Genomic DNA, 144,179 nt, shown 5'->3' with positions numbered 1-144,179 from the left:
TTAAATGACTTGCCCAGAATTACATAGCCAAAAAATGTGACCAGATTGGACCTCAGGTCTTCCTGACTCTAGGTCCAGTGTTCTGTCCACTTCAATGGCAACTTTAATGAAGTTTACTGGAATGGATTCCATTTCTACATTCCTCTTTGGAGGGCAGTGTTGAAATTGCCATCTTTATTAAGCCAGGAAGCCAGAGCCCATGTCCACATGTTCAAGCAAAACTCCCAGAGATGTGAATGTCTGCCTATAGTTTCATGACAGGACTCAGGGCCCCTTCTCATCATCCCCTTAAGCATGAAACTTGAATGGAGCTCAGCTCTGCCAGTGCCTCAGGCATTCTCTTCCTTCCCCATCTGATTTCCATCTTGTTAAAGAACTTGGTCAAATGCTCTGACATCTGGAAGAGTCCCAGGCTAGACCCAATCCTTGCAGTTTAGGTAAGTAAGGCTTGCAGGATGCATCAATTAACAAAGGAAAATGGACAGTGAGCAGGTTTTTTTTTTTCCCCAGCTGCGCAGGAGTGAAGAGGAAATGTGAATCATACAATGCTGCCCCCCAAAACAATTCAAGGAACTATCTAAAGGAAGTGACCAAAATAACTTGGAGAGCCTTGTCGTTGTTGTTTGAGGAATGGAGAGAACAGAAGCCGAGATCTCAGAAGAAGAGTTGGGGGCAAAGTGGGGGAGGGTGACCTATGGTAGGGGGTGACATTTCTGTGAACAAAGTTTATAAACTTTTATTGCCATGGAGTTGTTTGATCTCTCCCAACCCCAGGAAAGATCAGTTTATGGTTGAGGGTAAGGTTGGTGGGGGGAGCATCCCTAGGAAACTGAGTCTTTCCCTATGGGGACTAGGTCACGTCATTTATGTTTTGACTTGGACTAGAGCACCGAGGAAGAAGTGCCAGATGCCCAAGGATGTGGCCCACAGGGAAAGAAGTCTTTATCCAAAAAAGGTCGGACTGCAGAGAAATCCTCACCGATGATGACTCTTGTGTCTGTTTCTTCTTCCTCTGCTCTGCCAGAGTCAATTTAAAAAAAAAATTCCTCTGAGCAGTGAAAGAGTTTTAAAGTCTTTGGGACCCCAGCTAACCAAACAACAAGCCCAGGAGAGGATAAACAGTCCTCTGTTATCACACTCATTACCCTTAGCTTCAAAGGATTCAAGAGTGTTTATATAAAGAACACGAGAATTTTCTGTGTTTATTTTAAAGCCAGAACTTTAATAAACAGTCTTAAAAAAAAAAACAAATAACGCAAGGGGGAAAAAACCTCTAGTTCTCCTTCTTTGTTTTACACATCAGTCAAAACATAACACTCCCCTTGGCATTGGCTTTAAATACGTTTTGTTTCTCTGCAAAAGTTCACCATTTATGAAATAAGGAGACTTTATTACCTTTGATCTCCCCCACTGGCCCCTGCCTGAGTTTGGTTCAGAGTTCTCTGGAGCTAAGTACAAACACATGTGAAGAGCGCTGCTGGTAAGCAGCATTGGCTGTCGGTGAAGTCAAGATCGGGTCTGGAAATATTAGAAAGGCCATTGATGCCAAGATGAAGGGTGTGCCCCTTTGCTCTAAGGAGACCTGTGCCAAACACTCCCCCTGCCATGGCTTCTTCCTATTTTACCTCTAATTATGTCTGGATGGAAAATTGATCTAATCAATCAAGTGTCATAATAGTCCTTCAAAGGTAAGGAAAAAACAATAGGAGATCAATCCACATCAGTAAACTACTGTTTCTAATGTCTCATGATATTGGTTATATATTCACAATCATTTAGAGATTTCTGGGAAGTACAAGGGGAGAGGAAAGAATACCCCATAATCAGATAGAGTTCAGTGTAGAGGTATCAGCTTCCAAAGAAAAAATTGTGGAATTATATTCTATAGGAAGATGGCAGAGTTAGTAATTTTTTAGTCATTCCTCCACCCAAGGAAACATTCCTCAATATCCCTCTCTGCTGGTATTATACATGACTGTAGATTGATGAAAGGTAATTAATCAAGAAGTCATCCCCTTTTTCCCCTGCCATCAGTTATTTGGTCCATCTTATCCATCAAGACCTCTGGCCCTGGAATCCAAGGACCTGGGTTCAAATTTTGCTTTTGATGTATCTTGACTTCCTCACCTCTATTCCAGTAGGTGAGTAGCATGCTTCATCATTAGTTACAGTATATTTTGGTGGTCATTTAAAAAATGTAGAGAATCCAGTTCCACATTAGCTATTTATTATATCTGGGATCACTGGACCTCCATCCTTCATCTGCAATACAAGGGAGATGGATAATAAATGACCCCTAAGGTTGCATCTTGCTCTAAATTTGTGATCCTAGAAACATCAAACTGAATTATGTGAGGAAGGAGGTCTTATGTAAAACACACTGGTCTGCTTTCTAAACAAGTGGGAGATTTGGGGTTTTTAAGAATTATTCAAAAATAAGATGTCCATTTTTTCTGCCATGCCCAGATGAAAATAGATTCATTTCAGATTTACTAACAATTATCCTACTGGTGCATGGATCTAAATGATACAGATCCTTAACAGTTAGACAAAGGTATCTGAACTGTTCCCAACAAGCAATTGGAAACCACTGTGAAGATTAGGTAACATGAGTAACAACCAGATCTGGGAATTATGATAGCAGTATAAAGGATGTACTAGAAGAAGGTACCACCTAGATACCCATTTGTATTTCTAGCCATTAAATGTGGCACTATTTGGCCCAGAGTGGACATTATAGAATTTTACAATGTTTTTTTAAGAACAAAGACTTTCGTTTATTTTTTCACATGACTACAATAGTCATATTGTAAAAGTTAACACAATCCCTCCACAAAGAAAAAGAAAACTCAAGAAAAATAGTGAGAGAGAAAAAGTGTGCTTCAGTCTATATTCAGAAACCATCAGTTTTATCTTTGAGATGGATAACATTCTTTATCACAAATCCATCAGAGAAATTGCTTCAGTGTATTTTCCCCACAGTTGCTATTGCTAGTTGTGTTTCCCTTCATCCTATTCCTCCCATCCCCATTTATTCTATCCTCTATCTCCTTTCACCCTGAATCCCCCCCCCACAATCTTCCCTCTCTTCTTTCACTTACACTCCTTCTCCTCTCCCATCCCTTTTCTCCCATTCCCTTTCTCTCCTATTTTCCTCTAGGGTAAGATAGATTTCTAAATCCAATTAAGATGTATGCTATTTTCTTTCTGAGCCACTTCTGATGACAGCAAAGTTTTGCTCATTCCCCCTCTCTTTCCCCCCTTTCATTCCATTGCAAAAGATTTTTTCTTACCCCATTGATGTGAGGTATTAGTCCATTCTACCTCTCCTTTCTTTCTCCCAGTACATTTTTTCCTCACTCATTAACTCCATCTCTATAACATATTATACCTTCATATTCAACTCCTTCCTATGCCTTGTCCATATATGTTCCTTCTCATTGTCCTAATAAATAAAAAGATTCATATGAGTTATCAATATCATCTTCCCATGCAGGAATATTAACAATTCAGCAGCATTAAATCCCTCATAATTTGCCCTTCCAATCTACCCTCTCTATGCTTCACCTGAGTCCTGTACTTGAAGATCAAATTTTCTGTTCAGCTCTGGTCATTTCAACAGGAAAGTTTGAAAGTCCCATTTCATTAAATGTCCATTTTTTTCCCTGAAAGAGTATGTTCAGTTTTGCTGGGTATTTGATTCTTAGCTGTAATCTAAACTCTGTTGCCTTCCAGAATATCATATTCTAAGCCCTATGAGCCCTTAATGTAGAAGCTACTAAATCTTGTATTATCCTAACTGTAGCTTCACAATATTTGAATTGTTTCTTTCTGGCTGCTTGTAATATTTTCTCTTTGACTTGGGAGTTCTGGAATTTGGCTATAATATTTCTAGGAGTTATTCTTTTGGGATCTCTTTTGGGAGGTGATTGATGGATTTCCTCCATTTCAATTTTACCTTCTGCTTCTAGGATCTCAGGACAAGATTGCTGGATTATTTGTTGTTGTTGTTGTTCTTTTAGGTTTTTGCAAGGCAAATGTGGTTAAGTAGTTTGCCCAAGGCCACACAGCTAGGTAATTATTAAGTGTCTGAGACCAGATTTGAACCCAGGTACTCCTGACTCCAGGGCCCGTGCTTTATCCACTGCACCACCTAGCTGCCCCTGGATTATTTCTTGAAAAATGAAGTCAAGGCTCTTTTCCTGGTTTTGATTTTCCTGGTCATGACATAATTTTTAATTTATCTCTCCTGGATCTGTTTTCTAGGTCTGTTGTTTTCCAATGAAACATTTCACATTTTCTTGTAGTTTTTCATTCTTTTCATTTTTGTTTTATTGTTTCTTGATTTCTCACAAAGTTATCAGCTTCCCTCAACTCCATTCTACATTTGAAGGAATTATTTTCTTCAGAGAGCTTTTATATATCCTTTTCCATATGGCCAATTCTGCTTTATAAGGCAGTGACCTTTTGAATTTCTTTTTATATTTGACCTAAACTATTCTAAGATGTAATTTTCTTAAGTATTTTTTATAATTCTTTCACCAAAGTGCTGACTTGGTTTTCATGATTTTCCTGCATCTCTCTCATTTCTCTTCTCAATTTTTCTTCTACTTTCTTACTTGATTTTCAAAATCTTTTTTGAGCTCTTCCATAGCCTGGGACTAATTCCTATTTTTCTTGGAGATTTTGAATATAGAAGCTTTGACTTTGTCATCTTCTAAGTGTGTATTTTGTTCCTCCATGGGAACAAAGTAATTGTCTAATGTCAGATATTTTTTCTTCTGTTGATTGTTCATTTCCCCAGTGTGTGACTTGATTTTAACTCTTTGTTAAAATGGGGCTCTGCCTCCAGGGTAGAAGGTGTACTTTTCCAAGCTTTTAAGAGGTTTTGCAGCTGTTTTCAGGGATTCCCACCCCCAAGGACCTCAATTCCTTCAGGGTCTGTTGAGAAGCTCTGACTACTCTTTTGGCCTGTGCTCTGGTCGGTGGATAGCCACCAGCACTCCCCTCTGCCCTGGAACTGTGAGGAGGGTCCTTGCTCTGCTGTGGCAGTATAGCATCTTTTCCTGAGTCTGGGGCCCAGACTGCAACATGGATCTAAGTACAGGCAAAACAATAGAGCCCTGCCTCAGAGATAGCAAAGAGACCAAAATCTCCTCCTACCCCCTTACCATCCATAGGCTGAAAGGGAAACAGTAACCAGATGACTCCCTGCTGGGTGGCTCCCAGGCCTGCTCTAGGTTCCTGGGCTGGGTCTGCACTGAGGCCTGTGGCGGCCTGGTCTCCATACTCACTCTGGTGCCACAGAGTTTTTCTGCTGACCTTCCAAGTTGTCCTTGGCAATCTCGGGGATGAGAGGTCTGGAAACTTCCCCCACTGCCATGGATGTGGGTACCTCCAATGACCCAGGTGTCGTTTGAGCTGTTCCTGAATGGCTGAAGCCAGTTTTCTCCCTGTCAGCTCCAGCTACTGTGCAGGTGCTTTCTAACCCTGTTGTAACAGACCTTTCCCTGGATCTTCCAAGATATCTTGAGCTAGAAAATTGTTTCATTCAGTCTTTCTGGAGGTTCCATCATTCTATAATTTGATTAGAGTCATTATTTAGAGGTATTTAGAGTAGTCTGAGGGAGAGCTGCTGGACTTCCTGCCTTCCTTCTGCCATCTTGGCTCCACCAAATTTTAGAATATCTTAAAGAATCCTTTTTTTATAGCTATTAGGGAAATAAAATATAGTTGAATGATTTTTTTTTATTTCAAGTAAAATGATAATATCTATTGTGATTATTTTTATTTAAAGTATATTTATACAGACAGGAGAAATTATGGTAAAATTAGAAAAATAATTTTAAATTATTTTGTAAAATTTGTGTCAATTGATTAATGTAATTAATAAATGTTTTATTCATTCATCCATCCATTCATTTGTTCATTCATAGGAGACTATGTGACAAACAGTGGCACTAAAGAAAGGTGAAATTGCCCATTTTAGAGGAAAGAAGTTGGAATATTTTGTTTTGAGGAACCATCAAGAGATGGGGATGTTGATCTCTGAAAAGGGATAATAGCTATCAATATAAAAATTATAGTTGAAATTGCCAGGATGGGTGAGATGCCAAGGAAGAAAGTCTAAGAAGAAAAGACAAAAGGGACAAGTGTGGAAACTTGTGAAATATTTACCTTAAGGAGCAGTGAAGACAACAAGGAGCTAACTTAGTGGGAAGCCACTATGTGGCAAGGTGGAGAGAATGCCTGGCCTGGAGGTAAGAAGACCTGACTCAAATCTGACTTCAGACTGACTAGATATATGATCCTGGGCAAGTTAATTCACCTCTGTCAGCCTTAATTTCTTTATTGGTAAAATGAGGATATTCAGAGCATCTATCTATCTCTCTGGGTTGTTAGGAAGATAAAATGAGATAATAATTGGTGAAGTGCTTAGCACAGGGTCTGGTTTTCATTGTTCACTTGTTCCAGTCATTTCCCCTCTCCATGGCCACATTTGGGATTTTCTTGACAAAGATACTAGATTGGTTTTCTATTTCTTTCCCCACTTCCTACATCAATATTAGCTATTGCTATTATGGAATAGTAACTCAGGAGGCAATACAGATTAGAACACCCAGAAGAAAGGAATGGTCAATAGAGTCAAATGTCATAAAAACATCAAGAATGTTGATTATGTTGATTCTGAGAAGCTTTGAAGAGTAGAGAAGAGGAATTATGAAAGTGTTTAGGGGATGACTCCAAGGAACCAGAAGAGTAAACAATGGCTTTGTAATCAGAGGATGTGGTTCAAAACCTGTTTCTGACTCTTATTTACTATACAAAAGCCAATTTTTTTAACTTCACTGGCCTCACAGGTTCTCCATTTGTTCAGTCGTGGGGGAGGGTATGGAGAGAGTAGGAAGAGATTAAAATAGATCCTCTTTCTTTGGATTTTTCCATCTTTTTTTAGGTTTTTTTGCAAGGCAGATGGGGTTAGGTGGCTTGCCCAAGGCCACACAACTAGGTAATTATTAAGTGTCTGAGACCAGATTTGAACCCAGGTACTCCTGACTCCAAGGCAGGTGCTTTATCCACTACTCCACCTAGCCGCCCCCATCTTCTTTTTTTCCTCAATTAGGTGCCTTCTCCTATTAGAATGTAAACTTTTTGAGGGATCATCATTTTCCCATGGCTTTGAATAACTAGTGCTTAGTGCCTTAGCTTCAGGTACATAGTAAACACTTAAGAAACAATCTATCTCTGAAGTCTCTTCCTGGTTGATATCAATGTAACCTTAAAAATATGTTCTTAGCAAAACAGGAATCCAGATTTATAGATTACAGTTATGGATATAGGGAGTGGGTTGATGTATCAGGAAAAAAAGACATTAGCATTGTATACATAGAAAATGAGATAGGGGAGTCAATAAGAGAGGTGGATGGGGGAGCTAGGTGGTCAAGTGGATAGAGCACCCAGCCTAGAGTCAGGACATGAGTTCAAAATCCAATTTTGGGCACTTGATATGTACTGTGTGACCTTGGGCAAGTCACTTAATCCCATTACCTTGTAAAAACTAAAAAAATAAAAAATGAAAGAGGAACAATGCCTTCTTACCTTGAAAGATGAACAATGAACTCCATGGAATTTCAAAGGAAAAACCTCCTCTAAAGCATTTAGATTAGTTTCCATTTTCTCCTTTGTACTAATTGCATCAACAACGCTGAAAAGCATACTGTTAATATCATCTAGACTGTAACTTCCATTTTGCTACTGACCCATCATAGAAAAGGAAAACTGTCTGCATATGACTTGGCAATGCTTAGTTGAGCACCTTTTAACTGGTTTCTATCCCCCTTCATTCCTGAACCTAGACTGAATAAAATGTGAACGACCTCAGGCTTCAATGGTCCCCTCAAGATATTAAAAGAAGGGGGAAGTTACCTGGTGCAATGAATAGAGCACTGTCCTGGAGTCAGGAGGACCTGAATTCAAATCCAGCCTCAGACACTTAATAATATCTAGCAGTGTGACCTTGGGCAAGTCACTTAATCCCATTGCCTTGCCAAAAAACAAAAAGATATTAAAAGAAGCAAAAGCAAGTTTCCTATGCATTGAGTCAATCTCCATGGAGTATTCCTTGAAGAACATTGATAAAAATCATGGATGAACCCTCACACCCTATACCAAGATAAGATCCAAATGGATACAGGATTTAGACATAAAAAAATAATATTATAAGCAAATTAGAAGATCAAGGACTAGTTTACCTGTCAGATCTATGGAAAGGGAAGCAGTCTATGACTAAGGAAGAGATGGAGAACATCACTAAAAACAAACTAGATGATTTTGATTACATTAAACTAAGAAGCTTTTGCACAGACAAAACCACTATAACCAAGATCAAAAGAAGTGGAGCAAATTGGGAAACAATCTTTACAACTAATGTTTCTGACAAAGGACTCATTTCTAAAACATACAGAGAACTGAGTAATTTTTTTTTAAAACAAAGCCATTCTAAAAAACAAAAAAGCCATTCTCCAATTGACAAATGGTCAAAGGATTTGCAAAGGTAATTTACAGATGAGGAAATCAAAGAGATCCATAGTCATATGAAAAATTGCTCTAAATCATTACTTATCAGAGGAAATGCAAATTAAAGCTTCTCTGAGGTAATACCTCACACCTCTCAGATTGGCCAATATGACCAGAAAGGATAATGATCATTGTTGGAAGGGTTGTGGGTAATCTGGGACACTAATACACTGTTGGTGGAGCTGTGAACTCATCCAACCTTTCTGGAGAGAAATTTGGAACTACACCCAAAGGGCAACAAAAATGTGCATACCCTCTGATCCATCAATAAGAAGGTGTACTTTTCCAAGCTTTTAGGAGTTTTTTGCAGCTGTTTTCAGGGACATCTCCCAAGGACCTCAATTCCTTCAGGGTCTGTTGAGAGGCTCTGACTACTCTTCTGGCCTGTACTCTGCTCTGTGGATAGCCACCATCACTCCCTTCTGCCCTAGAACTTGAGGAGGATCCACTCCTGGGTCTATACCCTGAAGAGATGATGAAAAGGGTAAAAACATCACTTGTACAAAAATATTCATAGCAGCCCTGTTTGTGGTGGCAAAGAATTGGAAATCAAATAAATGTCCTTCATTTGGGGAATGGCTTAGCAAACTGTGGTATGTGTATGTCATGGAACACTATTGTTCTATTAGAAACCAGGAGGGATGGGAATTCAGGGAAGCCTGGAGGGATTTGCATGAACTGATGCTGAGTGAGATGAGCAGAACCAGAAAAACACTGTACACCCTAACAGCAACATGGGGGTGATGATCAACCTTGATGGACTTGCTCATGCCATCAGTGCAACAATCAAGGACATTTTGGGGCTGTCTGCAATGGAGAATGCCATCTGTATCCAGAGAAAGAAATGTGGAATTTGAACAAAGACCAAAGATTATATTACCTTAAATTTAGAAAAAAAAACTGATATCTTATGGTCTGGTCTTGCTATCTCTTATACTTCATGTTTCTTCCTTAAGGATATGATTTCTCTCTCATCACACTCAATTTGGATCAATGTATACCATGGAAACAATGTAAAGACTGACAAAGTGCTTTCTGTGGGAGGTAGGGGAAGGGAAGTAAGATTAGGGGAAAAATTGTAAATCTTAAAAAAAAAAGAAACATGGATGAGGGAAGGAAAGATCTCCAGTCATTTGCACAAAGCTCACTAAGAACTAAATCAAGTCCCAATCTCTCCTCATTTTAAATAATCCTAATTTCACTGTTTTCAATCCAGTCTACATCTAAGAGGACAGAATTTTGCTAGGAGGGTTTGAATTCTCTTGTTTTTTCTTTAGTGGTCCATTTTTCCTTGACTTCAAGGGGAACCATGGTGCAGTTCATCAACCCACACCTACTGTGGAGGACATCAGAACAATCTGACACTCTCAGGCCTCAAGGGATTTTCACAATTTTAGGTTCAGCTCTGACAAGGAGAAAGATCCCTTTGACCTCCTTTTATAGAAGACATAATTCACTTTAATTCAAAGTCATTTATTAAGTAACTACTGTACTGGGTGATGAAAGCAACACAGAGTTCACATAAATTTTGGGGGGAGTTTATAGTCTAATGGTGAGGCATGGCCCATGGGCAAGCAAGTAAAATTAGAAAGCATTAGACTTGGGGACTAGAGAAAGAGCAAGGTATGTGAAGTTCTAAGGATGGTCTGTCATGAGCACCTGGAAAGGTCAGGGAAATGGAGGAAATGCCATTTGAGTTGGACTTTGAGTAGGAATTCAACAATCAGTGAAAAACAGGGAGCGTCACTTGTAAAAGTCATGAAATTTGAATGCATGCTATGGAAAAGGTGAGTAATGTAGCTTAACTGAAGCATAGAATATTTGGAAGGGAAATAATATTAAATAATACTGGAAAAACAGGGTGGCACCTACTTGGGAAGAAACTGAATGCCCATTAGAGAAGCAAAGGGACCCTCTGAAGGATTTTGAATAGAGAAGTGAAATATCTAGATCTATGCCCAAGATAAATAGTTTAGAATTGGGAAGGTGCTAGCAAGGTGGCACTGTGGGAAGATACTAAGCCCAGAGTCAGGAAAATTCATCTTCCTGAGTCCAGTTCTGGCAACAAACACTTACTAGCTGTGTGTTCCAACGGAAGTCACTTAATCTTGTTTGCCTCAGTTCCTTCATCTGTAAAATGAGCTGGAGAAAAAAAATGGCACACCACTCTAGGAACTCTGCCAAGAAAATTCCAAATGTAGTCACAAAGAGTAAGTCTTGACTGAAACAACTGAACAACAACACAGAATTGGAAAAAATATTAAAGAGAGTTATTCAAGCACCAAGGACTTTCTATTCTTTTAACATAGAGTACAGGAAATCATACAGATTTGGAATCAAGGAGAGCCCAGATAGGGCATTGGCATATCTTGGGCAAGGTTTAAAAATGGTACTTTTGTTGTATTATGTAACTGCACATAGAAGCCTTTGAGTCCTCATTGCTCCACACAAGTAGAACAAAGTAAATATTTGCATGAATATAAATAATTTTAAAAGAGAATACTTGTCTGGCATTAAAATATCTGCATTTATTTTTAAAATCATGTTAGAAAATGAACTTTTTGGTATCCCTTGTCCCCAATATGTTACATTCCAGGTGTCTACCAATGTTGAAATCCAAGTCTCAGATTGTGAGTCAGGAGACTGATCTCCAATTTTGTCATTAACTAAATATATAACCATGGGCAAGTTGCTGCACTTCACTTCAGCCTCAGTTCATTCACTTGTAAAATGAAAGGTTGGGTTGGATGACCTCTATGGTACCCTACAGCTATATTGGGTAACAAGTGTAACAGGGTGGAGCGGTCTGGTTCCTATCAGCTGCCAGGACCCTGGAAGCATAATAGCTTTCAACCAGTTCTTTGTTGGCCCCTGCCAAATCACTATTATCCCTCAGATTTTTATCGAAATGGATGACTCATTCAAACTCTGGCTCTTCAGGCACCTACTTAGCCATATGCTCAATCCTTTCTTTCTTGTTTTTTCATTTATTCACCTTCACTAGAGGTCCAAAGGTTAAGCAACAGTTTAATCAGATTAATACAGACATAGTAAAAACAGAAACCTTAGTTACTTATAATAGAGAATGCATGTTCTTTTCAAGAGCTTTTCCCAAAACAGAAATTACTTTTCTGCTGAAGTCATTCTTCCCATCATGTCATGGGAATAGTAGAAAGAGCTAATCTGGAACTTTAGTATCTTACTATAGACCTCCCACCTCTCCATGAAATGTATACTGAAAGTTCATTCATTCCTGGGTTAAAGAGCCTTTTAGAAATTTGCTAATTCTGATGGTTGCAGCAACCCAGGGACATTCTTCCAGGGTCCTGGAACAGATCTCTCATGCCCCTCTCTGTCCCTATAGCAAAGGTCATAGCTCAACTGTTATGAAGACTAACACTCATGTGGCACCATCTGACTCTCAAATCATAGGCAGGGAAATAGACTTCCCTCAGCTCCACTGTTTCTTGAAGACTCTTATCTCTAAAGTTCAAAGTGTACATACAAACCTAATATCCACCCATCTGCTCATCTACATTGGAGGCCAAAAGGCAAATGACCTTCTGCAAACAGAAGATCATGCCCCAACACTCCCTCCTCTTTGGTCTTGGTTTGTGGCCTTTACAAGTTAAAGAATTTGCCATGGGGGCAGCTAGGTGGCACAATGGATAGAGCACTGGCCCAGGAGTCAGGAGTACCTGAGTTCAAATCCAGCCTCAGACACTTAATAATTACCTAGCTGTGTGGCCTTGGATAAGCCACTTAACCCATTGCCTTGCAAAAAACTAAAAAAAAAAGAAGAATTTGCCATCGGTGTGATAGTTGACCTTGAGATCATATTCATCCTCAGTGAAGGCGATTGATAACATGGCTGAAAACATCATGCTAAAAAGCATGGGAGCAAGGACACATCGTTGTTTCACTCCACTGGTGACCAGGAAATCTCAAGAGCATCCTCCACTAACCAGAACCCAGGCATGCACACTGTCATAAAATTGATATACAATACTGATGAACTTCTCCAGAAACCAAATTTTGACATAATTTCCCCTAAATCCTTGCAACTGATGGTATCAAAGGCTTTGGTCAGATCTACAAATGTTGTATACAGATGTTTGTTTGGTTCCTGGCATTTTTCCTGAAGTTGCTGGGCAGCAAACACCAAAATGACTGTTCCTTTACCCTTTCTGAAATCGTATTGGCTCTCAGGGGGATGACCAACTTCCAGTGAAGGACTCTGGGGAGCGACTAGGTGGTGCAGTGGATAGAGTACCGGCCCTGAATTCAAATCTGGCCTCAGACACTTAAAAATTACCTAGCTGTGTGGCCTTGGGCAAGCCACTTAACCCCATTGCCTTGCAAAAAACTTAAAAAAAAAAAAAAAAAAAAAGGACTCTGGTCCTCTAGTATATCTGCCAAAGTCAGGAAGAGTCAGACACACCTGAACAACAAACAACAACAAACTCCTATTCTCCTCCATTTGAATTCACTATCCTCTGACCATGTTAGCCCTACTCAATAAACTCCAGTGGCACCCTATTCCTTCCAGGCTCATATATAAAATCCTCCAGCTGACTTTTAATGCCCTTCATAATTTAGATTCCAGTTTTCTTACACCTTACTCCCACAAGTGCCCCAAGTGCTTTGCAATCCAAAGGCAATCTGTCTCCTGACTTCAGACATTTTCATTACCAGAGTCCCTACTCCCAGATCTTTTTCCTACCTAATCTCTGAGATTCTGGTCTTCCTTCAAAGGCAGGTCAGATCATATCTTCTGCAAGAAATCTTTCATGGTCCTACTTCATGTTAGTGCCTTCCCCCTGTTGATTATCTTCAGTTTATCCTGCCTATGTCTTTTGTTGTTGGAATATTGTCTCTCCCCTTAACCTCCATCCAAATGTGAACTCCTTGAGTTCAGGGACTGTCTATTGCCTTTCTTTGTGTTTCTGATGTTTAACATAGTACCTAGTCATAGCAAGCGATTAATAAATTCTAGCTAACTGGTTGAATTTTCATTCTCACTCATCCCACATATTCAATCTTTTGCCAAAACTTTGCCTTTCTAACTGTCCCAGGCTTTCTTGTCTAGGACCCTTTCTTTGTACTTACACACTCACCACCCTAATTTAGGACCTCATGGTCTAATGCTTTCTAGCTGTTCTTCTTTCTTCATGTCTCTAAAGTGATTTTTCCAGTGTATTTCTAGGGGAGGAAAACCACTTTTCTACAGATAATATATAATATTTATATATTATAAACATATTATATATGATTTATGATATAATATTACATATATATTTATATTCAAATCCTACCTTTGGCAAGTGGTCTCCCCTGATTCCCCTAGGGGTTGGGGAGAGGAATGCTAGTGCCTCCCTTCTGAGATTACCTTCTATTTATACTGTATATAAATAGTTGTAATGTATACTATATATACTGCATATAGTAGCTGCCCATTAGAATACCTCCTTGAGGGCAGAGGCCAAGTCTTTACTTATCTGTGTCCCTTGTGTGTAGCACAATACTTTGACACATAACTGAATACTCAGTAAGGAGTAGTTAGTTGTTCAGTGGATAGAACACCAGCCCTGTTGTCTGACCTCTGATAGTTGGCCCTTAATAGCTCTGTGACCCTGGGCAAGTCACTTAACTCTGACTGCCTCTCATCCAGGGTAATCTCCAGTCCTGATTCATATCTGACCACTTGACCCAGATGATTCTGGAGGAAAAAGTGAGGCTAGTGACTTAGCACAGCACTCCGTCACTCAAAACTAATTCATGTGTTTGTCATGGCATCACCTCTCCTGATATCATGGTCTTTGTCCAAGAAGAACTAAGACATCACCATCAAGGGCTCAGTAAATACATGGTGACTGTGAATGACTAATTAGAAAGTGCATTGTAGGATTCTAGTTCTGAAGTGCTGCCAAGTTGTGTGACCTTGAGTAAGTCACTTGACCTCTATGAACTCCAGTATCCTCTTCTGCAAAATCATGTAAAACCTTAGACTAGATGACCTTTATGTTTTCTTTCAGCTCCAAAGTTCTATGATTCTCTATTTCTACCCATTGCTACAGATGTACAAAGAGAGTTGCTTCTGAAAACATTACATGGGAATCATTTCATTAAAATTTTTTAAAGATCCATTTATAAGTTCTCTATATAACTATCTGTGGTACAAAAATATTTTAGAATTTCAAACTTGTAATCAAACCCATTTTCCCCACAAGGAAAGAGGATACAGGCTATAAAATTAACCCAGGCTTACCATGCATTGATTAGAGATCAAAGTAAGAAGCCAAAAGAAAAATGGTATTTGTGATAAGATCTTCATTTGGATATGTTGCTTCCCCAGTCCACCAATTATCTATGCATGTCTGTTTTGTCTACATACAAGAATTATCTTATTTTGGTTGGATACAAATGAGAGATCTACAAATGTTAGTGTTGCACCAGTTCAGGAACACACCATTCTCTACTCTTCACCTAAGTAGCCCTAGGTCTGGCTTCATTTTGTATTTTTTCTACTTGTATTCCAATGTTGATGAGTCTTGCTGGGAAAAGTCATCTATCCCATTAGAATCTAAGCTCCTAGCAAGTAGGAATTATTTTAGTCCTTGTATTTATATTGAGTGCCTAACAGAGTACCTCCACCCAAAGGAAGTGCTTAATAAATATTTATTAATTGATTGAAAAGTCTAATTGGGTCCCATGTAAATCATGTATCCAACTCAAACTAGGCCTTCACTGATACATGGCTATCTTTTTCTTCTTTCTCAGTTGATTCTGTAATATGTCCTTCAATGCTATACCAAAATTTCTCTTTGGAGTTCCCCTGTCATGAGAAATCCCAGCCAACTGCGCATTTTTCTCTGATACACTTTCAGGCCTGGTCCAACTCTTCACCAGCTGCCTGACCCCTGGGGATGATAATCTGCCTTAACTCATTCCTCAATGATGAGCTTACTCCCACCCCATCATATTTTCTCCATTCTGGGGATTCTGAACCTTAAATTGTCATTGTACAAACTCTAATCCTCATCCTTCACTACACTGACCCTTTCCCTTGAGTCTCTTATCTCCTTGTCTTATCACCAATCTTGCCCTGTCAAACCTTACATTAAACCTACCATCTGTTGACTTTACTACTATTCATGAGCATGCTAATGAAACTGGAGAAAATTACAAAATCTTACAAACTAGGTTCATTACATATTTATGTTACATATTCCTACCTGCACTTTCACATTCATTCCATTTACCTCCTTAATCAATTCACTTTCTTATCAGTGGTTTTTCTGAACCATTTCCTCCCTCCCCAAGTCTTCCATAGCTCCACCTACCCACACCCTCTCAGCTGAGAATCTTGCCTCTTATTTTACAGAAAAAAAACTGAGATCATTTGTCAAAAGTTTTTTCTTCCTTCCTCTTCATCTCATGTCACTCAGATGTTTTCCCCCACCATGACCTCCACTCCACTCTCATATGCTCTTCTCTTTGCCATGACTAACCCTTCTACATGCACAACTTATATCAACCTATATTCCCCGACAGATTTCCTCTATCATCCCCACACTCTCACTGATGTTCAAAGTTTCCCTGTCCACTGGTTGCTTCCCTAATACTTACCAAGATGACCTTGTCTTAAAATATCTTTGTTTTCATCCTTCCATTCCTACTAGGCAGCATTCTTTACTCCTTGTCCTTTTCATGGCTAAATCCATTGAGAAGGTCATCTAAAATCAGTGTCTCTACTTCTTTTTCTCTCCTTTTCTTCTTAACTCTACAATTTGACTTCTGACCTCATCATTCAACTAATAATGCTCCCTTCAAAGTTACCAATGACCTCTTATTTGCCAAATCTAATGGTCTTTTAGGAGGTTTATGGACTTCTCTGTAGCCTTTGCCACTATTGCTCACCCTTTTTCCCTTGATCTTTTTATTCTTCTCTCTAGAATTTTGTGAAAATTCCATCTTTCTAAAAGTTTATGCCAGTATTCTTTTCTGCTTCCTCATCCAGGTTATGCCTCCTCTCTTTCCCCTCTAGACTATTTCATTTGGTGATCTCATCAGCTCCCATGGATTCACTTGTCATCTCTATGCAGTCTTAACCTCTCTCCTGAGTTCCAGTTTTGCATCTTCAACTGCCTAATAGACATCAAGAATTTGATGTCCCATAGATATCTTAAACTCAACATAACTCAAACTAAAACATTCCCCTTAATTCTCCCCCTTTTTAAAACTGCTTTATTATTGTTAAAGGTATCATCCAGGCTTGAAACCTAAATGTCATCCTCAACTCCTCACTCATACTTATCCCACATATTGAATATGTTGGCAAGTTTTATTTCAATATTCACATCTCTTGTGTATGTTCTCTTCTCATTACTCATACAGCTACTATATTGCTACAGTCACTCATCATCTCATGCCTGGACCATTGTAGTATCTTCTAGTTGGTCTCCCTGCCTCAGTTTGCCCTGACTCCAGTCTCAAAGTGATCTTCCTAAAGGACCTGTATTCCTGATTTCAGTAAACTCTTGTGGTTCCCTATTCTTTCCAGGATCAAATAAAAAATTCTCTGGCTTTTAAATTCTTTCATAACCTAGCCTCTTTCTACCTTTCCAGGCTTCTTATACCTTCTTCTCACATCTAGGATCCAATGACAATAACCTTCTTATTGCTTCCCAAATAAAATATTCCAGCTATTGACTTCCAACATCTTCATTGGCTATCCCACTGAGCCTAGAATGTCCTCCTTCCTCATTTTCTCCTCTGACTTCCTTCAAGTTGCAACTTAAATCCCACCCTTTACAAGAGTTCCCCTTAAAACTATTGTCTTCCTTCTGAAATTATCTACAAATTAACTCACGTTTATCTTGTTTATTCATAAACATTTACCTATCATGTCCCATTAGAATGTGAGTTCCCTGGTGACAGAGACAGTGTTTCTTCCATTTCTCTGTATTCCCAATGCTTACTCAGCATCTCACACATTGGAAGCAGTTAATAAATATTGATTGGTTCACTGAGGGACTGATAAGCTCTGCTCAACCTTATTATTCATTGAATGTAGGGCTGAGACCAGAGATTAGAGACTCAGACTAAGTATGGATACCATTTTCATCAGCTTTCTCTGATTTTTCGGTAATAAAGGCTTTTTCCTGTTATCTTGAATTTATGTATTTGTGTAGATTTTGTTTTCCACAAATGGAATGTAGGTTCCTTAAAGGTGATGATGAAAATGATGATGATTTATGTGGCACTTTATAATTTACAAAAAGTTTAGTGTATCTCATTTAAGGGCAGAGGTATGTCAAATAGGAAAGGAAGACTAGGTAGAAGAGGGTAAAGATAGGGAAATATGAAAAAAGTGAGAATGAACAGCAAAAGGACACCCATAATTGAGTTAATTTGGGTAAACCTTGGAAAGAGCATATTGGGGAAGTTAACTTTGGCCAGATAGGAAATAGAGTTAATTCCAAATATGGAAACATGGATAATGTAACATAATGAGGCAACTAGGTGGTTCAAAGGATAGAGCACTAGTTTTAGAATGAGGAAGACTAATCTTCATTAGTTGGAATCTGCTTCAGATACTTTATTAGCTATGACTTACTAGTCACTTCACTCTGTTTGCCTCAGTTTCCTTATTTGTAAAATGATCTGGAGAAGGAAATGGCAAACAATTCTAGCATCTCTGCCAAATGTGGTCTTGAGGAATTGATCCTAACTGAATAACAAAAAATATCCGAGGCTGCTTAGGAGAGCAGTTTCAGTCTGTGCCCTATCATTGTCACTGGGACCCAGCTTGAAGAATCTTCTCTATTCAAGGACCAAAGAGGAAGAGGTGGTGAAGTGTAATGGACAGGACAAGTGAGAAGTTTGAGACTGATTGCTGGCCCTGACAGCTGCCACCAGTGGGACTTCAGGCTGGTCCCCATCTTTCTGCTGCAGCTTCTTTTTCTTGCAAAAAATGAAGGTTAGATGAGATGATCTCTAAGATCTTTGCCAGTTCTCCATTCTATGAATAGGAGTGGGGCAAGGTGTAGCTAAGAAAAGAAACCAGACTTTACTAATTTGGGCAACATTGGACTCTTATTAAATTTTGTATCTGTTATTTTCCTACCTGTGTGTATATTTTTTGTACTCAAAGCAGCTGACAGATTACATGCTGACTGGTGTTCCTCCAAAATGAGGAGGAATGCTAAGAAAACCTAGTGGGTCACATGGCCACATCAAAACAGAAATCTCTAATTTTGAGTGTTAAAGAATGAAAGGTCTGGGGAACTGAAAGGGTGAAAGGTCAAGGGTAACCCTTCCTCTTGACTTCTCTTTTCAGTATTCCTCCCACCTAAGGGATCTCCCAGGACACAAGAAGGATTTTGAGGAGTCTCTCATATGACCACTGGGGTACCCCCCTTCTCCTACCTTTTCCTTCTTTCTCCACCCTTTTTCTTGAGGCCCAGATGGTTTGACTAAGACACAACTTAGAAGACATGAAACTGAGTCTCTTTAGGTCTTACCATCTGAGTATTTAGACCTCAAAAAAAACTGAATGAGTGAATAAATGGCAAATACATAAATGAACAGATGAACAAATAAATGAATATATAGATAAATGTATAAATAAATGAGTTAATAAATATTGAAGAGGGAGAAAAATTGAGAAAAATTCTGAACACAAAATTTAAAATAAAGTCTTGACAGAGTTTAACAGCTTTATAATTTACAAGGCCCCTCATATTCATTCTCATTTGAAGAATATAATGAGCATATAATATAGGAAATATGGATATTGTTATTCTCAATAATAGAAGATAAGGCTCCAGGAGAGATGACAAGATTTTCCCAAGCAGACACTGAGAAGCCAGATTTCTTTTGAATCCCACTGGAGACAGTCCTAAATCCTGTATCCATCCATGGACTTCCAGTCCAACTTCTTGCAGCCATCATCCTTTTATATAGAATTAGGCTCAAAAGTGCCACAACCTTAGCTTCCAAAGATCCAGAAAAGAAAGTTTGTGCCACCAGAGTCATCTTTGATTTTGTCAAGGGAAATTTCATTAAAGAGACATTACCCTCTGCTTTTGTGATTGTACACCAAGAACCATGGGATCTTTTTTCCATCTGACTGGCAGCTAAAATCTTCCATTTGCATTGTCTCCCCCATTACAATGAAAGTTCCCTAAGAGCAAGGTTGTTCTGTTTTTCTATTTGTATTCCCAATGCTTAGCATAGTCTTTTGCATACAGTAAAAGATTAATATGTACTTTTCTCATTCATTCATTCTTTGAACTTAAGGTCCAATGTACTCTGAATTTCACCATAGCTGCCTAGATTGAACATTTTTAGAAGCAAAGTTTCTAACAATACAATCAAAAGTCTTAGCAGACACCAAACTGACTAAAGATAAGAGATATGGCATGCTCCTACTGGTTATCCTTTGAAGAAGAGTGATTCATTCTAGTTTCCATCCAGTCCCTGTGTAGTACTGGGGATTATTAATATTTACTATTATTTAAAATAATGATGACCATCATCCCTTTATACACATCCTGAGAAAGGGTTGAATCTAATCTGCTTTGATACATCTCTCTGAAGTCACTCTGGAGGAAATGAGCCACAATCAGGATGATCCAGGATTCCCATGATATGTGAAGGAAGTACTGAATCTCCCAGGCTTTCCACCAGCCATTTGATGATGAATCTTTGATTCCAGGAAAATAAATGGAGAAGGATAAAGACAGACAGACTGAGATCTTACAGGAATCTGTACAACTGAGGCAGGAAGCCTAGTGTAACTAGGAGAACTGGCTACAGAGTCCAGAATAACTAGTGTGAGCATGTTTAGTCAGATTGGGATTCCACTACTGTCTTTGCCATAATCAGTGGGAAAATGACTTTGGCTCACCAGATTTTCAAATGTGTCAAATGTGTCAAATCTGGCATACCTCCAAGAACAATTAAAAGAATACTGCTGACTGAAGTCAGGGGATCTGGGTTTAGAAACTGCCTCTGACCCTTACTACTTCTGCAACTTTGGGCAAGTCATTTGCTGGGTCTCAGTTTCCTCACTTACAAAACAAAAGGGATGGATTGAATGGTCCCTAAGGTTCCTGACTTCTCTAGTGCTGTCAGCCTGTGATTCTATCCAGAATCATCCTTACTGCCATTTGTTCTGAGACTCCCCAGTTCAGTGGGTAACAGCCAGATTCACTTTTCCAGGGGAGGATGCCTGACCCCTTTATAGCTGGTGATTCATCAGAGGCTCTCCTGAGAGAATAGTCAATAAGAACAAAAGGAGGATGAAACTTAGGGTTCTACAGACTTATAAAATTTAAAAGCTGCAAAGTTCTTAGATAAAGACATGTACACAGGCAAATATAAAATATAAATCAGACTAAAGAGGAATTCCTTTCATGTATGGGTTGAACCCAAGGGACCAATGAAGTCCCTCCCAACTCTTAAATTCTGTGATTCTGTGAGGTACATCAAAGAAGTAGAAGGAACTGAGATCAGATGAGGGGAAAAAAATCATTTCCATCCCATCTGAGCTAGGACTCAAGAGATAGCTAGGATATTGGTTCGTTTCCATTTTTGTTAATTCAAAAAAGTATTTATTAACATGTATCATTGTGAATTATACTGTATTAGCCTCTGAAGGAAATACAGAAGAGGTGACCATGCTCTTAAGGAGTTTGCAATTTAATGAGGGGGTTATAATATGACCCCCTCTGCTCATCTAATGACATTCTAACTCTCAAAGAAAGCTCAAATGCTACCTCCTCCATGAATTTCTCTCATCTCTTTAATAAAGAGTGGTTTTCTCTCATCTGGCGCCATATCATTGTTTTTTGCACACTTTTTATATTCAAATTTACATTTCATTTATCTGTGAACATACCTTTCTTGAAAATCTTTTTCAGCTCTTCAGTTTTCTAGGAAGCTTAGAACTTTCCTTTTCATCTTACAGGTTCTTCCCCAGGGCTATCCCTAGTAATTCTGTATTGGAGAAAAGGGAATAAAACACTTTCTCAACACTGCTGGAGAGGCTGATATGAGTAGGGTGAAGGAGAGGAAGGACTATCCAGTTGTTTTCTGTTTATCTAAAATATTCTTACCAATTATGTGCTAAACTTAGTTATTTTTAGCTACTAAAAAACTTTGAGAGCTGTCAGCACCCTCTAAATTTTGATGCCATAGGGCAAAACCCTAGTCATCCTGCCCTAGTTATAGCTCTGATTTTTTCTCAAGCAAGCCTCTGGCAAATCACCAGTTAAGAAGGGGTAGGCATCCTCTCTAGGGGAAAAAAGAGCTTGGCAGCTACTAGCTGAGTTTGGGAAACTCAGAACAAAGGCTATGAAGGAATATGCTGCTTCTTTCAGAACCTCTGATAGCATCAGAGACTGACATTGGGATAAACACAATTTATAGTTACCAAACTGGAAAGGATCTTAGTTATTATCTATTCCAACTCCTTCATTTTGCATATGAGGAAACAGAGGTCCAGAAAGGTAGCAACCAAATCCAAGTCACCAAGCTGAACCAAGCTTTCCTAAATACCATTTCAATTTTCTTTCTACTACATCATGTTCCTTCCCATCTTTTGAACCTCAATTTGAATTTTTACAAATAAAAAAAATCCAAAAAGATCTTTGAACTCCAGGTTATAATTGGATGGGATCCCCCAGACTCTTCATAGAACATCCATTTCATGCTGTAAGGGACTTTAGAGATCTGCAAACATGATCTTTGTTATTTCAGGAACAGGCACAATTATTTTATTAAACAATTAAATGTAGTATCTGACATCTAAATTTAGATTCCAAACCAAAATGTCACTAAGGGTCCTTCATACTGTTAATTGCAAAATAACCTCATTGGAGAATTATCCAAAGGAATCATAAGCTTCAAAAAGAGACTGTTGCAGACTGAAATACCCTACACAGCCCCAGATGTTTCTATTCCTCTGCTATTTAAAGCATCTTGGCAATCAGGATCACTTGTTGATTTACTTTTGATGCTTAAAGCACGTGACATGTCAAAAGTAATTTATTTTTCCCAATGTCTTTTTTTTCTTAGTCAATTTAGAGGGACTCTTCATACATCAATTACACAGTGACTCCAAGTTCCCCTTACAAATGTGTTTCTCCAATTCTATTACCACATTCCTTGACCCTGACTTCCATGGTCAACAGTTCAAGTCAATGGTATTCCATTCCCTGGAAGATGATCCAGACACAGATCAATACAGTAACATTAAGTTATGTAACAAAAATTAAGATAACTAGTGTTTATTTATAAAGCACCTACTATGTATCAGGTGTTTTACAGATATCTCATTCAATCTTCACAACAACCCATTATTATTATTATTATTCCCACTTTTTAAAATTGAAGAAATTGAGGCAATCAGAGGTTGTTCAAGGTCACAAGGCAGGCAAGTGTCCAAGGATGAATTTAAACTCAAGCCTAGTTGCCTCCTAACTGCTAGCTCTAGATGAATAAGCTGCTAGGACCTAATGGCAATGAACTGAATGGAAAAACTTTCTTTAAAAGTATGAAAAATGGTATTTTTTTGGATACACCAAGGTCTGGGAGTTTTTTAGGAGTAGCAATGACGTTTTAAATATTTATCTGAAATCTTATTATTGTGGTAAACAGATAAGAGTGCATGTTAGCATGATGGTATATTACCAAAAGATCTGAGTTTGAATAAAGAATTCAATTCAATCACCAACTCCTATGCCTAGTGTCTACTAAATAAACCTATAGTACTAAAGTGTCTGTTTTGCGGGAAAAAGTTAAGAGTAGGGATTGTAAGAATGTCCTTGGTTACTCCCTTGACTCACTGACCATTTTAAGAGAAAACACATCCTTAGTTTTCAAGAAGTCAGATTACATCAAAGATAGACCTACATTATGAGTATAAGATGATAGAATAGCCAGGTAGTGCAATGGTGAGAGTATTTGATTTGGAATCAGAAGAGACCTCATCTCTTGGGATTTGCTAGCTGTGTGATCCTTGACAAGTCACCTAATCACTTTATGTCTTAGTTTGATCATCTGTAAAATGGGGATAATAATGCTAGCTATTTTTACCATGTTGTTGTGAGGATCAAATAAAACAACATGTGTAAAGCATTTTGCAGTTAGCCAACTAGCTCTTTTTTCCAATTTTTTGATATTTCTATTTAAAGTTTTGAGTTCTATATTCTACTCCTTCCTTCTTTTTCCCCCTCCTCCCTGAGATATAGGTTATTTACTTGCAATTATGTAAAGCATTTCCATTTTAGTCATTTTATACAAGAACACTTGAATAAAAGAAAAAATGAAAGAAAGAAAGTGAAAAGAGCATGTTTCAGTCTGTCATCAATCAATATCCTTTCTCTGGGCTTTATCATTAGTCCTTTGGAAATGTCTTGGATCATTGCATTGCTGAGAGTAGCTAAGTTATTCACTATTCTTCATTGCACAATATTCTTACTGTGTACAATGTTATCCTGGTTCTTTTCACTTTGCAACATTTCATGTAAATTTTTCCAGGTTTTTCTGAAATCATCCTGTCTTGTCATTTCTTATAGCATAATAATACTCCATTAAAATCATATACCACAGCTTGTTTAGCTATTCCTCACTTGAGGGACATCCCTTTGATTTCCAATTCTTAGCCACCAAACAAAGAACTGACTAGCATTTCCCAAGTACCAGACACAGCAGAAGATAGGAAAAAGGCAGAAGACATTCCCTGATCTCAAGGATCTCACAATGGGGGGGGGGGGAGAAGGAGGGGCAATAACTGATAAACCACTTGAATCAAAAAATATAAATAAGCTAAATTGAATATCATTTCAGAGGGAAAGCACTAAGGTGAAGGAGGATTGGGAAGGCTTCTTACAGAAGTTAGAACATGAGCTGAGAACTGAAAAAAAGCTCATGAAGTCTGGAGGAGGAAATAAGGGAGGAAAGGGTTCCAGGCATGGAGGGGAGCCAATGAAACTTGGAATCAGGAGATGAAAGTCCTTATTGAGGAACATCAAGGATGCCAATGACCCTGGACCACAGAGATGTGAGAAATAAAATGTAAGAAGACTGGAAAGGTAGGAAGGAACTTGTAAATCCAAATGGAGGATTTCATAGTTGATCCTGGAAATGACAGGGAGTCACTGTAGTTAATTGAACAGAGGGTTGATATGGTCAGATCTATGTTTTAGGAAAAGTAATCTAACAGTTGAATGAAGGATAGTTGAAGTGGGGACAGGAAGGCAATCAAGCCTAATGGTGTAGATCTAAATCATGAGGGCCAGCACCAGGGTTGTTGGAGGTCACAGGACAGGGATACTACAGAGGTATAAATGACAGAACTTAACTGATTAGATATGAGCGGAACAAGAGAGTGACACCTAGCTTGTGAGTCTGATCAACCAAGAGGTTGGTGGTACCTTAAAAGTCATAAAGAAGTTAGTAAGAGGAGAGTTTTGGGGAGGAAAGACAATGAGTTCAGTTTTGAACAATCTTGAGTTTAAGATGTCTAAATAAGGGGGCAGCTAGGTGGTGCAGTGGATCGAACACTGGCCTTGGAGTCAGGAAGTACCTGAGTTCAAATCCAGCCTCAGACACCTAATAATTACCTAGCTGTGTGGCCTTGGGCAAGCCACTTTAACCCCACTGCCTTACAAAAACTAAAAAAAAAAAACCCTAAAAAAATGTCTAAATAAAATTGAATTTGAGATATCTATTGGGCAGGTGAAAATAAATGCAAAACTGATGGTTGAAAGTACTGGTGGTTGTTCAATCATGTCCATCTAATTCATGACCCCATGTCCCCAATAGGGGAACCATTAATGGCGTAGTTAGCTGACCCAGTGAATGGATCACTGACCTTGGAGTCAAGAGGACGGGAGTTCGAATCCAACCTCAGACATTTATTAACTGTATAACCTTGGGCAAGTCACTTCAACCTGATTGCCTGGCATCCTGGGTCATCTCCAGTCATCCTGATTCATATCTGGCCACTGGATCCGATGTCTTTGGAGGAGAGAGTGAGGCTGGTGACTTAGCACAGCCCCCCTCACTTAAATACAATTCATGTGCTTATCATGGTCTTCCTCGAGAATGAAGGACAAACATTATTATTAATATTATTATTATTATTATTATTATTATTATTATTATTATTAGGCATGACCTGGATGAAGATCCTGGATGAAGATTAATATGTCTTAATATGAAGTTATATTAAAGAGAGAGTTTCAAGAAGAAAATGATTAACAATAGCAAAGTCTACAGAGAAGTCATGAAGGACGAGGACTGGTAAAAAAGATTATTACATTTGGCAAATGTTAAGAGTTCTAAAACTGCAACTATTATTAACAGAATACCTTTGTTGCAGTCAAATCTCTTTATTTCTTGTTTCACTGTCACTATAAAATGAGGACTGGAACTTGCTTGAGCCAGAGTTCTCTCTGATCAGCTGCAAATCTTGGTTGGCAGAATCTTTCTCCTGAAATTGCTTATAAAATTTTAATAAACATGTCTGACACATTTTGGCCAAAACAGAAGGTAAAGTATTCCTTCCACATCTGATGCAGCAAAACTTCTCTTCCCTTGGAGCCAGGAGACCTAGATTTGAATTCCAGCTGTGATACTTACTGGATACTAAATGACATTCAAAACACCTCACCAATCTGGGATTCTGTTTTCTCATCTGGAAAATGGGTTTAATAATGTTTATGTAAACAATTTCCAAGGATTGTGGCAAGAAAAATACATAATGGAACTAAAATACTATATAAATATGAATTGTTCTTGCTTTCTACTAAGGCCTCAGCATTCTCCACTAATGCATTCTTCTGATACTCCATTGTAGCCCAGTTAGTCAGTCAACAAATATCTATTGAATTTCCATCAAGTTCCTGCATAGAGCACCAGACTTGGAGTCAGGAGGACCTGAGTTCAAATGTGACCTCAGACATTTGACACTAGCTATGTAGCCTTGAGTAAGTCACTTAACCCTGATTGCCTTGAATCCTGGACCATCTCCAGCCTCTTGACTTTTGTCCTGCCACTGAACTCTGATGACTGACTTATACGTGGAAATTGGAAAAACATCAGTCATGGGTTGCCTGTTGTTTGAGAACCAGTCCAAGTTCAGAAAGGCTCAAGAGCAGGTAGCTTTTAGTGTGGTGAATCTGGGGGCCACCATAACTCTTGAAAACCCAATGTGCTCTGGCAAGGAGGAGTGCCCTATGTGAATTCATGGATGTTGATTTAGGAAGCAAGTGGAGGAATGGTAGCTCAAAGAGAAATTTTAGACTCAGTCTTTGTCTTTCTCTCACAGTGTGGCTTACTAATATAGATGGTAACATAATACCTAGGAAGAAAAGATTCTGGAAGCAGACAACTTGGATTCAAATGCTGTCTCTGTGTGACCTTGACCACATCATTCACTATAATTTTTTCATCTATAAAATAAGGAATCTTAGATCTGATAGTCTCTGAAGTCCTCCTGGCTCTAAATCTCTGAACTTATGCTTCACAATTAGAAGACCTGATCTCTGGCTAGTCCCCTGTCCCTGGATAGCTATTTAACTCCAAATAACTTCTCTGTACCTCACTTTCCTCATTTGTAAAAAGAGGATAACATGAACTATGCACACTAGAGGCTCAAATGAGAGCCCTGTAGAAACTCTAAAGTGCTATTTAAGTAAGGATTGTTTTCATTTCTTTGTTTTGTTTTTGTGAGTTTGCTACTGGTACCTCTGTCATTTTTTGTGTCTGTCCTCTTTAATCATCACCATTCCTGTGCCATTTCAGAAGCAATCTGTCATTGCCAGCCTTCAAAAGACAACCAATTGCTGCTCTGGGAAGTCTTGGCTTTGTTAAAAGTAAGAGAGGGACAGGTCTGGAGATAGTACATTTTCCTAATGCCTCTTTCCCCCCTCCGGAGACTCAGCTGTCATAGTATATCCTGGCATATCCAGATGAGCACTTCCTGGTGGGGGGTGGGAACTTCTTCCCTGTCTGAAGCTTGCATTTGTTTTCTTTTAGGAAGACAAAGCAACTACCTCATGATTTCCTGAACCCTATTCTCTAGGGCGTCATCTTTGTAGGGAAACACTGAATTTGGGGAGGAAATGTCTTTGCTAAAATAGAAAAAAAAACTGAAGCTATGCAAATCAAATATTCTCGTTCCTTGAGTTTAGAAAATTGCAATACATCAAAACTACCTTGTCTGTTTCGAAACAGTTCCACTCACAGCTAATACCTGATACCTTTTGGGTATCATATACTGGATACTGGGGGAAGGGAGAGGAAGGAGGGAAGAGAAGGGAAGAGAGAGTCCAGATATGAAGAATCACTTCTAATCCAAAGATCAAGACAGCTAGTGGCTCAGTCGATAGAGCATAGAGTCCAGAGTCAGGAAGACTAAGTTTCCTGAATTCAAATACAGCTTCAGACATTTACTATCTATGTGATCCTGGGCAAGTCATTTAACCCTGTTTGCCATAGTTTCCTCATCTGGAAAATGAGATGAAGAGGGAATGGCAAACCATTCTAGTATCTTAGTCAAAAAAACACAAGGCATTAGAAATTATCGAAAGGATTCACAATAACTAAGTAAAAGGACTTCATGCCCAACTTAAGATCAGTTGCAAAGCAGCATGTTAACCTGAGCACAGTCCTGAAAGGACAAAGAGTAAGGAGAGCAACAAGAGTAGGGGTAACATCCATCTAGGTAGGCTTCCCAGAGTAGGCAATTTTTTGAGCCAAATGTTCTACAGTTTTGTTTTGTTTTGTTTTTTGGCTTTTGGATATTTTTTTTGATGTTTTAAATTTTTTAACATTTTAAAATACTCCCCCCCATGATAGAATCAATTAAATGAACTGAAGCATTATATTTATTATGAAGTCAACTTACATCGGACATCTAGAAACAGTGTAGTACATTGAAATGAGACCTGGCTTTGTGATCAGAATCCAAATCCCAAATGTAGTGTTTGCTACCTATATATCCTTAAGCAAGATACATGAACCCTTTGGGAGAGGTCTAACTAGATCTGGTTTCTGAATATCCTAGATCTTTGATCTGCATCTGCTAGAACTGGGGTGGTGAGGAGAACCCTTATTTACTAGACGGAGGTACTTTCCATGTGCTCAATCCCCTCTGACTCTCAGTCACCAATCACCTTTGAGATAGACATTGATAGTAGATGAGTAAAGAGTTTCTGCATCATCCTAGCAAACACACAACCTCCAGCAAAAGGACAGAAGTACATCTAGCTCCTTAGAAAGTGCCTTGATCCAACAAATGGAGATTCTCCTTGATTACTCCTACTACTACTGCTACTCCCCAATTAGCCTCATATTCAAAATCATATTCTGTTTTCATAATCTACAGGCCTCACCTTCAGCAAGGTATCTTATAAACTGCTATTTTCAATGTTACAAATAAAACACAATAAAATATTTGTTTGCAAGTCATTCTCCTCCATTAGATGATAATCTCTTTGAGGGCAAGGAATGTTTGTTGCCTATTTTGTAGCCCTAGTGCTTGGTATCATGCCTAAAATAAGTTGTTCAGTTGTTTTCAGTCATGTCCAAATTTTTGTGAGGTTTTCTCAAAAAAGATACTGGAGTGGTTTGTAATTTCTTTTTCTATCTCATTTTCCAGATGAAGAACTGAGACAAACAGAGTAAAGTGACTTGGCCAGGGTCACATAGCTAGGAAATGTCTCAGGTTAGATTTGAATTCAGGAAAATGAGTCTTCCTGACTCCAGACCCAGGGCTTTATCCAGATCCCCACTTCTAAGCAAATCATTTAACACTCTCTGAACATCAGAATGGCAGATTCTCTGTTCATCCCACTTCCATTTCCCTATGAGGGATCACATTTTCCATATTATTTAAATACCCAAAACATGACCTGTGGTTTTGTAGTCTATCCAGTTTAATTTAGCAAGAAAGATCCTTGAGGAAAAGGGAGGAAAGGAAGAAAACTGTATTTGTAAAAAAAAACAAACATAAGTATAGAGATAGTTCTTTTGAAAAGTCAGGAGTTAAAGTCATGGAAAATGAAATAAAGATGATGACCAAGAAGTTGCTGCTTACAGAGAATGGTCAGCCCATCCCCTTCTGGAAAGAAACACCACCTCTTCTGTATCAGTTCTGTATCTAGAGTCTGGATTGGCAGAACCTTGGAAGAGTTTAACTTCATAAACCTGGATCCTGCTCAATTCGACCAGTTGTTATCTTTCAAAATAGCAAGATGCTCCAAGAAGGCAGATTTTGTAGGAGGGAGGTCTTTGATCAGGCCAAAGGAAAGCAAAAAAGCATCTGGGGGATAGGAGAGAGGTCTTAGCAGAAGTGTTCAAGTTGGGGCTATAGGAAGTGTGGGGAGGGAAGGAGGAAAGCACTCAGTTGGAAGTTGCTGAAAAATTCATATTCAAAAAGCAACTTCCCAATCCCATCCCACTTTTTATTAATCTAGAAACTTCATTTGGCCTCTGAAGACTTTCGGAAGCCAGTGTATATTTATTTTTCTAACGGTCTTTTCCTCTCCTGCCCCATAGTCTTTTCCTTTCTATTATCTCAAAATCCTATTTGCCTTTACTACTATTCCCAAAGCAGCATGGTACAATAAAGAATGCTAGACTGGGAGTGAGAGGACCTGAATTCAAATCCCACCTCTGTCTCTATCTATGTGCAAGTCACAATGATTCCATTTCTGAAATCAGGGGGACTTGAATCAGATAGCTTCCAAGATCCCTCCTTCCAGGTCTATAGCCAAGATACCCATCTAAAGTGGGGTAACCATAACCAGTGACCTTATTTCTACTGAATCAATCAACCAAGGACATTAGGCAAGGTTTGGGAAGTCCTTGAAAGCCATTTGATAAAATGATGTGATGCCACATGGGAGATGTGTTGGGATTTGCTAAGAAGACTGAATCATGTCTTGATGAGTTATAAAATAGAAAGCCAGTTTGGAACCTGCGCATTCTGATGTCTGGCCAACAAATGATAAAATTAGTCATTGCTAAGCCATAAAAGGAAAATGATGGGGGCAGGGGGAGGAAGAACATCTGAGAGGATGTTTGCTTCTCCCTATTAGAGCTTGACCTTGTGAACTTTGGAGGGTTGGAGAAAAGGAATAACAGAGCAGAGGCAGCCACAGAGAACCCCAGGTCTAGGGATTTTTCATTGTACTGGCTCATTGCCTTTTTTTCCTTCTGAACCAGGAGCAGTATAGTGTATGTAAGGGTCAACAAACTGTGGCCCCAAAGCCAAATCCAGTCCATGTCCTGTTCTAAAGCTTTTTAGCTAAAATTTTTTTAATATTTGCAATTTATAATATATATTGAGACTGTTTAAAACTGTAAAAACCATTCTTAGTTTGAAGACCCTACAAAAAGAGGTCTTAGGTCAGGTTTGACCCAAGTAGTTTGTTAGCCTCTGGTATAGTGGGCACTAGAATTGGTATCAGGAAGACCTAGTTTCAAATTCTGCCCCTCAAATTTAGTAACTGCATGACTAAATAACACCACTTCAAATGTGCATGTGGACTATTTGTGTTGACCTGTGGTAGAACCTTTTGAGTTGGGATTGATCTCACCAGCCACAGTCAGATACATTGCACCTTGACTCCAATTGATGTCGTTTTGGTCCTCTTCAAGAATGAAGGAAAACAGCCAGCCAGTCCTGTACCACAAAGAACTCCCTACTTATCCACAAAGTGATAAATAGGTTGTTGACACCTACCCACTCTGAGAATTCCTAATCCAGTTCAACAAACAGCATCCTTTGAAATCTGACAAAGGACGGACCCACCCCCAACTCTACCCTTACCACAAGCTCAGTGATCTATGTCGAAGCTCACAGCACTAGAATCCAACACCATGATCATGGTGACATGTCAGAAATTTAGACCTAGAAGGGAATAGTTTCTCTTTTTTTACAGATGAGGAAAGCAAGGCATAGAGAAGTTAAGGACTTTGTCCAATGTCACCCAAGACTAATCGAATCTGAATATTCTAATTGAGATCTGAATCCCAACATTCTATCCACCCAGTCTTTTTTTTACAGATGAGGAAACTGAGGCATAGAGAAGATAAACAATTTGCCCAGTGTCACACAACTGCTAACCAAATCTGAATACACTAATCGAGATCTGAATTCCGCTATTGGGGTCCCAAATTCAACATTTTAGCCTCTACTGTGTAGATTAGCAATATTATCAGATCATTAGATGTTCTTTACTTTCGCTGTCACTAAAAAATTACCCAGGACATCAATGGATGGATTGTGCAGCCATATCCTTCCCTTTTCCTCAGTTTCTCTATGCAGAGAAACATAAGGGAATAATAATCCCTCCCAGAATTCTTCGTGGGGTTTCTAGATAATGTCCATATAGCACTTTCAGTTCCTTGGAGGGGCAAGGGATGGAATGGGGGGGTGGAGAAGGAAAGAGCACCTTTGGAAAGAGCCCGGGGACCCCTTTTAGGGGGCTGCTCACTATTGGTCTCCCATGGGATTGAAGAGTAGATGTCAGGAAACAACTCTTCTGCTCTGGCACCCTGGCATCAGCAACACTTGGGGAGACTCCTGGAGGACTACAGGATTTGTTTAGACCTCATTTAAAGGCAGCTGAGGGCCTGGACATTTAACAGTAATGGTGCTTACAGTCGAGCTCCTATGTTGTCACTTATGATCACTATCCTGTGTACAAACCCATCGAGACAAAGGCACTAAGAGACCTACCCTAGACTGTCTCCTCTTTCCCTAAAGGGATGCAGCCAACAGCAGCAAGAACTGGGAGAAACACACACACACCACTACACACACGTAGACACACACATATACACACACAAAACCCCCAAATTCAAGCTCTTCCAGGGTCGCTTTCTGCTTATGACTGACTCAAGAACTCAGCTTGCTGAATTGCTTTGTTTTGCTTTCATTTTCCACCACCACCACAATCATTTCCACTCTTTTCTTTTCCCTTACTTAAAGCATAAATTAAGAGCTGACCATCAGGCACATCAGAAGTTGGCATGACCATCACCTCCTTGTTGCTCCCTCTCAATGGAATTAAAGAAAATTTGGTTGGAAATAAAGATTTGTATTGATGAAGGGGAAATATCATCTCCCAAATTTCTCATGAAAAGCAGACTGTTGTAAAAGAAAGACCAGTCTACATGTTAAGAAAACTTGAGTGACTGTCCCCTCTCTGTCACATGCTATCTGTGTGACTGTGCATAAATGACAAACTCTGAGCAACCCCAGGCAACTCTGTAAGACTGTGACTTACAGATCTGTGTCAGGAAAAGGACTCATCATTCTGGGATTTCCCCTCAGCTGAAATGATGTGTTTCCTTATGTGCCTTCCCTTCTCCCTCCCGCCCTTCAATAAAAAAAGGGGTGTAACCCTAATGCCAAGAGAGTCCAAGAGAGCCAGGCTCCCAGCAGTTCATAGGTCCTATTTTTCTTTAAATTAAAATTTTATTTAAATTAAAATCTTTAAATTCATTCTTTATGTGCATATATACACATTTTTTTATATTCTTTGACAATAGAGAGGGTACTCACATTGGAGAAACTATGGTTCTTTGGAAATAACTAGTGAAGTCATTTGTCCTGTTTACACATCAACTTTCAATGATTCATATAAAAAATAACAAATGGTATAAATTATCACATACAGAAAATAATCCTAAAATCATGTATTTGCGTGTAGTTTAGTGCCCTTTACAATATACTGTGATGCCTCCAGAACATCTACATTCAAATATATGCCTGTAAGCAGGTAGCACATTGATAAATGTATGATAACGGGCTTTCTAAAAATAAGATATTCACAATATACTTTTAAGTTTAATTTGCATTATTAATATTTTTCTCCATCATTTTCTTAAATCTAGGCAGTCAACAAAACATAAAATAAGTTTTGATGTATATACAGCATTTGTTGATTTCTGAGGTGTAAATGTTCAAACTGAAAATTTGTCAATCAACTCCCCCAAGCTGGTTAGAGCAGGCTCTGGCACAACCTTTTAAACCTTTTTAACTATCTAGACTATTTAACTATTAAATTTAATTTAAACTAAATTAACTATTAAAATATTTAAACCATTTAAAGGTTAAGCATGTACTAAGATGTATATATGTGTGTTTATACACATATGTGTGTATAGGACTATATAGCCACATATATACATAGACATATATATGTACACACACACACACACACACTTAAATATGACTTTGAGATATAACATATCTCAGTAATATTGCTAGTTCAGCTCCAGACCACCACAATAAAGTGAATATAGCAATAAAGCAAGTTACAATAATTTGGGGGCTTTTTTAGTGTATATAAAAGTTATTATTAAATGTGCACTAGTGTTATGTCTAAAATAATGTAAAGACCTTAATTAAAAATACTTTTGGGGGGGGACTAGGAAAAACTGCTAATCATCATCTGAACCTTCAGCAAGATGTAATCTCTTTGTTGGTGGAGAGTATCGCCTTGATGTTGATGGCTACCGACTGATCAGGGTGATTGCTGAAGTTTGGAGGAGCTATGAGAATTTCTTAAAATAAGACAACAATGAAGTCTGTTGCATCTCTTGACCCTTCTTTTCACTTGAACACTTAGAGGTTAAATATTAATTGTCCTAATATTGTCATGTAGAGAAGGAGAGAGACAGGGAATGATCAGATGGTGGACCATATAATAAGATGAATAGAAAATAATAATCTAATGCTAATGTTGTATTTAGCATTATATTACAATTTTATATATAGCATTTAAATGAAACATAATACATTTATATATTTATGTGTTTTACATAGAATATAGCATTAAAATACACTAATATTTATAGTAATTTATATGTATGCATATGTATAGCCTGAACTATACATATGCATATATATATATACATATATATATGTGTATATATATATATATATATATATATATATATATATATATATAAATTTTATCATTCAACAGACTTTTCTTTTCTTTTTTTTTTTTTTGGTGATTTCTCCTGGTCTGGTTGCTACTCTCCTTTGACAGGTTCCCCCCCTAGAAAGCTGATAACTTCCAATTCTTTTCCTGAAGTTTCTCCCCCAAGTCAGCTGATTTTTCAAGGGCCCTTCATCTAAAGACAAGGCCAATGCTTGGGTCTTATGATCTGACTTTTCACTAAACTGGTGACCTTTTGCTCACAATTGGTGATCTTAACTCTGAAAGCTATGCCCTAGGAATGTCTGAGCTGGAAGGTCCTTAAAGGTCACCTTCTCTTAACTTCATTTTCCAGATGAGGAAATGAGACCCAGGGAGTCATACAGATAGGAAGTGGCAGAGCTGAGACCTGAACTCAGATCCTAAAAATTTAAATTCAGTTCTTTTCCCATTGTTCCATCCTGTCTCCCCTAAAAATAACCAGGCACTGTGTCTGTGTATCCAGATCTGGGCTTCTTTTCTCCAACTTTATCCTAAGTACTTAGGATAATAACATTTGAATTCAAGGTCCTATTTGTTGAGTCCCACTTCTGGACTACCTCAATCTTCCCCAGGTGAGCATTGGAGGGGTGGAAGACAAGGACGACAAGGCAGACAAGTACTCTATCAAGATCTCCAAGTGCTCCATTTAATTACCAAACCACCAGTGCTTAAATACCTTTCCAGTCTCTAATCCACTCCCATTCCCATGGCATTTCGTAAGATAAGACTCTGGTATTCAAGGACACCAGGTGATGATAGTTTATAGTTCTCCCATACATAATAGTCCCTAATATATCCCCCTTCTTGTCTTTTTTTTGAAACAAAATTGTTGCATAATGAATGCCACATAAGTTGTAAACAAAAGTTCAAAAATAGTATAAACAAATGTCAATTAAACAATATTTTTATTAAATTAAACAATGTATTTCTTGAAATATATATTATCCCCAACTTACAAAGATTACAAAGTTGCCCCAAAGCAATCAAATTCAAAATCCAAACTAAAAGGAGTAACTTTTAACTGAGGTGACATTTAATTATTTCATATCTGAATTACACACACACACACACACACACACACACAGAGGAGTTTAGACACTAGCATAATACAGAAATAATTCTCTTGTATGACATTTACCAAGCTGAGACTGATAGCCTGGCCAGTACCAGATCTCAGAATATAGAAACATTTTCCTACCACTCCAGGACAATAGAGAGATGTAAAATGCCCTATAGATGTTCAAATACACACATACATACATAACCAATCAAGACCAGTCAACATAAATAAAAGCCATAGGCACAGATTTCATAAAACAAAATCCAAATTTCCCAATCCCAGAAAAAAATCTTCCTTTTTTTTTCTCTTAACTAATTGAACCACAAAGCTTCCCAATCAATAACCTATTGAAAAACATAGTCATTGCCCAACCCCGCCTCCCTTCTTCCCCAAACCAGGAAAAAGGCATGGGGGTCCCTTGATTTCTAAAATAAGTTTTTGGAGGGGTCTTGTCCTTGTAGCAAAGTCTACATTCCATCTGAGATATAAGCTTAAATTTCGAAGTTCCAAAAAGGAAGAATCCCCTTCTCTCTCCCTCTTCCCTCTCCAGAGGGTGGGAAGGGCAGAAAATGAGAGAGAGCATTTGAAATCACCTAAGCGGTTAACACCAGTACAACCTGGAGTTGCTGCACCTTGTGAACAGTAACCTTCACCATAACAAGCTATCCAACAGCATGTGACACTTACGCTCTCAACAGAAGTAGCCGGCAATTCACAGCCCTCTGCTGACAGAGCAAAGGTCTGATGCCCTGGGCTAGTAGTGAAACCAGCTGTATTCATCATTGGTGTCAGGGCCTATGTCAAAGTCAGGGTCTGCATCAGGATCTTCGGCAATGAAGAGAAGTCTCTAAAGTTGCCCGTAGATTTAGAGGTTTGGATCATGCTTAATGCGCATATCACAATCAGACCAGCAGCCACAGCCAAAAGGAGCAGAAAGCAGGTCCTCCGCATCCCATTCATGGACTCCTGCTGAGCAAGAAGCTTCATCCCCTTTGGCACTGCCTTGGAGATTCCACTTCTGCTGATTCTTCATTGTTGAATTCTTATCACTTTCACTGGCTATGTTGCTGATGTTTGGCAGCAGACTGCTGCTTGAGGAAGCTCCATCCCCCTATGTGCTGCCTGGGAGACTCCACTTCCCTACTCAACAGCAGCACCAATCAGAGAATCTGTGCTAATTCTAACCCCTAATTGGTATAATATATCTCTTCCCCATAATATTATAGGGAGTCCTTCAACTATACAAGGAGTGACAATCCCTGCTTTATCTTCTTTTCTCCATTTCAAAGGTTGACAAGAAATTTGTTTCCTATCTACCTCCAATGCCTACTAGGTTAGTATAAGCAACCTGCTTAGGCCAAGCTTGTGACCAGTTTTGTGTGGGGAACACAGTCCGATCTGCCCTAGTGTCAATCAAGCCTAAGAAAGCAATTCCTTCTACTTGGATAACACAAAGAGGTTTTTCTGAAGAAATCATAGTTGCAAAAATAATTTCATTGTGGTTTCTTTGTTTTGACCCCTTGGTCAACTCACTTTCCTTCCTATTTATACCAGATCTTGAAAAAACACATAACTGAGCTATGCATTGGTTTTCATTTTTGTAGCTATCATCATTAGCATTCATTATTGCATTAGAGAAAATTTCCTTCTCAGGTGCTTTACTAAAGGAATAATATGGGTATACTCTGGATTGGTGGAGTCAAAATGATTGCAAACACCTCATCCATTAATCGTAAAGGGTGAATAGGTACTTCAGTAGAAGCATACGGAGACACCCTAAATTTCCCAACACTTTTGACTGTCAATAGTTTGATATAGGTCTGCTTGCTGCCAAAGCTGAATACTGGTTTTTCCATTCCATCTCCTGCTGGTCCTAAACTGTCATACCCCAGGATTGTTTTTGATGGGCCCCTGGGAGAGGGCCCTGTTCTCCATTTAAATTTACTTGTCTACATTCTGATGCCCAGTGTCCTGCCTTTTCAAACTTCAGGCATGGAGTTTTAGGATGATGTGTCCTGACCTTTCTGGGTTTAGCTCCTTGGGCACTCCAAGAATGTCCAGTTTTTCCACAAACAAAGCAAGTCCATTTCTCTTTATTTCCATTGCACATATTAGCAAATGCCTCTGTCATTAATTCTGTATGATACACCTGAGACCCTACTCTGTCACATCTTTGAATTATTTCCTCAATGGTGGCACCCCTTCTTAAGCTAATCATTGCTTTCTGACAATCAGCATTTGTATTAGCCCATGCTAATTGTTTTATTAATACATCTATTCTTGCTACATCTCCCAAAGTTCTTCCTACTGCCTCCTGTAACTGGGCAAAGAAATCTACAAAAGCCTCATTATTTCTTTGTCTAATAAATTCAAATGGTTCTTTCTTATCATTTTGTATTGGAATACATCCCCAAGCATTCTTTACATAGGTAACAATTCTTTCATATGTCTCTAACCCATAATATAGTTGGTCTGCATTGTTGAAAAATTGACCTGTGCTACTTAATCATTGATAATATGTGGTGGCATTGGGACCTTGTGCATGCCTCAAAGCTATCTGTCCACATTGTTCTATAAACTCCATCATCCAAAAAACGGATTGTCTGGGTGATAAACATGCTTTAACTATCTGCTTCCAATCATTAGGTGTTAATATGGAGTATGCAAGAGTATCCAATTGTAGCTAGACAAAAGGTGATCTTGCCCTGTATTCCCCCACTGCCTTCTTTAAATCTCTGACTGCCTTTATATCTAGTGGTTTATGTCTTCACCTAAGGTTTCCTGGATTAAAAAGCTCTGACTCCTAAATAACAGGATATGACTGAAACTCAACTCCTAGATCCATCAAAGTGTCTCCCTGATCCTTTGCTTTTTTGATGGCCTTTTGTACTGTTGAAATCTCTTCCCTAGGTGCTTTAGGGCTGATCCTAGGCTTTTCTTGATAATATTTCTTTATTTTTTCTGCTTCAGGCCATGGAGGCAAATGCACTTTCACTTTACCTTCACTTTCCTCCATACCTCCTTGTTCCAACTTCCTTAACATCAGCCCCATGGAAAATGTGCTACCTTCTCCAAAGTCCTCTGCCCTGGGATGTCGCCTGTTTTTCTTGCTTGTATCTGCTATGTCCTTATACCGGATTTTAATTCAGATAACTCCGCCTTTGTTGTCCCTGTTTGGGTGCCAATATGTTAAGTTCCACTCCTGGACTTCCTCAATCTTCCCCAGGCAAGCATTGGAGGGGCTGGAGACAAGGATGACAAAGGAGACAAGTACTCCATCAAGTTCTCCAAGTGCTCCATTTATTTACCAAAACACCAGTGCCTAAATACCTTTCCAGTCTCTAATCCACTCCCATTTCCATGGCACTTAGTAAGATAAGAGTAGTGTTCAAGAACACCAGGTGATGATAGTTTACAGTGCTCCCCTACACAACAGTCCCTAACACCTATTATTACATTGACATTTGTAGTTTGTCAGTATGTCTACTGACGTGCTTAAGTTCATGATGACAGATTGTCAGCTCTGTCATTATTACTCCAAAATACCAAGGAAAGTCTTACTGATCAAAGAAAAGTTGTGAATCAATGATAAAATCCCATATCTTATTTACATTTAACATACTTTTTCTCCCTCTTGAAATACAGCTGATTTTATTTTCTTCTCTGGAACCAATCAAAGACTGCCTGGTATTATTGGTTTTGTAAATATTTTGATTTGTAGACAAATTTGTGATCTCATTCCCCAGTGGAATGGATGGTTGCTATCTATTCTTTGTGATTCTGTGCCACTAGATCCTTTCAAACTCCTATAAGTTTATACATCTTCCATAAAGGATCCACTCAGTGTGATAGAAACTTTCCTCTGACTGTGCGTCAACTTGTTGGGTATTGGACAGATATAAGATCTATCATAATAATAAGCAAATTAATATTTGTAGATTGTTTTCCCTGCTTAGCTACCATTCTACCTCACTTAAATCCAATTCACATGCAAGTTAAGACATCAATGAGAAAAGGGGGTGATTTGGATTTAAGACATGGTCCTTAAAAAAGAAATCAAACCTGTAAACTCTAAGATATCTTGTGAGGTTTCAAAGATGAAAATTTACATTTCTTTAGGAAGAGCAAGAATGAGGAGAAGGAGGAAATAATGGAGGGAAGAAAAGAAAGACAGGAGAAAGGAAGGAAGAATAGAGGAAGGGAAGGATGAAGAAAGGGAGGAAATTGTATTGCCCAACTAGAATTGGCCAATTGAGTACCTAGTGAGGCAGCTTCAACTCTGAGAACAAGAGACAAAGAAAAGAGAATCCTTTAAGAGGGATTGGTCAACATTGGTCAAGAGCTGCAAACAGGGGTAGCTAGGTAACACAGTGAATAGAGCACTGTCCCTGGAGTCAGGAGGACCTGAATTCAAATTCATCCTTAGAAACTTAATAATTGCCTATCTGCGTGACCTTGAGCAAGTCACTTAACCCCATTGCCTTAAATAAATAATTTTTTAAAAAACTACAGATAAATAAAGGAGGAGCACTGGAGGTTGGGCTGGAAGGGTTTAGATCATGAATTATATTAGAGAAAGCAGATTTAATAGGGTAGCATACAGAAAAGAAAGGTACAGAAGTTTTTTTTCAAGAGATTTAATAGGAAAATAGAGGATAGAAATAGGACAGTAGGAAAATAGACTAGGAATAGTTTTGATGAGATTGGGGAAAACTGACTATGTTTCTAGATAGATAGAAATGTGCCTAAAGAAAGAAAGAAGTTTGAAGATAAGCAAGAGATATCTCTGACCCTAAGAGTATGGTATAGAGCAAGTAACAATGAAAGGACTTCAGGGCACAATACAGATGTTAACCACAGAGAATAGTAAAACTATCTCTTCTGTTGCAAGAATGGAAGATGGTACCTAAGGCAGATTATGGCAGATGGACCTGAATCTTCCCCACTAAAGCTGGAGGTTCAGTCATGATCTCATTCCTCACAAAGATTGTTTCCAATTTTTATTCATTTCTATTTCCAGGACTATACAGTTATGAAGTGGTTGGGCCAGATCTGCAATTGGCAAGACAAGTCTTCCATATTCTAGGCCCATCATTCTATCTACTGCACCACCAAACTGCTCCAACAAGTTAGAATAATAGCACAAGAAAAATTGAAAAGGCATAGAGTGCTAACCACTAATTGGAAATGACATAGGAAATGATTCTTATATCAAAGAGAGAATTCTGAGAAATGGCAATGAAGAAGTTATGCTTACCAGACATAGAGTTTAGCTTGGGCTGAGTTTAGTTGAGCTGTTCAGCCTGTTTGACATTCTTAAATGGCCATTTACATTGTAAACTTTCCTATATTTCCCTGACTAAGTAATTTCCACTCTTTGGAAGAAGTTATGCTCTGTGGGAGTTGATAAGGTAGTGAATGTTGGCTCACTATCAGAAGTTAGTCTGCTTTGGGGCTTATCTGCCCAAAACAATGCCTGTAATTTCTGATACTAGATATTAGAAAATGTTCACAGGAAAAAAAAAAGACTTGATAATGATTCTTATAAGTGGATTTCTCATGGAGCAAGAGTTTCCTGGTGAAGCATCCCATCTGCAGTGCAGCTTGGATAACATCAGGGGCATTCATTCTTTTTTAAGCAGTCAAAGGATCCTCACCCCAACAGGGCTCTGGCATCTCTGGTTCTAAGAACAAAACTGACATTTAGATAGTGATGGGCAGCTTATACAAAGCATTCCGGAGTCCCTTATCTCCTCGGGTTCTCACAATAACCCAGGAAGACAGGTATCAGGAATCCTATTGTCCCCATTTTGTGGAATAGAGGAACACCCAACTAGCAAGCCTCTAAAGTAGGATATTTCAGTTCTTTGACTCTTAAATTTAGCTTCTCTCCATTATACTACAAATACTTTTGGAGTGGGGGGGGGGGGAAGTAGGAGATACTCAAAGTTAAATGATTTGCCCAGGGTAAAACAACTAGTAGGTGTCTGAGGTCACATTTGAACTCAGGTCCTCCTGACTCCAGAGTCAGTATTGGATCCACTAATTGTTAATACTTAGCCTAGATCTTTTGAGTCATGGATCACTATGGCAGACTGCTGAAACCTATGAACCCCTTCTTAGAATAATGTTTCTAAATGTATAAACTAAAATTCAGAGGATTACAAAGTAAATCAAACATATCAATATAGAATTGTATATATATATATATATATATATATATATATATAAACATATATATATGTGTGTGTGTGTGTGTATATATTTTTAAAATAAGTTTTCATATTTCATTTTAAGAGCCTCTGCCTTGGCATGTCTGAACTGTCCCCAGTCCCTGTCTGAAATGCACTCTCTCTTCACTTCCACTTAAAGAAGTCCCTCTTTTTAAGACTTAACTCAAGTACTATCTTTTTTTGTTGCTATGTTTTTTTGCAAGACAATGGGGTTAAGTGACTTGCCCAAGGCCACACAGCTAGGTAATTATTAAGTGTCTGAGGTCGGCTTTGAACTCAGGTCCTCCTGACTCCAGGGCCAGTGCTCTGTTCACTTCCCCACCTAGCGGCCCCTCAAGTACTATCTTCTAGAGGAAACCTTTCCTGATCATCCCCAAATTGCACATAGCCTCTGCCTCTAAATTCCTTGTATTGATGTTCTTATATTCTTTCACAGGAGTCCCTAAAGCTTGGAATTACATTAAGACTTTTGGAACATACATGTTATTATAGATATTTGCATTTTTATTTAATTTTCTCTGTATAGTTGTGTGTGTGTGTGTGTGTGTGTGTGTGTGTGTGTGTGTGTGTATTTCTTCCTTAGATTGTAAGTCTTTGGCATATAGTAAGGCTTAACTAAATACACTTTTATTTGATTAATCTTTATATGTCCTCATTGACTCCCCTGCTCCATCTGAGTAGGCATTATTTTATTCTTGGTATTTGTATTCATAGCACCAACACAGTACTTCATTTATATTACATTCTCCATAAATGCTTGGTGATTGATAAATTAATCTAAATTAATTTGGAATTATCTTGCCTTAGAGTAGCTATGGGATCATGGAAAGGTATTCTGAACAATTTATTAACTCATGGATGAAGGGCAAACTTTGTTTTCTTAGAGCAGCTTGTAATTTGGAACATATTTCCTTATTTTGAAATTTTAAACTATGGCACTCCAAGGAAGATTGAACCTTCTAAAAGTCTGTCTTTGGTTATTTAACATCTTTATCAATGACCTGGACAATAGAACAAAGAAGAATGATCAATAAAATTTCAGATGGGATAAAGTCCAGAGAAAAGAAGGAAAAGAAATCTCTGAGAGTGTAAGATTAAAAATTCACAGTAACAGTGGTAAAATGGTAGAGTAATCAGCATGGCAGCAATAAAAGTTATAGGTCAATCTCTGTTCTTCAACTAGCTCATGGATTTGATTCAATTAAACACTGCTTATTAAGCATTCACCATATAAAGAATGCTATGTGATACATAAGGGAATAGCAGAGTTTAGTTAACATATGGTTGCTGCCCTTACGAGGCTTAGAGATTGAGATATAATTTATATTTAAGCAATGGTAATACAAAATGATACATCATACATGCATAAACAAGAGGCAGTGTATAGCAGTGGATAGAAGTCTGATCTGGGAGTGAGAAGGACCTGAATTCAAATGGCCAAGTGACCAGGGACAAGGTGACTTAAGACTACATGTTACAGATAGGTGGGTAATTTCCATCTTGATGAAGGGATGATAGGATTTTCACACTGAGAGTTCCTTTTCTTGTTGAAAATATACGCCTGAACCAAAAAAAGAACAGTGCATCTTATTATCCAAGGGGGCAAAGAATCCAGGAAAGCTTCCTAGAAAAAGGTGGTTTTGGGGGTTAGGTATTAAAGGCTATATAGGAATTCAACAGGCAGGAGCAGAAGGGAAGACATTCCAGGGCAAGAAACAGACTAAACAAAGTAGTGGAGGCAAGAAAGGACAAAGGATGGCCAAGTCAAACAGAGTCACTATTGGAAAATGGTGTACATGTAGTAAATGATAGAGGCAGGATTTGAACTCCGCTCTTATGACTTCTAATCCTGTGGTCTGTTTACTATACCACCCTGGGGAGGATCAGGAAGGCCAAGAAAAGAAATTTGAACCTTACTCTGTACAATAAAATGACACTAAAAGATCTTGAAAAGAGGAAATGACATGATTATCAATAGTTAATAATTAATAATAAGCAATAGTTAAAAGATTTGCCAGACTCTACCCTGGTCATATGACATCTGGGAAGTTGTGTTCAGTAATGGGTGTCACAATTTAGGAAGATCATAATAATAATCCAGAAGGAATCTGGAGGAGGTCATCAAGATAAGTCCCTAAGGTCCATGCCATGAATACCAGTGAAAACTAGGGATGTTTCCCTTAGAAAAAAGAAGACTTAATGGGGAGGGATATAGTCAGAAATATCAGTCTTTTTATCTTAATAATATTTTATTTTTTAACCCAATTACATGTAAAGATAATTTTTAATATTAATTTTTGTAAGATTTTGAAATCCAAAATTTGTTTACCTTCCTCCCTTCCATCTCCCCTCTCCAAGAGAGTAAGTAATATGATAAAGGTTTTATATGAAGGGCTATGACATAAAAGGATTAGGCTTGTTCTCTTTGGTCCCCAAAGACAAAACTAAGATCAATGAGTGGGTATTGTAAATAGAAAATGAGGCTTGCCCTTCAGTTTATTCTCTTAACAATTAGAGCTATTTGGGGATGGCTAGGTGGTACAGTGGATAGAGCACCAGCCTTGGAGTCAGGAGTACCTGAGTTTAAATCTGGCCTCAGACACTTAATAATTACCTAGCTGTGTGGCCTTGGGCAAGCTACTTAACCCCATTGCCTTGAAAAATCTAAAAAAAAAAAAAATCAGTTAGAGCTATCCCCCAATGGAAAGGGTTTGCCTTGAGAAGTGGGAAAGTCTTCAAGCAAAGGTTGACTGATTAAGTGCTTAGTGGGAAAGTTTTAAAGGGGATTCTTGCTCAGGTATGAGTTGGACTGAATGGTCTCTGAAGTCCTTTCTAATCACTAAGATTTTGCCATTGTGTGAAGGAGAGACTGAGGAGAGAAGAGAGTGTGAGTGGAAAGAACCATTAAGTGGCAGTGGTAGTAGGTACTAGGTTGGAGACTTCAGTGGAAGGAGCAAGAATTAGAGCAAAAGAGATGGATGTGGAATGGAAGAGAAAGCTGATGTGATGTCAGGGAGATGAGTAACTAATTAGACATGAAGGGAGGGAGATAGCAGAGTCACAGATAACACCAAGGTCTCAATTCCCCAAGACTGGTTAAATGATGATGCCATTCACAAGCACTGAAGGCAGAGAGGGGGGAACAGGTTTGGGGATAAATGGAATGAGTTCAGTTCCTACAGAGGAAAAAGAATCCCCCTGTTCTTGTGACCACAAACCAGCCTCATCCCCCAGTCATTTCACAAATCTTACACTCACACACACCCACACGTGTGTGCATACATATCCCCCCCCATTCTCTCTCTCATTAATACATCATCTGTGGAAAAACAGGTATTTTGTCAAGCACCACAGTAGAGCCATCTTCATTTAGGAGGGACAATTAAGTCAGTAAGTATAAACATGAGGTTCAATAAGGCTAGGAACCACACTGCCCACTCACAGACTCCATCTCTCATTCAGATCAAGCTCCTGCCTCAGGGACTCTAGACTCATCTTGCCTAGTCTCGTGTCTCACATTATTTTCTGTTCTAGGCTGACCAAGTGGTAACCTTCTCCTCCTTCACTTTCCAACTCTAGCTACAAAAGAGTAGTCAAATCCACATTACCATTGCTTGCTTTGATAATTCTGTCATTTGTCTCATGTCTTCAAACACCATCTCCTTTGATTTCCCTGTCCAAAACTCTCTTCTTGGACCACCACTCTCTTCTACATGTTAGGTTCCCTTAGAAGCTCCATGAGCTAGGATTAAATTTTGCTTGCTTGATTTTTTACTTCTGGGGCCTAGGACTGTGCTCAGTATATAGTAAGCACTTAATAAATGCTTTTTCATTGATTCATATTTTAGGTCCTAAAATCAAGCTCAAAAACTGTAAAACAAATCAGCACATTCAAGTACCTGGAAGCCAACTGTAAGCAATGCTCTAACCAGGTAGTCTTTGCCAAGGATGCCAACTAGACTACACTCTTCCTTTAATATAGCAAGGAATAACAACACGGGATAAGGCTTTGCTGACCTTTAGTTAAGTCTACATTCATTAAAGCATTTCAAAAACCTATTCTATCCAACTATTTCCTCATGCTTTGTTCAGGTTTTGGTATCACCATCATCCTCTCTCTTCAAAATGTCCTCTGCATTCCCACATCCTATATCCACATTAAAAATCTGGTAAAGGTTATTTCTCTGCCATTGCAGTTATAGCCCATTCTCAAACTGATAATATTTTAGCCAGAGATCTAAAGTCATTTTGCTGCTAAGCATCAGGTTAGATGCCATTGAGAAAGCATCTAATTGCCTTAAATTTTCTGAATTCTGAGGGACCCCCCAGGCCCAGGACTGCAAATAAAGACAGAGCCAGAGATTCCCAACTATATTCCCACAGCTGGGGATTATCCCCTATAGTGACAACTTTGTAGGCAAGGATGCTACAAACTAAAGGGTTAAAAGCTGATTTTCTTTTCTGCCTTCCTTTCTTCCTCTATTTCTTTCTTTTTTCCTTCCCTCCCTTGCCTTCCTTCCTCTTTTCTTCCTGCCTCCCTTGCTTTCTTCATTCCTTTCTTTCTTTTCTCCTCCCTCCGTCCTTCCCTTTCTCCCTCACTCCTTTCCTTCCTTGTTCCTTTCTTTCTTTCCTTCCTTCCTTCTTTCTCCCTCCCTTTTTCCTTCCTTCCTTCCTTCCCTCCCTCTTTCCATTCTACTCTCTCCTTTTTCTCTCTCCATTCCTTTCTCTCTCCAGTTTTTCATTCTTTTTCTTTCTCCCTCCCTTTCTCCCTTCCTTCTTCCCCCTCTCTATTCCACTCCATTCTTTTCTCTCTACTTTTCATTCTTTCTTTTCTTTCTTTCTCCCTCCCTTCCTTCTTCCCTTTCTCCTTATTTATTCCTTCTTTCCCCTTCCCTCTTCTCACCCTTCCTACCTCCCTATCTCTCTGCCTCCATTCTTCCCTCACTACTTTTTCCCCCTCCATTTATCCCACCTTTCAATTGTTCTTCCTTCCCTCCCAATATGGCACAATGAATAAAATTCTCTGACACTTGTTATCTAAATGATCCTAAGCCTCAACTTCCATATGCTTCCGACAATTCCCTAGAATTTCTTTACTAAGACAAAGACTGGTTGAGAGTTGCATCAATGAAGGGTCTTTCTACTTGTAGAATTCTCAGAGTCAACTCAGACTCAGTAGTTTTAATGGTCACTTCAGTAAGTTTACCATATAATTGGGGTCAACAGTATTTAAGGCTCTTTGCAACTCCAGAAATTGTACTTAGTAAATCTAAATGTAGTTTTTTATAAGAAAAAAGATATATCATTTATGAACATTTGTATGTTTTAATTCATTGCCAAATGGCTAAGATAGTAGAAAGAGGTCTATTTTTTTTCATCAGATAGGACAACATTTTCCCAGGCTTTTTTCCTTGCTCATAAAACTCTTTTTTAAATAGGAAACATTAATTTTTGCCCTTGGCTTAGGGTCCCCATTTACAGATATCTTTGTTAACATTAATTCCATTTTCTCAGGCCTCTAGCATTTGGCTTTAACTTGCTTGGTCTGTATAGAACTTTTATTTTCCACCTCAAGTTTCATGGGCTTATTGCCTTCCTTGTCTGGGGTTGCTTTTTCCTGTTGTTGTTTCAGGAAGATTTCTATGAAATAATTACAACTTAGCTTAAAACCTTTCTGCTTTCCCTACATGGCAAGGGACTGAAAGAAGGGGAAATAGCTTATAAAAAAAAGTTCCCACCAGCTATTTAACTGGGCTAAGGAATCAAGAGCATTCAACTGCACTTCTGTCTCCAAAACATTTTTATGCTTGTTTCCTTTCAAAAGAGGAAACCAACCAGTATTTCTAAAATTTTGTTCTTGTGATTTATTTAAAAGTTTTACTTTGTCAATAGTTCGGAAGTCAAAGGTAGTGAGGTACAAGAAAAAAACACTGTTCTATCTGGAGTCTGAAGGGCAGGTTTTGAGTACTAGCTCTATTACAAGTTATCCACCTAGTTACCATGGGACAGTGCAAAGGATGAAGGATCTAGTCCCCAAAGACCCAGATTCACATGTGAGCTCTGCCATTTTCTATCCATGGGACCTTTTGGAACAAAGCACCTTGCCTATATGAACCTCACTTTCCTCTTCTATACAATGAAATCATTAAATTGGTGCTTGCCAGGTCTCAATCTATGATCCTATCACTGAATATTTTGGGGTCTCAGCTTCTTTATCAGAAAACTGAGGCAGTTGATTAGACTATTCCCTTCCATCTCAAAATCTATGATCCTGGAAAGTTAATTCTGGAAGCTAACTAACAAAGATCACAGAGGGACAAATATAATATTGAATATATATGTATATTTTAAATATTATATTTAATATATATATGAATGTATGTGTGTATATATTATATGTGTATATATGTGTGTGTGTGTGTGTGTGTGTGTTTAGTCATAAGAGGACCTCCTCAATAGCAGGTTTCTCTCATTGTTCAGTCATTTTTCTGATATGTTCACCTCATTTGGGGTTTTCCTGGCATACTAGAATGGTTTGTCAGCCCATTTTACATTTGAAGAAACTGAGGCAAGTACACTGCTAATAAATGTTTAAGGCCAGTTTTGAACTCAGGAAAATAGTTTTCCTGCCTTCAGGACAAACATTCTAACCACTGTGCCTCCTAGCTGCCCCAAGAGAATTCTGGAGCAAGGAAAATTCTCAGGGTTAAATGCAAAAATTGTTCACATTTTTACTTTATTTGGAATTAGCATGTTTATATAATAGTTCTCTTCTCCTTACACTCCTCCCCCCTAAAAAATTAGCAAGAAGTAAATTCAGCAGAGTTAATTATAATAATTGACATTTATATACTTATGACACATATACTTATGATACTTATGACACTTTTAAGTTTTGCAAAGTGCTTTACATAATCTCATTTGTGTCTTACAACTCCAAGAACATGGGTTCTATGCAGATTTCATACAGCCTAACTCTATTCAGAGTGTTTTTATGTCTTGGTCCCCTTTAGTAATCTGGTGAAGTCTACAGACTCTTTTCATAATAATGTTCTATTTGGGTTTGTTTTTAAGTTTGTAATTAAAGGCAATGCTAAATTTCAAATGGAGGTTAGCAAGTACACAGACCCTCTGAAATCTATTCATATATATTCTTTGATGTTAAGAACCTCTGTTCGATGGACATCATTATCCATATTTTACAGATGAGAAACATGAGATTCAGATGTTCAGAGATGTGTCCATGGTCAGACAGTTTCTAAGTGTGAAAGATGGGATTTGAACCCAGATCTTTCCAAATTCAGCACTATACCACACTGACTCTTGGAAAGGATGAACTTAATAGGACCATCTGAGGATGTAGAATTGCTAACAGTCCATTTCACTGAGTCTGCTCAGTTTGGTTTCTATATTATTTTGAGGAGTAGCTTCCTGCCAAAATATTTCCTTGCTGTCATAAATGTGGCAGAGAGATCAATAGTTGGGTGCCGTGACTTGGAATATCTTGTCATGGTGGACGGCCTTGGAATATTTGTTCTGCTTTCTCTGAAGATCTTCAGCTGTGTTACTGAAGGATTGGGGGGAAGGGTCAGCATTCCAACCCAGCCTAAAATCAGAGCCTAGATCATGAATGTTTTTCTCAACCCCATCCCACAGAAGAATTCATAGAACCAGTTTAACAAAAAAAAAAAAAAAAAAGGAATCCAAAGAGAAACTTCAATCTCCCTCTAGTGCATTTGGTTCTTGAAGTCCCTCAGAAGTCTCATTCATTTTTTTCCAAAGAGAGAGGAGCTACACAAAGAACCAAGAATTTGTTCTGGGATGCCCATAGAGGTAGATGTTCATAAGGGTTACTGGAAAGCAACCCAAGGTGTAGCTTGGTGCAGTGGACAGTACTCCAGGGGTGGAGTCAGAGGACTCCCTGGACTCTGAATCCTGGCTCTGCCATTTACTGCTTTGGATAAGTCATTTAACCCTTTAAATAGAGGGAGCTGTTGAACTAGATGACATCTAAGATTTCTTCCATCCTTGCATGATTTGGGCCCTCCTCTAAAACTGAATTTGGTTGGTCATCAGATAGAAGGAGACAAAGGAAAGTAGAGGTACTCTGGTGCTGACAAAATAAAATAGAGCCCAAGAAGAAAATACCAAATGTTGGAGGAAATGAGGGAAAACAGGCACGTTAATGTTGCTTAGCTATTCTGGAAAGCCATTTGGAACTATGCTTCCCAAAGCTACTAAAGAGTGCATATAGTTCGATAGTGCATGAGCAGTCATAAGGACATAATACACAAGCTGTGTGACTCTGAGCAAGTCACTTAACTGATTGCTCTCAGCCTCAAATTCCATAACTATAAATAGGGATAATAACCTCTGCTTCCCTGGGTGTTGAGAGCATCAAATGGCACTATATTGGTAAAGATAAATATGCAAATTTAAAATGCTATCTGAATGCCAACTATACCACTTTGATTCAATGATACCACTACCAGACATACCTCAAAGAGAAGAAAGAAAAAAGGAAAGGGCCTCTAATGAAAAATATATAAATAAATAACTAAATAAATAAATAATATATTTTAGCATCTCTTTTCATAATAGCCAAAAATTGTAAAATTAAGGGACAATGCCTAAACAAACTATAGTATCTGAATGAATGTAATGGAATATTATTGTGCCATAAGAAATAATGAAATAGTTTCAAAAGAAATTGGAAAGATCCCTATGGACTGGGGCAGGGAAGTGAGCAGAACTAAAATAGTTTATACAATGACAACATTACAGAGAAAACTTTGAAATACCTTCAATGTCAGATCAATCCAATGACAATCCATGGGTCCGGAAGACTGAAGATGAAACCTACTTTTCACTTTCTGCCAGAGTGGTAATGAACTTAAAATGGACTTACAAATGCACTTGGGGCATGATCATTGTGGGGATGTACTGTGTTGGGCTATATATGTAAGTGGGGATGGAGGGAACATTATAAATGCATATACAAATAAAATATAAATATAAATAGGAACTAAATATAATATATATATATTAGATGTAAATATAAAAATGAATTTTTAAAGAGAGAGGCTGTATAAAGAAAATACATTTAGAGACACTAAGATACAGAATATTCTGCATAGCCCCTGAATGAAAATTCAATTTTGAAATCTTGAGGGTGGTTTCTGGGCTCCCTCTGCTGGCCTATGTTAGCTTAACCAGACTGCAGTTAAAGAAGTCACCAAGGTATGCTTTCAAGGCCAAGGTAACTTCTCCTTGCAATGCTTTCTGGGGTAGTTAAGCAAAAACACAATTTTTAAAAAATACACATTCGAGCAGAAACAGCTTGTGTCCTTTCATTTCCATGCAGCGGGGGTAAAATTATATTGCCAATTAGAAAACAAAGTCATGGCAAGTTAAATTGCTTTCCACTTTGAAGAAGGAAGTTTCCCAGATGGAATGGCAGGGAGCTGGTAAATCAAAGGGCATGTATCCCAGTCCCTGGGGTCATGCTTTGGCTACTACTCCTCCTGCATTACAGAAGGTCTGTTTCTTTCTCAAGTTTGCAGGACTTTTTCTCAAGGCTCTACCCTCTCAGCTATGATCTGATGAGGGGAGAAGGATCCCACCGTGGGGCTGGGATCTGCAGCCCTAGTGGACGCTTGGGTTCCTAGTCTTTTCTTATTTTCATGGCTTCCTAAGTATGTTCTTTGATTTTTCATTCTTCAATAAAAGTTTACAAAGCATTTCACAACATTACCTCATGAAAGCCTGAAAGTTAGATCTGTATTATTCCCTTTTTTACTTGTTAGAAAACGGAGACTCAGAGTAGTTAAATGATTTGCCCTTTGACATACAATCATGAAGTATTAGAAGTAGGATTGAGATTCACTCAGATCCATCAATGCAATGTGGCAGAGTGAGCAGAGAACTGGACATCAAATTAGAAAAACAAGAGTTCAAATACTTTATATTCTTAACTGCAAGATTTGGACTTGATAGCTTCAAATGTCTCCCCATCTCTAAAACTATATTCTTACAAACTAATTATGTTTTAAATACTAGGTTTAAATTTTACTTTATAATAATTACACTTAAATTATACTTTGCTATCTTTAAGATATATAGCAACTAAGGGGCAGCTAGGTGGCGCAATGGATAGAGCACTGGCCTTGGAGTCAGGAGTAGCTGAGTTCAAATCCAACCTCAGACACTTAATAATTGCCTAGCTGTGTGGCCTTGGGCAAGCTACTTAACCCCATTTGCCTTGCAAAAAAAAAAAACCTAAAAAAAAGATATATAGCAACTAGGTAGCATTGTAGATAGTGTGTCAGAGTTGAAATCAGGAAGACTAATATTCATGAATTTGAATATACTTTCAGATGCTTAAAAGTTGTGTGACCCTAGGCAAGTCACTTAACTCTGCCTCAGTTTGCTCAGCTATAAAATGAGCTACAGAAGGTAATGGTAGAGGGGCGGCTAGGTGGCGTAGTGGATAAAGCATCTGCCTTGGAGTCAGGAGTACCTGAGTTCAAATCCGGCCTCAGACACTTAATAATTACCTAGCTGTGTGGCCTTGGGCAAGTCACTTAACCCCATTGCCTTGCAAAAAAAAAAAGAAGAAGGTAATGGTAAACCTCTCTAGCTTCTCTACTGAGAAAACCCCAAATGAAGTTGAAAAGACTCAAATACGTTAAAAATGACTGGACAAAAATGCCTCCATGCCAATGTGTTTTCATAGTTACTGTTGCAAAGATTAATGGATTAAAACTATACTAATGAATTTATGTCTGAGAGGCAATGTGGTTCAAAAGAAAGATTTCTAGGTTTGGAGACAGAGTTGAACTCTGCCATTGACTACCTGTTTGAAGTTTGATAAGTTTTTAAATTTCTCTTGGCCTCAATACCCTCATCTATTAAATGAGGGGCTTGGACTGGGTGACTAATTTAATAAATCAATGATACTATGATCATTCACCTAGTCAATCAGTAAGCATTTAAGTCCTTCCTATATGATAGACACAGTGCTAAGCTATCAGGATACAAGAAAAGGCAAAAAATATGGTCCCTACTCTCAAGGAGTATACATTCTAATCTGGGCAAACAATAAAAAAATGAGGTACATAAAAGATGCATCCAAAGTAGATGGTGGTCAACAGAAAGGGGAAGGTATGAGGGACACTGAATCCTGTGAAAGCCAGGATCTGAGATGAAACCTGCAGGAGCCAGAGGGATGAGAAGGAGCATTCCAGGCAGAGGGACAGTCAGAGTGAAGGTCTAGAATCAAGAGGAGACCTGAAAATTGGCCAGTATACTGTGATCATTGAATGTGTGTGGAAAGGACTATGGTGTAAGAAGACTGGAAAGGTAGGAAGGAGCAAAAGCATAGAGTTGGAAGAGTCAAATGGCAGACTTTGTATCTGATGGAATAGGAAACTTCTAGAGATCATTGTGAGGAGCGGCGAGGGGAGAGGGTGACATGAGAGACCTTTATAGAGACTGTGGAGCATGGACTGGAGGAGGGAGAGACTTGGAGCAAGAATTGAGTTAATAAATTATTCCTGCATTTCAGGTACAAGATAATGTGAACCTGACTTCAAGTTACAACTATGTGGAGAAAAGAGGACGTATATGAGTTCGAGGCTTCCAGTTTGAGATATCCAAGAGGTAATTGTGAGATACATTACCACAGCTCATTGGACAGTTAGAGAAAGGTGGGTGAGCAACAAGGTCCATGACTAGACTCAATCTACAATCTCATCATAAACCACTTGGGGGCAATGTGACTTCAAGTACCCCAGCTCTCTGGTTTCCTTCAGTCAATCTCACATATGCACGTTTAGAATATCATCTGGGTCTCTGAGGAACCCATCTGGATCTCTACAAGTCTGTCCCCAATCTCTGCCTTTTCAGATCTTGTCCAGGTTCTAGCTTTCCCCTTTGACTCTAAAGCAAGGGATCTTAACTATTTTGTGTGTCAGTCTTGGGAAGCCCATGGACTCTTTCTAAGAATAACATTTTAAAAAGCATAAAATAGACAAGATTACAAAACAAGGCAATCAAGGCATGTTTCTATTCCAAGTTGCTGGACTCTAGGATAAAAATCCTTGGTCTAGGGATTAAACTGTAAAGTTCATTATCATATAAAATTCTATAAATTCACTCAGACTTTATTGCCTAAGATTCTTTACTCCTTAATGTCTTTTTTTTTCATTTTTTTAAATATCTACCATCTTCCAGACACTGTGATAAGTGCTGGGGATACAAAGAGAAGTAAAACTATCCCTGTTCTCAAGAAACTTAAAATCTAATGGAGGTAACAAGTAAACAAGTAAATACAAACAAGCTATTATTTTTCACTTTTGTCCTACTACATGTGACCCCATGGACTGTGTCTTGGACGAGTTACTGGAGTGGCTTGCCAATTCCGTCTCCTTGGCTCTCCATTTTACAGATGAGGAACTGAGACAAATATGGATTAAGTGACTTGCCCAAGGTCACACAGATATTATGGGACTGGATTTGAACTTGGGTCTCCCTGACTCCAGACCCAGTGCTCTATCCACTGTGCCACCTAGCTGCCTCATAAACAATCTATGTACAGGAAGAACAGAAAATAATCAACAGAAGGAAGGCACTAGAATTCAGAGTGGTTAGGAAAGGCCTCCTGTAGAAGCTGGGATTTTATAGCTGAAACTTCAAGAAAACCAGGGAAGCCAGAGAGATGAAGGAGGACATTCTAGTTATCTAGAGTCTAGATAGAGATGGAACACTGTATTCATGGAACAGCAAGGAAATCAGTGTCACTGGATCTTAGAGTATATATGCATGTGGCAGAGTAACAGGGAGTTATTGGATATAAAAAGAGAAGAAACATTTATTTTATATATGTGTGTGTATGTACATATAACTCAATATATATAACATAACAATTACCAAATAGCTGAACTTTTTAAAGATTTTATTTATTTTGAGTTTTACAATTATCCTCCAATCTTACTTCCCTCCCCCCCGCCCCCCACAGAAGGCAATTTGCCAGTTTTTACAATGTTTACATGATAGACATTGATCCAAATTGAATGTGATAAGAGAGAAGGAAGAAACAGAGTATAAGAGAAAGATTAGACAATAAGATATCAGCTTTTTTTCTAAACTAAAGGTAATAGTCTTTGGTCTTTGTTCAAACTCCACAGTTCTTTCTCTGGATTCAGATGGTATTCTCCATTGCAGACAGCCCCAGATTGTCCCTGATTGTTGCACTGATGGAATGAGCGAGTCCATCAAGGTTGATCATCACCCCCATGTTGCTGTTAGGGTGTACAGGGTTTTTCTGGTTCTGCTCACCTCAGTCAGCATCAGTTCATGCAAATCCTTCCAGGCTTCCCTGAATTCCCGTCCCTCCTGGTTTCTAATAGAACAATAACGTTCCATGACATACATATACTACAGTTTGCTAAACTATAACCCAATTGAAGGACATTTACATGATTTCCAATTCTTTGCCACACAAACAGGGCTGATATGAATATTTTTGTACAAGTGATATTTTTACCCTTTTTCATTGCCTCTTCGGGGTATAGACCCAGTAGTGGCATTGCTGGATCAAAGGGTATGCACATTTTTGTTGCCCTTTGGGCATAGTTCCAAATTTCTCTCCAGAAAGGTTGGAAGAGTTCACACAACCCTATCCTTTCCAGTAACATTGGCCAGTCTGAGAGGTGTGAAGTGTTACCTCAGAGACAGTTGTACTTTTCTAAGGGAAAAAAAACAATCTAAAATGTTTCACTTCTGTCAAGGGAGTAACTGCATAGATTACATCTATTAGGCCTCCCCCCCAGCCAATTCCAAGTCAAAAAGAGGGGAACAGGATAGTTTCACCTTACAGAGATGTTAGAGATGTCACCACTTCTGGTCAATTGCCAGATGAACTCTGGATTCTTATGATTACTAGGGGTTCTCCTGACATCATTATCATAAGCATCTCAGGTTCTAATGAAATCATGGTGTAAACCAATTAGGTCCAAAGGCAGCTAACAGTGTGTCTTCATCATGGTCTCTTCTATTAGCAGCCTATTAGCTTTATTTTAATGATTTTAACAATAATAGAAAAAGCAGTTCAAATCAAACTCTTTTCCATTTCAGTACCTTCCAGTTCGGAAAAATACAAAAGAATACTTAGGAGGAAAGTACCTGACTAAACAGGCATTCTGAATTGTCAAAGAGCTGATGCAATTAAAAAAAAACATGGTTGAATGATAAGGATTTGTTCTAAGAGACTTCCTTCCAACACCTCATCCTCTGCTCCTCTGGGCATTGATCTTGTGATTTTCAAAATGTCACCAAAGCAGTACATATGGGCTCAGCCTTGACTTGGCAAGGAATAAGAAGTATTATATCACCCAAAACTCAACACATGGTGCCCTGGTAGGGTACCAGGAACTGGAAACCCATAATGAAGAATAAACAGTCTCTGTGCTCTCCAGAAGTTTGAGTGTAAGTGGCTAAAGACCATTAAGAATGACTGGTCAATGAGAATAATGAGCCTGCCTCTACTCAAACTCTATACTGAGGCAGACCCACAGAATGACTTGAGGAAGCTACCACTTAGTCGGGCCCATAACTATTAAGTATTGTACATAGACCAAGTGACACAAAATTTGGCAAGATCTGAAGGCAGGAAACAAGCTCTTAAGTCAATGTCTTTTTAGTTAGACACATTCAGGTGGAGGGGGAGAGTCCATCAGGGTCTCACTGAGTAGGCATTCCCATTGTGTGCAATTGCTAAGAGGAGGCACAGCCAAATAGGAGCTTTCCGGTCCATCATGTTGTACCTGCTGACTAGGTGGTATATTCAATTGTTTCTATGTTAGCAAAGGACTTAAAATACTGACAACACCCTCTAAATTTTCAGCCCTTTAGTTCATTAAGATCCTTTACACAGGGGCAACTAGGTGACAAAGTGGATAGAGCACCAACCCTGAGTTCAAATTTGACCTCATACACTTAATACTTACTTAGCTATGTGACCTTAGACAAGTCCTTAATTCCGTTGCCAAGCAAAAAAAAAAATTAAATCAAAACAGAAAGATCCTTACACAGTGAGTGACAGCTTAGTATTCCTATTCAAAAGTAATATCATGGGGTCCAGAATAACTGAGGTTTCAGGACTGGCATCATGGGATTTGTAGTTCCCATGAATAAATATGCCCTCTCAAAATTGAGAGTCTATTTGGGACTGCTGACATTTTTGAGCAGAAAAGTCATTTCTTTGGAGAAGTCTTATTTGTCCTTTTTTCTCAAAGAGGACCGTAACCTCAGTCACCGGTCTCACTTTCTCCTCTGGAGCCCTCTGGGTCCAGTGACCAGATATGGATCAGGACAACTGGAGATGGCTTTGGATGCAGTGGGAGATCTTGGTCTGTTTAAGCTAAGGTCCTTCCCCAGGTCTCATTTTGACTGAGGCAGCTGCCCATTCAGTGATTAAGAAATGAGGCAAAGAATGGGCTTTTTAACCTAAACTTAGTCCAAAACAAATGTGAGGAAAAGTAGAATAAAGCCCTGGTGACAAAACTGGTAAGATGTCCAAGGAGTAGAAAGAAGCTTATAGCGTCTGGTTCTAGACGTAGTGGGTGACTGAGACAATTGACAATCAGGATAACAGAGCCCCAAGACGGAAACTTGCTAAGTACTTGGAATATAAATACAAAAATTTTAAAAATGGTAATACTTGCCCTCAAGGAGTTTATGTTGTATATAAGGGAAGACAACACATAAAATGAAGCTGAAAGGGAAGACAGGGGACCCGGACAAAGATATGAGCATAGTAGTGGAAGTATAGCCTGGAGAGCAATGAGAAACAGCTGCCTTGGCTTTCCCTGAGATTACTTCCAGCTCTCAAAGTTCTATCATTCTAAGGCTCCAAGGAAATCAAAAGACTTTACCTTTGTTCCTAACCAACCTGTGTGTGGAAAACAAGTTTTCCTTCTGAAATTATTGGGAGAAGGCTATGTTCAGATTAGAGTTCTGGTTTGGCTTATTATCAAATCATCTGAGCACAGATGAGAATAATTATCATTTTAATGAGCTGCAGAAAAAGCCCCATGAACTCACTGCTTCAAAGCCAGACAACATCATTAACTCTTCCTTTATGTTTGTAGGGAGTGCTCCAACCCTCCAGTAAATGTGATTTCTAACCCACAACTCCAATTCAGCCTGCTGGCTCAACTATGATTACATTGAAAAAATGAAGGCATAAGGAATGAAGGCTGGTACAAGAACTTCTCTTTGCTGTCTGGATTTCTTTAGGGTTCTGCATCTCTATGAGTCCTTCCATGACTAGAAAATCCAAACAACTGAAGAGAAGCCCCCTCATCATACTCACTAAAAGTAGGCTACCAGAATCTGAAGGGGTCTTTTCTGCTAGGTCCTCTTCCAGAGCTGCCAATGTTCAAAGTCACCCTAGGACTCTTCCTTCCTGCCTTGCTCTGGGCAAGTCTCTCTTTTTAAAAATTTTTTACTTATTTAAGGCAATGAGGTTAAGTGACTTGCCCAAGATCACTAGGCAATTATTGAGTGTCTGAGACCAGATTTGAACTCAGGTCCTCCTGAGGGGATAGAACATGGTGCTCTATCCCCTGCATCACCTAGCTGCGCTATCCCCTGCATCACCTAGCTGCTCCCATGGGCAAGTCTCTTAACCTACTTTTAGTTGTAGTTTTCTTATCTATAGGAAGGAAACATAACACCTAAAGTACCTCATAGGGCTGTTGTGAAGATCAAATAACATAAAGTGGGTAGCGTCCAAAGTGACAGTCTTATTTGTTTTGAGTTTATTCTTGTTAGTGAGAATAATGATAATAATAGCATTTATATAGAATAGTGCTTCAAGGCTTACCAAGTGCTTTTCAAACATTATCTCATTTCATCCTTGGAACAGCCCTAAAGGGAAGGTGCTACTATTATTCCAAATTTATAGATGAGGAAAGAGAGTGGTCAAGTAACTTGCCCAGGGTCACACAGTTAATAAGTATCTGAGGTTAGATTTGATCTCAGTTCTTACTGGCTGCAGATTTGTTCTACTACTTACTGCCTCATATATAGTAAGTATATAAAATAAGATATAGTAGTACTTTGGAGATGGAAGTGACCAACTTTAAAAGTTTAAAACATTTAAAACAATATATATCTTTTGTTTTTACATCTCCTTCATTTCTAAATAGAAATCAGAGTCATTCTTTGTCATAAGTATTTTTTTTTAAAAAAGAGGTTAAGTGGATAAAGCACCGGCCCTGGAGTCAGGAGTACCTGGGTTCAAATCCGGTCTCAGACACTTAATAATGACCTAGCCATGTGGCTTTGGGCAAGCTACTTAACCCCATCTGCCTTGCAAATCCTTAAAAAAAAAGGTTAAAAAATTAACTCAGTAAACTATCTAGACCAGCTGAATATGAATGTAAGCAGTATTACACATACATAGTCATCCCCACTCTGTAAAGAAGAGAGGGAGGTGCATCTCCTTAATACTGCTTCTCTGGCCTTCTTCCAGGTCCAGCTTAGTCACAGTAGTGTTGAATTTGATGTCTGATTTTTTTTTCTTTTCATTGCCTTTGCAATAGTCATTGTGTAGACTGTTTTCTGGTTTTGCTTACTTCATTCCCTCAACATCATTTTATGCTTCCCTTGCTTCTCTGAATTCTTTACATTCATCATTAGTTAGTACAGTAATATTCCATTACATTTGAGTCCCACAATTTGTTTACTCATCTTAAGCAACACAAATGCCCATAACTGAGTTTTTCAACTGTGCTTTTCAAAGGGTAATTTACCCAAGCTGGTATTAAGATTCTGACTTGTGAAGATTAAATGATATAATTGCTACAAAAAGTGCAAGCCTCAAAGTGCTTATATCATATTAGCTATTATTCTCTTTATTATTATTATTATTATTGGTATTGGTATTGGTATTAGTAATAATATTATTAACTAGAACCCTTAACCCGGACCTTCACTTGAGGCATGAAGCTGTCTTCCAACTACCTTCAGTATAACCCCCACTCTTCCTCAACTCCCTTTTAAACTTTCCAACTCATTAATTTGCCAAGGAGCAAGGGAGAAAAAGCTCCCAGACTACCTACGTCAAAGGGTAAAGTCATTCTTCCAGGCTTCAGTTCTTTTTCAGATCCTTTCTTTCATTGGCTAAATGGGGTGATCAGTCTTACCACCTTCCCCAACCTCATCTGAAATGCAGATTTAATTTTTGGAATATTAATATATCATAATCCACATGACTTTGGGGGAGAGGATTGTGACTGTTTTTCTGAACATTAATTCTGAATCTCAATACTAGGATAAGAGATCTGAATATTTATGAGGGAAGCCTATAGCACTGACTCATAAATTGTATTTATTATTTACTTATTTAGACTACTTAAGCTTATCACAGGGTGATCAACTTATCAAGGACTTTTCCCCAGCTTATAGAGGGGTTACTCTCTCCCTTTCAAGTCTCTGTATCCCCCCAACTCTGCCAAAAAACAACCATTCTCAATGGACTGAAGAATAAGTAATGTCTTCAAAAACAAGCAATGAATCAAAGCTATTAGCAGGGAGGGGGGATAAGATGCATGTGAATTAAAAATATGAAGTCAAATCCTTTCTCTTTAGTTTACTGAAGAATGTTCTCTGTGTCTTAGAGAACACCAAGAACAGATATTGAAAGAAAACTAAAATGTATTTTTGAAGCTTTCCTAAATTTATGGATTGATAAAATTTAAAGGATCTTGGAATCAAAAATTATGAAGTATCGCCTCCCCCCAAAAAGACTTTAAAAAAAAAGAGCAAAACAGATTGGAATTTAGGGCAGGCTATACTTATTTCCCCAAAATGAGTGGCTTAAAATATGTTTTCCCTTAAAACAAGCTACACATGTTTTATTCATCTTAATGAATATTTTAGGTTGGTGATGTATATATTTAATCAGAGTGGTCAAACTTTTCTCTTTCTAGAACACTAATATTGCCTAGATAATAGAAAATGCAAAAGACAAGAATTACTAATCATTTCTGAGTCCATGGAGTCAAATATTGTTAAAATTCATGTTTATTTTAAAGCCTAGAGAAGAAAAGTTGGCAGTGCTGCAGGGGAGCAAAGTGAATAGCATCATTTCAGCTTCCAATACTCCCTGAAATATTCAAGTCTTAGAATTAATGTCTCTGGCAATGAAGCTGGTAAAAATATGGAGCAAATTAAAAAATAGAATTGCAAATAAATCCATATAAAGATAGAAGCTTATTTCTCTCCCCATGGACACCAAGCTCCGACAGAGACAAAAGAAAATGTAGCAAAAAAAGAAACAAACAAAAAAATCCCAAACAAAACAGAAATAACTAACTTGATAAGTAATGTTGGAAAACCAAAGTTTTTTTCCACTGGCTATTTTGAAATAGATATTCATTAAAATTCCTTATTTGAAAATTAGATACCATGTTGCAATAGGTGTTGCAATAGGAACTAATTATAAAACTTCTTTCAAAACTGATACATCTCCCAGGATATATTCATGAGTAGTTTCAGCCCAGACATGAGTATTTTGGCTACCTCCACAGATATTTTGATCTCTCATCAGAGTTGGGAAAAAGAGCGAATTTTTAACATTTTAGGAAAACCATTATGGCACTTAAAAGACAGCTAGTCACACATGTATGAATTTAAAACTTTGAACTTGGCATGTACAAAGTACTCACGTAAAGCATGCGCAAGTTAGAAGTGAAGGTTGGCTATTACTAAAATCGGGAACCAGTAAGAACATCCCCAGAATGCTTGGTATATGTTATTTTTCCTTTCATAATGTGAGGATGTGGAAGTAAGACTAAACATGAAGTCAGGAAACCTGAGTTTGTAGACCCATGGGCAAATCATTGCAAAGTAGGTGGGGCAATAGATAAAGTGGCAGACTTGCTGACACAGTCCTGAATGGGAATCTTGTCTCAAACACTAATTAACTCTGTGACAGGTTACATAACCTCTGTCTGACTTATAAAATGGGGATGATGATAATGTTACAGACAGTTTTGGGGTATAGTGGATAGAGCACTGGACCTGAAGTGAGGAAGACCTAAGTTCAAATCTGACCTCAGATGCTTACTAGCTCTATGACCTTGGTCAAGTCACTTAACCCTGTTTGCCTCAGTTTCCTTAAGTGTAAAATGCACTGAAGAAGGAAATGGTAAACCATTCCTGTATCTCTGTCAAGGAAACACCAAATGAGGTCATAAATTATTAACACAAATGAAAAGCAACTGAACTATACAACTGAGTATCACAAGTCAAACACAACTGAAAAATAACTGAATACTTTCAATAGTATCTTCTTTGATAAAGTGTTATCATAGAGATCAAATAAGATACCATTCAAAGTGATTTGAAACTTTACAATTCTATGTCAATGCTAGGTAGGCATAATTATGAGTAAATATCTTAAGCCTCAGCTTTTCTCATCCGTAAAATGTAGAGGATAGTTTTGGATTTTGATTTGGACTTAGGGTTTCATTATTTGAGGAGGTGCCAGAGAGAAAATTCTCACTTACCAATGTTATTGTTCAGTAGTGTCTGACTTTTTGTGATCCCACTTGGGTTTTCTTGGCAAAGATACTAAAATGACTTGCCTTTTCTTTCTCTAGCTCATTTTACAGATGATGAAACTGAGGCAATCAGGGATTATTGGCTTGCCCAGGATTTCACAGTTCATAAAGGGTCTGAGGCTAGATTTGAACTCAGGAAGATGAGGCTTCCTGACCCCAAGCCCAGCACTCTATCCACCTAGCTATCCAAGCACCCTCTCAATATTTATATTATCCACCTCAAAGTCTTGCAATAATTTATGGGAAAATAATGTATAAAATATGTAATATATCAAATCACATATGGGAAATACTTTGTAAACATAAAGGACCATCTAGAGTTATAATCATTAGTTATGTTTTCAGAACACAGAGCCAAAGTGAAACTTAAAAGGGAGCAATGTGAGGTCTCAGAGAAGGACATAAGTCAGTGTTGCTAGTGTTAAGTGTGGACAGTAATTTGTTTGAAAATGTTCTGAGGTTTGCAGTGACCAGCAAAAGCTTGTGTGATAAGGCAACCCAAAAAAACAATGCAATTTTAAACACCAGTAAGAAAGGTATAAAGTCCAAGTCTAGGCAAATGATAGTTCTACTGTACTTAGAATACTGAGATCATCAGCACTAGGTACCACATACTAGGCAGGACACTAAGAATGGACAGTGGCCAGAGGACAGTCAGGATGACGATGATGGCACGTGAAGCTCATTCCACCTGAGGACTGGTCTGGGGAACTGGGGACATTTACCTTGAAGGATCTGATATTTGATCCACTTGATATTTAAAAACTTCCCAACCTGATCTCTTCCTTTCTTTCCAGACTTCTCTCCACATACTATGCATGTGATAGTTTCTCTTCCACAGAGCAAAGGTATCAGACTAATTCTATTAGCTGATACCTAGGGGCAGGGTTAGGAGTCATAAGCAGAAGTTATCAAGTTGATTTACTAAATTAGGAATGGACTGCCTCAATTAGTGGTGGGCTGTCCCTCACCAGAGGTCTTTAAGCAAAAGCTGGATGACTATTTTTGTTGTAGGGAGCCTTAAGGGACAGAGAGACCAGATGCCCTTAGTCCAAGTAATAAAGTGATAAAGGCCTGAACTAGATTGGAGATGAGGGTAGAAAAGAATGGATGTAGCTTCATTTAATCTCTTAAGAGAAACTAGCTTCCTTAAAAGCTGGGTTCAGCTCTCATCTATCTCTGGTGCTTAGATGTCCTTCCCCTTTAAAATTATTTTGCATATACTTTTATTTCCTATTTCCCAGGAGAATGAAAGTTCAAAGCTAAAGTCAAGGGTATCATTTTCCAACTCACTTAGGTTTACAATCTTGGGGTTATTCTTTACTTCTCAGTCATACTCACTCCATATATCTCTCTTTTCTGTCCCCTTCATTTATAGAGATTCCATATTTCAGGTCTTTAGACTACTGCAATAGCCTAATTGGATTTCAACTCTTTCTCCACCCCAATTCAAGCATCTCCCACACCAATTCAGCACTTAGAAGTAAAGATGATCTTCCTGAATCATAGGTATGCCCATGTTTGCTCCCCCAAGCACCCCACTAACTGTCTATAAAAGTTCCAGGATCTAATAAAAAGTCCTCCAGCTGGTATTTAAAAAAATCTTCCCAGCTTGGTCTCTTCCTATCTTTCCAGACTTCTTACACTTTACTTCTCTCCACATACTATTAACTAGCTATTCTTGCTGATTTTCTCTCAAGATGCTTTCTCTCCCAACCCACACACACAGTTGCACTGACTGCCCCTGGGTTTTTTTTAAGCCTTAGCTCACCTTCTGCAGGTAAGAAGTATGTATTAAGGACTTGTCATGTGCCTGACAGGCATTTTGCTACTAGCTACAAAGGAAAGTAAAAACAGTCCCTACCCTCAGGAAGCATATAGTCTAAAGGGAGACAATATATTAACAATTTGTCATACATAAACATATGTATTATACATATACAATAAACAAGTTATTGATAAATAATTTCAAAAGATAGAAAACAACACTTAAAGGGAATTGGAAGGGGTGGCTAGGTGGTGCAGTGGATAAAGCACCGGCCCTGGAGTCAGGAGTACCTGGGTTCAAATCCAGTCTCAGACACTTAATAATTACCTAGCTGTGTGGCCTTGGGCAAGCCACTTAACCCCATTTGCCTTGCAAAAACCTAAAAAAAAAAAGGGAATTGGAAAAATTTCTTGAAGAAATTTCATCATGGGATAAAAATTTAGTTTTTTAGGACAATAGGATTTTAATTGAGACATCAGAAGCCAGTGTGCACAGATGGGGAAGGAGAGAACTACAAAAGTTTATTTCCTTTGCTTCCACCATAGTCATTTCTCTCTAAGACAAGGATCTGCAGATAGATTCAGGGGGTCCCTGAATTTTTTCCCAAAATTCTGATAAGCACATTTCAGTGATTTCCTCTGTAATATTGCTTTTTTTAAAGACATGAAAAAAAAACCTAAAAAAGACATCATGAAAAGGTTTCATGGGTTTTAGCAGACTGCAAAGAGTTCATGACAAAAATGGTTAAGAACCCCCTATTTATACTGTAAATGGCTTGCAAGTAGATGGTTAGTGAACATGAGGTGGTGGAGATTGAGTTTTTGCCTTTCTTTGTACTCCCCATGTGTGGCACATATGGTTTGTTTTTAAAGGGAATCAATGACATTATAGGGCGATATCAGGACTCATTTGTGAACTGAAGTGAGGCACAGTTGCACCAAGTTATTGGCCTTACTCTCTCTTCCAGTTATCACACTCCAGTAGCAAGACAAAAGTCAAGATGACTGAAAGGCAATGGCCCGGATGCAGTGGATGATCTCAGAATCTTTGATTTAAGACCAGACTCCAAGTATTCCCTCCACCACACCTACTTCAACTGCCTTCTTGGCTATTGGAACAAATTGTTCTCATTTCCTCATTCCACATGTTTGAGGGAGTCATCCTCTTAACTCACCAATGGGTTTGAGGCCCATCGGTTACCCTTAATCTGGTTTAGTCTGCCGGAGACAGCTGCTTCTTCACAAGAATGTGCCTGCTACAGGTCAGAGCTGGGTGAAAAGTGAACACCAAAGGTGAATGAACAGTCCTGAAAAGGCCTTGGCAAGCCCTCCTTCCAAGTGCTAGTGCTCCCTGAACATCCCATACACCCCACAAATTGGCCGAGTAGGTTCTTTAATAAACTATTGTTGGCTGATGTTTTTGTAGCAAAGTCTCTTGAACATAGTAGGAAATTAATAAATGCTTCCTGAATTGAGCTGATAATAGAAATCATCTGTAAAGAGAGCAGCTGAAACTGATGGGATGCTATCTAAAAAATTTACTTATATGGAAATCTCATTCCCTACTGAGAGGGTAAAAATGAAACAGTCCAGTACCTACTGTAACACTAACCATTTCTTGGGAATTGGGGGGGGGGGGTGAGCAAAAGTAGAACTGAACATGGTGCTTATCTTTATATTAAATTATAATTTAAGAAAAATCACTTTGCATTACTAATGTGTTCTCCAGCAGAGGAGGCTACCACCAAAGCCTATAAAATCTCATGTAGATTCATTCATTCTCACCATCCACTGCAGCAGGGTTCAGCAATCATGGAAATCAAGGAGATCCTAAGAGAGTAAATTATGACTTCTCACCTCTTGCTTCATCTCTAAATTTAACTAATGTTCAAAGGAATGGAAGAGCTTTTTGGCCTGACCCAAATATCTATTTCACAAAAGCTTGATGATGAGGAAAGAAGCAAAGAGAAGTGTCTAAAAGAACAGAACAAATGTAAGAATTTGATCAGTGACACTATACTGCTATAGAAATTAATACAAAACCAATATGACAAGTTTCAAATTTTATAAGATTCATCCAGAAAAGGGGCGATTAGGTGGCACAGTGGATAAAGGACCAACGCTGGAGTCAGGAGTACCTGAGTTCAAATCGGCCTCAGACACTTAATAATTACCTAGCTGTGTGGCCTTGGGCAAGCCACTTAACCCCCCACTGCCTTGCAAAAACTAAAAAAAAAAAAAAAGAAAAAAAAGATTCATCCAGAAAAATTAAACTTAAAATTCTTATTTTCATTTCATAATCTACTGTTCACTTTTAAGAGTCAGCACAATGTAGTGATACAGACTAAAACAATAGTAGCACCTCTCTGGCTTTGGCATTTCCTAGCCATGGGAACTAAGGAAGTTAATTTTCTCCATGGATAAAATGAAGATAATAAATACTACCTCTTCTGCCTACTTCAAATTTAGGGACCTGAGAAGCAATGTATAAGAAAGAATAGTAAATAAGAAAGAGCAAAGAATAAGAAAGTACTTTATAATTTTTAGTGATATACAAATATAGCAGTTTTAGGAATGGAGTAAACAAAGTAACAGGCAACTGAAATTATCTTAAACATCAAGGCTTCTACCCCTGTTCATGGTTATTTCCCTATATTTATACAATTTATACAATAAATGCAATAATGCATTTGGAATTTGAGAGCAAAGGAGATAAAAATGCATTTTACAAACCTTAAAAGTGCTATTATTAATCAAATTTATATTTATTCAATAGGCCAAATTAGTTTATGACTATTTTTCATACATAGTATACCATGCTTTTAGTTTCAGCTTATTATTTATACTTCCCTAATTAAAAAGAAGTCTCAGCAACCTCAGGAAATCATGAGTTCTGCCTCACTAGGAGATTTCAAGTAAAGTCTGAATAATCACAATTTAGTTATTGGATGGAGGGTTCCTGCTTTTTGCCATGCTCCAAGGCCATCATCAAGCAGAGCAATCACAATGGGGAAAGAGCTCACCTTCATTGTCACCAACTACTGACCAAATGCCTCAAGTAAGTCCAAAGCATCCATGGGAATGGCAGCACCATCCAGACCATCAGCTCTGCTTCCATCCTAGCTGCAGAGCAGGAGCTATGAAGATTAAGGCTGGCAATTGCTTCTACGGGTGCTTCTGCCACAACCACTGAAGACTCAAGAGAAAGTTTTTGTCACCAGAATCCTTTAATGTCAGAAAATATGATTTTCTCTGTGGAAATGACAACTTAAAAGAGGCAATTTTAGCTGCACCCAAAGGGACTTTTCCATCTGACTTGCTTCTATCCCATTAGAATAACTCCATGAGAAGAGGGATGTCTGAGTTCTCCAGATGTGGTATCCCCGGAGCTTAGAGCACATCATAAGCACTTTTGCTTTTTTCTTTCAATCATTCTCTCAGGTAGGTCCTGAGGACCTCTGAGATATCTTGCAACTCTGAGATTCAGAGAAAAAGCATTGTCATGAAAGGAAAAATAAATATTTTAAGGGTTGGACCTTAGATTCCACCAGTTTAGTCAAAAAAGGTAGACATACAGGGGGGCAGCTAGATGGTACAGTGGATAGAGCATTGGTCCTCAAGTCAGAAGAACCTGAGTTCAAATCCAGCCTCAAACACGTGATATTTAGCAGCTGTGTAATCTTACAAAGCAAGAGACTTAAGACCATTTGTCCCACAACCCCCCTCCCCCAGCAAAAGGTAAGACATATAGAACAAGGGTTTATGAGCACAGGGCCTCTCACCCAAAATGTACTTACTGAGAGTTATTTGACAGTTTTGTTTTGAGGAATCATGTTAAAAATAGGGACAAGAATACATTTCTTAATAATTTGTGGCAATATTACATCCTTAATTGTACAAACATTATAAAGGTTTCACTGAGAATAGACATTTTCTGGAAATTTTTCCATGGGAATTCCTGAGCAGGAATGTAATGATATTCACCTGGAATTTAGATCTTCAAGTAATATAATGCAGCTTGCAAACTAAAATATGGCTATCGGGAACTTCTGAAAATATTCCTAATATCACAAGAAAAAAATTTGGATATTCCAAGTCTATGGCCATTCCCTGCTGTGTAAACACTACAGACTCATCTAACTTTATAGAAGATTATATGAAAGCCATGACCTGATACTTCTTGTTAAAAACCTTACATTCATTTCATATTAAATACTAAAAATCTGAATCCTTCTGATGCATTTAGGAATTTGTTTCTGATGGAGCAGGTAGATAAAGTGCAGGGTCTAAGGTCAAGAAGACCCAAGTACAAATAAAGCCTTAGATGCTTTTACCAGAAATGAGACTCTGGGTAGGTCACATAATCTTGTTTGCCTTAGTTCTATAAAATGACCTGGAGAAAAAAATGGCAAACTACTTCAGTATCTTTGCCAAGAAAACCTCAAATGGTGCCATGGAGAGCAAGACATGACAGAAAAAAATGACAATAACCACCCAAGGCAACCAGTTTTTAAAAAGGGAATCCAGAAACCCAATCCACTCTAGACCCAGGCATCGTACTCCTCTTCCTAAGGATCACTCTCTGCCTCATCTCTTACCTATTTCTGAATGGGGGATGCTTAAGTCAAAATGAGACATGTTAAAGACCTACTCTCTGCCACTTTTGCTCCTGTACATATTATCCCCTCCAACAAACTATCTCCTCTGGCATCTCCCCTTTCTTTTATTTTCCATTTCTGTCTAGTGGCTCATTACTTATTGTATACAAATATGCCCATGTCTCCTCCTTCCTCAGAAAAACTTCACCTGATCCTTCCACTTCACCATTATCCTAGATCTTTTCTGTCCTTTATGGCTAAACGTCTTGAAAAGGCCATCAACAATAGGTGCCTCCACTTTCTCCTTGATGTCTTCTTAAATCCTTTATAATCCCACTTCTGATCTAACCATTTCACTGATTCTCCAAAGTTTCCAATGATTTCTTAGTTGACAAATCCAATGTTCACCCTTCTTTAATCTCCACAACACATAACAATTTCTGAAATCCAAGTTCTCTCAACATTGAGTGTATTGAAAACATTTCTCCATTTAAATTTGAGCTAAGGGATAGACTTGTTAAGAGATGCTGAGGAAATGGTATCAACAAGACTTGTTAACTAAGTGGATTTGGAGGGATGGGGTGGTAGATAGGGCATCAAATATGAATGAGTGGAGAGTTGAGAATGACTCCTGGATTGAAATTCTGGAGGACTAGAATGGTGATCCTTTCCACAGAAATAAGGAGGTGCTTTGAGAAGGAAGATAATGAGTTCTATTTTAGAAATGACTTTGAGATGAAGATGGGACACCTAGATTGAAATACATAGTAAGCATTAGATTCCAGATTGAACCCAGGAGAATTCCACAATTTGTAAATTTAATAGTCTTCAAGAGTAAAGTCTTTAAGAGTCTTCAAGGGTCTGGCTCAATGAGAGATTAAGGGCTTTATGCTAGGTCAAATAGTAAATGTCAGAAGCAGGATTTGAAACCAGTCCCCTAAGACGAACCCTGGTCCTCTATCTACCATACCATACCCCTTGATTTTTATGTTACTTCATGAAAATCAAAGCAGATGAAAGTTACAGAATAAAATGGCAAAAACAACAGTAATGTTTATTAATTAAGAAAATCAGAGGAAAAGCATTTTTTTCTCTATGAATTATTCTTTTGCCATTATAGCTACTTACTATAAGCTGGAATAGGAAATAAAGAATACATACTATTATATGGTTGACAGATATTCTATGATTTAAATAACTCCCTGATTTAAGATAAGCAATCCCAAACATTACTAAATAGAAAAGACAGATTAAGAAGAAATAGTCAAAGTTGTCCTATTAACTAAAAAATAGATAATACACAAGGGACCTAACATCAAGGATTTAACAAGAATATATCAAATGTAAGCTTTCATTAGTCAAAGCAACACATACTCAAACACATCTTTTAGAAAATTTTAGTTAAGATTTTTGCTTTCAAAACAATCGGATAAACCCAAACAGTCTAGCTATTGGGATAAAAACTCTCTGATAAAAACTGCTGGAAAAATTGGAAGTTAGTATGGAAGAAACTTAGATTAGACCAACACCTAACACCCTTTGCCAAAATAAGATCCAAATGGATACAGGATTTAGACATAAAAAACAATACTATAAGCAAATTAGAAGATCAAGGAATAGTTTACCTGTCAGATCTATGGCAAGGGGAGAAGTTTATGACTAAGGAAGTTGGAGAATATCACCAAAAACCAACTAGATGATTTCGATTACAATAAATTAAAAAGCTTTTGCACAGATAAAACCACTGTAACCAAGATCAAAAGAAATGTAGTAAATTGGGAAACAATCTTTACAGCTAATGATTCTGACAAAGGACTCATTTCTAAAATATACAGAGAACTGAGTCATATTTTTAAAACAAAAAGTCATTCCCCAATTCACAAATGGTCAAAGGATATGCAAAGGCAATTTACAGATGAAGAGATCAAAGCAATCCATAGCCATATGAAAAATTGCTCTAAATCATTATTAGATAAATGCAAATTAAAGCTCCTCTGAGGTACCACCTCACACCTCTCAGATTGGCCAATATGACCAGAAAGGATAATGATCATTGTTGGAAGGGTTGTGGGAAATCTGGGACATTAATACACTGTTGGTGGAGCTGTGAACTCATCCAACCTTTCTGGAGAGAAATTTGGAACTATGCCCAAAGGACAACAATGAGCATACCCTTTGACCCAGTAATACCACTCCTGGGTCTATACCCTGAAGAGATGATGAAAAAGGGTAAAAACATTACTTGTACAAAAATATTTATAGCAGCCCTGTTTGTGGTGGCAAAGAATTGGAAATCATGTAAATGTCCTTCAGTTGGGGAATGGCTTAGCAAACTCTGGTATGTGTATGTCATGGAACACTATTGTTCTATTAGAAACCAGGAGGGACAGGATTTCAGGGAAGCCTAGAGGGATTTGCATGAACTGATGCTGAGTGAGATGAGCAGAACCAGAAAAACACTGTACACCCTAACAGCAACATGGGGGTGATGATCAACCTTGAAGGACTTGCTCATTCCATCAGTGCAACAATCAGGAACAATTTTGGGCTGTCTGCAAAGGAGAGTGCCATCTGTATCCAGATAAGGAGATGTGGAGTTTGAACAAAGTTTAAGGACTATTCCCTTTAATTTAGGAAAAAAACAGATATATTATGGTCTGATCTTGTTATCTCTTAGACTTCTTGTCTCTTCCTTAAGGATATGATTTCTCTCTCATCACACTCAATTTGGATCAATGTACAACATGGAAACAAAGACTGACAGATTGCTTTTTGTGGGGGGTGGGGGGAGGGAAGTAAGATGGGGGAAATTGTAAAACTCAAATAATATCTTTAATAAAAAAAAAGAAAATAAATTCAAACAAATAAAATAAACAAATGAACGAATAAATAAATAAATAGATAGATAGATAGATAGATTCTGGGGTGGGGGGGATCGGTAAGGTTTCAGCAACAATTATCAGCCTAGCTGAATACCCCTAAACTAAACAGAGGACTAGAAAACTTAACGGCTCTATCTACATAAAAATAATTTTGCTATTCATTCGTTCTTTTTAAATTCATGAGATCAAATAGCCAGTTGTATGCAACTATTGTGGACAGATTGTTTTCCCCCTTTCACAGCAATTTGTTAGTGTGTTTGTGCTCTCTCCCTGGTAGAACTTATTCTCTTGCTCACAATTTAGATGAAAAGATACTTACAATACATTTAGAAAGTTGAAAGAAGTTGGATTTCAGGAACTGTTATAAACTATAGAGAGATTAAAAAAGAGTGACCATGGGGTGGCTAGGTGGCGCAGTGGATAGAGGGCTGGCCCTGGAGTCAGGAGTACCTGAGTTCAAATCTGGCCTCAAACACTTAATAATTACCTAGCTGTGTGGCCTTGGGCAAGCCACTTAACCCCATTTGCCTTGCAAAAACCTAAAAAAAAAAGAGTGACCATGATTCTACAGGGAATTGCCATAGGAACTGCATTTTTAAATACTTGACTTTCAACAAAAGCTTTCTCAAAAGCAAACAGAAAAGAATACATTATTGGGGTTGAGTTTTATTTTTTGATTCTGCAAAGGAAGAGCCGGTAAGATAGTATCATAATTTGAAAAATATTAGTAACAATATATCAAAAAAATTATACTTGGGTTGAGAATACCTATAATGTCTGAATAATTTATTATTCTCTTTATTCCCCACTCATCTATTCATTCCTTAACATAGAAAAGCAGCATCCATCTGTTTTGTTTCATTTTTAAAGTAATTAATAGTATTCTTAACATGAAAAATACTTTATTAAATTTTACCAATCCTAACAAATGCTTTATTGCCTTTAAGGTGTCATGTATAATAAATATAGCCATGAACATGATTAGAAGCCATAATGTTGAAAATAAGTCTCAATCAATAAGACTGATGGCACTGTAGTCAATGAATTGCTTTTTAAGTTGTGATTTTACTAAAAGAAGGTGGTACCATCTCTCTGTCATCCATTTGTTTTCTTATTCCCCAGCCTTTTTTGACTTTTGTCATTTTGATTCATTCCATAAACAGTACCTGACTTTGGCCTCCAGCAGCTGAGAGAGAAGGCCAGGTCTAGATGCTCCAAGGCAGACACACTGAGCTGAGGCAGATGCAAAGAATAAACCAAAGCTGAAACTTGTGGAAGGCTGGGGTCAGTTTTCCCACTGTATTTCAAGTACATTTTTATTGGATATAATCAATTCCTAAACAAAAGGAAATGGGCCTCAGGACTAAGGACTACTAGTTCTTTTCTCCCTAGTAGCTGTGGGATGTTTTGAGGAATCAGCCTTTATAGACTCTAACAATTTTCTGACTGCTTCACTTGTTGATCCTCTCCCTGGCTTCTTGGCTTTGGATTTATTTGATACAGATGGTAGCAGCAAGGCTGCCAGCCCCCAAGGGTGGTTACTTGATTTTGAAGATTGACCTTTGTCCTCTTGTAAAATCCAAGCACTTTCTCTGGCCAGATGTACAAATCTTTCCAGCTGACTTTCATTAACATTTCTGCTGATGTTAAGGGTAGGTTCAAAGGGATTCTGAATGTGTACAGGAGAAGAGTCAGGCTTGGTTTCTTCCTTTCCCTATAAAATTATTTTTTAAAAGAAAAAAATACATATATAAAGTATTTAAAAACAAGAAGACTCTGATTATCTTAATAAATACAGTAATAGTGATGCCAGATTCCAATGACTGTCATATTGAATGTAGAATTAATAGGGGCAGTTAGGTCATATGGTGGATAGAGCACTGGTTCCGGAGTCAGAAGAACCTGGCCCTAAACTCTTTTCACTTAATAGTTGTGTGACCCTGGGCAAGTCACTTAACCCTGTTGCCTTGCAAAAAGAAATGTAGGATTTATTGCATTAGGGTAAATTACTAAATGCACAAAAACCTTACAGTGTTCTAGAAATTCTCTTTATATGCTTCTTTGGGGGATAGGAAATTATACTTATGAGATTATATCAGTACAGGTAGTTCAAGGATTCAATGAGTAAGGAATTTACAAAAATTATAACAAGCTGCCTGGCATGCTACAATTGAGAAGGAAGAAAAGAAAGGTAGAACAGAAGATAACATTCTTGCTAATAGGCCAAAAAAAATATATCTATGAAGGATACTTAATAGAAACATTCCTATTAATCTAAACCTTAAGGAGCACTCAAAAATGCACACATTGAATGATGATAGTACTTATACAGCACCACCATATCTACACATGATTCCGATAATAGGGTCAACTATTTTCTTTGGTCCCTTAGTTGGGGCCTGGATTGCCATGACTGTCTGTGTCTTCAAGAGACCAGAGAAAAAGAAGCATTAGTGTTTAACTGTGGGTGTCTGATAACATACCTTCATGATGCATTTATGCTGATTGGTTTCTGAAATAGTTGCTTTAAATAGAACATGGGTTAGGAAAGAATAGAGAAAGTAAAGGAGAGGAGTCGAAGCTTGGGTATAAAGCATATGAAACAGTTCTTTTATTTTGGTTTGGACCTGTGATTTCTTCAGTGTGGATAATTTCTAGTATGGAAATAGTATATCAGAAAATACTTTTAATATATATAGAGAGATACAATACAACACACAACACCAAAAACTATGGGTTTCCCAACTAACTTTACAGGGACACAACTATTTTGTATATTATACCATAATGTTTCAACAACTAAAGATGTGATAGATAAGGTCGTCAATAATAGAAGAGCAATGCATACATATTTACCTTTCGGATATTTATAGAATTCTTATTAAAAGCAAAATTTCCAAAATATTCAAAAAACTGATACAGCAGAACATCTGGAAGATATAGAAATAGGAAAAATTGTAAAGAAGTTACTAAATAAGCCAGCACATGGGCCCTCCTCCCCTCTCCACAGGTTCTCCACCAGACTGTCACCCTTATCAATTATTCCTTTGTACCTGATTGTCTAAGATTCTGTGACTCCACCCCCAATTCTCCTTCACCTCCCCTTCTAGAAGGAGAATGTCATAATTGGTGCCTCCACCTCCCCATTACTTCCTTCTATCATAATATGCTCTAATTCCAAAATCTTTTCTCTTTGACCTCTCACTGTTGGTCATCTGGTCCCAGACACTTTTTCCTGCCATTGATTCCATATCAATACTCATCCACTTCCTTTGTTAACTCCTATCACATCTACCTCTTGAGTCTCTCTAAGTCCTTCAAAGCCTATGTCCAGAGTATTACAGTAATCCAAGCCCTTATGCCTCCTTGGTCTCTTTGCTCAGTCTGTCCTCACATAGTGGCCACATCAGCATGAGGCCTGGGTAAGAGCTCACTTCTGCCACTTCTACCTGGGCAACCCCTTCACTTCACTTGTCTGGACTTCAGCTTCCTCACATGTAAGATGGATGTTTCAATGGATGGCTTCAAAGATCTCTTGCTGCCTTCAAAGATCTCTAGCTGCTTTAAATCTATGATCCTACTTCCAGCTCCTTACCCTGGCATTTAAAGCCCTTCATGCTTTCTCCCTAACCAACCTCTCCAAGTTAATTTACTATTTAATACCACCCTCATTCTACATCCAGTGACTTATTGATCCCTAGAAATCTTTCTCCACTCTGTTCACACTGCTTCTTTTAATCAGAATAGCCTCATTGCCATCTCAACTCCAACTTGGCCAGTTTCTTCCTCTTTCAAGATTCATTGTAAATATCTACTCCTTCAAAAAAAATCTTCCCTGATCCTGCAGCTGGAAATTATCTTTTCTTTCTCTGAAAACCCAAAAAACTTTTCTCAAATCTCTTACTGAATTTTAACATTCTATCTCAATTATATGCTAGATGGATGATAGTCTTTCTAAGGGTGCATCTAACATTCCCACTATGCAGCAACCTTCCAATGCGTATTTCACATTCATCCTTTGATTCTCTCATAGTGTCTGTTCCATCTCCTTCAAAAGATTGTTTCTGGTATCCTTAACTTATCACTCATCTTCAATCTCTCCCTGTCTACTGGCACCTTCCATGCTGCCTACAAAATTGCTCATGTCTCCTCAAGAACGCCTCAGAAAATCTTCAATTCGTCTATTCCCACTATCATTTTAAATCACTTCTGCTCTTTGAAGCTTTTCAACTTGAAAAGATCTTCTACAACAGGTGCCTTCCTCTCCTCTCTCTCTTCCTAGCCCCTTAAAATCTGGTTCCCAACCTCATCTTTCCACAGAAATTGCTTACTCTAAAGTTACAATAATCTCCTAATGGTCATATTCAAAGGCCCTTTATTAATCTTCATTCTCCTTGACCTCTCTATAACCTTTGACACGATTGATCATTCTGTCTTCCTTGATACTTTCTTCTCTCTAGGTTTATGAGATACCACTCTCTTATTTATCACCTCCTACCTTTCCTACTGCTCCTTCTCAATGTCCTTTGCTAGATCCTCATTCAGATTACAGCCATTAATTACAGGGGTCCTGATTTCTCTTCTCTGTCTGTATTACTTCACCTGATGATCTCTTTTGATCCTATGAATTTAATTATTATTCCTATGCGCAAACTACCAATTCTGTCATAACATCTCTAATCCCTAATCTTGTATCTCCAATTGCCTCTCAGACATCTTAAACCAGATGTCCAGTAGACACCTTAAAACTCAACATATTTTAAATTGAAATCATTATCTTCTCTCCCCACCCCGCCCCAAAACTTTCTCCCTTTTCAAACTTCCCTATTATTGCTGAAGACACCACTATCCTCCTAATTTTCCACCCTGCCTCTTTAATCATTGGATGGGCATTGCCTCAGTCAAACTGAGACCTGGAAAAAGACCTTAACTTAAAAAGGCCAAAGTCTCCCACTGCATCCAGGGCCATTTCCAGTTATCCTGATCTCTTATAACTGGCCCCAAGTGGTTCCAGAGGACAGAGTAAGGCTGGTGATTTTGCACAGCTCTGTCTCACTTAAATCTAATTCACTTGCAAGTCATGACATCACCATTTGACATGATCCTCTTTAAAAACAAATAACAACAAAACAACAATACTGCTTACCTAGTGTTTCTGTGTTTTCTGAAGGTTTAATTTTGTCCAAGTTACTAACAAATGTACAATCATTGCCTTCTATTATACATTTGTCTCTTGCATCTAAAAAAAAGGCAAAAGTGAAACAATTAGGAAAATTATTTTAAAATAGTTTTCTTCTTTGGAAAAAGACCTGTGATTTGTATCAATCAAAAAATAAGAAATGAAGGTCTTTTGTTATTAATAACTTTAACACCAAGAATTAGGTTTATATTTGCCAACTCAATTTTGAAGGGTAGCTTTTACTTCCAACCTAAACTCCACATTACCCTGACTAAGAGGAATAACTATAGTGGAGAAGGCCCCTAACCACCAACTCCAATAGTGGTTAGCAACAAGTTGGCAAGGTCTGAGAACAGGTCCACCTGACTACCAGATCAATTCTAAAGAATTCATTCAGAGAAATAACCTTTGTAAAATGAAGCCCAACAACTGTTTGAGCAGGTACTACAGCCTCTGTCTCCTCAGCCACCAGAACTGATGAAGACCCAGAAAGTTCTTATTGACAAAGTCCTTAGCACTTTCAAATCGCTCAACATTAGAAATTAATCAACGGAAATGATATTTAAGAACAAACCTCCTACATAGGATGTCTCTCTTCTTAGAATGAGAGCTCCTTGTTAGTAGTGACTATCTTGCTTTTTAATTTGTGTTTTCAGGGTTGGGAACAATGCTTTATACAAAGGTTGCACTTAATAAAGGCTTTTTCATTTGCTACTGTAATTCCTATTTTTAATAACCAATAGATGCTTTATACTGAAAAGGGCTTTGCATATATGACTTCCCTAACTCCTGTGGCTGGATACTACTGTCTCCATTTGACAGATAAGGAAAGTGAGATGCAGAGAAGTTAAGTGAAGTGAAGGTCATGGTCACACAATCACCATGGAAATGAGTCAAGTGTCCCCTGACTTCATGTCAAACTCTGTTCCTACTACACCAGCCTGGTTCACTTCAAATAACATGGAAAAGAAGAAGATGAGCAGCTAAGCAGTGGCTGAAACATCACATAGATTGCAATACTCTCAAATGAGCAAACTAAACACTTAGTGGCAGTGATCTTTTATCTTATCTTTAAAGACCACAGACCAGAGCATCTAAGAAGTGGAAGACACCTCAGGTCATCTCACAAAACACTCTCTGACCAATCTTCTTTTACAAAACCCTCAACAAATAGAAATTCAGACTATTCACATATCAATACCCTTTTCACTTCTAGAAAATTCTATTTAGGAAGTTTTCCCCCATAATGTAGTAAAACTAATCCTTCTGCAACTTCCATGCACAACCCCTGGTGATGCCCTCAGAAGCCAAGAAAAATGAAACTATTCCCCTTTGCACATTATAGTCTTTCCAATGACCTGAAGAAATCCTAGCAAAATGCTAGGAAAACTGGGCTATGTAGGTAATTTCCATTCAGTAAATGTTGCTGAGTTATTTTCTTTTCTAAGTTTGATATGTTCTGAAGACAAGTTCTATGAATACTGTACTTACCAAAGGACATATGCTGGGAAAGAATTTATATTAATCAAAATTATTTAATATTTCTTTTTATCTGCAATAACAATAATGGCATCTCTTTAGAGAAACAATGACAGAGTCAAACTATATGCTTTTAAACACTACACCTCTCTTAATATAGCCTAAGACAGCATTTTTTTTTTATGTCAAGTGATATTACTGACTCAAATTATGCTTGTAATTCATTAAAACCTCCAAATGTTTTTCCTGGTAAATGTTTGTCAAGCTACAACTTTCCCATTGTACTCTTGTTGAAATTTATGTTTTACACTTGTTTAAGTGGCTTGCATTAAATCACTAAGACTAGTGTTTCCAACCATTCCTACTCAATTTCATCTCATTTAATTTAATTCTTTATTCTTAAAAAAACAAACAGAAAAATTTGTATTTCATCCTTGAAGCAACAGGAAGTCAGAAAGTAGACATAATCAGAACTGCACATTAGTTAAATCATTTTGGCAGCTGTACATAAGATTAACTGAAAAGGGGGCAGAATTGAGAAAGAAAGAATAATTGAGAAGTCCAGTATTATGGAGGTAAAAATGACAAAGATTGGCAATGATTAGATAATTGGGGAGAGGAAGAATAAGGAAATCAAGTGTAACACCAAGATTACAAGAAGGATGAAGGGCTCTCAAGAGAATTAGGGAAATTTGAAAGGGGAAGTTTCTTTCTCTTTAAAATAAAAACGCTGGATAAGAAAAATCTTTAAATGCCACTCCATCTTCTAAAATGCTATGAACCTATTTCAAGAATCTCTTTCTTAAATCACTCTTGCTACTCATTATAATATCAAAAATGGTTCACAAGTAAAATAACTGCAAACCAAAAATGTCCCATTTGTGGATAGAAGTGTGATAGTGATGATAACTCTGACTTCACAACTTGAAGCTTCAAAGGTCTATTGTCCTCTTGGTTTTGTGAGAGTTGAGCAGATATCAGACTATTTTATAAATACTGTAATGGCCATAACACTAAAATTGCCAGGCTATGATATGCACGGAAGATACAATGACAATCCCAAAGTATTGAAAGGTTCCTAAAGCCAATAAGGAAATAGATTCAACCTAAAGAAGAACAAAGGAATCCAAACCTCCAGTCAGCCTTTAAGGTCTGACCCAATCAAAGGTTAGGGGTAGAATCTTAGGGAATCTTCTTTTCAAAGAATTCAAATCAACTCAAGCAGGTAATAAAGGTATCTTGTTTTATTCTCTTATCCAAATCTACAGACAAGCTCCAAAGGCCCACTGGTACAAATCATGTGTTCTCTTGCCAACTTGTAGGGACAGGGGACAAAGTAAATGGCTCTTCAAATTCATGAGCTAGAGAAAAAAAAGAAAATGGTCTGTTCTTACCTGCTAGATTTTTTAGGTAGTCTAGAGATGGAATGACTGGAGGAGATCTTTTTTGAAGGAAAAAGATGATCATGATTGTAAGAGAGAAATTTGTTAGCCAGGCACCAGGAATACTACTTGTCAATGCATGTTGTCGTGCCCAGCATCGTATACTGAAAGCCAGAGCTCTTACTCGGGAATCCAGGGAGCCATATATGTATAAGAGTTCTGAACTTTTCATGGCAATCCTAAAGGAAAGCACAATCATTTTTAAAAGAAGTTTCAACTTTCAGAACTACTAGAGATCTATAAAAAAAATTATTTAATTGAAAATCCATTCTAAGAAAAATGTTTAAACATATCTAAATGGTTTAACATATTCTATCTATGATGAGATGATTAAATCAATCACTGAGATAATACTAAGAATGAAAGAATCTGTACTTCCAATCAGTTTAGTACATACATATTAATACACACAACATAACCATAAAGTCAATAAACAAAAAGTAGTCAAATCTGAAGCAATTTGGGAGGGAGAGCACCTGCTGGGTGAATAATCAGAAGCTAGTGCTTACTTGGCCTCCTAAAGGCAGAGAGGGGCTCTGTGAGGTGGAGACAGTCAGCCAGCACAAAGGCAACGAGAAAGGAGCAAGAGCATGCAGGTGGGAAATGGAGGGCAAGTCAGGTTGGCTGGATAGAGGCAAGATGGGGAGTGATATCCAGTGAAACAGATAAGATAGACTGAATGCAGGCTGTGGATGGATTTAAAATCCAAACAGAGGAATCTCTTTATCCTAGGTTCAACAGGAAGTTGACTAGGGAGGGGTAGATCATACCTTAATGAATTACTTTGGCACTACAATAAAAAAGTAAACTGCTGTTATGATAGACTTGAAGCAGTAGCCATTGCACTAGTTCAGGCCAGAGGGACCATTCAAGTGACGTTTGAGGGGCAAGGGAGATGCTCTGACAGGATTCACTATTTGGGCTAAGGGAGAGTCAAGAACCTAGGAGCCTGGAAGGTTGATGGTATTCTTCAGGTTGGAACAGGGGAGGTTTTGAGGGGCAAAGATAGTTAATGAGCTCAGTTTTGCACATGGTGAGTTTAGGATGTCTGGGTTGTCTACTTCAATACTTCATATTAGATTGAAGTACCGTAACTCAAAGATAAATTATCTCAAGCAAAAACACGACATTTGATAATAAATGCTTAAATACTCAACATTTGTTTTAGTTTTTTAATTTTGAAGTACAAAATAATATTCAGTGTTTGGAAATATTAAGGATTTTTACCCTAAACATTACACACCAAATTAACTGAAATATTTTAATACAACACTATAACTCATTGTTTTGAATATTCCCTCAATGACTTTAAAAACATTCATTTCCATTTCTAACTAAAGATTATTAGAAAGTATGCCTGATTTTATAAGTCATATATTTAATCTAGTAGTTCCTCAAATCATTACCTTTCATAAATTGAATGGCTTCTTTACCTATGTAATAGTTTTCCAATTATTTACAGGTGCTGCTGTAATTAATAAAATATAACTTCATTTTAAAACATTACTGAATTCAAAGTAACTTCTGTCATTATATATTTCTTTAACCAATAGTTGTTAATAATAGTATCAGTACTATTCAGGAGTTCTCAAAGTCTTTTAATGTCAAAAAGTGATCTTCATATAAGAAAAGATTGAGAAGCACTGTCTACTGAGAGAAAAACAATGGTAAAAACTGAGGAAGACGTCCTTCTATAGGAAACATTCTAGCTTTAAATATTTTAATAACTTTCAATGTATTTCCTACGCAAGCAAAAATTTCATAAGTCTAATATTTACATAAAAAAACAAACTATTAAACTAATTCAATGCAAAGTAAAATTAATAAGAAACTAGATTTTTAACTATTTTCATTAAGTTTCATATTATTAATAACTGGAGTTTCTTCAAATAAAAATATCATTCAAGATCATTTACAATGTTCTGTAAGCACAAAAAAGAATCAAGAGAAGGTTCATAGTTCTTTTAGAAAATAAGCATTTTCACAAAGTCCATAAAATTCACCTCATATAGCTGAGGTAAGAGGAAATATCAAGAAAAGTACACAATTTAACATGTCTCAAGACAATCAAGGATTTTTGTATTTAACAAAATAAAATATAGCCAAAGGCCAAATTCTATATACCCTAGGGATGATGATATATATGTGTGTGTGTGTGTGTGTGTGTGTGTGTGTGTGTGTGTATACATATATATATATATACACAGACACATACACACACATTTATTTATTTATTTATTTTTGTTTTTTTTTTTCAAGGAAATGGCGCTAAGTGACTTGCCCAAGGTCACACAGATAGGTAATTAAGTGTAGGAGGCCGAATTTTAACTCAGGTCCTCCTGACTCCAGGATTGATGCTCTATCCAATGCCACCTAGCTGCCCTTGGGGATGATACATTTTTGCAGGAAAACAAAATTTTAAAAAACCTGTAAGAAAGAGAATAATTTTACAAGTAACAATAAGTGTCATATTTTAAGCCTTACACATTAAATGTAGTAATACTATGAAGGTTTGGGAGGGAAAATTTTTTTAGCAGAAATCTCTCCAAGATTATGAAAAACATTCATTTTATTTAAAAGTTACCAAATAAGAAATCTATAAGCTATAAACAGTACATATAAAACTTCACCTTTTATTATTAATGAAAGTGAAATCCATAAGTTTACTAATTAAATTTTTATCTCAGAGAATCTGCCAAGTATTTTCACCAAAACAACCACAATTCTCCCCCAAACTTCCCCTTCCCCCCAATTCCACAGAATTATTCTAGACTGGATTTTCTCAAGATATCAGTCATCTTTATTACATTTACGTAATCACTGATGAAGAAAGTGAAATGAAAGTAAAACTGGAACACATCCTTGAGAATATGGTACAAAAAATGAATTTAATATTATTTTACGTATTGAGAACTGTTGCAAAGAATTCTATGTATAAAAACATTTGTCTTTGTTTTACCAAAATGGTTAGTTTAAAGATTTTAGAGACTAAACAACAAGGAATTTGGATGAATATAATGTTAAATACATGTTAAATACTTCTAAATATAGAACAGAAGCCAACTCTAAATTTCTAATCATATAATTTTACCTAAAACCAACAAAAAGAAACAGTCAATAGCTGCATAGTAGTAGTAGTAGTAGTAATAATAATAATAATAATACTTATGTTTGTCCTTCATTTTCAAAGACCACAACATAAGGGAGATAGTGGCATGACAAGCACATGAATTGGATTGGAGTGGGGGATGCTATACTAAGTCACCAGCCTCACTTTCTAATCCAGAGCCATCAGGATCCAGGACCAGATATAAATCAGGACCACCGAAGACAGCCCTGGATACGAGATAATCCTGGTTCAGTGACTTGCTCGAGGTCACATAGCTAGTAAGTGGCAAACATCTGAGGCTGGATTAGAACGCCTGAATCCAAGACAAGTGCTCTTTCCACTGCACTACCAGTGGACTTTTAAGAAACAGAGGGGTGAAGAAGCTAGCCATCATTTGGTAACTCTTTTGTTACTAATAAGAACAAGATGTTTTTCCCCAATAATCAACATTAGCTTTTTAAAGTTTTCTATTCTGCATAAAGATGATATCTGGTGTTTTAACAAAGAGCTAGATTATAAATCATAACACATGTTTTTTAACCAGTGATACGAGACTAAAAGCATTGAATACATTTTATAAAACACCAAATATCTGTCCTAAGTTTTAAAATGACCATGCTCAAATATGTAAAATGACAAATTCTGGAAATCATACCTATTATTAGCAGTCAAATCACACTGAAAACCAGAAGCCTGATGAGAGAACCTCACCAGTGGGCAGCGAGCATGCAGGATCTTCTGCACACTGACACAACCTGGGCCAAAATTGTCAAGGCATTCTCCAATCACAGCTAGAATCTTCTGAGTTGCCCATCTTTCAGAAGAAACATTTTTCACCTGATATTCCATTAAAAATGGTTCTCCTGTCTAACAAACACATATATGTGAACATTAGAACTCTTTTTAAAAATTATTTTGTATCACTTTATGAAAAAATTCACAAATGAAATTCAACATTCTTAATGTATTGGAAGAAATTTTTAAAAATAAATATATTTTACCATTCCCCAATTGACAAATGGTCAAAGGATATGCAAAGGCAATTTAAAGATGAGGAGATCAAAGCAATCCATAGCCATATGAAAAAATGCTCTAAACCATTAATTATTAGAGAAATGCAAATTAAAGCCTCTCTGAGGTACCACCTCACACCTCTCAGATTGGCCAGTATGACCAGGAAGGATAATGATCATTGTTGGAAGGGATGTGGGAAATCTGGGACACTATTACACTGTTGGTGGAGCTGTGAACTCATCCAACCCTTCTGGAGAGCTATTTGGAACTATGCCCAAAGGGCAACAAAAATGTGCATGCCCTTTAACCCAGCAATACCACTACTGGGTCTATACCCTGAAGAGATGAGGAAAAAGGGTAAAAACATTACTTGTACAAAAATATTTGTAGCAGCCCTGTTTGTGGTGGCAAAGAATTGGAAATCCAGTAAATGTCCTTCAATTGGGGAATGGCTTAGCAAACTGTGGTATATGTATGTCATGGAACACTATTGTTCTATTAGAAACCAGGAGGGATGGGATTTCAGGGAAACCTGGAGGGATTTGCATGAACTGATGCTGAGTGAGATGAGCAGAACCAGAAAAAAAACACTGTACACCCTAACAGCAACATGGGAGTGATGTTCAACCTTGAAAGATTTGCTCATTCCATCAATGCAACAATTGGGAACAATTTTGGGCTGTCTGCAAAGGAGAGTACCATCTGTGTCCAGATAAGGAGCTGTGGAGTTTGAACAAAGTACAAGGACTATTCCCTTTAATTTGGAAAAAAAACCAGATATCTTATTGTCTGATCTGGTTACCTCTGAGAATTCTGTTCTCTTTAAGGATATGATTTCTCACTCATCACACCCAATTTGGATCAAGGTACAACAAGGAAACAAAGTAAAGACTGAAGGAGTGCTATCTGTGGGGTGGGGGTGGGGGGAGGGAAGCAGGATTGGGGGAAAATTGTAAAACTCAAATAGTATCTTTAATAAAAAAAGAATGGGTGGGTCAAAGTACCAATCAACAATTAATAATTTAATTAAAGATAATAAAAATAATGAGACAATAAAACTAAAATTTGTGAGATGCAAAAAATAAATAAATAAATATAGTTTAAAATCACATTTTCCCAAATTTATAAAATGCTACTCAGTGAATGAAAGTTTATCTTTTAGTTAATGTACTATCCACACAATATCATATTCTTTAGGTATCATGCATTACCATTATATCACAAGACTTTTTTGTACTACAAAGGTTTTTAAAGTCAGTTCATCTCAACTCTACCACCATGTTACTCAAAACAATATAACATACTGTTTCCTCTCCTGATTTCTTTTATCAGCAGTTCCTCATTTGCTCTAGAGTTCTTTATTAAAGGAGAGAAAAATGGCTGCTGTTACTTTTAGAAAATCTCTGTAATTTAGCTGTTCCAAACTTCAAAATATTTTTGTAGTTTCCCTAAGTTTTTCTTATTTTGACTTATAAAAGAGACAATTGCTTTTCTGGTCTGCTTCCTCAAAAAAAAAAGAGGAAGAAAAAGAGAAAAAAGTCAAGAAAGAGCCTAAAAAAAAATAGGGACCATGATAAAAGTGGACAGCAATCAAGGAATAAGAAAATGTGGAGCTGGACCATACATAATCATCTCAAAGAAGGGCAAAGATGATTCTGCACACAAGTGGCACTTACTACCTGTCAGAAGAAGGGGGAAAAAAATGGAAGAAAATAGTTCCTGTTCAGCTGGACCTGGGATGCCATTGTAACAGGGATCTCAAGGCATGAAACCTCCCTCCACTGAGTGGATCTGAGACAACATGCAAACAAATATATATGCAAAGGAAGCTCTCTCTCTCTCTCTGTATATATAATTAGGAAATAATAGGGAAAGCACTAGAATTGAAAGGGTTAAGGAAGGCGTGAAGTAGAAGATGCACTTTAGTTATCATGGATAAGGAACTGGGGGGGGGGGGGGGGGAGAGGGCAGGACCTAGAACAAACAGGACTCAGACATACCAGAGCAGTGTCACAAAGTATCACTATCTCTATTTGAGAGTAAGTAAGCAATTTCCCAAATGTCACACTAACTAGTCAGGGCTGGAATGAAATGCCCAGGCTAGTGTACTGTTATTTCATCAATACTTTATGCTACTTTTCAATATCAATATGGTAATTTCTAACTCACAATACCAGTATCATATATGGAGTACCACTGTAATTCATCTCTTATTTCTGTTTTCTATTTTGAAAATAAATGTTCATCTTTAGTCAATGGAAATTCCAAAGTGTTACAAACTAAATGTTTAGAAATACAGAGAAGATGAAACCAAATCTATTAATTCAGAAAATCTATGCCAAATTTGATACTTATGGAAACAACAGTAAGATATGTCACTTAATGTAACAAAGAGCTCAATGACTATTTTGTGGGGATATTGTCTTTTTCATTAAATAAACCTTCTGTGGAGGCTGATACTGTCTCTGTTTTATGGCAGCAATCCCAATACCTAGCAAGTCTTGGTTTAATAATGAAGGCTTAATAAATGCTTGTTAACCGACTGAGGAAATTCATACTTCAGACATAAGTTAGACTTTGGACTCCTGAGGTCTGTTCTAACTTGGAGATTGCATAATTATATAGATATAAATATAGATATATATAAATATTACTAAAGTCATTCAGTTAACAAGCTTCTATTCATCACAGGAGATACAAAGAGCAGGGAAAAATACATGCTGCTCACTGCCTTCAATTTTCAACTTTATACATATATCTATATCTATATCTATATCTATATATATATATATATACTCAGAATAAATGGAAAGAGAAGAGCAATAGGGGGTAACAACTTGGAAAGGTTTCTTATAGAAGGTGTATCTGAGTTGAGGATTGAGAAAAGCCAGAGAGGGACAGTGGATAGAGCAGTGGCCCTGGAATCAGGAGGAACTGAGTTCAAATGTGGCCTCAAGATACTTAATAGCTATGTGACCCTGGGCTAAAAAAAAGTCACTAAACCCCAATTACCTCACCAATAGAAAAGAAAAGAAAAGAAAAGAAAAGAAAAGAAAAGAAAAGAAAAGAAAAGAAAAGAAAAGAGCCAGAGAAACTAAGAAGCAGAGGTTACAGATAGGTCAAAAGAATAAACAGTGAGAAAAGACTCTGGAAGGAACAATTTCAGTTAATTAAGATCAGACTGAGAAGGGTTCAGACTTGAACAAAAGAAAATAGAAATACCCAGTGTAAACAGATTTTTTTAAAAAAAGAATTTAGATGCAAAAAAGGGAAAGAGAGAGAGAGAGAGAGAGATACTAAGAACAAGAATGACAGAATCACATGAGGATATCCTACTGGAATGGGAGACATGAGTATGCAAAATAGATTTGTGGAATAGAAGCAAAGGCAGGGTTAGATTTTTGCTTGGGAGTGAGCCTGAACTACATAGGCCTTAAAGGTCTTTTATAGAATTACTGTAACTTTTAAAGTTCAGGTTTATGTGTTTATTTTTTTAAATCATCTCTATTGGGGCAGCTAGATGGAGTCAGGAAGACCCGAGTTCAAATCAGATCTCAGATACTAACTAATTGTGTAATACTAGGTAAGTCATTTAATCTCAATAGACTCCAAAATAAAATGAAATGAAATAAGTCACCTCTATTATGAACAAAGATAAAGTATTTCTGAAATTATTTAGTTCTATTTTATGTTAGTACGATTCTTCCAAGACATTAGAAAAGAAACATAGAAATGATTTTCTGCAATTTTCAAATTCACATTGGAGTTTTTAAAAATTAAGATAAAATATTCCTCATAATTCAAAAACTAAGATTAAATATCCTTAATCAAAATTCTTACATGGTGCTGGTATTATTATTCCCAATTAAAATTTGGGAACTTGGGGCGGCTAGGTGGTGCAGTAGATAGAGCACCAGCCCTGAAGTCAGGAGTACCTAAGTTCAAATCCAGCCTCAGACACTTAGTAATTACCTAGCTGTGTGGCCTTGGGCAAGCCACTTAACCCCACTGCCTAGCAAAAACCCCAAAAAATTGGGGGAACTTAACTAAGGAACATGAAGATTAGGTGGTTTAGGTGGTATACTCAGTAGAATGAAGTAAAACAGAAGAATAATTAGAACTACTAAGTTTCTAATATGTTCCTAAGATCCACCAATTCACATTCCTTCCCTAAAAGAAGGTAGGTAGAAAAATAAAGAGTATAACACTAGCAAAAAACTCCAAATTAATCATATCAATAGAATGTAAATTTCATTTGAAATCTTTTTAGATGTTAAATTTAAACAACTGCAAAACAAAAACATCAGAACATTTGCTATATTTTCAATAATAAAAAAAAGTTTCATTTTTCACAGAATCACAAAATTCCAGCACTTGTAAGGGACTTCAGTGCTCATCTATTCCACAACATATCTGAAAAAGATCGCCCTCTGTGGATCACACCCAATAACTACTTGATCCTCTTTCCGATGATTTCCAATAGAGAGATCTCTTACTACCTAGGGAGATAACAATACCACTTTTGGATAGCTCTAAGTATATAACTGGCCTAAATTTTGCATCTTTATAGCTGCTATATACTGCTCCAAGGTGTCTCACCTAGGACAAAGTTTAATACTGTGTTTTTTACTTTCCTCTTCTCGTACTTAAAATCTCAAGTATATGCTATTCAGAAAAGCTACAAAGTGACAGTTTTTCTATAACATAAGCTATATAAAATGTAATAAATATCTAACAAGGACTCCACAAAACCTTTCTCTAAAATCTTCCCTTAATTTTTCTAAATATAAGACCAAAGTGCAAAACTCCTCCCTCAACCAATACCAAATTTCCCAGGTTCCTACTTTCAGTACTTTCCTCCTTTTTCTACTGAATTATGCAAAAAGCCCTTAATTAAAAATAGTTCTTATTACTTATGCTGGCAATTCCATCAAAATAAATAGTTCTGGAGAGATCACACAATGAATGAGAATACTTTATTTACTTATGATAAGCTTCCTGCCTCATAACCAGTTTCTAACTCCCTATTTCTCTCCTCTGAAAAACTTATTGAAAGTTTTTTTATAACCTCTTTTGTTATTTGTTACTTTTAATTGAATTAAATTGAATTGAATCGCAGAGTCCTATTGTGCTGCCATTCTACTGAAGCAAGTCAAAGATGAAGTCTCCATTAGCTGAGTCCTGTGGAGAGCTGGTTAACTCTCCCTGAGTTAAGGAGTTGTCTTCTTGTCTGAATCTATGAAAGGTGGGGGGTTGGAGGGTAGGAAGTGAAGTTAGTGCATTTGGTAAGAGTGTAGAGTCTAGAGTTACAAAGACTCATCTTTCTGAGTTCAAATCTGACCTCAGATACCTACCACTTGTATGACCCTGGGAAATTCATTCAACTTTGCTTGCCTCATCTATAAAATAAGCCAGAAAAGGAAAGGGAAAAATGCTCCAATATCTTTGCCAAAAGAAGAGTCAGACATGACCAAAAATGACTGAACCTACAAAGTGAAGTGGGGGAGTTCATTTTGATTGTACCTCCTTGGTTAAGGTAAATCCTTCCCTGGCATTACTGTAGGAGGAAGGAAGCAAACAACTCCAATTCTGAAACTCCTCAGCACAGAAGACTGGCTAACTTCATTCATTTGAGGCACCTACAAGGGCAAGAGAGGCTAATCCAGGAGCTAGACCCTTCAGCTCTGGTGGTAGGCTGACTTTTCAACTGCAAAGGCAGTGAAGAAGGATGTCTTAAAATTCTCTTTCTCAAGAAGAGGTAGAAAGAGATAAAGAAGGAATTCCTCTGCTTCTTCCTTGCTCTTAAATCTTATATTCAGAATCACAGTGGTTAGAATTGGGAGGATCATTAAGAACCATCTAAAAATTTTACAGCCATAGAAATTCAAAGACTTGCCCAAGATCATACTGCTAAATAGCAGAGGTGGAATATTAAACACTTTTAAACACACAGAAGGCCTTTCAAACTGCTAAATAATTTAAATGAGATCATTTCCTTTTGCGGATTAATATCTTAATTTTAAAAATAATCATATCATAGAAAGATAGGTTCATTCTTACCTTTGTAGCACCATTTTTCCCAATGTCATCCAGGTCCAAAAACATATCCAAATCACACCCCAATTTCCCAAAGCTGTTTACTGAAGAGCCAAATGGTCTGATAGTACAAGATGGAAAATATGCAGCTGCAATATCCTCAATAAGAGAGCAGGTAAGATATCGAAGTCTAATGTTCTCCTCTGTTATTTGTAATATCTTCATGAGGCTATTTATTTGGTCTTCTACCTAGCTGACCAAAACAGAGACAAAACTCAAGAAATGATAAAAGAAATGTCAATTAAATGACTTTTTTTTGTTTATATCTTGTTGATGCTAGTGATTAAGTTGTTTTCTAAGGGTTAATTTCAAAATTCTTTCATTTTTTATCTCTGAAACTAAAAAGCAAAACAATATGCACTGAATATTCAATATTCTCTGAAACAATAATTAAAATAGAAAAATGAAGATCAAAATTATGATCATAGCTTTTCCTGAAAAATTACCATCCCCTCCACAGGGCAAAGAACAAAAGACTTATTTTAGGAAAATAAAGAAGCGATGTAAAGAACAACAAGGATGACAATTTAAGAAAATAAAAATCCAATAAAATACTATTTTTAAAAAAGAAAGACATAAAATGATTAGGTTTAAATTTTTTAATGAGACTAACAATAATAATTTTCTAAATTAGAAAATAAAAAGCCAAATTTAAAAGATGAGTACAGGGGCAGTTAGGTGGCACTGGGGATGGGGCACCGGCCCTGGAGTCAAGAGGACCTGAGTTCAAATTCAGTCTCAGACATTTTTTTAATTGCCTAGCTGTGTGAACTTGGGCAAGTCACTTGACCCCATTGCCTTGCAAAAACCAAAAAGATAAGGCACAGCAGATATGGGCAAGGTGTTTCAAATTATGCAAGCAAAAATTCTAGTTTTTTGAACAATATCATATATTTAGCAAGATAACTATTATTTTGTCACCTTTAAAACAGTACATCTTATTACTCCTACATACCTACAAAAAGACAAGTAAAAATTATATAACTTACACTTTCCGCATTACAAAGCATCTGCATAAGATCTGAATTTAAAGGGCTGGACTGCTTACTACACTGTATAAGCATCTCATTTGAAGTCTGCTTTGGTGGATTCTTCAAGTTTAAATGAAAGAAACGAGATTTAAAAGGAATAGGAAACTCTGTTTCTCCACGAGGGATGGAAGTTGCATCCTGTAGTGAAGCTATACTTTCCTTTTTGGAAAACTCAATAACAGCATGAATACCCTATTTTAAAAAGGAAGTAAAAAAAAGCACAAATATGAGAACAAGGATAGTATGGTAAAAGATTTAAAGTTAGTTTCTATTTAGTTTTTAATGTAAGAACTCGGAAAACACATCAAATTACATTTTAATGTAATTACTAAATTATATTATAAACTACATATATTATAAATCATATGCTAAAATCTTTCTCTTTTTACATATTATTCTGTACTTTCATATAAAGATGGTTAAAGAATAAATATATTAGGAAAATATCATTCAAAATAAACTGCAAAAATTGGATATTTAAGCAACAAAATAAAAGGGTTATCTTGCTATCTCTGACCCTGAGTCAAGCAAATAACTACTGTTGATTTTAAATGATAAATTCTGCAGTTACAATTTCTATTTGTTGTAAGAAATAATACAAATAAACCTCAGCAGACTGAGAATACAAGGAATTCTATAGGTCTGTATCATTCAGCAGAAATGTACCCCTTTTAGAACATTGTATACAATGACTGTAACATTGCAACAACCAACTGTGATTAACTTAGTTTGTTTTCCTCAGCAATACAATGATCCAAGACAAATCCAAGACTCTTGATGAAGAATGCTCTTCGACTCCAAAGAAAGAATTGATGGAGTCTGAATGTAGATAGAAGCAAACTATTTTCACTTTTTTTTGGTAGTTTTTTCCTTTTGTTCTGTTTCTTCTTTCACAACATTAATAGGAAAGTTATTTTACATGATTTCCCATGTATAACCCAGATCAAATTGCTTATTGCCTTAGGGAAGAATAAAAATTTGGAACTCAAATCTTATTTAAAAATTAATGCTATTGTATATATTAATAGCAACACACACTATGTCATGATCGACTATGATGGACTTGTTCTCAGCAATACAGTGATCAAAGACAATATATAAGGACTTATGATGTAAAAATATCATCCACATCCAGAGAAGGTACTCTGGAATCTGAGTGCAAATCAAAGTATGATATTTTCCAGTTTTTAAATGTTTTATGTTTTTCCCCCTTTCATGTTTTTTTCATGGATTCCTTAGAGAGGAGGGAGAAAAATGTGGAACTTAAAAAGCTCATTAAAAAATAAATGTGGAGGGGTGGCTAGGTGGCGCAGTGGATAAAGCACCGGCCCTGGAGTCAGGAGTACCTGGGTTCAAATCCAGGTCTCAGACACTTAATAATTACCTAGCTGTGTGGCCTTCAGCAAGCCACTTAACCCCATTTGCCTTGCAAAAACCTAAAAACCAAAACAAAACAAAAAACCAAAAATAAATGTGGAAAACTATCTTTGCATGTAAAAATAAATAAACAAATTTATTGTTTTTTCTAAAACTGAATGTTAAATATTATCTTTATATGTAATTGAAAAAATAAAATACCATTTAAAAGAAAAAAGAAAGAATGCACTCCTTTGGTTGAACAAAGTTCAAAGCAGTGACTGAACTATACACATAAACCACACACAAGAAGTTCACTTTGTTTCCTCACTTGGTCAAGTATCCTCTCAAACTCTGAACATTCTGAGAACTTACAAAGCTTTCAAAGAAGAAATGATTAGTGATTTCTCCATGCTGACACAAATACTTGAGAAGCTTTTTCTCAGGGACTTTCTTGGGACAGCTTATTAAAATGGACCTTTGTGCTTGCTCATGTCTTTCTTTTTGCACCTCAGAAAAAGTCTTTTTCTTGGTCTTTTCTTGTAAGCCTATGAAAAAGACAAAAATCGTTTGCCCCATAAAATTAATATTTAATTTATACTTTGAAGAAGCTATATGGTACAAAGGATAGATAGCATTGGAGTTACAAAGACATGTAGCATGTTTAATCATCAGTCTATGGCTAGTCATTTTCCAGATCAGAGTTCCTAAATCTTTCCAGGCTGCGAGTGTCTACAGTACTATTGCCTTGTACAAATCATTGTTCATACAAGTCTCTCCAGATTTCTTTGAAACTATCTCATTCATTAATTACATAGCCCATTCATAACCCATTCTGTCATTCCCCCAAAAGTTGGGCACACCTTCAGATTCCAATTCTAGGCTACCTTAAAAAGAGATGTAAATATTTTTTGTACATCTTAGAGTTTATTTTGTTTAGGACTAATTCCTTCCTTCTCATTCTGACCCTGTTGAATGAAATATTTATCTATACCCAGTTCTGTGTCTGAGAAGTGTATGTCTGGAAATGTGTATTCTTCTCAAGTGTTGAACAGTCCCACTATCTATTCTTATATGTATAGACTTTTATTTGTACCTACATTATTATATTATAGGTTATTGCCTATAAATGTTACTGTGCAATATTTTTCTTTGGGGGGACTGGGAGAGCAATTTATGATTTCTTTAATACAGATCAGGAATATATAATTAGAGATAGGTAAGGGGCAAAATAAGCAGGGCATAAGATTCAGAACCAGGAAGATCTGAGTTCAAATCCAGCTCGGTCATTTACTATCTGTTAAGACCAAAGATAGACCAAGTCACTTAACTACTTTTTGTTTCACTTTTCTCATCAAGAAAATAAATGTAACACAAAATGTGAATTTCAGGGTTGTGGTAAGGATAAGGCAATATTAGGAAAGCTCTTTGAAGTCTTAAAGCATAACATAAATGCTTATTATTATTATTATTATTATTTTTTTATTGAGTTACTGGGGGCACTAAGGGGTAAACTGACCTTTAAGGATAATAGATTTAAAGTTGGAAGGTCTTCTAGTCTGACCTCCTTATTACACAACTGAGGGAACAGAAATCCAGAGGAGTTAAATGACTTGTCCTGCCTGAGGCCAGTAAGTGGCTGAGTTGGGTTTTGAGTTTGGGTTCTATGACCTCCAAATTCAGCACCTCAAGTTCAGCTCTCTGCATGATGACACAGGTCATGTATCAGACAGATGGTCTTCTTCACTCCTCAGCCAGTCTTCTATTTATTACCCCAAGTTACTTTTCAACCCAGTAATTTAGGTCACTGAAATCATCTTTATGATATCAATAAGGACACTGAACTACCACTATCAAGCAATTGAAGCTGTCCAAAATTGCCAGATTACCAACTAGACTCTGAACCCAACTGAACTCCTATACTATGCACTCCTAAAGGATATTTATTTGCTATAAAATGTCATCCCAATGACTGTTTTGCCCCTTTCAGAGAACCTAGAGTGAAAAAAAAATTTTCATATAATTTGACAAAGATTGTTCAGGCCCTTTTTAAAACCACTGGACTTCTGTTATACCAGTGTATTGCCAACTAATTAATCCTTACTTTCCATTTAATTTTAAAAAAGACAGAAAAACTAAACCTCAAGATGAAAATTAATGGGTTAGCCAGTTTGCAGCAATCATTTGTTTGTCTGTGTTTAACAAGCAATAATCCATTAATGCCCTCGTATGGTTATTGTTGTTTGTCCTTTATTCTTGAAGATCATGGCATCATGGGGGCGATGCCATGACTTACAAGTGAGGGAAGGCTGTGTAAAGTCGTCAGCTTCACTTTCTCCTCTGGGGCCAACTAGGTCCAGTGACAGAATACAGAGCAGAACATCTGGAGATGGCCCCGGATATAGTGGGAGACCTAGGTTTTTTTAAGCTAAGGTCTTTCCCAGGTCTCAGTTTGACTGGGGCAACATCCATTCAGTGATGAAGGCTAGGTAAGAAAAAAGGCAAAAAATGACCTTTACCTAATCAAAAAAAATTTAATCTGAGAGGGGGGAATATCCTCAGAATTTCTGACCAAAACAGAAACAATTGCTATTTATATTCACTTTGAGTCAGTGAACAAGTGCAGCTTGGCCTGAGTTCTATTATTGGTTTAGAAGAGAGCCAGAGTAATGATTTAGGTTGAAGTCTTAGTCCTTATGAAAGAAATCTAAGCTATTTTGGGGGGACTTGAGCATATAAAATTTGCATTCCTCTGGGCAGAAGACCAGCAGGTAAGGAAGGGTATGATATATGGTCAGAGAGAAGGGAAAGAAAAGAAAAAAGATAAGTTGAGTGGGAAGGAAGAAAGGAAAAGAAGAAAAAAAAGGTATGCTGCCAAATTGGCCAAGTGAATGGGCCAGCTCCTCCCCTACTCACTGAGCTTGCTGTTTGCCCAATACCCTCAAAGAAAAACAAAGTGATACCAATTCTTTCAAGTTCAGGCTTTCACTCAACAAGAACTATTTGTAATACTGTAGATGCCCAATGAATACCTGCAGCTCGAGCTCCTGGGATTATCAGCAAAGGCACCGACTGACTGCCTCTGTGTTCTTTGAGGGAAAAAAGAATGGTTTACAATCATCATTTAAAATTGTACCCGGAGGGGCGGCTAGGTGGCATTGTGGATAAAGCACCAGGAGTACCTGGGTTCAAATCCGGTCTCAGACACTTAACAATTACCTAGCTGTGTGGCCTTGGGCAAGCCACTTAACCCCAAAATCTAAAAATAATAAAATAAAACTGTGCCCGGCAAAGCATTAGTGGTTCTCAAAAACAGCAGATGTGCCGGCAACGTTATCACCCACAATGACGTTTACACGGGGCCGGCTCCTTGCCAGGAGCTTTACAAGTGCGGCTGCGTGCGATCCTCGGGCCTTCCCGGGGAGGCTCTGCTAGGATCTCGTTTTACAGAGGGGGAAACTGAGGCAGGCTCCCATCTGACCCCGGGTCAAAGCGGAAAGGTCAAGTCCAACTCTCCCTCAGTGACGCTAAGAACGTTTCAATCTAGAGTCCTGGGGTGGGGGGGGCCAGGGCCAGGGTCCCGGGAAATCAGCCCCCACCCCAAGGAGGTTAAGGGTCGAGGAGGTCAGGGGGGGCTGGGAGGAAGCGCGGCCCCACCCCGCGGCACGGCGGGGGCGGGGCTAGCGGAGGCCCCGCCCCCGACGCTCTCCGAAAGGCGCGCGCAGAGGCAGAGCCGGCCGAAGGGGCCGCGCGCGCGCACCCACCTGGCTCCGCAAGCGGCTCTTCTCTTTTGAGAATGGCGGTTCCGGGAGAACTGAGGTGCCGATGGAGACAGTCGAGAAATCGGCCCCTTCCCTGGCCGCAAAGAGGTAGCCGGGCCAGCAGGCCCAGGCGAGCCGCCATAGCCGCTGGAGGGCGGGAGGGGGAGGGGAAGCAGCGTAGGGGAGAGGGCGGGGCCTGCCCTGCGCGTGCGCCGTGCGGCCAGCCGGACGGAGCGGCGCAGGAGTCAAACCAGAAAGCGCGGCCGCTAATTCCCGGGAGAGACTGGAGGAAGAGAAGGGGATGCGGAGGCTGCCCCTCCCCCACCCACCCCCCCCGCGCCGGGAGCCCCAGGCCGAGGGGGCGGGGCGGGAGGCCCAAGCTCAAGTTTGTCCCGGCTTCCCGGAGAAAATGAGCCCGGGGGGGGGAGGGGACGCTGGGTGAGTTCCCGCGCTTCTGAAACCTAGGGGCCTGGGTTCGAGACTTACCACTGCCCGTCGGCAGGCATGTAGCCTGGCCCAACGAGGGAAGATGCAGAATTCCCAGCACACCTCCCACCTTTCCTTACTATTCCTGCCCTCATTTACATCTGTAACGGTTTGTGATAATTATTAGAATAAACTGCTGTCAATAATCCAGTGCCATTGCTGCTTACTCGGATTTATCGCAATAATTTACTAGCCAATGCGGATTATTATTTTTATAATAAATTATACTTATGTAAAATGTCTAGTAAATAAAATAAAATCACAAATCATAAAAATAAATCAAATAGACATAATAATAATGATAATAATTTATAATAGTTAATATAGTAATAGTTATTAGTATTGGCTAGAGCACCAGGCCTGAAAGTCAGGGAGATGTGAGTTCAAATTTGGCCTCAGGCGGTCACTGGCTGTGTGAGCCTGGGCAAATCACTTCACCCTTATTTACCTCAGTTCCTTACTGAGGACACACTGCAGAAGGAAGTGGCACGCCATTCCAGTATTTTTGCCCAACAAAAGTCCAACTGAGGTCACAGAGTCAATAGAACAACAGCAGCAATATAACTATTAATAGTGCATTATTATTTCTTATACAATAGAGCAACAAGTACAGCGTTCATGTGTTATTTATTGATATTAATATTTACTATAACTACTAGAAATAATGCTATTACTGCTGCTGCTGCTACTGCCAATACTATTAACACTACTGTCACTACTACTATTACTACTACTACTATTACTATTGCTGCTACTACTACTATTATTACTACTACTACTATTACTATTACTACTACTACTACTGTTATTACTATTACCACTACTACTACTACTGTTACTACTGCTACTACTATTATTACTACTATTGCTACTATTGCTCTTACTACTACTGGTCAGGCAGCATTCTGGAGATACAAAGAAAGGCAAAATTACCCCCCCTGTCCTTAAGGAGTTCATAATCTAATTGAGGAGACTTTGTGAAGCAGCCATGTACAGACAAGATACAGTGATGAATTGGGAGTGGTCTCAGAGAGAAGCATTAAGAAGGGGGGGGTATCTAGACCTTTGAAAGCCAAACAGAGCATTTTATGTTTTTCTGGAGGTAATAGGAAGCCACTGGAGTTTTATTGAATAGAGAGGCAATATGGTCAGACCCATGCTTTAGGAAAATCAATTTAATCACTGACTACAGACTGTATTAGAGTGGGGAGCCCAACCATGGGGGCCCTTTCAAATAGTCCAGGTATTAGGAGTTGATGAATTGGGATTGCCCAAAGGAAGAAAGAATGGTTAACAGAAGTCACAAAGATAGAAATGACAGTACCTGATAACTGATTGGATTGGGGCAGGGAAGGTATGACAAAGAATGAGAAATAAAGGATGACACCTAGATTAAAATCAATAACAACCATGTTTTGTTAATTAGCAGTAGCAAAATGTGTTGGTTTATGCTTCCCATCTCTCTTTGGTCATTAAATCATTGTGCATGCTGGACACAGAAATAAATAAGATTTAACATGGAAACCCTCAGCTTACAAATAAGACTTTTGGAGGCTCATCAATCACTTCTGTAAATAATCTGGGCTAACTAGTTGGTGCCCAGAAAAAGCAAGGCTCTGTAGGAGTGGTTTAGAGTGATTGATTTAGAATCAGGAAGACCTGAGATTGAAATCCTCCTACTCTTATTGTCTGAGTGACCCTGGATAGCTTCTTAACCTCTCTCAGTCTCAATTTCCTCCTGTAAAATGGGGGTGATAATGGCACCTTCCTCACATTTTTCTCGGGAAGATCAAATGAGTTCACTTGGTAAAGTACTGTATAAATATTAGCTATTCTCATTACTCCTTGAATCAGAGAGACTGTAAGAGGAGTGGGAAACAGGGAAACGGGTCAGCTTTTCAATAAACAACTATGTATACTGTGCTCCCTTAAGGTCATCGAAGCTTCCAGCAAGCCTCAGAGGGCAAGAAACTGAAACTCAATGAGACTCTGCTAAATGAAACTGCCTTGGCACACCAGACAAAGGGAATATTGACTCTGACCGTATCTTGTGAATTCTTCTATAAATACCTGGAGATTTATAACTCTTAAGAATTTGCTTTTAAAAAAAGGTAATACAGTAAATAAATCTAAATAGAGATAAAGACAATAATTATTCAGCACTTATTTTGAAAATAGGTTATGAGATATACAAAGAAATAAAGTATCTCAAAAAACTCAGGTCTAATTGGGGTGGATTCTTAAATTTGATAACTGATTGTTTCTACTATTGATGTTAGCCAGGTAAGTCAAAACCCATAAAATTAATATCTTTTATAGGAACTCATGTGTATTCAAGTACAGTTAAATGCCATTTTATTGACACAATCACTTTATTGAAATGATTATTATTTTTATATTTTTATTCTTAACATTTCATGGATGTCATCCATTGATCATCACAATACTCTTGTGAGGTTAATGCAATTTTTATGTGAATGGAAAAGCTGTTGTCATCTTCTCTGCCCCTCTTCCCCTGTACAATTTTTCTCTATTTTCTACCTGCTTCTGGTAGATCATATATGTCTGCGGACAAGCTCCAAGCCATATAAGACTTCTCTACTGAGAGATTTCTAATTTACTTCAGAGCTAAAAAAGCATTCATTTAACTGACAGACTTTGAATAAGAACCCCAGTTTCTTTGACCTCTCATGTGTTTTCTGCCCTTAGCATCCATGATGTAAGTCTATAAAGATGGGAGTTGATCTCTTTTCCTCCTTAGGTGGGAGGGGAAGGGGAAGAGATAGTATTAAAATACCTAGATTGGGGCAGCTAGGTGATGCAGTGGATAGGGCACCGGCCCTGGAGTCAGGAGTACCTGGGTTCAAATTCAGCCTCAGACACTTAATAATTACCTAGCTGTGTGGCCTTAGACAAACCACTTAACCCCATTTGCCTTGCAAAAAAAAAAAAACAACAACCCTAAAAAAATACCTAGATGACAGAATCTACAGGGCATTGGAGTGACCATGGGAAAGTTCCAGTTTTACTGTATGGTTAGACAATACCAACAGGTGTGAAGTGTAACTTGGCTAATTAGCAGTGTTTCAGAACACTGTGTTATGACCCAAAGTGGCTTGAATATTGGCTCCCAGCAGAGTCTGTTTAAATCATTATGTTGATAACATGCTACAATTACCTTAGGCTTAATGTTGCTTTCTGTGCTTGACTTTTAATATTCACTTAGTATTGCTCATTTTCCTTTTTATAGGAACCCCTATGATTTTCAACCTGTAATTACAAATACTAAGCAGTTTTCCTCAAAATGATGAACCATGAATGTGAGACTAGGAAGCTTATTGGCTGGCTTCCTTAGAACTAAGCCTGAGCAATCTCAAAGGCTAAGTCAAGGCCAGGAACTAAAATGGCTTACCAGCCCTATTCCCTTAACCAAGTGCTTGCCTCTAGCATCTATGCTGGATTTGTATGGCTACAGGGCTGAACTTTGAACAACTGTAAGTGTTTCAAAAGGTTATATCCTAAGACTCCTTTTTCTACATACTTTGTCTTGGTAACTATACTCCTCTGGCTTCAACTATCATCTCTTTGTAGGTGAGTCTTGCCTCTATACCTCCAACCTCAGTTTCTCCTTGCCTATTGTACATTTCAAATTCAATATGTCCAAAACTGAACTTGTTATCTTCATTCCCAAACCCTCCTCTTGTCCATACTTCCCTATTTCTGTCAAATTTACACAACATCCTAACAGTGCCCCAAGTACATAATCTTAACATAATAGTAGTTGTCTCATTGCTCCCCACTCCCTACCCCCACCAACATATCCAATAAATGTCAAATCTTGTCATTTTGTGCTCCACAAGAGGCCTCTCATCCAACCTCTTCTTCCTATTTAAAAAAAAAGACAAAAACAAGCCTTAGTTCAAGCCCTTATCACCTCTCACCTAGATTATTGCAAAAGCCTCCTAATTGGTCTCTGACTCAAGTCTCTCACTGCTCCAGTCCAGCCTACACACAGTAGAATGGAACCTAAGTAATTTTCCTTAAATGCAGATCTGACCATGTATCTCCTCTAGTTAACCACATTCAGTGATTTCCCATTGCCTCTAAGATAAAATGCAAACTCCTCTGTTGAGGTTTCCTCATTGGAAATACTTTCTCCTACACAAACTGAACTCACTCTGTCTCTGTGTCTCTCTTCTTCTGCCTCATTAGGATCCTTTGTCCTTTAAAATGCAGTTCAGTTAACATCTCTAGATAGTCTTTCTTGATTCACCAAACTGCTAGTGTCCTTCCAAAATGACCTTGTATGTAGATACTTTCTAGTCATTTCTATTTATACACTCTCTCTATATGTGTGTGTGTGTGTATATATACAGATATATATATATATATATATTTATACATATGTGTGTGTGTGTGTGTGCTTGCTGCTTCCCCCATTAAAATATAAGCCCCTTGAGAGTAGGGATTCTTCTGCTCTTTGTACTGAGATACCATCAGCTTAGAGAGTGTAACATCTGGTATTTAATATCTGCTAGTTGCTTGATTGATTGATGTAAGTGGCCCATCTATTGTCTCTCACTTGAGTATCCCACTTTAAATGACTTACCTTTCTGTGGCTCTCCTTTTGCTATGCAGACAGTTATCATCTAAGAAATATTTCTTTGAAATTAATGACTTGTAATTCTTTTCTTTAAATAATAGAGACTGACTTTAAAACTATTTAATGCCTTTTAAACTTTAAAGAGGTTGGGGTGGCTAGGTGGCGCAGTGGATAGAGCACCGGCCCAGGAATCAGGAGGAGTACCTGAGTTCAAATCCAGCCTCAGACAGTTAATCATTACCTAGCTGTGTGACCTTGGGCAAGCCACTTAACCCCATTTGCCTTGCAAAAACTAAAAAAAAACCCCAAAAAACTTTAAAGAGGCTACAGCAATAATAAATTACATTACTTTGAATTTGTGCTACCAATGAAGCCTTTTCCAACGACATTAAAAGTACAAATGTTAGCAAATATATAACCTATAAAAGTTTTAAAGCTTTGAAAATCATCGTTCAGCTCTTTAGAAGTAGAGATTCTGGTACTAGTAATTGATTTACTAATTATATATTACCTTAACCTCAATGAAACTATTTTTAAAACTCTTTTTATAATATATACTTTTTATTTATCAGAATGACTTCTTGGCAAATAAGTACTCCCATCAATTGATTTTCACCTGCTGCTTGCTGTCTTTCAATCTGGAATATTCAGCCAAAGGGGGCTTAATTTAAATCCAAGTTTCTTTCTTCATATTGTGACATACTCTACTGTGAAAACCATGTATCTAATTAGGAATGAGATCATTTCCCCTCCCCCCCTTCCCCACCCAGTGAGGCTGTAGAAATACTTCTTCCTATACATTATCTGACAAGTGACATAGTCACCCTTCTGAACACATTACTAAACCTTGGGCTTCCTTAACCCTCCCATAATTCAACCCTGGGCACCCAGCCCGAGAAATATCACAGCCTCAGTCCCAACATGCCAATCTCTCCCATTCACCTGTCATCTGGGCTCAGAAATTGCTAGGAATTTAAGCACTCAGGAAAGTGCCAAAGTGATTTTTCATGTTATCAGTTGTGAAAGAAGTTGATAGAGACATTGTTGTTTTGGAAATAGCTCCTCAAATTGTAGACAAAATGCAATTATTCCCTGAGACTAGGAGGTCCTTGGGAGAGTTATGATGCATCCTTTCAGAGCAGCTTGAATCATCCTAGGATCATAGAATTAGTTCTGGATGGAACTAAAGAAACTAAAGCTTGGAGGTTAAGTGACTTGATTAATTAAGGGCAGATAGCTATTAAGCAGAAGAGCTGGGGGATTGGAATCTAGGTCCCTTCCTCTGCTCCTTACTACCTGAGTGAGCCTGGGCAAGTGTAAAAACTTTCTCTCTTTAGGCCTGAATTTCTCCAACTAAAATTAGGGGGGGGGGGTGAATTTAATCTCTGAGGTTCCTTCAGCTCCAAGTCAGGGATTGTATGTCCCCATGAGTCTCTCAAACTGCAAGCAATCTGTCAAGGAGAAGCAGCAATGGCTATTGAAGCTCACTGGACTTCCTAGATCACTACAAAATTAGTGATTAAACAAGGGAAGGAAGAAAATTGAAAGGAAATTAAGAGAAAATATCAACCAATAAGCACATACTATGTACCTAAAAATTGTAGCTCTATGGCACAGCACCAGGCTTTGAATCAGGAAGACCCAAGTTTAAATCTAGTCTCTGACATATTAGCTATGGGACTTAACCTCAACTTCCTCAGCTGTAAAACTGGAGAAATAAAATTGATCAATATAATTGATGATAACAGCACTTACCTCCAATGGGTGTTGCGAGGATCCAGGGAGTTAATATTTGTAAACTATTTTGTACAGTGTCTATCAGAGAGCAGGTGCTAGAGAAATGTTTCTTTCCTATCAGCCCCTGGGGATACAAAGGCAAAAAACAAAAATGGCCCTTGACTTCATGAATCCAAGCACTTTCTGCAACATGTCTCTCCCTACTCCAATGTGTCCTCCACTTAACTTTTAAAGTGTTCTTCCTAAAGCACAGGACTGATCAATAAACTCTTGTGGCTCCTTAATAACCTTCAGTATTAAGTAGAAACTCCTCTGTTTGACTTTTCCAGTCTACAACCTTTCCACCTTTCCCTTCTCTTAGCCCTTCTCTTTTATCCTCCATGAACTCCACAATCCACTGGCACCGACTTCTTTACTATTCCTTTCAGGAGACACCCATCTCCTGACACTGCATTTTCACTGGCTGTCCCCCAAAATTATCTTTCTTATTTTCTGTCTTCTTGTCTTGTCTATGTCCTCTAAACCTCAGCTAAAATTTCATCTGCAAGAGGCCTTTCCTGTACTCCTTCATGTTAGTACCTTCCCCATCATCGCCAATTTTATCATTTATATATCTTGTTTATACATAGTTGTTTGCATGTCAGCTACCCCATTATACTTTGCACTCCTAGTGAATAGAGGCTGTTTTTCCTTTATACCCCAAAAACTTAACAGATTGCCTGCCATGCAGAAGGGACTTAATAAATGCTTATTCACTTGATCCTGTAAATCCCAGGGGAAGCTCTAAGAAGCTGGAGGGGTCTTTGGGCTTACCAAAAATAATAATTAAGAAAGAATTTTAGTGCTAAATTGAGGAACCTAGGAGTATATTCTAAGGCCTTCCAAAAAAGACCTTCTGACTCAAAATAATTCAATAACAGTCCTAGTCTAAGGGAATGGTGACTCCATAGTATGAATCTCTCTTTGCTTTTATTTTACCTACTTATCACCTACATCTGACTTAAAAAGCTATTGCAGATAGGCAACACCACTGGAGTTGTGAGTTTCTGGGGAAACCCTAAAATCTAGATTTTCCCCCTCCCTCCACTGCTGTTGCAGAATTAGTCTACTTCACCATCTTTTTGTTCCCAACTTTTAAGACCCAAAACAGCACAAAAACAAAGGTAAGGGTATTCATATTCATGTTGCGTTTATCTAGCAAGAAGATATCCAAATAGAAAAAGGGAAAAAAAAGTTGGGGGGAATTGGAAGGGCTGGTCAACAGTGTAAATAGAGTATTCAGTTCAATACACTTCTCTAACTGCAAGGACAAGATAGCAGAGGGGACAGTTAACAAAGAGACATTCTCTGAAGCTCAGAATTTCTGGGGAGGGAAACCATTTCTGAGAATCCACCTCATCAGAGCAAATTCACTCTGTGTATCAGTCATCCTCCTTCACCACAGCATCAGTGTAGTGGCAAGTTATCATATTTTCATTGAATGAAAGAATTGGAGAACACACGAAAGAAAACATTTCACAAGCACTCTGCCCCTGCCTTCTTCTGCCATCTTCTCTCCTAGAATGCTCATGAACAAAATTCTTGTCACAAGTTCATGACTACAGGTGGTCATGGAATCTTAGAAAAGTACCTACATCTCCAATGGTTCCTCATTTGCCAGGTAACATTCTAAATATCCTAAGGATGCTTATCATAACTAGTCCTAAAAAATCACCAGTTCAGCAAGACTTATTTTGGATCTACTTACCTTTTCTCCCCAACCACCAACAACACTGCACCCAAATTATTTCCTTTAAAAACCTCTGCTCTGGGAGCAGCCAGGTGGGACAGTGGATAAAGCACCAGTCCTGGAGTCAGGAGGACCTGAGTTCAAATTCAGCCTCAGACATTTAATAATTACCCAGATGTGTGACCTTGGGCAAGTCACTTGAACCCATTGCCTTGCAAAAAACAAATAAACTTTTAAAAACTCTTCATTAAAATATGTCCTTTGATTCATTGTCAAATGTATAAGTTCCTGATATCAAAGCAGTTGAACAACTGTTTTGTAACTTAGAGTCTTAGAGAGGTTCCTGGGAAACTGAGATGATTAAAGACTTGCCCAGGGTCATAAAGAGGAAATAACTTGAATAAGAGGAAATAATAGAAATCTGATCTTCCTGATTCTGAGGCTGGTTCGTTTTCCACTGCCCTATGCTGCCTCTCTACCTTTTCCTAACATAAATCATTCGTAAGGATTCCACCCACATTATTCCAGTTTTGTTGTTTTTCAGTCGCTTCAGTTGTGTCTGACTCTTTGTGCCCCATTGGGGTTTTCTTGGCAAAGATATGGGAAGGATTTGCCATTTTCTTTGGCTTATTTTACAGATGAGGGAACTGAAGCAAACAGGATTAAGTGAATTGTCTAGAGACACACAGCTAGTATCTGAAGCCAGACTTTCTGACCAAACAGATTCTGCCCTATATCCACTGTGCCACCTAGTTACCATCATTCCAGGTAGTTTTAAAACTACTTGGCTTACTAGTACAATGCCTTATGATCTCATTAAATATATTCCTATAATACTGTTGTGCTGTAAGAAAGGATAAAAAGAATGGTTCCAGAGAAACCTAAAAAAACTTGTACAAACTGATGGAAAGTAAAGTGAGTAGAACCAGGACTATAGTTCATGTTAATTAATGCAGAAAAAACCTTCAATGTAATGAAGCATTTTTTTCATGACAAAAACAAAGTAAAAACAAGAATGAAAAAATTTTCTTAATATAATCAAAAATATTTGCTTAAAACAGTTATAATTCTGTGTAATGAAGAACCTGGAAGCTTTCCTCATAAGATCAGAAATGATAAAAAGATATCCACTCAAATCAATTTTATTTTAAATTCTACTGCAAATGATATAACAGAATAGGAAAAGTAAACCATTGTATAATTAACAAAAAGCACAGTAATTTCCTGGATAAAACCCTAAAGAATGAACAGAAAAAAATAATGAAGACAACACATACATAAATGGATTTCATCAATGTAGTCATTACCAAGAGATCCAAAGCTAGAAACCCATTCATATACTCCCTTCTTCTGCTACTCTTGCCTATGACCTCCTATAAATTTGCCATAAAGGAGCAACACACTCTTCCAACTTTTTATGACTTTTCTCAGCCCCCCATCATCCACCTCTCCATATTTTTAATGCATCATGCCTGGAGTTGAATTCTGCTGTGAATTTGACTTATATTTATATTAGATTACAAAACTTACAATTCAGTCTTTCTTTCTTTTTTTAGTTTTTTACAAGGCGCAGTGGGATTAAGTGGCTTGCCCAAGGTAACACAGCTAGGTAATTATTATGTGTCTGAGACCAGATTTGAACTCAGGTCCTCCTGATTCCAAGGCTGGTGCTCTATCCACTGTAGCTGCCCCCAAATTCAATCTTTTAAAAGTCCTTAATCAAATTTTTATCTCAGCCAACCTCATTCTATTCCTCTAATTCCATCAAAGACAGGTATTCACATTTTTTTAAATAAAATAGTGATTACCAAGTGTTAATAGTTTAACTACAAAAATTCCTAACAGCCTTTTTCCATTTTTAAAATCCATATGTTGTCCCTCATCTAGTTTCAGCCTTAAATACCCTTAAGGATGAGTTTGTGTAATTGAGTCTTTCACCAAGCTTTTTAAAAATTAATTTTCAGGGGTATCTAACTGGCGCAGTGGATAGAGTACTGACTTTGAACTCAGGAGGTCCTAAGTTCAGATCTCACCTCAGACACTTAATAATTACCTAACTGTGTGACCTTGGGCTAGTCACTTAACCACATTGCTCACAAAATAAGACAAAAACAAAAAATTAATTTTCACTTCACTGTTTCTCACAACTTTATGAAGCAATTTTTCATAATCTTCCAATATCTTTCCAAATGATATTGTATTCTAAAACAACATAGCCTTAAGTTTTCTAAACTCTTCTTGCTGGCAAGGAGATGAAATTTTGGTTTCCTCATTTTGACAATTGAGTTACATCAATTAAAATTCTGCATTAAATCATTATAATTAGTATTATAAAATAATAGTTTATAATAATACAATACATAAAATAATATAATTTTGATAATTGACTTAACTTCCATCTACTTTTTTACTTTGTAACTTTTTAATTAAAGCTTTTATTTTGTTTTCCAATTTTTCCCCCATCTTACTTCCCTCCCCCCTCCACAGAAAGCAATTTGTCAATCTTAACATTGTTTCCATGTTGTACATTGATCCAAATTGAGTGTGAGGAGAGAGAAATCATATTCTTAAGGAAGAAACATAAAGATCAGACAATAAGATATCAGGTTTTTTTTTTCCTAAAATAAAGGGAATAGTCCTTAAACTTTGTTCAAAATCCATGGTTCTTTATCTGGATACAGATGGCATTCTCCATTGAAGACAGCCCCAAATTGTCCCTGATTGTTGCACTGATGAAATAAGTGTGTTCATCAAGGTTGAACATCACCCCCATGTTAGGGTGTACAGTGTTTTTCTGGTTCTGCTCATCTTGCTCAGCATCAGTTCATGCAAGTCCTTCCAGGCTTCCCTGAATTCCCATCCCTCCTGGTTTCTAATAGAACAATAGTGTTCCATGACATATACCACAGTTTGCTAAGCCATTTCCCAATTAAAGGACATCTACTTGGTTTCCAAATATTTATCACCATAAACAGGGCTGCTATGAATATTTTTGTACAAGTGATGTTTTTACCCTTTTTCATCATCTCTTCAGGGTATAGACCCAGAGTAGTGGTATTGCTGGATCAAAGAGTATGCTCATTTTTGTTGCCCTTTGGGCATACATCCAAATTTCTCTCCAGAAAGGTTGGATGAGTTCACAGTTCCACCAACAGTGTAATAGTGTCCCAGATTTCCCACAACCCTTCCAACAATGATCATTATCCTTTCTGGTCATATTGGCCAGTCTGAGAGGTGTGAGGAGGTACTTCAGAGAAGCTTTAATTTGCATTTTTCTAATAAGTAATGACTTAAAGCAATTTTTCATATGACTATGGATTGCTTTGATTTCCTCATCTGTAAAGTGCCTTTGCATATCCTTTGACCATTTGTCAATGGGGGAATGGCTTTTTTTTAAAAATCTGATTCAGTTCTCTGTATATTTTAGAAACGAGTCCTTTGTCTGAAACATTAGTTATAAAGATTGTTTTCCAGTTTACTACATTTCTTTTGATCTTGGTTACAGTGGTTTTATCTGTACAAAAACTTTAATGTAATCAAAATCATGTAGTTTGTTTTTAGTGATGTTCTCCATCTCTTAGTCATAAACTGTTCCCCTTTCCACCTTGATCTTCTAATTTGCTTATAGTATTGTTTTTTATGTCTAAATCCTGTATCCATTTGTATCTTATCTTGGTAAAGGGTATGAGGTACAACATAACTTTTTTAAATGACATATTGGACTTTTAATAAGAATTGTAGAGATTTTAGTCCAAATTCTAACATAGAGTAGATTTGGTCTAAGGAATTTGACAGACAAAAATAGGGTTTAAAACACAGAAGCTGACCTTATTTTCATGCCCTACACTCCTAAAAGAAGTTCATTTGCATAAAAATAAGTCTTATTTTTAGAAAGGATTTTTCTCTTTCTCTTTAATCCAGGAGGCTGATATTTTCTCACCTTCTTTTAAACTCATTTCTTTACCTAAGAGACAACAGAATGACTGTTGTATTTTAGCCAAGTCACACCCTCAGCTTCATTATCCTTATCTTTAAAATTTACATATCTTTGAAATACCTGCCTTATCTACTCTCCAGACTCCTGTGGTGATCTAATGAAAAAATATATATTTTGTAAGATTACGTTTTATATTTCTATAGAAATTATTATTATTAATCATTATCATCATCTCATTCTTTGCATCTTTTTTTTAGGTTTTTGCAAGGCAAATGGGGTTAAGTGGTTTGCCCAAGGCCACACAGCTAGGTAATTATTAAGTGTCTGAGACCTGATTTGAACCCAGGTACTCCTGACTCCTGGGCCGGTGCTCTATCCACTGTGCCACCTAGCCTCCCCTCCTTGCATCTTCTTAATGGATCTCAAATAAAGGCAGTTCTGGGACAAGCTTATTCTTTTATGCTTATGTTCCATAGATTCTTGCTCAGGTGAGCAAAGTAACTCCTAGTCATAATGGAATAAATATGTTGAGATTCAAACTCATCTTTTGTAGGGTCACTGATTTCAGAATTTCTCTAGTATCACCAGAGTTTGGGATCCTTGAAAGTAGAATCATTTTCAAAATAAGATTATAACTGCTAATAAGGAAAATATCTTTTCTAATAGCACGCTTAGAGTCTGGAGCTTCTTTCTCAAACCCCATTTATACTTATTGGATTCCTCAAAAGGCAGCTGCTATTTGTGCCCTCAGAGTCTAAAAAGTAGCCTTAAGGAAATAGTGATCCTTTTTTTCTCCCTAATGTTATATAGTTCATGAATTCCCATGAATAAGCTTTCTACTTTGAGTATCAGTTGCTATTAATTAACCAGACGGTTTTTGGAGATATTTTTTACTGCCATCAATTCACATAGAGAACAGTGAAAAGCATGTGGCAAAAAGGTAACTCGGTTCCTGATTGCTAGAGTATTGTCTTCCCCTTTGTGTTGTGCTCCTGAAATTCCCTTTAGGCACTGTATAACTTTATTTGGAAGTTCTTGTAAAACCTTGAATTTCCCTTTTCTCATCATATTAATTATATTATTAACTCCCTAGGAATGACACTAGAATATTAATGGGAAGTCCAGAATTCTCCAGACTCTGAAACTCTCAGAGTTTTCCTATGGCCAAGGGATTGAGGGCAAGGGATAGTGAATAAAATCAAAACCAAATCAGAAGTACTCCCCTTGTTCCCCAAGTGACTCCTTAGAGTATCAGCCAGAATTTCTCTCTCCTTACTTGCCACTTCCTGGAATCCCTTAGATTATTAACCAGCTCTTGGTTTATATGGTCTCAGAGGAGATAGCAATATTGTGAAAAGACTTCACACCTAGGGGAGTATCCAGATCTTGTTCATATTTAGTGAAAAATAGAGATCTGTTCTCACTGATAAGCATATCAGAACTAAGTGAGGGTTATTTCAACCAACCTTGTTACATTTATAAAAGGTGAATGTCACTTCTTGAGATATGAAATGAATAACTTGACAATTTTCTTTGTATATTTTCCCCTCTAATTGGCTAAGTAGCACAATTCCTTTTCTAAAATTTTTTACATGAAGGTTCATTATCAGATTCATTATTTTTAGATTTTTGTGTTTCTTTTCATTATAGTACTGACTTCATTTATTTATGCTACACAAATCTCATTGAGAACAATACTGTTTTAGGATGCGGATAGCAGGAAGAAGTGGCATCTTACTCTCCAGATCCTAGAAGCAATATTGTTCTCAATGAGATTGGTTTACTATATATACATATTCCATAATTTAAAGCATTTGCTCAATAATAACTAAATATTCATTTCAATAACCTTGAGTGCTCAGTCACAGTGACATATCCCTCAAAATTTATTTGCTTGTCAGTTTTCCCTCTAAAGTCCATCTTCTATAAGTCATGAGATTATATAATTGCCACAATAGTTATGCCCTCTGCACTTTATTTTTTAAGACATTTTGCTTCCTTTTTATACTGAAAATGGTCTTTTAATATCTTTTTGGCTCTACATTCAAATTTGGAATGAACGACACAGATTTTGGCTCTTCATTCAACTATAAAAAGAACTCTTCGAACTGTTGTGTATATTATGTAATAAGCAAGTGAATTCTTAACTCTTGAGCCAAAAGGGAAAAAATGCTCTGTAAGTACTTTGGTGTCTTACAGGACTTAAGAGATAAAAAGGATTTTAGAGATCACATTTCAGGGGTATCAAAATCAGCTAGAAATGAATCCCTGCCAACCTGCATTTTGACTTGAGACTAAATCCCTCATTTTAGAGGCGAGAAAACTGGAGTCAGGGGGATGAAGAGACTTGCTTTAAGGTCACATAATTATAATTCATATAATTTAACAATTTACTAATAATTAACATAATATAAAGTCATATTATTACTTTGAGCTTAAATGCTACTTTTCCTCGTCTATAAAGTGAGAACTTTTTACCTTCTGATTTGTGAGAATCAGAATGAGGTATTGTATGTGAAAGAGCTCTCTCAGTAACCTGTAAAATACCAAATGTAGTACATATATTTATAAGTCATTATATTGTTGTCTCTCTGTCTATTGTTCCATGAAACTGAAGTGCAGAAGATTAAATGACTTATCCAAGAATTCCCAACTATTAATTGTCACAGTTGGGATTTTAATTTGAACTCAGGTATTTCTTGACTTGAGTTTAACATTATTTCCTGTATCTACATATATAAATATCTAAGTTGTTTATTATTAAAATGAAAGTAATTATCCTGGTTCTCAAGGCCTTTCACAATGTATCACTTTAAGAGATCCAACCTTATTAGCCATTATTCTCCCATGACAAGAAGTACAAAGGAAATAGTTTTACTCTGATTACAAGTTACTGGAGTTCCAACTCCACCTGGGATATTTTATAATGGTATGATCATGGGCAAGTCCCTTGACTTCTGAGCCTCAATTTTCCTATATGTAGACTGGGAATGCTCACATCTGTAGGACTTATGAGCTATTTTGAGGATTATTAAAATATCAAGTAGCTATTATTAATATGAACTTTTCTTACCCAGCCCAAAATCTATTGATTTTTCCCAAGACATGCCATGCAGATTCCTACCTCCATAGTTTTGCCTAAGCTTGTTCACTTCTCTATAGGAATTTTTTTCCTTTATCTTACAACTTAAGTTCAACATGGAGATAACTTTAATTCAATTCAACAGGTGTTTAATACATATAATAAATTACTTTTGGAAAATAAAAGCAACTGAAGAAAGTTTTCAGGAAGTTATATTCTACTTTTAAAGAATCAGGTCTGATCTCCTGAAAGAGACATCAAATTTGGAATCAGAAGACTAGATCCCAATTTCAGCTCTCACTCCAGATACTCTATGTGACCTTAAAGCAAGTCTCTTCACCCCCCGGCTCCCAGTTTCCTTGCCTCTAAAATGAGGGTTTTAGACTTTTGGGTCAAAAATGCAGGCTAGCAGGGATCCATTTCTAGTTGGTTTTGATACCCCTGGAATGTGATTTCTAAAATCCCTATTTCTTAAGTCCTGTAAGACACCAAAGTCCCATCACCTTCATGAAGATTTCTCTAACTACCTAACCCTCACTACTCATATCTTGATCAGAACTCCTGCAGTATCTTATTGTGTCTGTCATTATTTTCATAATACCCTTGTATTCTTTTTTTTAACATCTTTATGGACTGAGTTCCCAACTCAAAGGGAAGCACCTTGAATTTAGGAACTGCATTTTTTTTATTTCTTTTCTACCCATAGTATCTAATACAGTGTCCTAAATAAAAGTAATCAGTAAATGGTTGACAATGGTTTCAGCACCCTACTTTTCCTATCCTTCTTTGCCCTTTTCTTACCTCTTAGCTATTCATCCCACTGTATTTATGTTATCTTTTGACTAGTCAATACTGGGCTACCCTTGCCAAGCCCTCCCTGTCTAAAGTGCATCATGCTTCAGAGTGTCTGTCTACTCCTGTGACATTCCTCCCCCATCACATAAAATATCTCTATCTCATAAGTGATTTCCATTCCCTCAGTTTTTATTATCCCCATTAGTAAGCCAGGGAATTATATGACCACAATAATTTACCTAATTGGTCTAACTGTGGGATGTTGACATTTATAAGCGAAATATTCAATAATCCATTGAATTTGAATTATTGCAATGTGTAGGGTAGACATTTCAAGAGTTTTCATAGCATCTCTCATTTATTTAGGTTGAGAACCTGGTTATGTTCCACTCCTCCCAAAAGAATAGGAGTTTGTGACTTGCTACTTCATTCCCAAGAAGTGTATATCCCTGAGATAATCTGTAACTACCTATTTAACTGATTTAGAGACTTTTCTCTTTGCTCCAAAGAAATCGGCCATAGGGAGCAGAACCACAGTGAACTAGGGGTTCAGCAAGTAGAATGATAAGCAATCTTTTCTGAAGAATGTTGTTCTCTTCTTTGCCTTTCAGGGTTCCACAGTTCTCAACATAATAAACCACTTCCCTAATTTAGCCTGTGATAAAACAGCAAGGTCGGTCTTCCCTGCTTTCAGCAGTAATGGGGAAATAATAATTTATTTGACTAGAAAGAGAAAATCCCATCTGAGGGGGTTCTCAGGAGACATAGAAAAGAAGAATTCAGCTCATCATTTACAGCTTCAGTGTCCTGAACAATCTGACAAAATTTTGAGCAATTTAATAAAATGAATTCTTATGTATTTCAATGGTTTCTTTTTGTTTTGTTTTGTTTGTCATTACCATGTTGTTGTAAATTATTCTTTTAGTTCTGCTCACTCAAGTCTTCAAGGTTTCCCTGAAACTGTTGCCATCACTATTTCTCATAGCACAACAGTATTTCATCATATTCCTATATCATAACTTTTTCAGCCCTTTTCCAATTTAGGAGTATTCTCTTAGTTTCAAGTTCTTTGTTACAACAAGAAAGTTACTCTTATGGGTCTTTCATCATTCTTTGATATCTTTGTGGCATAGAGGACTGATACTTAAATTTTATCAGAATATAAAGTTTGAAGCCCTTAGATCTTTATACTTCCCCTCAGCTTTGCACTGTCTCTCACAAAATCTATGTCTTCTGGTTTAGGTTCCTCCTCTTTTCAGTGTTCTATGAAGAAACTATCATGACACTAGCTACCTTTACACAGTTAACACAGGACCTTAAAATCTCTGTCTCATAACATTGCTTCCAAGTCTAGATTTAATCACCTCAAGTTGTTTTTTGATTACAAACCCAGGGAAAGCAAATATAAGACACATAAAGGGGTCCAGCTTGCTTAACGGTAATCTACTCTAGCTACCACATTAGAGGTAAGGTAGGGAGCAGCCCATCCTCCTCTTCTTACTTTAAAAAAATCATATTTATAGATTTTTATTTATTATTATTATTATTATTATTTGTAGATTTATAGGGCTTTAGAGATCATCTAGTCCAACCTTATTATTTTTCAGATTAACAAACTAGCATTTCCTTACCCCCAAAATTAAATTACTTGCTCACGGTCTCACACATAAAACATCGCAGAACTGAGTCATCTGACCACAAATCCAAGACTCTTTCTACTTAATTGTGCTACTTCTTTCAAATTCCAAGGTGCTGAACATAAGCCTCTCTGCCAACAAACAAGGTTTTTTTTTTTGAGGCCTGGTTTTTTTTTTTAGTTGACTTATTTCCTTTTTCTTATTGATTGGGGTGATAGCATCAGGTACATGGGGAAATTCGTAGTGGGAGAATCCACTTTCCGTGGCTCAAATGAAACATTACCACATGCTAGGCTATTATGATGCCATTAAAAAATAGCAAACACAATAACAGAGGGGCAAAAGGAAACTCATCATATGACTTCAGTTTGTTCGGTTGGCTGTTCTGGTTTCACTATGGATTGAGTGGAGGTTTCAGTTTCTAATTTTACTGCTTTTTCACTTGAAAGGGAAAAAAAAATTCTCCTCTTGTTCACCAGAGTCAAGAATCCAGTTCAGCATTTCTTTTTTTCTACCTTGAAAGGTGAACACTTGTTTGTTGAGTTATTTTTCCTGTGTATACCAGATATTCTGTAGCTTCTGTCTCATAGCAGTAAAAAGAAAATGCCACAAAAGTTACCTAGTTATTATATCAGTAATCACAGATGATAATGACAGAGTCACAAAGACCCTATAAAATGTAGATTGTTGCATGGAAAGGAAGCCCCGCAATGTAGTGAAAGTTTCATTAGATGAAAGTCAGGAAGCAGTCCTGTACTTGTGGGAAGTTGCTCCCTGGCTGACAGTTTATTTTCTAGAATTGGACAGTAGGGCTTTGGGAGTTGGGGTGGGGATGCTATTTCTAGTCTCAAAGCTTTTTGTTACTAGCTAAGATTTCTGTGGCACTTTAAAGCTTTCAGAGCACCTTAGAAATACCTTGTTAGATCCTCACAATAATCCTGGGAGGGAGGGGCTGTTATCCCTATTTTACAGATGTGAAAACTGAGACAAATAAGTTTAATTACTTGCCTGGTATCACTAAGGCTGATTTGAACTGAGGTCTTCCTAATGTGAGGTCCAGTATCCTGTCTAACACAACCTAGCTGTCTCATGGAAGGTCAGCTCAAGAAAAAAAAAATAGTGAATTCATCTGCTTTTTAAAATTTTTCTTTTTTAAAAAATTATAAATGTAACAAATATCAACAGTCATGAATAATACACAAAATGAAGAATAAAGTATATTCTATATGCTTTGGTGGACAGGCTAAAGAGTATCATCAGAGTATGATCATCAGAGTTCATCAGAGTATGATGAACAGGATCTGCCTGTTTCTAAACCTCATGGGGAGGCTTTGGTAAACTCACTTCTGGAAGTTTGTAAGGATGGGTAACAGAAGATTGCTGGTCACTATAGATCATGGGGGGGGGTGAGGGAGAGGAGGAGGGGGGTGGAATGCAATCTTTTTTTCTTCTCTAATGTCCAGAAAGGAGGATAAACTGCTCTAGATCTCTGGTTAGGGAGGAGTTTAGACCCTCTCAAGCCAGGAGAAGGCATGATAGCCCTAACACATGACACTGTTGTTGATAAGAGAGGTAGCAGCCAGCACTGGAGGCTGTCTTCCAGTAAACCCAAAGTGGAATGTTTTGACTCCACCATTTTTTTCTTTCCTGTCTTGGACAAAGGATATTGGAATTAGACTAGGCTATGACTTTGGGAACTTTGAAAGGTCAGGGAGAGACACTAGAGGTCTAGGAGCTAGTATCTCCCAGATCCCTCCAGAGGCTCCCATCAGCTTGTCCTTCTTCCTGGACATCTTTGAAGGAGTTGCTGGTGGGTGTTCTCACTTTGGGCTCTTCAGTACTAGGTGATCAGACCAGAAGCAGGGGAGAAAGATAGAAACTTCCCATCTTATTCAGATCTGAAGAGAGACCTGAAGGCTCTCCTTTAAAAGATCAGCTCAAGCAAGAGCAATAGACAAAAGGAAACTAAGTTTCTCTTTTCATGGAAGTTCCATGGACTTTTAGAGAATAGTTTTTTTAAAAAATGTTATTTTCTTTCATTTTTTTCAATTTCATGAAAAAGTAGTGCTTAACATTCATCTTTTTGTAAGTTTTTGAGTTCCATATTTTTCTACCTCTCTTCCTTCCCTCTCCCCTCCCCATGAGAGCAAGGAATCTGATATAGGTCATACATGTACAATCATGTTTGACATATTTCCATATTAGCTATGTTGTCAAAAAAGAATCAGAAGAAAAAAGGGAAGAAATACAAGAAAGAAAAAGACAAACAAGTTTTAAAAAGTGAAAACACCTCTCCGAGCCGCGGCCCTGCCACTGGCGACATGGCTAAACGTACAAAGAAGGTTGGGATTGTTGGTAAATATGGAACACTTTATGGTGCATCCCTCAGGAAAATGGTGAAAAAAATTGAAATTAGCCAGAATGCCAAGTATACCTGCTCCTTCTGTGGCAAGACCAAAATGAAGAGACGGGCCGTGGGTATCCGGCATTGTGGATCCTGTATGAAAACAGTAGCTGGTGGTGCGTGGACATACAATACCACCTCTGCAGTCACAGTCAAATCTGCCATCAGAAGACTGAAGGAATTGAAAGACCAGTAAAATCTTCTTATCTATTATCTGTAGCCCATAGTCCAACAATAAATGGATTAATTTGTGGAATAAAAAAAAAGTGAAAACAGTATGCTTTGATTTGCATTCAAACTCCAGAGATTTTTCTCTGGATGTGGATAGCACTTTCCACCACTGACTTGAAATTGTTCTTGATCCCTCATCTACTGAGAGGAGCCAAATCTATCATAATTGATCAACCCACAATGTTCCTGTTAATATAAACAATGTTCTCTTGCTTGGTTCAACTCACTTCACTCTTTAGTTCATGTTAAGTCTTTCCAGGTTTTTCTGAAGTCTACCTGCTCTTGTTTTCTTACAGAATAAACATATTCATATATCACAATTTATTCAGTCATTTCCCCAATTAATGGCTAGTTTCTCAATTTACAATTCTTTCCCACTACAGTAAGAACTGCCATAGATATTTATGATTTTTTTGAGATACAGACCTATTAATGGCTAGATCAAAGGGTTTGCACAGTTTGATTGCCTTTGGGCATAATTCCAAAATACTCTCAAGAAAGACTGGATCAGAGGTAGCTAGGTGGTACAGTGGTTAGAGCATCTGCCCTGGAGTTAGGAGGACCTGAGTTCAAATTCAGCCTCAGACCCTTAATAATTACCTAGATATGAGACCTTGGAAAAGTTACTTAACTCCATTGCCTTGCAAAAAACAAAACAAAAAAAAGAAAGAAAAGTTGGATCAGTTTACAACTCTACCAACAATGCATTAGTGTCCCAATTTTCCCATATCCCCTCAAACATTGATCATATTCCTTTTTAGTCATATTGGCCAATCTGATAGATGTGAGGTGGTACCTTTTAATTTCTAATGTTTTATTTTTAATTTCTGTAATCCATAATGGAAATAACATTTTTCTTAAAAAAAATATTACTGGGGGTAGCTAAGGTGGCGCAGTGGATAGAGCACAGGCCCTGGAGTCAGGAGTACCTGAGTTCAAATCCGGCCTCAGACACTTAATAATTACTTAGCTGTGTGACCTTGGGCAAGCCACTTAACCCCATTGCCTTGCAAAAATCAAAATACATACATATATATATATATATATATATATATATATATATATATATATATATTCCTGACTGTTTTGTTGTTGTTGTTTTGTTTGGTTTTTTTTTAGTTTTTGCAAGACAAGTATTGTTTTATTTTTAAAAATGATCAGGGGTGGCTAGGTGGCTAAGTGGCGTAGTGATAAAGCACTGGCCTTGGAGTCAGGGGTACCTGGGTTCAAATCCAGTCTCAGACACTTAATAATTATCTAGCTGCGTGGCCTTGGGCAAGCCACTTAACCCCATTTTCCTTGCAAAAAAAAAAGATCAACAAAACTAATTTATGAGAAAGTATTCCCAAAAGTAGTCTTGCTTTTTTTCCCCTGTGAAGTAATGAGGGTTGTGACTTTTCCAAGGTCACACAACTAGGGTTAAGTTGATGAGGTCAATGAACTTCACTCCTAGGCTCCCAGGCAAGGACTAGGTAAATCCCTGCCCCTAGGCACAAACAATAGTAAACCCAACCAAATAAAATAATTAAAAGAAATAAACAATTGAATGGCTATATGCTGATAAGAACCATTGGCAATGAAATAAAGCTTAATATTTTTATTACATTTATATAAATCTGTAAAATGCCATAGCGCCTAAACACTTAAAAGGAAAAGCTAAGAGTTGGAAGGGACAAGGAGATAGTAAAATGTAGTAATGGAGAAACCTCAATGCACTCTTTCCTGTCCTATTTAAAACTAACCTCCAAAATGAAAGTAGCCTGTTCTACCAGATTTCATCTTCTCAGCAGAGGTGGAAGGGTTCTATTAATTAATATGAATTACGAATCCATTATACAATGAAAAACAGCTTTCAAAATAATTCTGATGGGGGAACCCTGGGCACAGAAAAAAATGTAATCTTTTTGAAACTTTATTTCATTAAATATTTCCCAATTACATTAAAAACATAATAATGTTTTTAAAAAATGGAGTTCCAAATTCTCTACCCACCTGCCAGTCCCAAACCCTTGAACAGTATGAGATGACAGTCAAAGCATATTTTCATATTAACCATGTTGCATAAGGAAATACACAACTCCCCCCCCCCCCCCAAATAAAGTGGAAAAAAGTTTGCTTAAATCTACAGTGAGAGTCCATCAGTTCTGTCTCTGGCATTTTTCCTCATGGATCCTTTGGGATGGTCTTGGATCATGGTCTTGATTAGAGGAGCTAAGTTTTCAACAGTTACATTGTTACAATAGATCATTGTTACAACATTGTTGAAACTGTATTCAGTGTTCTCCTGGTTCTGCTCATTTTGCATGAGTTCATATACTTCTCAGGTTTTTCTGAAACCATGCTGTTCAACATTTCTTCTAGCATAATAGTGACCCATCATAAACATATACCACAACTTATTCAGTCATTTCCCAATTCATGGGCACCCCTCAGCTTTCCAATTCTTTAATACAACAACTATATTTTTGTATACATATATCCTTTTCACTTTCTTTGATCACTTTGGAGTACAGACCTATACCTACTAGTGGTATTACTAGATGAAAGATTATGCAAGAAGCCCTTTGGCCTTAGCTTCAAATTTCTTTCTGGAATAATTGGATCTGTTCACAACTGCATCAGCCATAGTGTCCCCAATTAGTTCCCAATTTTTCTCTATCCCTTCCAGCCTAATTGACCCTCTCTACCCAGAGCCAGTTGGGAGATTTTTCCTTTTCTGTCATGTTAACCAATCTGATAGGTGTAAGGTAATTTGTGGAGTTTTTGTAACCTTATTCCACCCAAACTTGGGTAGTTTCTTTAAGAATCTCAGTGCTACTGGGAGGTATCTAGGAGTCAGAAGAGAGTTGAGATGTGACTCCTGATTAGCAGAAATCTAAGCTGTCCAAGCTGCATTCCTGCATGCATGAAGAGACTTTTGGAAAGGGAGAGGCAGAGAAGGAGTTGGAGGCAGAGGTGAGAGGCCAGCTGGAAGGTGTAGCTGGCAGATACACAACAAAGCTGCAGAAACTCTAGTGACTGATAAGAGAATTCTTTCCCCTCCCCCTAGTTCTCTCAATTCAGTTATTTATTTCCCAAGGATTCACTTTGGTGTGTTCAATAGCCTAAGTGTATAAATCTCCTATTTCTGATATCTGCTTACTGTTTTCTCTGATAAAGAGGTTTGCTGATTATCTGTGATTGTCTTTCTTATAACCAGACTGATGGGAGGGAGCTCTGCTGGTGAGAGGAAGCTAAGTGTTACCTTCCCCTCAAGAGCAACCAAGGAAAGTATCTTTTATTCTAACCTCTAAAAGAGAAAGCATAATGCCCTTAAACTATATGTATTTGAAGCATGGTAAATAGATGTAATTCTAGACTAATATTTTTTAGAAATAGAAGAATGAAGGAATAATCACTCATTTTAGCTTGCCCCAACTTCCCTAGCTGTTCAAACTCCTATTCTTCACAAAAATGGAAATTGAAGTCTCCCTCTTAAGCCATCATACAGACTTTACAGATTCCAAGTCAGATATCTGTCTATCCATGGCACATCAGTCTTAGTCATTATATTAAATGGAGCTTTTAATTATTTTAAAATTATTTATTTTATATCCATCACTAGTTCCTTAGTTTCTTAGAGGGAATAGTCAGAAACCAGCAAAAGATAATCAGAATGTGGTTAGTTTATCTTTAAAAAATCTGAAAGGAAAGAACTGCACCTTTTAAATTCATTTTTTAAAAATAATTAACTAGGTACCACCTTTTTTCCCCTATTTTTAGAGATATTTACTACTTCACAACACTCATTCAAATGAGGATGAGTGGGTGGGGTGGTGACTTTTTACAGGTAAAGGAGGGATAATTTAGCCATATTTTACCACATTCCAGAGCCAGCTGGGAGGATTTTCATGTCAGACCACCAGAAAGCTGTAGAGCTATGAATATATTGGAGTGATAGGGAAGGAAAGGTATCTGTCCTATTGATGGCAGTAATGATAGTCCACTGTTATTCCTTTCTCTCTATTACACATGTTTAAAAAGTACAAGTTACCCAATGGGTCAGAGACCAACTGTTATATTACATTGTCTTTAGGAAGTAGTCCCAACACAGCATTTGATGACATAGTCACTCTTAGATTGAGAAACACTGTACTAGGAGTTTTTATTTGTCCAGGGGCAGGAGATGAAATTAGAGAACTCATTAGAGTTTTGGTTTCTGTTTGTCAGTCTGGCCCAACATTTAGAGTTTGCAGAAGTGATGGTACATTGTAAAGTAACACAAAGGCAACTCCTTTTATTGTACAGTGTTAAAAAAATGTTATAATACTTAAATGGATGAGTTCCTCCCATGGCAACCCATTCATGCCATCAGTCCTGTTCACTACAGGATTCTACCCAACCTCCCAGAAGCCTTTGTGGATTTGTGTCAGCATCATAAGGATACCAGTGAAACATCACACACTTTCCATTATTTATACTTACCTCTTATCACATGACCAGAACATTTTTCCTTATTGGTCATATATTTATTTTATGAAATCCTTTATTTCAGGCCTCCTTTACAAAATACCTTGTTTCTAATTGTGAGGTCATGTGACAGTGAAAAATTACTAATATGGCAATGTTTTATATGATTGTACATGTATATTTGACTGCTTACCAACTCAAGGAGGGGGGAAGGAAGAAGGGGAGGATTGATAGAATTTTGAACTCAAAGCATTAAAATAAAACATGTTAAAGTTTGATTTAATATGTAATTGATAGAAAATAAAATATATTTATAAAAGAAAGAGAGAAAGTGATCTCAGCATCAATTAGAGCTCCGTTCAAGACAGATGCTAGAACCACCTCAGTTCAAGAGCAAATTGTTATATTTTTCAGCATGAGAATTTATAACTTTAGTAAATAAGACAAGCCAGGGCTTGATTTATTGTTTTGGTGATTGTCTAGATTTAAGAAAGTGATAGAGAAGACAGTGATAATACAAATCAACTTAAAAATGTATCGTAGGTATATTTAGCTACTCTCCCCGCCCCCCCTGCCCCCCGCATAAGTTAATTGTTAAACTTCACTAGCACAACCCTGGTTCCTGTTCTGCCTCTGACACATACTACCTCTGTGATCTTAGACAACTGACAACTTCTTAGGAACGTCTCTAAGATTACAAGTTGCAAAACAGTGACTGATATGCATTAGCAGGAGTTCTTTATGTCAATGAAATCACAGAACTTGTTTCTCTTCTCTCTAAACAAAATATAATATGATAATATGATAATTTCATATAGAAGTTTAACTGGCATGAGCCAACTCCTCTTATTAGGTAACTAAAAGAGCCTACAAGCAATAGATTTACTTGCTAAGTAGAGAGCTATGGCAGCCAAGGTAACACTCGTTTAGCATAAAAACTTGATGCTAAAGCTTTATGGAGAAGAATGGTGGGAAATTGTGAGCTATAATGCCCCATAAAATAGTAAGAGAAAAATCAAAGATAAAGCCACTTTTAAGATTTTGTGAGGAAAAAAGTCATGCTGAGGCCATTGTTAGTATGAGTGGAAAGACAACAAAAAGAAATGATGGAAACAATTTTCAAAGATTTTTAGAACAAAGTCTTTTATTTTTTAACAAAAGGACAGATGAACTCACATACTTGTTTTCCAACATCCTGGTCCTGAATGTCCTTAGAAAGAAAATAGAAATGACATGGAATGTAAAAATGTTTTGAAAAGCAGCTGAACCAGACCAAGTATAAATAGACATATTTAAATAGATAGACATATCTTTATCTACATCTATAATTATATATCCATAATAGACATTTATACATATTTATATGAGACTCTCATTAGGCATATCCCGAAGAGACCAAATAAAGAGGAAAAGGACCCATTCATACAAAACAATAGCAGCTCTTCTTGTCAAGTGGCAAAGTAGAAACTGGACGGAAATCAGAACCAGAAACTAAGAACTACCTGTAAATTGAGGAATGAGTAAATACATGATAGTGTATTGATGTACTAGAAAACTCTTACACTGTAAAAAAATGATGAAATGGATAATTTCAGAGAAACCAGGGAAGACTTTTATGAGTTAAGGCAGAATGAACAGTCAGGGAACAATTTATATTGCACAACAACATTATAAAAATAAACAATTTTGAAAAACTGAAGAACTCTAACAGATACATTGACCAACTGTGCTTCTAGGTGACTGATGAGATAGAATGCTATTTACTCCTAGGAGAGAGAATATGGACTTACCATGTAGAATGAGACACTTATTTTTGAATGTGGCTAATAAGAGAATTTGTTTTGTGTGACTGCATATTTGTTACATGGATTTTGTTTTTATCTTTTTTTTCCCCCCGGAGGGGAAGTAGTTTAACAAGAGGCGATGTAATACTCGGCATTGGAATTCTTCAAATGGAGGTTGGTTGACACTTGTCAATAATAGAAGGGATTCCTGATCATATGCAGGTTATATTTAGACTTAGAGGTCCCTTCCAAGTTTGACATTCTGTGATGTAGGAACACTGAGCTTATATCTCTTACTTACCAATGATCTATCCAACTTAGTGGCTGCAGAAACTTCCTATGCCTCCCCACTACTCTTGGTGATTTCCCTTTCCTTTCCCTTCCCTACCAGAAAGACCACCAACATTGATTCCTAATTCTCATTTCTCTATAGAAATATCTATAGAAGTGAACCTTTTAGAGATGGAACCATTTCCTCATCATCATTTGGCACTTGTTTATAGTGTCAACTAGAGGAGATGGAAAATCCATCCTCCAAGCAACTGTACTTTGGAGGAGGGCAGAGTGATGGAGGATGAAACAGGAGGCAGTATATCCATGATATCCCAAATTGATTATCTTTGATTGCATTTTCCCTTGGAAAAAAATGTTATATTTGATACTTGGGTTCTTTAGAACTTTTTTTATTATGACTGTAGATACCTAGCAAGTTAATTAGATCATCTATATTCTGATGTAGAAAGAGAACCACTAGGTGTAATTATATCTATAATGATAATGACAAGGAAGTTTATTAGGAGGAGGTATAAGTGTTTTGGAAAGAACATGGGATTTGGAATCTTGAGCATCTGAATTCAAATCTCCTGTGATTTTTCCCCTTAGGTCATGACCTTAGGCAAGGTTGCTTAACCTTTCTCTGGGTTTCAGATTCTTTATCTGTACAATGAAGGGGTCTGACCAAATGATCTCTGATGCCCACTTATTTCTATAACCATGTGATGATAGGTTTCAAACTAATGAACTTTGAAACATAACTGTTTCTAACTTGAGGAATGCTGGAACAATCTGCAGTCAGTTGCTTGCTCTCCCCTTTGAAAGTTTATTCTGGTTGCTTCAAGTAAACTATTTAGAATATTTGTCACCTCAAGTGTATTCACATTCTCCTGCAGTAGAGAGTCTCAGTTTGCTCACTTAAAAATGACTTTATTGACATAGACATCCCTCTGAACAGGCATCAGTTTTGCTGTGATAAAATTTGATCATGAAAACAAGCAGTGCTACTAAGGGCCACAATGGTTTTACTTCCTCCTCAGGCCCTTCATCTTTGTTCTATTTTAGAAACATTTTTTGGCTATTACTTTTGTTTAAAGAAGTTTAATCTAACAATTAAAAGTGACTAGTTTCCCTGTCAGTTGACAATATCAATAAGTTAATACTGGCACATAATAACTACTTTTACCCCCCCAGTAACCTTTTAATTGATCTCCGTGCCTCAGAGGCTCTCCCCATTCCAATCCACAGGAGTAGGTCAGGCCACGTAATCCTTTGCCCTACTTAATAGACTCTAGAATTTCCCTGGAGTCAGGAAGACTAATCTCCCTGAGTTTATTTCTGTCCTTAGACATTTCCTAGCTTGTGACCCTGGCCAAGTCATTTCCCCCTGCTTGCCTCAGTTTTCTCATCTATAAAATGAGTTGGAGAAGGAAATGTGCTCCAGGTGCACTCTAAATTGTTCATTAAGAGCTGGACACGACTGAACAACATAAAAACAGATGTGTAGCATTTAAGGCTCTTTCGCATCCTGGCTCCTTCCCCCTCTTACACTTCCTCCGCTCCCCTGAACTCTACAGCTACTCAGATCCTGCCTTTGTATTAACTGGCTGACTGACTGACTGTCTTCCTTACTTACAGGGCTCTCCCTCCTCACCTCCTCCTTCATTTCCCTGGCTCCTTCCAAGTCTCAACTCAAACTCTACTTTGCTCAGTTCTTCCAGCTGCTGCCGCCTTCTCTGAGTTTCTTCTGTCTTTATTTTGCCTCTGTATAGCTAATAATCCACGTGTTGTTTCTCCTTAAGGATGTGGGATCCCTGAGGACAGGAACTGTTTGGATCTTTCTCTGTTTTTCCAATGCTAGCACATAACCCCACCTAAAAAGCCAAAAACCAGTCCCTGTTCTCAAAGATTCTTCAGGCTAATGGGGAAGACAAATCAAATGTTGTTTTGTATGTGAGAGATCACTTTCCATTATGGAAAGTGATCTCAAAGTAAAAGGGATAAGGGGCAAGGGACCAGAAAGGTCTCTCTATAAGAAGATAGGATTTGGACTGTCTTGAAGAAATGGAGGGAAGCTTGGAGCTGGAGTACCTCTCTGAAACTATTTGGCTTTAGAGCTATTTGTGTGTGACTAATAGTTCCCTGCTAGTTTGTTTTATTTTTCACATCTTTAAAAATATTTAATGTATAATTTCCTTTAGATGTAATAACTTGCATTATATAACTTGGCAATGAATTAAGATTTTTTTGATTTATATTCTTCCATTCTTTATCAATGATGTTTATCCTTCATTCTCGAAGAAAACTCTGCCATCAGGGAAGTGATGCCTTGAAAAGCTCATGAATTGGATTTGGATGAGGGTGCTAAGTCACTAGCTTCACTTTCTTCTCCAGAAACCATCTGGGTCCAATGGCCAAATGTGAATCAGGACAACTGGAGGTGGCTTTGGATGCCAGGGAAGCAGGCTTATGTGACTTGTCTAAGGTCATACAACTAGTAAATGGCAAGCATCTGAGGTTGGATATGAACTCCCATCCTCCTGACTCCAAGGTCAGCTCTATCCACTGTGCCACCTAGCTTCTGTCACATTGGATATTAATCTACTTCTTTCAGGGATGTTTTACATAACTTTGTTGAAGAGTCCATTTTCCCTAAGTTTAGCCTTTGTTTATAGCTTAGGGTTTTTTTTTAATAAAAAATTTATTTTTTCAACTACATGTAAAGATTGTTTTCAACATTCTTTTTTTTTAAAGGTTTTTTTTTTTATATTTTTGCAAGGCAAATGGAGTTAAGTGGCTTGCCCAAGACCAAAAGCTAGGTAATTATTAAGTGTCTGAGGTCGAATTTGAACTCATGTACTCCTGACTCCAGGATCAGTGCTCTATCTACTGCGTCACCTAGCCAACCCTAAACATTCTTTTCTTTTTTTTTGTCAGGGTTCTTCCTGACATTTTTCTTCCTCTCCTTTTCCTTACCCATCCCTTTGATAGCTGATAATCAAATATAGGTTACACATGTTTAACTATGATAAACATATTTTCATATTAATCATATTGTGAAAGAAGAATCAGAAAAAAGGGTTAAAATGAAAGGGAAAACATAAAATAAATATTAGAAATTAAAAATAGTACCCTCTGCTATTTTATAAATTGCTTAAGGACAGAGGTGCCACTGTTCCTCCTCCCCCATCTTCAACAAGACAGTAGATGCTTGATAAATAATTATTGAAATGATTTGAACTTGCTGCATCCTTGATGTGGAAAGAGAGGAGGAGATTGTTTCAAGGGTCAAATGAAACTGCTCAATACTTTATTATTTGACCTCCAGATACCATGGAGGGGGTAAACCTATCTTCCCAGTCTCAGTCACCAGAGTTGGTTCTAGTCAAATCAGTCTCCCACTTATGAGTTTGAGCTGTCTCTCCACAGTAGACCAGAATTGACCTCCTATCTGGGCCTCTAGTCTCAACACCCCAGATTCACACCACCCTTGTTAGGATACCAATTACTATTTTTGAAGGCAGAGTGATAGAGTACAAAGATCCCTGGATTCAGGAGGCAAAGCAGAGAGGGGGGCTTCATCTGAAGCCGCAGGATAGAAACTGAAATCCAATCATGCTACTTACTATCCCAAGTAACCTTGGGCAAGTTACTTGCTATTCTGTGTCTCAGTTTCCTCATCTGTGAGAGGGAGGGGTTGGATTAAATAGATGATTTCCAGTGCTACCATCCTAAATCATAGATGTAATTTGAGTACTGACTTTGAAACCGTGCAAATGGCTTAATTCTTTAACCCTCCAATAAGGCTGTGGTTTTCTCACCTTAAGAAGTGGAGATAATAATACATAAATTAGGGCTCTTGTAAAAAAGCAAATGAGAATTCAAATCTGATCTCAGGCACTTAATAATTACCTAGCTGTGTCTTGCAAAAAAAAAAGTAAATGAGAGATTATTTGTAGAGTACTACTTCAATGAATTATTTTTCAAGCTTACTGTCATAAAATGAAGTCCTAAGGTTAGTCACCCTACTACAAAAGAAAACAAAAACCAAACCCCTAATCATACAAATGCATTGTTTTGCAAAGCATTTTCTTCACTTCCACCCTATGAGGGATGAAGATAAATGTGATTGTCCCAGTTGTTTGGATAAGGAAACAAGCTCAGAGAGGTTGTGATTTGTTCACAGTCATGAACAGTTTATATCAGGAACTCAAGGACAGAAACTGGGTCTCAGACTTCAAGGTGAGCTCCCCCCAAATCCTCCATACAACATTCAGTTTGTTCTAAGATTTCCCAATACAGCCTTTCACAAGGACAGGGGCATGACTTCTGGCCTTGGCCTAAGTCACTGAACCTCTATTTCTTCTACAGATATGCACCTGGATGGTAAGATTAAGCAACCAAACCCCCTATCCCAGGTGATCTCTGCCAGTGTTCCCACTCCCTCCATTCTAGGAGTTTCTGGGTCTCAAGGTCCTCTCAGACCCAATATATTCCCTCACCCAACTAAATTCTTCTTTAAAAGCTGACCCTTCGTGTTACCTGCCTTGGTCCTAAAATTTCTAGCTCCTAGTTCATTATTTCAATGTTTTTCTTTTGGGTGGGATCTGGGAAGTATAAATTCTGAAGATCTCAAACTGCTAAGTATAGCACGCACCTCATAGCAATCTGTTGTGCAAGCAACTTCAATATTTGCAAAGTGGGTATTCATATTCCTTGCAGATTATTTATTATGATATTATGATCCCAGCCATAACCTGCTTTACCCTAGAGCAGAAAAAAAGTTATAATATTTATCTGAGGTCATACAGGAAAAAATTGTGCAAAATGCTGCCACCCATCCCCTTGCTACCCAACTTTGTCCCCAATTAGAGAGCCACCATCATCCCCTGGTAATAGAAACAAATAAAAGGAAAAATTAAAATCCGCAAAACTAAGTTATCAATAAAATCTTCTGGTAGCCCCCAAGCTTTCATTAATCCCGTAGGAAATGCCAGACTCATGTCAAGTGCCAGGGTCACTGCCCTTAAGGAGCTCCTATCCCAGTGGGGATCAGAGCACACAAAACTATTAGGAAGGCCTCATGCCCAAGGTGGCATCAGAACGGAGGCTCGAGGAAAGCCAGGGAAGCCCCTGCAGAGAAGGGAGTGGGCTCGCTTTTTCTATCTTGAGCTCCTGTTGGAGTGACTTTCCTCGACCCTTTACCCAGCCAGCCAGAAGTCCCACGCTAAGATACGGGAGCGATCCTATTCCGGGAATGGGAGAGGAAGGAGCGGCTCTGTCCATACTGATGGCCAGTCCGGGTGGCGGTTGCCTGTCGGGGTGGAGCGGGACCAAGGGAGGCCCGAAAGAGGGCACAGTGGAGGGCAATGCAATCTCTGCGGCGCTTTCCACTGCCTCCTGCCTGAAACCCTTCAACTGTCAGAACCTACTTTGCATCATTTATTCAAAAAGCAAAATTCTGCCAAGAACCTTCAGCCCTTCTCCCGGACGTTAAGGATTCAGCTCCCGATTCAAGGCCCCCAAACAAGAGCGATGCCGGTGACGGGTGCAGGAGCTGGCTAAGTCTCACGGGGGTGAAGCCGGTGCCCCCTTGGGCTCCCGGGCTGCAAGGCTTGCGGATGCGGAGAAGTACGCATCGCTGCATTCCTGAGGTGGGGACACGGGGCGGGAGAGGCCAGGTTCCTGGCAATTGGCTCAGCGGAGTTGGTCCGCGGGCCAAGGCTGGCCGCAGCCGCCCGCGGGGCGCGAGAGCGCAGCGGGGAGGCTGCCAGGGGAAGGGGGGCGCCGGGGGGAGGAGAGCCGGGAAGGGGGGGCCGGGCCGTTCCCAGCAGAGAGGAACTCGGCGGAGGGTGGAGCTCAGCTTCTTCCCAGCACTGTTGGGATCATCGTCCTCCAGGGCTCCCCGGCACCCGGCTCGCGGGGCGCCCCAGGCAGCTGCGAGCCCACCCTCGTCGCTTCACCCGAGGGGACGCGGAGCCCAGAGGAGTGACGTGACTCGGCCAAGGTCTGTCCCCCAGGGAGGCGACATTTGAACCTCCGCGCCCCGGTTCCAGGTCCACGACCCTTCCTCGGGGGCACGGGAGGAGAGACTTCAGGGTGAAGGCGGGGTCTGGCCCGAACAGGACTGCAGTGGGTGCCCCTGTGATGCCCACAGAGAGCGGGGCAGCCCCCCGCCGCCCTAGAGGCGGTCAGCGCGGCTCCCGGGGCTCGGCCGGCTCGGGGTGCAGCCCGGCGCCTGGCGCGCTCGGGGGAGCCCGACATGCGGGTCCGGCGCCCCGAGGGCGCGGCACTGAGCTGACGGGAGTGTGGGGGACCGAGGGGCGCCGCGTCCGTCCGCGCGTCCGGCGGGGAGCCGCTTCCCGGCTCCCTCCCGGAGGCCTGGGGACTTCCCGGCCCCCCGCGGCCCCCCGCGGCCCTCCGCTTTCGCGGGGTCCCGGCCCCGCCCCGGCCCCGCCCCGCCCCTCCTCTCCCGGGGCTCCTTTCGGCGGGGCAGCCGGAGGGGGCGGAATTTCCCACCCGCGGACGCAGGCTTCCCCGGAGCGGGGCGGCCTCCGCGGCTGCCCGGAGCAGGGGGGACGGAAAGCCCCGGGGGAGGGGGCGGCGCCGCCCGCTCTGGTGCGCAGCGCCGCCCGCCGCCCGCCGCAGACGCGCCGAGCCCCGGAGCCGGCCGGCCGCCTCCCCGCCCGCTCCCGCTCCCGCTGAGCCTCGCCTGCAGGCGGCCGCCGCGCCGGGCCTCCCGGGGAGGCGCGGGGGCTCCAGGTAGGAAAGACGCGCGGGGACGGGGGCCACCCCGGGGTGGGCCGCCGGGAGAGAAGGGGAAACTGGAGCCGCGGCGGGCGCGGGGCTGGGCTGGCGCTGCCCGGCCTCCTTCCTCTCCGCCCCGGGCGGGGGCACCTGGCCCCGCCCCCGGCCAGGTGAGCGCCCCTCGGGCCGGGCGGCCTCGCCACCTGCTCCTCTCGCGGCCGCCCTGGAGCTCGGGGCCGAGGCCGGCCCGGTGCGTGGGGGCTCCGGGGCCCGACTCACTCGCTCCGAAGCATTGCTAAAGGGCTTTTGCGTCACAGAACTTTTTGGGGGGGGGGCGCCCCTGGAAGAAGCTTCGGAGCGTGCAGCCGGCGCGGGCTCCCACAGGCGCAACCTGCCGGCGGGGAGGGCTCGCGGGGCCGTGGGGCCGCGGCTAAACTCTTGCTCATTTTCATCTGAAGAGGGTGGGTGGCTTGAACCAAAATAAGGGCTGGTCCTAGAAACTAAAAATACATCAGCTTTACATACCTGTACTTTGACTAATCTATATAGGCCACCGAGATGACTATCTCGTCCGAAGGTTTTCCATTGTGTTTGCGGTTTGATGACCTTCAAACCAGTTTTTTCTCTTCGGTATAAAATGATCTTTTGACTTTATGTGAGCAGCTAATGCACTGCATCGGCCCAATGAAAACACGCCACCCTTTGACGTTGGTCCGAAAGGTCTCTGTTAGGAGATTAGAAGGGCTATGAAAATAGCTCACTAATGTTTTCCGCGGGAAAGGGGAAGACCTTCTTTTGCATCTGAAAGCAAGAAATCTTTGCACCTGGGACATCACACCACCAAGTAAGGCTTTTTCGCCCCCTTTGATTTTCCCATGGGAATCTCGGTTTGGTACAAAAGCAGTGAAGGGCTCTTCCATGAATTGCTAGGGAGGAGACACCTCCTGCAGGATGCTTGCAACTGGCATCCCACAGCAAGCTTCTTCCAGATATTTAGTACGGTTTAGTTTTTAGGGGGTCGCAATTTTAAAAGCCAAATGGGTGATCCCTTTTGCTTCTCCAGGTCTTCGAGGTAAAGAGATGAGCATTACTTTCCCTTGTTTTGTTCCGTTTTTTACTGATAAAGGCTTGAAATGAGGAGACCAGTGTTCCTAAGGTAGTTCTCATTTATTATGTGAGTCTTTGCGAGGCTTCCTTAAATGTCAAACGTGGTGAAGAATACTTACAGTCCTTACTATCCCACTTTAAAGTTGCGATGAGGAAGCCCATGGGAATCCTTAAGACACTAGAGAGGCGAGTTGTAAATAAGGGCCTTCATCTTAGATGACCGCTGGCCAGTGCCAGGCTAAGGACTGGAAGCCAAGACTTCAGAGGCCTCTTGTGATGTTAGTTTATCTGAAAACCTAGAACAGTGTGCTGCTTACCTCTGCTGAGGCTTTCACCTGCTGACTAGAGACAAGTGGCTTTATACCTGGAGGAGGGAGTACAAAGTTCTGTAAGATTACATATCTCTATATAGATATATACATATGCAAATAGATAAGCACTTACATAGATTTATATATTATAATTGTATGATTATATATTATATAAATATATTGCTTGTGCTCTGTAGTGGGGAAACATTGCATTTGGCTTGCATATGCTGCATAGCATCGCTTGTTATGCCAGAATAACTTCTCAATTAATTTTTCCTTTCTAAAACTGCCTGCTCTCATTCTGTGCAACTTTTCTTAGCTTTCTGAAGCTTACTTTACTTATATGCGATTCAGAACTTTAAGGGTACCTACATTACCATGTATTTTTGAGACTAACTCACAAGGTATCAGAAGATTGCATATTCAACTGAAAAAAGCAATTCAGAAAACTTCACCACCTGCATCTGTTGAAGTTTTAAGTCAGTAAGTTGGTTCTTAGGGCCATGTTGCTGATAATGTCAGTGAGAGGGATGTGGCCACCATAGCATGGATACCACTTTGGTTTCATTGAGAAATTTAGTTACAGTTTCTTCTTATACAACCCAGGCTTGAAAAAACAGAAGTTGTAACTAAAGTAACTCCACTTAGCATCCTGTTGGCTAGGAAGGCTTATTGACTTACTAATCAAATATGTTTCTTAAAAAAAAAAAGTCAGTGGGTTCACATGACTCCAGAGAGGAAGCAGGGAAAAATTCCACTTTGCTCAGCTGATACCAATGTGAAAGGCATGTTTTTAAAATTCCTACAGATTGCCTCAAGAGTTTATACTAAAATAACTTAAGAGGTGAACCTGATCAAAAAATTTAATGTTTGAAGTGAAAATTGTTTAGTGTCTGAGAGCTATCATCTGAAATTAAGGGTTTTTTTTTAAATTGCATCTGATACTTCATTCATGTAGGGAACTCCCTCCTCGAATGGAGATTGGCTCCTACTCTGCAACCTAGTCTTCAAGATGAATTAAATTAATGTAAGCATGAGAGAATTGAATTCTTCCTAAATGCTAACAGTATTCATGATAAAATTATCTTTTTTTCCATAATCATTCTTGATGATTGAAGCCTTGAGGACCTGATAGTTCCTACTGTTGTAGTAAGCTGTCATCATATGACAGCTAAAGTATTTCATACTTTTCAAAAAAATCTGATTTCTAGAAACTACCTTTAAGTGGAGTTTAATTGGGAGGTGGGGGGGCACAAGTGGCCACATTTTTATTTTTCAGAGAAGTGCCTGAGTTGAAATGGATCTAATATCTAAAGGAAGTCATCCATTCACAGCCTGACACTGTGGACCATATTCTCCGAGCTATGATCTGAAGTACCAGTTTGACAGAGGAGGTTATGATCTTCATTCATCACCAAAACTGAATTCTGTGGGACAGTTTGTGATTTCAAGATCCTGAAATATTTATATATGTATGCGTAGTGGGGAGGATTTATCCTTTCAGGAATGCATGGTTTGAACTAGAGGTCATTGTTCATCTTCAAGGTACTATTGCCTGGTTATTGCCTCTTGCTTATTCCAGCAACAGAAAATATAGGATGGGGATAGGATTTGGACCTTTGATTTCATTGGTATAGGATGGTGGTTCTCAAATATTTTGATCTCATAATTCTCTTAAAAATCAAAGATACCCTTCTCCACCCACTTGAGCTATGTGAGTTGTGTTTATGGATAACTACCGTGATAGAAATGTCTGTTATTATGAGGATAGTTTTGACTCCTTGAAAGAATATTGGGGTACTAAGTTAATATATTTGATATATGATACAAAAAAGCTGTAAGTATGGATTAGTGACTCAGTTTCTATTTGAGTTGAACACAACTGGTCTGGAGATTATTATATGCATGTCACAGAACCTATGTAAAAATTAGTTTTTTCTTATTCCATTAAAATGATCAGTTTCTCAAGGTCTTGCAGTTGAAGAATGATTGTTGGGAGGAAGCCATCCCAGCTGCATTGGGTTGTCCGTGTGTGTGTGTGTGTGTGTGTGTGTGTGTGTGTGTGTGTGTATCCGTAAACCACCCCTTCTACTGGGATTCTAAAGGCACCAGACTTTTAAACCCAGCTTTCTATCTACCAGCTTATGCTGCCTTTCCTAAGAAAATATCCAAGTACTTTTTTTAATTGAAAAGTTCCCTAGTACTGAGTAACTCTTACATTCCTTCCCTTCTCTTTTATCTCTCTTTTTAAAAAAAATTTCCTGGTGTTGCACAGGATATATATACATACATATACACACACACACACACACACACACACACACACACACACACACACACATATATATATATGATACTATAACTCTAGAGACAGCTATATGGTACAGTAGATAGAGCACAGACCCTGGAATCAGAAGGACCAGAGTTCAAATCCAACATCAGTCAGTAATCACAGTAATCAGTCAGTGATTACTAGCTATGTGACCCTGGGCAAGTCATTAACTCCCGTTGCGTCAAAAATAAAAATGGTATTATACCTAAGTATTGGGTGACCTTAGTTTAAGAGCATTTCTTTACTTGTTCTTTCTACTGCTGGTTACCAACAACCTTCTAAACAAAATCTACTTCTATAGATAGCAACATCCAAACACAGAAGAATCATATGGTTTCAGTGAAGGGAAGTGAAGAAAGCCTAATTCATTGGTTAAGTGGCATGTCTGCATACTTGCAAGCACTAGCAGAATTAGAATCTGAAATAAATCCTTTTTCCAATTAGCTCTTTTAACCTATCTATCCATTTTGATCCAGAATTATTCCCAGAAATAGAACTTTTCCTGATGAGCTCCCAAAGAATGTAACTCAAATTATTTGCATAAAGATGGACTCCAGAGGGTGAATTTTATTTGCCAAGTTAACTAATTGAAAGTTGTTTTATGATGTGCAGATTTTTTATATAGATATTCTTCTGGGGAGAACAGTGTCATTGCTGTTGTTGTTTCAGGACTGAAAGCCAAGGAAAAGTGTTTGGCCCAAAACTAGAATTATGTTGGTCATAGAAATTCTGATCTTTGGACCTCCTTGATTTGGTTTTAAGTTAACTGCAAAACTACATCTGCTTTTTCCTCAATGCTGAGCTTTCCATGGTTGTACTGGGTTTTATTTCAGATTATATCATTTAGTCTTAAAATATTCTATGCCAATGGAGAAATGGTCCCTTTTCTATTGTGTGACTAGTTGAGAAGGAAATAAATTTCCAGAAGCCTGTAAAGAGGAAAATCATATAATTGGTTGTTTTTGTACTTTCATATTTCTTGCATAATATAATTATGTAAATTATATATTTATATTGATATGTATGCCCACACATTATATATACAGGTACTTAGCAATGGCATGGAGATAATTTTTCCTTTCTGATCATTGCTTTTGCTCTATTTAGTGCTTTCATCACCTATGTACAGCCTTTTTTTTTTTTTATAAAACCTAACAGGTTTGTCAAATTGGACTCGAATTTTTTAAAATTTTTTTCCAAATTTTATTTATTTTAAGGCAGTGGGGTTAAGTGACTTGTCCAAGGTCTAACAGCTAGGCAATTATTAAGTGTCTGAGGCCGAATTTGAACTCGGGTACTCCTGACTCAATGGCCAGTGCTCTGTTCACTGTGCCACCTAGCTGCCTCTTGAATTTTTTTTAATGGTTACTGAATGTAATGAATTTGTGTCACTTTCCTTACTTAGATTTAAGGAGAAATAAACTAAAGTTGATCAAATTGCAAAAAGCAATTTTAAATTTTTTAAATTAATTTTTGAGTTATGCACTTGTGGATGGATCTTGAGTTTTAATTCTAGTAACCTCTGTTCTGGGATGTACAGCTAGTAAGTGTCTGAGGCCACATTTGAACTCATGAAGATGAATGAGTCTTTCTGATTCCATGCTCAGAGCTCTTTGCACTCTGGCAATACCTCATTGGTATAGTCTGTCTTTATTCCAAATGATCTGTTCTTATAAGTTGATGCTCTTGAATTTGACTTTGCTTCCCAATTCTTTCCTAAAATTTCTCAAGGGGATAAATGTATAATTACATAATATGAAATGATATTTTTCTCTAATTTTTCTCAAACTATGGAGCTTAAAGACCAATCAATCTGATACTTTACTTACCATATCAGTAAAAAAATTGATACTTAAAAATAAATAACAATTTATTCCTCTGTGTGAAGACTTACTTAAAAATAAATAATAATTTATCCCTCTGGCTGAAGATTTACATTATTTTTCTCTCTGCTGTACACAGTTAATGATTACATTTATATCATACAATAAAATCTTTGACTTACACATAAAGATGTAAATAATTGAAATCTATCCTCAGCCTTTTTCTTTTATTTATTTCAATACTGGTTCATATTTCTTACTGTAACCAATAATTATCTTTTGATTTTGCAGTTGATCTAGAAAACACAACCGTAATGGAGTATATGAGCACAGGAAGTGATGATAAAGAAGAAATTGACTTGTTAATAGAAAACTTGAATGTATCTGATGTCATAGACATGATGGAAAACCTCTACCCAAGTGGAGAACCTGCAGTTTATGAACACAGCCTTGTCCAGATGGGCCAGGACACTAATCAAAACGAAGACTGTGCAGAGTCACTTTTACTTAGTGGCCAGGAGGTGTCTTTGCCATCATCTGTCAGATATGGAACCGTGGAGGACTTGCTTGCTTTTGCAAATCATGTTTCCAATGCCACAAAGCATTATTGTGGACGCCGGCCTCAAGAATCTGGAATTCTATTAAATACAGTAAGCAATTAACCTGCTAAGTTTTCTGTTTTTCATTTTTCCATTTGTATTATTGCTAATCTTGACTAGCCTAGAGAGAAAGGTAGCAAGTAGGCCAGTGTATTTTAAGAGTAGTTTAACTGAAGTTTTCACACCTTCAAATGTGATAATAATAATCTTCAAGTTAAAGGCTCAAAAATAAAATCTTTTAAGATTTCACTTTTGATTTTTACTCAGAAGCAGTACTTGCAACTCACATTTCTACAGGGCACCCCAAAAGTCTACACATAAAAACCCATTCCCTGCAACAACCTTCAAAAAGAAATAGTATGGTGTTATTATTAGTGCTAGTTTACAGATAAAGGAAATGAGGCTCAGTAGTTACAAGACCTGCCCATGATCTTATAGTTAATAGGTAGGGCAGCTTAGTTTTCTACCTCGGATCTCTCTTCACTCCAAATCAGGATGCCTGTTAGCCTATATCATATCAATTCTCTTTAAATATTCAGACTAGTGTTTCTATCAGGATGTCTTTTAGCCTATACCATATTAATGCTCTTTAAATATTCAAATTTATATCAGTGACCAGTCTGAATATTTTGAGTGGTCTCATAAGAAAAACTTGTCTGTTCATGTAGTTTAGGCAAAAGGATAATAAGAATAATTCTATTCTTATTCTAAAATAAAAATAGCATCTGTGCCTAACTTTTATTTGTGAAGGCCAAGCTTCTTGTTCATCTCAGTCTTTTGGGGGGAGGGAAGGACTAAGTGAGGTTCATCAAGCCATTGGAATTTTACCAGTAACTAGAGGCAATCTTTGCATTTTAACGTATAAACTACAGCCTGCAATATCTAATCACAAGATCATCCTTTTTAATTGGCAGAGCGTGAGTGAGTGATAGATGTTGTGTTTGCTAGTCATCCCTAGAATGCAAATAATCCAAAACATTATGGCAACAAATTGTTGTCCCAACAGAAGATCATGTGGTATGCTCAGGTGTGCCTTGTTGTATTGTTGTCATTAGTGTTTGCAAGGTGGGGTCAGAATCTAATTTAATTTAGAAACAGCTGCCTACACAGTACTGAGAGTGGTAAGCAGCATCTTGTAAATAACACTTATTGAAAGTGAAGACTTTTATATTATATCCTTTAATCATGCAATAGGAAACTTTGAAGAGACCCATGTGGAAAGGAAAAAAAAACAGCCCATGTGTAAATCTCTACACAATGTTTTTTTTATTTTTATTTTGAATGTCAACTATTACATTCACTTGGATAAAAACAGAATCTTCACCTGGGTCAGTTGGGTGGCAGAATTGTTTGTTTTTGCTGGAAGCCAGCCATGTTCTACAGTTGGTGTTTCCTTTACTTAATAGTGTGGAGATTGTGAACTCCACTGAATAGTAGACTGGGTAGGGTTCCTTCCTCCAGTGCCTTCCCTTTTTTTTGGATGTTAATTTCTTCTGGAAAATATCTTGAACTATGCACATCATGATGAATTGATCAACATTTATTGAACACCTACTGTAAGATCACTGTGCTAAATTCTGGGGTTCAAATGTGAAAAAAGACAGTCCTTGCCCATAGAAGCTTACAGTCTAATGGGGGACACACCACCTGAAGGGAAACCAAAGAGAGGGGGAAAGGATAGAAGTTAGAAGTCTCAAAGTAGTGCAGCCAGATGGAGATGAGGACTGAGCAGTAAGTAGCCTGTTATTAAATGTCTAGCTAGTCATCTTGAAGGCCAAAATGATCTGCATATCTGCAGTAAGGTATGTGTATTATATGTATAAATCTTTAATTTCTGATTTAGTACAATTGATGCAGAAAAGGGGGATGCTGTCCATGTGCTGGTTTCAGTCTCCATATCTAGTATTGGCTCCTGTGATACATCTACCAAGATGGACTATTTAGTATTCTTTCAATGTTTCCTGTACTTTTCTTATCTCTTTCCCTTGTTTTATACCATTCATTTCCTTCTGCATGGAGCAGGGTATTTCTGCCTGTCAAAGACTTTTCCATTCCTCTGGGATACCACCTCCTTCACCAAACTTTCTGAGATCACTAGTCTCTTCTTCAGAAACAAATTCCACCTGCCCTTTCCACAGTGCTATTCACCCTTAGAATCTAAGTGATGCATATCTCAGTTATAATATTGATGAGATTCTGCCTCGCATTAGTGGTGTGCTTGTCTCTTCTCCCTACTAGATTATACATTTCTTGAGGGTGTCTTCGTATTTGAATTCTTCTTGTGTAGAAGAAGTGTCCAGTAAATTAATAGTGTGTTCAAATGGCTGTATTTAATCCCCCAAAAGAAGTGACAGAAGTCATTACAGGGGGTGGCTAGGTGGCGCAGTGGATCGAGCACCGGCCTTGGAGTCAGGAGTCCCTGAGTTCAAATCCGGCCTCAGACACTTAATAATTACCTGTGTGGCCTTGAGCAAGTCACTTAACCTCATTGCCTTGCAAAAGCTAAAAAAAAAGTCACCACAGATTCAGATCTCATTTTGAAGAATATGCAGAGGGTTTTAGAAGTAGGAGGACAAAATCTAGAAAGTGGCAAAATTAACATCAGATCCCTTCTAAAATTTTGCTTTCCACACCTGTAGAGATCCTAATTCCAAATAGAATGTTATGGCAGCAGAAGAGTAGATAATACTGTTTTAAACAAATCATTGTTGCCTTCATTAAAATTGTTATTAGGAGCAGAAATGGTCTGATACCCAACAGAATTTTGTGATAAACTTGATTGTAATGGATTAATCTAGTCTAGTTTCATGTGAGATCTAGTGGTAGTAGTAGTGATGATGCTTCAGAATATCTTGTTAATCCTTGGAACTCTGTAGTTGGAAGGCAAGCATAATTTCTGGAATATGTTTATGTTAAGAAAGGTTTTGACTATTACTCTTCACATATTCCAGCATAAGCAATACTCTGGTGATATCTAAAACAGGAGTTGGAGGAGTTTGGATACTTATAATTTTCTAATGCAAATTGGATATTGCTGCCCATGGATCCTTTTGTGAAGAGAAACAAAGATTGATATTATAGTTATTGCTATTAGGGAGATAGCACAACACTGCAAACGCCATGACCTGAGTTCAAATCTTGCCTCTGACACTAGTCCTGTGTTGTTGTTGTTGTTGTTCAGCAGTCTCAATTGTATCTGACTCTTCATGACTCCTTTTGGGGTCGTCTTGGCAAAGACACTTGGAGTGGTTTTGCCATTTCCTTCTCAAGCTCATTTTACAATTGAGGAAACGGAGACAAGCAGGGTTAAGTGACTTGCCCAGAGTCACAAAGCTAGTAAGTGTATAAAGTGTATAAAGAACTCATGAAATGAGTCTTCCTGGTTCCAATCTCAGTGCTCTATCCATTGCATCACCCAGCTATCTAGATATTAGCCATCTGACCATAGGCACACTTCAGTTTTCTCTTCTATAAAAAGGACATATAACACACATACACACGTATATATATATGCATATAGTACCTATCGTATGGGATTCTCATGAAACTCAGGTGTAGTGTATAAACAGCCAGCCAAGCTTTTTTTTTTTTTTAAGATTTTTCAAGGCAGTGAGGTAAAGTAGCTTGCCCAAGGCCCCACAGCTAGGTAATTATTAAGTGTCTGAGGTTGGATTTGAACCTGGGTACTCCTGACTCCAAGGCCGGTGCTCTATTCACTGTGCCACCTAGCCACCCCCCAACTAAAATTTTTACTCAATATTTTTTGCCCAAATTTTTGGTGGAGATAATTTTCAAAGTCTTCTTTAAAGCTTAATTGTAAGTCTAGAATTTATCTAGCATATATGTCAGAAAACTGGATAAATAGGAAAATGCTAAAAAATGCATTGATTTAAGGTGGATTTATTTTTCACAATTTTATAAGTAATCTTGGTAAATTGGGGAAGTGGTCAGAAGCAAATAACTTGAACTTTCATAATGGTCATATGTGGGAAAGGTTACTTATTATGAAGGAGATAAATTTAAATTCAAATTGGAAGGGAACCTGACCATATGCAAATATTGCAGGGGAAGATAGGAAAGAAAAATGACCAATTTGGACTGGCATGTTAGCACTAGAATAAAAACAATCTGACCATAATCCATGTAGAAAGGTGAGGTTAAATGGCACTTTGATTGAGAGCTGACCCCTAGAAATTATAGGAATTTGGGTTATTCATCCAGGAGAGGAGAAGGCTGATATGTGTTTGGTGCTTTATAAAGTTAGGCTGCTAGTAAATCTGTTTTGATGCTGATAGTTTTCTGATGACATTCAAATAAGTTAAGGACTATTTGTTCTCTGTCTCTCTGGATGGAATAGGAGATGGACTTCAACTATAGCATGGGGCATTTGGGATAGATTTAGAAGTAATATTTTTCTGATGGAGAAAATTGCTAAAAAGGAATTAATTTACAGAGGAGCATAAGATATTTCCATTATTGTTATTGGGTTTTTTTTTAAGAACAGAAAAACTCCACCTCCAGTAGAGATGGCAAGAATGATTCTGTCTGAAGTTGTAAGAGGAAATAAATGAATCACTTACTGTTTTCCTGGTATGGTTTCTTAAAACTCCTGCCGGCTCCACAACACTATTTCATAACATGGAAGGATCTGGTTTTGCTAAGAAGAGGCCAAGATTGTTTTCTTATGCTTTTTAACCCCAAATAATGGCCTAATCCCTTCTCTCAACCTAGGTGCTTAATAGATGCAGATTCCTATAATGTTAGATTTAACCTTTGCCTCAGTTGGTGTATCATTTGGAGTATTTTGGCTAAAGTTAATTATTTGATCTCAACTATTTTTAATAGAAGGCCGAAGTCATGAGAATGTTAACACAATGAAGTATAATTTGAATTCTCATTCTCTCTCCCTTATTCATTTGCTTTTTAATACTATTAGTCATAAAGCCTTTCCCCCCTCCCCCACCAGCAGTCTTTTCTATACTGAAGCTAGATAAACCAGGCTAGATAAGGCTAGATCAACTGAAGCTAGATAATGACCTATTTAATAATATTTTGATTCAAATTGACATTTGGGAAAAGTTGTAGCAGGTTGATTTTGGTAGGGAGTGGGCATGTATTTAGGCCATTTTACTGAAGATATATACAGTTGATTACAGTTTGATTTCAACTCTCAAATTTGGTTTCCAGTGCTAGTGTAGAAATGATTGCTTTCTGTCAATTCTCAGATGGCTGGAGATAGTCCATGCAGAAACTGCCATTTGGGAATATTTTTGCATGATTGCTATTCTGTTCTTTAGGTTGTGCCTTTCTTAAAATGGTTCAGTCTCACTTTGGCCACTGTTTTTAGAATGCTTCATGACCATTAGTTAATCTCTGAGGTGTGTGTCATACGTGAGTAATAGCTATGTAGACTAACAGGTTATCATATTCCACTTAGAAACAAATCACCCTGCAGATCTGTTTATGCAATCATTGTTTTGAGTCAATCAGCATGGTATGGCAGTGGTGTTTCATGGTAAAAATAATTTTATAGGTTACAATTTAAAGAGCTTACTCATTACGAGACGGAAATTTGAGCAGGTTTCACCAGGAATGAGTTTTCACATGTTTCCTTTGCCTTGTCAGTGGTTCTAAATATAACTTTCTGTGTACACTGTGTCATGGTAATCACATCTAGACAGTGACATCTCTTCAGAAATACAGGACTTGGTAACATGTAGCCAAAAGGATCTTTTTAATTGAAGCTCTGCCTTTCTTAAAATCATTTAACAGGTCATCACCCCCCAAAATGGAAGGTACCAGATTGATGCTGATGTTTTTCTTTTTCCATGGAAATTGACTTATAGAAATATTGGCTCTGATTTCATCCCCCGAGGAGCTTTTGGAAAAGTGTACTTAGCACAAGATAGGAGGACAAAAAAGAGAATGGCATGTAAACTGGTATGTATTTATAGCAAAAAATACTCCTTCCCATTCACATTTTTCTCCCTTTGCATGTTTCAAATATTTTCACTAGATTGTAGTTCCTTTGGCTGGATCTCATCTATGAGATGACCCATTTAAAAACATCTGTATTCACCGATTGGCTTGCTAACTAAATTCTTGCAGACTCTGAGCCTGTATGTATCTGTAACAAAAAGAAAGGGCCTGCAGCTAGCCAAGAGCTGAGATATCAGTTGTTTACTCACAGCTTCATTGCTGTTATTACTCCTACATTTGGGGGCAGGCATAAGACAATTACAAGTTGTGGTTGACTCTTTGACCCTTAGCCTATAGATCTTTTCCTCTTTCTGGGCTAAGAAGTGGGAGGGAGATAAGCAGCAGAGGCTGGGACAGTAAGCTTGCTGGGTTTTTTGTTTTTCTTAATTTGTAAGACTTCTCCAAACTTAGGCACATCTAAGAAGCAGATATCTTAAAAAGTATACAAGTATATAAGAACACTCAATAGTGAGACTATTGTCCATATCTTTATCTATGTTTTTACTGTGTATTCTAGATTAAATTTCATATAATACATATACTTTTATATATACATACTCATAATTTATAAATGTAGTTTAAGTTTACAACTTGTGTTAAGATATGAAATTCATGTGGTTGGTCTTGTTGGTTTCTCTCTATGCTGAGAGAAGCATGTTGCCATAAAACACCAATGATTAGAGTTTATTGTATGGTATCCCGTTGTATAGTATACTATCCATTGTATAGTCTCCATCTTTACATCATTTTGAAAATCCATCGAAGCACTGTCTGATTCTGCTAGGATTTGAGAGTCTTCCCTATAACGTTCATCAAAGGAAGTAGGCATTTAGCTATGTGGATGTGTCTTCTTTATGGGTACATGTTTTAAATAGTTTGAGGGAATAACCACAAAAATGACAGTCCTTGTTCATGAAGTCAAATACTATACATGAAGCAATTGATTGGAGTCCCCTTGTTACACTAAGAAATAGAACCCTGGATTTGCTGCCCTTTTTCAAATCTAATAATAGTATTTCCTGTCCTAGTCCCACTTGTCAAAATATACTTTTGTAAAATGGAAGGAAAAGCTGTCCTTTGTTGGAGGAGCCGTAAATTTAATCTTGAAAAAGTATAATCTAGTCTAAGTTAAAAAATATATACAACTCATATATGTAGGTATATGATATCATATATAATACACATGAGTATATGATAAAAGACAGTATTGCAGATATGTATATATGTATGTATATGTATGTAATATCCTGTCTTTGAGTTTTACAGGGAAGATCAAGTTTACTTGGAAACAGATCTTATATGATTCCACTCAGGGTCAGACTGTCCTAGAGGACAGTCAGCATGTCTGACGCACTGTGGGGGCGACCAATCTTTCACTTTTTCAGTGGGTGGGAGAGATCAACAGTAGTGACCCATCACTAAAGGGAAGTCTGATTTGGCCATATAGCATTATTTGGATTTTCCAGTCTGGCTCTGGGGAGGCTAGCTTTTAGCTTAATCATTTTTGCTATAAATATCATAATAATTATTTGTCCTGTTGCATTGACCATCTAAATATATCCTTTAGGCTACCTAGTTTGGCTCAATTGATTCTCTGTAATCAATTGTAAAAAGTAAAGGAATTGACATTATACTGCCCTTAATATGCTTCCTGTTTTTGGCCCTCTAGATCCCAGTAGATCAATTCAAACCATCGGATGTTGAAATTCAGGCCTGCTTCCATCATGAAAATATTGCAGAATTATATGGTGCTGTCTTGTGGGGTGAAACTATCCATCTCTTTATGGAGGCGGGTGAAGGGGGATCTGTTATGGAGAAGTTGGAGAGCTGTGGACCCATGAGAGACTTTGAAATTATTTGGGTCACAAAGCATGTTCTGAAGGGACTTGATTTTCTTCA

At 38.0% G+C, this 144,179-nt stretch overlaps 3 protein-coding genes and 1 long non-coding RNA gene across 7 annotated transcripts in view; 3 read left to right on the top strand and 1 right to left on the bottom strand.

Moving 5' to 3' along the window:
- Positions 1–54,924: 54,924 nt before the first annotated feature.
- Positions 54,925–96,424, bottom strand: MTPAP (mitochondrial poly(A) polymerase). 2 transcript variants are annotated; one of them, XM_074193064.1, is made up of 10 exons: positions 96,239–96,424; positions 95,507–95,563; positions 92,850–93,022; positions 91,077–91,310; positions 90,052–90,276; positions 83,633–83,844; positions 79,821–80,047; positions 76,915–77,007; positions 74,625–74,698; positions 54,925–73,482 (listed from the first exon to the last, which is right to left on the bottom strand). In XM_074193064.1, the coding sequence occupies exons 1-10, from the start codon at positions 96,375–96,377 to the stop codon at positions 73,132–73,134; spliced, it is 1,785 nt and encodes a 594-aa protein (XP_074049165.1). In that variant the 5' UTR covers positions 96,378–96,424; the 3' UTR covers positions 54,925–73,131. The 2 variants fall into 2 exon arrangements, with proteins under 2 accessions (XP_074049165.1, XP_074049166.1); XM_074193065.1 differs by lacking the exon at positions 95,507–95,563 and having other exon boundaries at positions 54,926–73,482; positions 96,239–96,423.
- On the top strand, positions 96,181–113,529 carry LOC141492611 (uncharacterized). Its single transcript, XR_012469977.1, has 3 exons — positions 96,181–96,343; positions 98,655–98,832; positions 113,216–113,529. It is a non-coding gene; the product is annotated as an uncharacterized LOC141492611 (long non-coding RNA).
- Positions 113,530–116,542: 3,013 nt separating this feature from the next.
- LOC141493704 (large ribosomal subunit protein eL43-like) lies at positions 116,543–116,918 on the top strand. The gene has a single exon (XM_074195075.1). The coding sequence runs from the start codon at positions 116,563–116,565 to the stop codon at positions 116,839–116,841; it is 279 nt and encodes a 92-aa protein (XP_074051176.1). The 5' UTR covers positions 116,543–116,562; the 3' UTR covers positions 116,842–116,918.
- A 12,376-nt stretch (positions 116,919–129,294) lies between these two features.
- Positions 129,295–144,179, top strand: part of MAP3K8 (mitogen-activated protein kinase kinase kinase 8) — a 24,135-nt gene continuing 9,250 nt past the window's right edge. The window contains exons 1-4 of one of the 3 annotated variants that reach the window (XM_074193062.1): positions 129,295–129,389; positions 135,994–136,352; positions 142,074–142,241; positions 143,950–144,179. The exon at positions 143,950–144,179 is cut by the window's right edge and continues 32 nt beyond it. In XM_074193062.1, the coding sequence (XP_074049163.1) occupies positions 136,017–136,352; positions 142,074–142,241; positions 143,950–144,179 (734 nt within the window). In that variant the 5' untranslated portion in view covers positions 129,295–129,389; positions 135,994–136,016. Of the gene's footprint in view, positions 129,390–130,526; positions 136,353–142,073; positions 142,242–143,949 lie in introns of those variants that run through there. The other 2 variants (XM_074193063.1, XM_074193061.1) reach the window with 2 other exon arrangements.

This window comes from Macrotis lagotis, chromosome 7 (genome assembly GCF_037893015.1).
Source record: "Macrotis lagotis isolate mMagLag1 chromosome 7, bilby.v1.9.chrom.fasta, whole genome shotgun sequence".
In the NCBI taxonomy this organism is placed as follows: Eukaryota; Metazoa; Chordata; class Mammalia; order Peramelemorphia; family Peramelidae; genus Macrotis; species Macrotis lagotis.
The sequence above is the reverse complement of the archived record's forward strand: the minus strand, read 5'-3'. Positions and strand labels throughout refer to the sequence as shown.

Bases quoted from the DNA above. Each gene is read 5' to 3' on its own strand.
- MTPAP (XM_074193064.1), bottom strand. From the start codon at position 96,377: ATGGCGGCTCGCCTGGGCCTGCTGGCCCGGCTACCTCTTTGCGGCCAG. The intron at 90,277-91,076 runs GTAAGTTATATA...TTGGTCAGCTAG, and splicing joins TGCTTTGTAATGCGGAAAGT to GTAGAAGACCAAATAAATAG. The intron at 74,699-76,914 runs GTAAGCAGTATT...TATATCTTCCAG, and splicing joins AGAAAACACAGAAACACTAG to ATGTTCTGCTGTATCAGTTT.
- LOC141493704 (XM_074195075.1), top strand. From the start codon at position 116,563: ATGGCTAAACGTACAAAGAAGGTTGGGATTGTTGGTAAATATGGAACA.